The 131900-nt window shown below is 52.9% G+C and overlaps 5 protein-coding genes across 12 annotated transcripts in view; 4 read left to right on the top strand and 1 right to left on the bottom strand.

The window, feature by feature from the left end:
• The first annotated feature begins 11494 nt into the window (after positions 1–11494).
• Positions 11495–38747, top strand: SLC27A1 (solute carrier family 27 member 1). Of its 3 annotated transcripts, XM_009193831.4 has the most exons (13): positions 11502–11997; positions 13514–13681; positions 22037–22431; positions 22648–22809; positions 22945–23014; positions 24305–24396; positions 24470–24579; positions 31964–32173; positions 34308–34434; positions 34524–34661; positions 34742–34906; positions 35302–35448; positions 37041–38747. In XM_009193831.4, exons 2-13 carry the CDS (start codon positions 13515–13517, stop codon positions 37196–37198), a joined length of 1941 nt encoding a protein of 646 aa, XP_009192095.2. In that variant the 5' UTR covers positions 11502–11997; position 13514; the 3' UTR covers positions 37199–38747. The 3 variants fall into 3 exon arrangements, with proteins under 3 accessions (XP_009192096.2, XP_009192095.2, XP_021786553.2); XM_009193832.4 differs by lacking the exon at positions 34742–34906 and having other exon boundaries at positions 11495–11997; XM_021930861.2 differs by lacking the exon at positions 11502–11997 and having other exon boundaries at positions 13437–13681.
• Positions 38748–42949: 4202 nt separating this feature from the next.
• PGLS (6-phosphogluconolactonase) lies at positions 42950–51907 on the top strand. The gene is made up of 5 exons (XM_003915141.4): positions 42950–43766; positions 48044–48151; positions 49157–49258; positions 49574–49714; positions 51560–51907. Exons 1-5 carry the CDS (start codon positions 43365–43367, stop codon positions 51695–51697), a joined length of 891 nt encoding a protein of 296 aa, XP_003915190.2. The 5' UTR covers positions 42950–43364; the 3' UTR covers positions 51698–51907.
• Positions 51908–56253: 4346 nt separating this feature from the next.
• On the top strand, positions 56254–81716 carry NIBAN3 (niban apoptosis regulator 3). Of its 6 annotated transcripts, none has more exons than XM_031659773.1 (14): positions 56267–56637; positions 58331–58456; positions 62030–62144; positions 66643–66810; positions 68504–68619; positions 68702–68806; positions 68981–69143; positions 69779–69969; positions 72087–72245; positions 73307–73390; positions 73489–73596; positions 75619–75730; positions 78685–78768; positions 81359–81716. In XM_031659773.1, the coding sequence occupies exons 1-14, from the start codon at positions 56524–56526 to the stop codon at positions 81469–81471; spliced, it is 1758 nt and encodes a 585-aa protein (XP_031515633.1). In that variant the 5' UTR covers positions 56267–56523; the 3' UTR covers positions 81472–81716. The 6 variants fall into 6 exon arrangements, with proteins under 6 accessions (XP_031515636.1, XP_031515637.1, XP_031515635.1 ...); XM_031659772.1 differs by having other exon boundaries at positions 56279–56637; positions 73274–73390; XM_031659774.1 differs by lacking the exon at positions 78685–78768 and having other exon boundaries at positions 56259–56637; positions 73274–73390.
• A 3518-nt stretch (positions 81717–85234) lies between these two features.
• Positions 85235–111398, top strand: COLGALT1 (collagen beta(1-O)galactosyltransferase 1). Its single transcript, XM_003915143.4, has 12 exons — positions 85235–85609; positions 89623–89733; positions 90666–90783; positions 97553–97687; positions 98651–98855; positions 100734–100853; positions 105392–105468; positions 105557–105663; positions 106158–106290; positions 107687–107814; positions 108930–109136; positions 109408–111398. Exons 1-12 carry the CDS (start codon positions 85350–85352, stop codon positions 109673–109675), a joined length of 1869 nt encoding a protein of 622 aa, XP_003915192.2. The 5' UTR covers positions 85235–85349; the 3' UTR covers positions 109676–111398.
• A 13509-nt stretch (positions 111399–124907) lies between these two features.
• UNC13A (unc-13 homolog A) overlaps positions 124908–131900 on the bottom strand; it is a 107161-nt gene continuing 100168 nt past the window's right edge. Inside the window, exon 39 of the mRNA XM_031659771.1 lies at positions 124908–129900. Coding sequence (XP_031515631.1) covers positions 129600–129900 — 301 coding nt within the window. The 3' untranslated portion in view covers positions 124908–129599. The remainder of the gene's footprint in view (positions 129901–131900) is intronic.

Raw genomic sequence — 131900 nt, 5'->3', positions numbered from 1 at the left:
TTTTTTTTTTTTTTTTTTTTTTTTTTTTTTTTTTGAGACGGAGTCTCACTGTGTCTCCCAGGCTGGAGTGCAGTGGCGCGATCTCGGCTCACTGCAAGCTCCGCCCCCCGGGTTCACGCCATTCTCCCGCCTCAGCCTCCCAAGTAGCTGGGACTACAGGCGCCCGCTACCGCGCCCGGCTAGTTTTTTGTATTTTTAGTAGAGACGGGGTTTCACCATGTTAGCCAGGATAGTCTTGATCTCCTGACCTTGTGATCCACCCGCCTCGGCCTCCCAAAGTGCTGGGATTACAGGCTTGAGCCACCGCGCCCGGCCGAGTTGAAGAGGTTTTAAGTTCTTGAGAACACAGGCTAAGGGAGAAGAAGGGGGAATGGAGGGCGGAATGTTGCCCATAGTGAAGGAGGCAAGTTTAAAGAGAAGGGTAGAGACATGGAGAAGGGGGTGGGGAGCAGCCCTGGGCTGCAACGTGGGTGAGCAGCCAAAGCAGGCGTCCCCGCAATTGACTTGCCACCAAGGGAATGTGGGTGAATGACCAAGGCAGGCGTCCCCGCGGAGATCAGACACCAATGGAACATGGGTGAATAATCAGAGAGGCGTCCCCGCAATGATTAAACACCAAGGGAAGGCTGCCTTCCCGAGTCCGTGACCGGCGCCGGAGTTTTGGGTCCACAGATAAAATGTGTCTCCTTTGTCTCTACTGGAAAATGAAAGGAATTGAAATTAAGAGAAGGGAGAGATTGAAGGGTGGCGCCAAGATTGAAAGGAGAAAGAGGTTGAGGGACAGTGAGAGAGGTTGGAGAAGAGAGTAAAAAGAGGCCGCTTACTCCATTTAAAATCAGTGAGATGTTCCTTGGGCTGGTTGGTCTGAGGACCCAAGGTCGCAGGTGGATCTCTTCACGGGGTGAGGGTGAGGACAGGGGATTGGTCTCCCGAAGGAGTCCCACTGACCCGGGTCTTCAGCACCAAATGTTTCACGTGTCTGTGTGAAGAGACCACCAAAGAGGCTTTGTGTGAGCAACATGGCTGTTTATTTCACCTGGGTGCAGGTGGGCTGAGTCCAAAAAAGGAGTCAGCAAAGGGTGGGGGATTATCATTAGTTCTTATAGGTTTGGGGATAGGCAGTGGAGTTAGGAGCAATGTTTTGCAGGCAGGGGGTGGATCTCACAAAGTACATTCTCAAGGGTGGGGAGAATTACAAAGAACCTTCTTAAGGGTGGGGGAGATTACAAAGTACACTGATCAATTAGAGTGGGGCAGAAACAAATCACAATGGTGGAATGTCATCAGTTAAGGCTATTTTCACTTCTTTTGTGGATCTTCAGTTGCTTCAGGCCATCTGCATGTACATGTGCAGGTCACAGGGATATAATAGCTTAGCTTGGGCTCAGAGGTCTGACATCAATATCATTAATCATTAGTTTGTAACAATTACTCTTTATTCCAACATTATAATAATCCTTGTTCTACAATTATAACCTAGGAAAAAACAGGCCATACAGAGATAGGAGCTGAAGGGGCATGGTGAGAATTGACCAGAAGACAAGTGTGAGCCCTCTGCCACGCCTGTACATGGCCACTAGAGGGCTTCTTGGTCTAGCGGTAACACCAGCGTCTGGGAAGACGCCGTTACCAAGCCGACTGTGGTCTAGCGGTAGCGTCAGTGCCAAGGAAAAGCACCCACAACTTAGCAGACGGGGAAAGGGAGTCTCCCTTTCCCCAGGGGAATTTAGAGAAGACTCTGCTCCACCACCTCTTGTGGAGGGCCTAACATCAGTCAGACCCACCCACGGTTATCCAGAGGCCTAACCGTCTCCCTGTGATGCTGTGCTTCAGTGGTCATGCTCCTGTTTCGCTTTCATGTTCCACTCTGTGCACCTGGCTCTGCCCTCTAGATAGCAGTAGCAAAATTAGTGGAAGTATTAAAGTCTTTGATCTTTCTGAAAACAGCGTAGAAGAAATAATGATGTAAGCTGACCTCTCTCTCTCCACCTCAGCTACCTAACAAGGAAGGGCCCCCTGTCCTGTGGACACGTGACTCATGCGACCTTATCAATTATTGGAGAGGACACACACTCTTTACCCTGCCCCTTTTGTTTTGTATCCAATAAATAACAGCGCAGGCAGGCATTTGGGGCCACTACCGATCTTGGCGTTTTGGTGGTAGTGGTCCTCCGGGCCCAGCTGTCATGTCTTTGTCTTGTCTCTTTATTTCTACAATCTCTCATCTCCACACATGGGGAGAAAACCCCACAGACCCTGTAGGGATGGCCCCTACAAAAAAGAGAGCCTGATGTATGGAGAGAGACCCAGGCTTCAAGAGAACCTGATTTTCCCAGAGAGAACCAGGCTCAAGGGAGCCTGATTTAGGGAGAGAGACCCAGGCTCAAGGGAGCCTGATTTTCCAAGAGAGACCCAGGCTTCAAGGGAGCCTGATTTTCCAAGAGAGACCCAGGCTTCAAGGGAGCCTGATTTAGGGAGAGAGACCCAGGCTTCAAGGGAGCCTGATTTTCCAAGAGAGACCCAGGCTTCAAGGGAGCCTGATTTAGGGAGAGAGACCCAGGCTTCAAGGGAGTCTGTTTTGTCAAAAGAGAAACAGGCGTGAGAAATGAAAAACTAGGCTGCGGAGTGTTAGGGTTGAGGGCCTCATTACCAGGCCAAACAGGCAGAAGGTTGAGAGCCGTACAGCAGGGCTGAACAGGGACAGGGTTGAGAGAATACAGGGAGGGTTTTTATAAAGTTAAAATAAGCTGAGTACTTAGTACTGGCTTGTAACATGGTGTCCCCGGGGTACTCTGAGCGCTCAAGCTTACCACCAAACTTATTGACCACAAGCCTTAGGAATCAGTCGTGGAAATCCTCCGCCGCCTTCCGCACTGGAAGCGCAAACTTCACACAGCGAGAGAGAAATCTACGTTGAGCGCCAGATATAGGGACCAGCCCTATAGGGCCTGTGAGTTTTTCTCCTCAAGTGCGGAGATAAGAGATGTAGAAATAAAGACACAAGACAAAGAGATAGAAGAAAAGACAGCTGGGCCCGGGGGACCACTACCACCAAGACGCCGAGACCGGTAGTGGCCCCGAATGCCAGGCTGCGCTGTTATTTATTGGATACAAGACAAAAGGGGCAGGGTAAGGAGTGTGAGTCATCGCCAATGATTGATAAAGTCACGTGAGTCGCGTGTCCACTGGACGGGGGTCTTTCCCTTTTAGGTGGCGGAGAGAGAGAGGTCAGCTTACGTCATTACTTCTTCTACGCTCTTTTCAGAAAGATCAAAGACTTTAATACTTTCAATAATTTTGCTACTGCTATCTAGAGGGAGGAACGGAACATGAAAGTTAAAACAGGAGCCTGACCGCTGAAGCACAGCATCACAGGAGGACGTTTAGGCCTCCAGATGGCTGCAGGTGGGCCTGACTGATGTCAGGCCTTCCACAAGAGGTGGTGGAGCAGAGCCTTCTCTAACTCCCCGGGGGAAAGGAAGACTCCCTTTCCTAGTAGGCTAAGTAATGGGCGCCTTCCCAGACGCGGGTGTTACCACTAGACCAGGGAGCCCTCTAGTGGCCCTGTCTGGGTGTGACAGAGAGCTCACAGTCTTGTCTTCTGGTCACTTCACCGTGTCCCTTCAGCTCCTATCTCTGTATGGCCTGGTTTTTCCTAGGTTATAATTTTTTTTTTTTTTTTTTTTTTTTTGAGAGGGAGTCTCGCACTGTCGCCCAGGCTGGAGTGCAGTGGCCGGATCTCAGCTCACTGCAAGCTCCGCCTTCCAGGTTTACGCCATTCTCCTGCCTCAGCCTCCCTATAGCTGGGACTACAGGCGCCCGCCACCTCGCCCGGCTATTTTTTTTGTATTTTTTAGTAGAGACGGGGTTTCACTGTGTTAGCCAGGATGGTCTCGATCTCCTGACCTCGTGATCCGCCCGTCTCGGCCTCCCAAAGTGCTGGGATTACAGGCTTGAGCCACCGCGCCCGGCCCCTAGGTTATAATTGTAGAACAGATATTATAATATTGGAATAAAGAGTAATGCTACAAACTAATGATTAACATTCATGTAGAATCATATCTATATTCTATTTCTAGTATAACTATTCTTATTCTATATATTTTCTTTTTTTTTTGAGACGGAGTCTTGCTCTGTGGCCCGGGCTGGAGTGCAGTGGCCGGATCTCAGCTCACTGCAAGCTCTGCCTCCCGGGTTTACGCCATTCTCCTGCCTCAGCCTCCCGAGTAGCTGGGACTACAGGCGCCCGCCACCTCGCCCGGCTAGTTTTTTTGGTATTTTTTAGTAGAGACGGGGTTTCACCGTGTTCGCCAGGATGGTCTCGATCTCCTACCCTCGTGATCCGCCCATCTCGGCCTCCCAAAGTGCTGGGATTACAGGCTTGAGCCACCGCGCCCGGCCTTATATTTTCTTTATTATAGTGGAACAGCTTGTGCCCTCAGTCTCTTGCCTCGGCACCTGGGTGACTTGCTGCCCACAGAGGTGACCAGTCCGAGGCCACCTGGTTAGAAAGGGGCAGAGAGCAGTTTGGCCCAGAAGCCTGAGTTTTACTCCCTGGTCCACATCTCAGTTTCCTGGGGATAGGACAGTCCCCAATCCCTCATCTGAAATCCCTGGGGACAGGTGTGTTTGGGAATTAGGAGATTTTGTATTTTAGGAAAACAACAGGGGGCAGAGGCTGCTGTATACCCGTGGTGCTTTAGGGGGCTCAGAAAATAATACCCAGGCTGGACTCAATGGCTCACGTCTGTAATCCCAACACTTTGGGAGGCCCAGGCAGGGGATCACTTGAGGTCAGGAGTTCGAGACCAGCCTGGCTAACATGGCAAAACCCCGTCTCTACTAAAAATACAGAAATTAGCCAGGCATGGTGGTGTGCATCTGTAATCCCAGCTACTCAGGAGGCTGAGGCAGGAGAATCGCTTGAACCTGGGAGGCAGAGGTCGCAGTGAGCTAAGATCGGGCAACTGCACTCCAGCCTGGGTGACACAGCGAGACTCCGACAGACAGACAGAAAGAAAGTAAGAAATGAAAGTAAGAAAGGAAGAAAAAGAAAGAGGAGGCCGGGTGCGGTGGCTCACGCCTGTAATCCCAGCACTTTGGGAGGCCGAGGCGGGCGGATCACAAGGTCAGGAGATCGAGACCACGGTGAAACCCCGTCTCTACTAAAAAATACAAAAAATTAGCCGGGCGCGGTTGTGGGCGCCTGTAGTCCCAGCTACTCGGGAGGCTGAGGCAGGAGAATGGCGTGAACCCGGGAGGCGGAGCTTGCAGTGAGCCGAGATCGCGCCACTGCACTCCAGCCTGGGCGACAGAGCGAGACTCCGTCTCAAAAAAAAAAAAAAAAAAAAAAAAAAAAAAAAAAAAGAAAGAGGAAAGAAGGAAGGCAGGCAGGCAGGAAGGAAGGACCCCAAAATGAAGCAGAAGTTTTTCTCTGACCTTTTCCTGCCCTCTTGTGTCTCAGATCTATTCTCCCTCAAGGCTGGTCATAAAAACTAGAATCCCTCTTTCCCAAGGTAGGTTTTAGAAACTAGAACCCTTGGCTGGGTGTGGTGGCTCATGTCTGTAATCCCAGCACTTTGGGAGGCCAAGCCAGGCAGATCACTTGATATCAGAAGTTTGTGACCAGCCTGGTCAACATGGTGAAACCCCATCACTACCAAAAATGCATAATGAGCTATGCATGGTGGCATATGCCTGTAATCCCAGCTGCTGGGGAGCCTGAGGCAGGAATCGCGTGGACCCGGGAGGTGGAGGTTGCAGTGAGCCAAGATTGAGACACTGCACTCCAGCCTGTGTGACAGAGTAAGACTCCATCTCAAAACAAACTGGTAAGATGGAGGGGGAAAAGGGAGGAAAGGAAAAAAGAGGAAGCGGGGAAGAGAGGAGGAGGGCAGGGAGGAGGAGAGAAAAGGGCAGAAAGAAGAGAAGGAGGGAGAAAGAGAGAAGGAGGAAGTGGGATAAGAGAAGAGAGAATCAGAGCACAAGAAAGGTGGAGGGGAAGTTTAGGGAAGAAAGAGGAGGAGGAGGGGTAAGAAGAAAGGAAGGAGGAGGGAAAGGAGGAGAGGAGGGGAGGAGGGACAGGGAACACTCAGCTGACATTTACGAATGAATGAATCTCAACTCCAAGTTAGCATGATAGCTCCAGTCCTCAGTCTCTTTTTTCCTTCCTCCCTCCCTCCCTCCCTCCCTTCCTTTCTTCCTTCCTTCCTTTCTTCTTCTCCTCCTCCTCCTCCTTCTTTTTTTAAGACAGGGTCTTGCTTTGTCACCCAGGCTGGAGTATACTGACACAATCTTGGCTCACTGGATCCTTTGCCTTCCAGGTTCAAGTGATTCTGCTCCCTCAGCCTCCTGAGTGTAAAGGTAAACTGAGGCTGCAGCCAAACTGGGCACGAAGACACAAGGCAAATGGCAGTGAGAATAGCCTTTTATTAGGGCTTGCAGGCGAGGTTCCTCAGTCCAAAGGTGTGGGCCGAGGAAGTCGCGCTGAGGGAGGAGGGTAGGGGCTTTTTATAGCCCGAGAGGTAGGGAAGCTGGTTGTGCAAACAGGGCCTGGGGGGGTCTTGAAACTACTAGGGCAGGAGTTGAGTAAGGGTCATGAGGAAGGGGTCTTTGGAAACTGTCAACTGAAATTGCTGTTTACGAACTTGCGGAATGCAGGTGAGCTGCAGGTCATGGGGGAGTGTGGTTGCCTAGCCAGAACTCTGACGCATGTAAGTCTGCGGGTGTGTACAAGGGTGAAGGGTGAAGGGAGTCTTTAACAAAAGGCCTGCTACGCCGGGTAACACCGCCATGTTGGGTCTAGATTCCTGCCTAAGATTCCGACCTCTTTCTAATAAGAAAATAGGGCGACGTGTTCATCCGGCTGCTTCCTGCTGGTATGGGTCGTCGTGGGGTTCTTCGGAGGTCGGAACTCGGGTATAGGGGTGGAGCCGCATCTGATTGAAACTGACCTGGGAGACTTCTTTCACGCGGTCCTGGATGAGCGGAGGACACAGGGAGCTATAGGTAACAAACTAATGTTAAGTAAGAGAGGGCTTAGAAGAGATTGCAGGACTTGGCGGTGTGGTGGCTCAAGCCTGTAATCCCAGCACTTTGGGAGGCCGGGCAGGCGGATCACGAGGTCAGGAGATCAAGACCATCCTGGCAACACAGGTAACCCATCACTAAAATACAAAAATTAGCGAGTGGGCCGAGCGCCCTGCGAGTCCCAGCTACTCCCGGGAGGCTGAGGCAGGAGAATGAAAAGCCAGGGAGGTGGAGCTTGCAGTGAGCGAGATGGCATGCACTCCAAGCCGACAAGCCAGACTCCGCCTCAAAAAAAAAAAAAAAAAAAAAAAAGAAAATTGCGGACTCTGGCAAATACAGACGACTACCCACCACCTAAGTGAGGCTCGATCGAGGAGTTTTTTGCAGGTGCTTTCCAGTCTTTTACAAGTGAGGAGATTGGTTTCTACTAGTCCCTGACTCATCGATGTAGTGTTCGGCCGGGAAGGGAAAGGAGGGGGGTTAGGTTAGAGGAGTTAAAAGGGCTGGGTAAAGGTACCGCAACCAGTGGGGCTATCTCAGAACCCTTGAGGCAAGACAGTCCAGGTCAGCTGGGAAGAAATATGAGTGTCTGGATCTTCCTATGTAAAAGCAAACAGAAAGTGACAGTCGGATGTAAGGGAATGGTGAAGAAGGCATCTTTTAGGTCAAGGACAATAAAGTGAGTGGTATCGAGGGGAATGTGCAAGAGAAGTGTATATGGGTTAGGAACAACTGGAAAGGTGGGGACTACTGCCTCATTGATGAGGCATAGGTCCTGCATGAGGCGATAGGCTTCAGAGCTTTTCCGTACAGGCAGGATAGGAGTATTACATGGTGAGTTGGCGGGGACTACAATGTGTTGCTGGGGCAGGCGCATGATGATGGGTTTTAGTCCCTGTCGGTGTTCAAGGGAGATAGGGAACTGGGGCCTAGAGGGAAACTTAGAAGGGTCTTTTAGCCGGATGCGGACCGGAGTGTGGTGCTGGGCAATGATCATCATGGAGGTGTCCCATGCCTTAGGGTTGATGGGGACTGGAAACAGGAGTGGGGGGTCAGCCTGGTGGGGTTTGTCAGGTGAGAGGAGGGGGAAGAGGAACGCGAGGTGTGGGGAGGGGTTGGGCCGGAAATGAACTGAGGCCCTTAGCTTGGAGAGGAGATCTCGTCCTAACAAGGGGACTGGGCACGAAGGAATGATAAGAAATGAGTGAGAGAAGAGGGAGCCATCCAGGCAGCAAGACAGGGGAGGAATCTGGCGGTAGGTGGAGGGAGTGCCATCAGTTCCCATGACTGTGACAGTGGAGGGGTGGCTGGGGCCACTGAAGGAAGGCAAAACAGAGTAGGTAGCCCTCGTATCCATAAGGAAGGAGATGGACTTACCTGCTACCTGGAGCATGACCCTGGGCTCGGCGAGAGTGAGAGGGGTCCCCGAGTCTGGGCCTCTTCAATCTTCATCAGTGTCAAGGAGCTGGAAGGCGCCTCCAATACCTGGAGGAGGGTCGTCACGTGGAGGCGCAGCGACCATCCTTAGGTCAGGGCAGTCTGACTTCCAGTGGCCCATCTGCCGACAGTTCGGACAGGGGCGAGTTGGCTCCTTTGGGTTAGGGCACTGCCTGGCCCAGTGGCCATCGTTGCCTCACTTGAAGCAGGCACCAGATGGCGCTCGGGGAGTACCTCCTTTCTGGGAGCTCCTGGAGGCGGCTGGCCTCGGGGCTGCTACCAAGGCCTGGGTTTGGAGTTGTACCTTCTGTTTTAGCCTGGCCTGTCGTTGGGCCTCAGCTGCTTCCTCCCTGGAGTTGTAGACCTTGAAGGCCAGTTTGACTAAGTCCTGGATGGGAGTTTGAGGGCCTTCCTCCGCCTTTTTTTTTTTTTTTGAGACGGAGTCTCGCTCTGTCGCCCAGGCTGGAGTGCAGTGGCCAGATCTCAGCTCACTGCAAGCTCCGCCTCCCGGGTTCACGCCATTCTCCTGCCTCAGCCTCCCAAGTAGCTGGGACTACAGGCGCCCGCCACCTCGCCCGGCTAGTTTTTTGTACTTTTTAGTAGAGACGGGGTTTCACCGTATTAACCAGGATGGTCTCGATCTCCTGACCTTGTGATCCGCCCGTCTCGGCCTCCCAAAGTGCTGGGATTACAGGCTTGAGCCACCATGCCCGGCCCTTCCTCCGCCTTTAAAAAAATTTTTTTTTGGATATCAGGGGATGACTGAGAAATGAAATATGAGGCCAAGACAGTTGCTCCTGCAAGGGAGGCAGGGTCAAGGCGGGTGTACTGAATAAGTGCCTCAGTCAGCCGGTTAAGACAAACAGCCAGATTTTCATCTGCGCCTTGGACTACCTCCTTTAGTTTGTTAAAGTTGACTGATTTGTTAGAGGCTGCCTGCATACCAGCAAGAAGGCACTGAACCATCATGTCTCGGCAGCAGCAGCCTGCCTGCCCTACCTGGTAGTCTCAGTCGGGCTCAGCCGAGGGCACTGCCTCAGTGCCGACTGGCATGGCAGGGTCAGTTAAATGAACCTGGTTAGTGTGCCACCTGGCTGCCGCTAGGATGCGTTCCTGCTCCTCAGGAGACAGGGTTGAGGTCATAACGACATGAAGGTCATGCCAGGTGAGATCATATGCCTGGCATAGATACCTAAACTCTTTGATATAACAAGTAGGATTGGCCAAAAAGGAGCCTGCATGCTCCTCAACCTTAGACAAGTCTGCCAATGAAAGTGGCACATGGACCTGGACTACTCCTTCGGCACCTGCCACCTCTCACAAGGGACACAGGAGGTCGGTCCTGGACCAAGTATGGGCTGAGACAGGCGAGGAAGGGGAGGAGGTGGAAGTAGGGGAGACAGAATCTGTCGGATTTGGTAAGGGCACAGGAGAGGGGGAAGGGTAGGGAAGCGTTGACGAGGACGGGGATAACGGTGGGTCAGGGTAAGGAGGGCGGTTGGGCAGGAGACCGGAGGGGTGGCCGGGATAGGGTGTCAGGAGGCTCAAAAAAAGAGGAGGAATCATCCCCCTCCTTGCTCGAGGGAAGAGACTTTGCGAGCAGAACTTGAGCTAACGAGCATTGGGCGCAGAGATCTGGGTGAGAACGCAAGTCCCAAAAGGCCTGAACATAGGGTATCTCGGACCATTTGCCTAGTCTCTTGCAGAAGTTGGTCAGATCTGTGAGAATGTTAAAGTCTAGAGTGCCTTCTGCAGGCCACTGAGACTGATTATCCAATTTATATTGCGGCCATGCTATTGTACAGAAGAAAATGAGCCGCTTTTGTTTTATGTGTTGGCTGAGACTTAAAGTCTGGAGATTCGCCAAGAGGCACCCCAGAGGAGATTCTCGGTTTGGTTTGGACTGGGTAGTTCCTATGGTCTCAAGGCGGGCAGTCTGCAGGCAATAGGAGCGTCCTCCCACTGCCACGTGGAGTGCGGGGTATGGTGGCTTCTGGGGAGGTTGGACGTCTCCTAGTCCCTGGTGCTGAGGTCACAGCTGACTGGAGAGAGCCCCTGATGCGGCCGCGCGTTTTGGACAGGGACTCCCGAAGGGAGCCGTCAGGACAGGGGGGAAAATTTACCCAGCAGTGATCGAATTGAGTCTTAAATTTGGTGAGACGGCTCCAGGCTTGAGGAGGGGATCCTGGCTCAGGAAGAGGAGAGCCTGCCCGACCTAGCAGGGGTCCAGGGAGGGGGTCTCCTCCTGGGTTTTGGCACCAAATGTAAAGGTAAACTGAGGCTGGAGCTGTACCAGGAACCTGGCTCGGGGAGAGGAGAGCCTGCTCGACCTAGCAGGGGTCCAGGGAGGGGTCTCCTCCCGGGTTTCGGCACCAAATGTAAAGGTAAACTGAGGCTGGAGCCGAACCGGGAACGAAGACACAAGGCAAATGGCAGTGAGAATAGACTTTTATTAGGGCTTGCGGGCGAGGTTCCTTGGTCCAAAGGCGTGGACCCGAGGAAGTTGCGCTGAGGGAGGAGGGTAGGGGCTTTTTATAGCCCGAGAGGTAGGGAAGCTGGTTGTGCAAACAGGGCCTGGGGGGTCTTGAAACTACTAGGGCAGGAGTTGAGTAAGGGTCATGAGGAAGGGGTCTTTGGAAACTGTCAACCGAAACTGCTGTTTACGAACTTGTGGAATGCAGGTGAGCTGCAGGTCATGGGGGAGTATGGTTGCCCAGCCGGAACTCTGACACATGTAAGTCTGAGGGTGTGTACAAGGGTGAAGGGAGTCTTTAACAAAAGGCCTGCTACGCCGGGTAACACCGCCATGTTGGGTCTAGATTTCTGCCTAACACTGAGTAGCTGGGATTACAGGTGTGCTCCACCACGCCCAGCTAATTTTTGTATTTTTAGTAGAGACAGGGTTTCGCCATGTTGGTCAGGCTGGTTTCGAACTTCTGGCCTCAAGTGATCCACCCAACCTGGCCTCCCAAAATGCTGGGATTACTGGCGTGAGTCACCATGCCCCAGCCTGCCCTCAGTTTCTTTACCTGTCAACTGGGGTGATCACAGCGGTGCTACCTGGCTAGGTAAGAGTGCAACTGTAGTTACTGGCCATTGCTGACTCTTCCAGGCCCAGAAAGCAGCAGGCCAGTGGCTGGCTCTGGGCCTGTCCTCCGGATCTTCCTCGTGATCCCCCATTCCAGCCACCCTGCTGCCAGCAGGGACCAATGGCAGTGTAGGGGGTGAGCTCCTGCCCAGCCCTCTCCTCCAAATACATTGGAAGCAGGCCCGGGCCGCCTCCCAAGGAGAACGCTGGAAAGGTCGGCCAAGCAGGGCAGAAAACAAGCAGTGGTGGAGTTGGCAGTGGGGCAGAGGAGAGGGAGCTGGAAGGGAAGGACCCCAAAGCAGAAGCCTGCACAGTGGGCACAGCGTACCCAAGAAGGGTCCAGGAGTCTGCAGAAACAAAGGGTCCCCAGCCTCAGCCTCCTACTTCCTGCCTGCCTCCTGCCTGAGCTTCCAGGAGACTGAAGGCACTGCTTGCAGCTTCAGGTCAGCCAGAGAACAGGGTTGTGGGTGCCCCCAGGCCAGCGCTGGCAGGCGCCCGAGGGAGCATCTAGGACCCTGGGGTGCAAGTAAAGGGCCTGTAGGTGCTTCTAGGAAGGATGGGGACCTAGCGTGTGGATTTTGTCCTCCCCAGGATCCTGGGGTGTGACGTTGAGACTTTATCGACAAGGCTTCAGGACATGGATTAAGAATTAGCTGTGTCCTTGAATTACACGTGTTTAAGACCGCGGCGGTGTTTACAATTAGAGACTTCTGAGGCCCCCCACGGTGTGAGTTGAACACTCCCCTGGGGCCCTGGAATGTGTTTTTAAAAACGAAAGAGGTTTTGGGGCTTGGATTTAGGACAAGCTGGGGCAAGAATTCAGCCCACGCGGGCCGTGTGTGTGGACTGGGATCTTTTTGGTCCCCGAGGGTAGAGAGTCTGCACGCCATCTAGGGCTCGGGTCCTGCTATCTTGCAAGCCATGCCCCACGGCTGCAGGACACGTGTGTTTCCTAAAAGGAGAGGGGGTGGGGCAAGGCCTGGTTGTCATGGAGACAGCGGGGGTCCCTGGCGGGCCGTTCTAGACCCCATGTCTCGTTGACCGTCGCCTCTCTGGTCCGGTTGCCTCTCTATGGTCGTGGCTCCTGGAAGAGGGCCCGCCTCAGCTCTGCAGCCTGAGCGGCTTCGAGGTAGACAGGTGGGAAGAGGGGCGGGGCCTAGGTCCTATGGGGGCCGGAGTGAAACCCAGGAGGTGGTGACGAGCCGAAGCCTGAGGGCGGGGCCAGTGACCAGGATAGAACCTGAGCCTGGGAGCATGGGCTAGGGCCGGAACTGGGGTGGGGCTTGAACGGATGGGAGGGGTCTAGTTCCGGGAGGGGCGGGGGGGGGGGCGGGGGGTGCTTGTGGGCGGGGCCATATAATCTAGCCTGGGGGGGGGAGCCGGGCGGAGGGGGGCGGGACTCGGGGGAGAGGGCCTGCGCCTGTGGGCGGGGCTAGAAGTATAACCTAAGGGCAGGGCCCCGTGAGTGGCGAGAAAGCCACGGGGTAGAGGCAGGACCAGAAGGAAAAGGGACAGGACGTGAAGGGTAATTCGGGGATCAAGGATATAGGCTAAATGCAGGCATATCGCGAGGCCGGACAGTGACCGACAGGGTGGACTTGCTGGCTCTGGGGGCGGGGACTGTTGTAAGATTGGCAGGGAAGGATGGACTCAAAAATATGGAATAGAGCTGACCCAGGGTCAGAGGCGGAGCCTGGCCAGGACCTGGCCAATCCCAGGCCTAGGGCTGGGGTCTGGTTCCTAGTTAGCGGGCGGGTGTTAAAGCCTGGAAAGGGGGCGATGCCTGGCTTGAGGAGTTGACCAATCCCAGGCCTGGGGGCGGAGTCTGACCCGGAGCACCCTTCCCAGGCTCGCGGCGGGGCGGAGCTGAGGCCTGGGGGCAGGGCTCACTGTAGAGGCGGAGGCGGTCGCGGGCGGAGCCGGAGTGGCCCGTGGCCTCAGCGCTCTCTGTCTCCCCAGGATGCGGGCTCCGGGTGCAGGCGCGGCCTCGGTGGTCTCGCTGGCGCTGCTGTGGCTGCTGGGGCTGCCATGGACCTGGAGCGCAGTAGCGGCGCTCGGCGTGTACGTGGGCAGCGGCGGCTGGCGCTTCCTTCGCATCGTTTGCAAGACCGCGAGGCGAGACCTCTTGTGAGTGTTGACGGGATCCGCCAGGGCCGGGAGTGGGGCTGAGGGCTCTGGGGGCGCACGGTGCGGGGCTGGGTTGCGAAGACAGCTTGGAGGGTCCGGAGAGCTGGGGGTGCTTTGTGGGTTGGGGGTGGGGCTGGGCCGAGGGGCGGGGCCTGAGAGGGTGACCAGTTGGGGGGCTCTGAGGGCGCTACAGGGGACACTTTAAGGATTTCTCGAGGGAGATGAGTAGCCTGCAAGGTACTTGGAGCGTTGCAGGCTGCTCAGGAGATGATCTCAGGGGCTTGGGGGGCAACTTGGGGGTCTTTGGGCTGCTGGTGGAAGTTCCAGGGAGCTGGGGCTGACTGGAAAGCCGTGGCGGTGTAGGGGTCTCTTTGGAGCCTTGTTAACTGTGAGAGACTTCAGGGGGCTCTCCAGTAGGTCACCGGGGCTCACAGGGACGACCCAATAGATAGTCTCTGGGGGTTGCCAAGACACTTTGGGTCTATCTAGGGCTTTTGAGGGATGAGCGAGCTGCTTAGGAAGTCTGTAAAGGACTTGCCGGGTTTCTGAAGGTGTGTATTTCCTCAGGACCGTTTCCAGCTGGGGCACTGTTTGAGATTTTGGGGTCTGTGTGGGTCTTTGGGTTTAGGAGTTGTTTGGAGTGTGTAGGGAGGCTGCTGCGTATTCCAGGTCTTGTTTGGGGGTCTGGAGACCGGGACACTGGGTTCATGCTAGAGGGGCAGATTCTGGTGTCCTGTGCAAGGATCCTTGGAGGGTTTTGGCCGTGTCTCTGAGGGGCTTGCTCAAACGAGCCGTTGGGGTCCTTCTGGGGTGAAACAGGCATTACTGGGGGTTCCTATCAGAGCAGATCTCAGGAACAGCACCACGTGGGAGCAGGTGAATGCAGGCTAGCAGGGCAGGGTTCAACACCTTCACAGCTCCTTGTAAGATGGAGTTGCAAGAGGGACTGAACCCACTGTAAGGAGGGCACAGAGGGTGTGGAGATGGGAAGGATCCCACCGTAAGTTGACTGGTTCTGAACTTTCTAAAACTCACCCCTTCTCCATGCCATGGCCCCCTGCCCCCGGCCCCTTGGTTGTTCTGATGTGGAAATCTGACTGTGCCCTCTGCTCAGACACCTTCCACAGCCAACCCATGCTTGGCAGAAGGAAGACTCAGCCCCTAGCTGGCACTCAAGGTCCTACCATCTGTTCCCTGCCTACCTGCCACTCCCCCCATCCATATGTTCACCTGGTCTTCAGAAAGACTTGCAGTGTCTCAAGCTGCCTAGAACATACTATCCAGCAGTGGTGGAAATAGAACATACTGGGCCCCTTTTAGCCAGGGCCGACTCTCCCTCTGGGAACCTTTGCCGAATTTTCCTGCTTAGCACCCTCCCATAGCTTCTTGTTGCCCTTAGAATTGAGGCCATACTGGCCGAGCGTGGTGGCTCACACCTGTAATCCCAGCACTTTGGGAGGCCAAGGCAGGCAGATCACGAGGTCAGGAGATCAAGACCATCCTGGCTAACATGGTGAAACCCCATTTCTAATAAAAATACAAAAAATTAGCCGAGTGTGGTGGTGGGCGCCTGTAGTCCCAGCCACTCAGGAGGCTGAGGCAGGACAATGGCGTGAACCTGGGAGGTCGAGCTTACAGTGAGCAGAGATCCCGCCACTGCACTCCAACCTGGGGGCGACAGAGTGAGACTCCATCTAAAAAAATAACAATAAATAAATAGAATTGAGGCCATACTCCTAAGCATGGCACACAAGGTCCCTGACCATGTCCCAGCCTCCGCTTTCTTCCCTCTTGTCACCCTTCCGGCTGCACTTACCTCTTATCTATTGTTTGTCTGTTTGTTTGTTTGAGACAGAGTCTCGCTCTGTCACTCTGTCGCCCGGGCTGGAGTGCAATGGTGCGATCTCAGCTGACTGCAACCTCCACCTCCCAGGTTCAAGTGATTCTCCTGCCTCAGCCTCCTGAGTAGCTGGGACTACAGGCATGTGCCACCATGCCTGGCTAATTTTTATATTTTTAGTACAGATAGGGTTTCATCATGTTAACTAGGCTGGTCTCAAACTCCTGACCTCAGGTAATCCACCTGCCTTGGCCTCATAAAGTGTTGGGATTACAGGCTTGAGCCACCATGCCTCGCCCCCCCCCCCTTTTTTTTTTTTTTTTTGAGACAGGGTGTCCCCTCTGTTGCCCAGGCTGGAGCAGCCTCCATCTCCTGGGCTCAAGCAATCCTCCCGCCTCAGCCTCCTGACTAACTGGGACTACAAGCACCTGCCACCACTCCTGGATAGTTAAAAGAATGTTTTTTTATAGAGATGGGGTCTCACTATATTGCCCAGTCTGGTCTGGAACTACTAGCTTTAAGAGATTCTCCTACCTCAGCCTCCTGAGTAGCTGGGATGACAGGTGCACACCACACCCGGCTAATTTTTGTATTTTTTGTAGAGATGTGGTTCTGCCATGTTGCCCAGGCTAGTCTTGAACTCCTGGCCTCAAGCGATTGCCCAATTTCAGCCTCCTAAAGTGCTGGGATTACCGCGCCCAGTGTGAACTGCTTTGAACCATGTTGTCTGCTTGAGGACTTTCAGACACCCAGATTGTATGGTTGGAGTTGCACACTCATGTGAGGTTATGAGTCATTGATTGAGATTTCACCCCTTCCTCCTAGCAGCAAGGTCTGAGATACCAAATTTCCTTTTAGCTCCTGGAGTGTGTATGTTAAGGAAAGATCTTATTTTGATTTCCAATTCACCTTTACGTTGAATGGGCATGCTTTGAGGTCTTATCAGACTCAAACCTGCCTTGTCTGACACCTAAGCTGTCCCCCTCCTGGGGCTACAATGACATTTTGGCCTCTGGTTGGTCCTTATTTTCTGGTCACCTTGTTGCTACATTAATAAAAATTTAACTCGGCTGGGTGCAGTGGCTCACGCCTGTAATCCCAGCACTTTGGGAGGCTGAAGTGGGTGGATCACCTGAGGTCAGGAGTTTGAGACCAGCCTGGCCAACATGGTGAAACCGTCTCTACTAAAAATACAAAAATTAGCCAAGCGTGGTGGTGTACGCCTGTATTCCGAGCTGCTTGGGAGTCTTAGGTAAGAGAATCACTTGAACCCAGGAGGCGGAGGTTGCAGTGAACCAAGATCGCACCATTGCACTCCAGCCTGGGCAACAAGAGCGAAACTCCATCTCAAAAAAACAAAACAAAACAAAGATTTAACTCATTTAACCCAGCATTTTTAGTTGTTTTCTTTTCTTTTCTTTTCTTTCTTTGCTTTGGGATTAGACGTTTCTTGTTTTTTTGATAAAGTCTCACTCTGTCACCCAGGCTGGAGTGCAGTGGTGTGATCATAGCTCACTGTAGCCTCAACTTCCTGGGCTCAAATGATCCTCCCACCACAGCCTCCCAAATAGCTGGGACTACAGATGCGTGCCACAACATCCAGCAGATTTTATTTATTTTTTGTAGAGGAGAGGTCTCGCTATGTTGCCCAGGTTGGTCTTGAACTCCTGAGGTCAAGAGATCCTCCTGCCTCAGCCTCCCAAACTGCTAGGATTACAGCTGTGAACCACCATATCTGGCCTGCCTTCTTGCGTTTTAATCTTGGGCCTCTTTCTAGACTGTGGGCCCTATAGGGGCACAGAAGGAGACTGTGTCAGTCTTGGTGCCACTTTGGTCCTGTGCCCCACTCAGGATTGGCGCACAGCAGTAGCTCAGGACATGTTTGTTAGGGTAGGTGGAAGGCCATCCCTTCCTTCTTGAGTTCACTCAGGCTCATCTCTCCCTCCTTTCCAGCTCTGCTCCCATGGGCCCCGTGGGTGTCCATGCCTGGTTCTGTCTCCCCTGGGGACAGGGCAGGAGGTGGGTCCACTCTAAGTTCCTGACATGGCTTGACATACTTGCCTGTGGGTGGCAGCTTTGAAGATGGCCCCAGGGATCCCTGTCTCCTCCTATTCCTACTTGCATGGTCCCTTCCCTTTGAGTGTGGGCTGGACCTAGTGACCCCCTTCTTCTTTTTTTTTTTTTGGAAATGGATTTTCGCTCTGTCACCCAGGCTGGAGTGCAATGGCGCGATCTTGGCTCACTGCAACCTTCACCTCCCGAGTTCAAGTGATTCTCCTGCCTTAGCCTCCCGAGTAGCTGGGATTACAAACATGCACCACCATACCTGGCTAATTTTGTATTTTTAGTAGAGGCGAGGTTTCTCCATGTTGGCCAGGCTGGTCTCGAACTCGCAACCTCAGGTGATCTGCCTGCCTGGGCCTCCCAAAGTGCTTGGATTACAAGTGTGAACCACCGAGCCCTGCCTTTTTTTTTTTTTTTTTTTTTTCGAGTTTTGAGACGGAGTCTCACTCTGCCACCCAGGCTGGAGTACAGTGGTGCGATCTCAGCTCACTGCAACCTCCAGCTCCCGGGTTCAAGCAATTCTCCTGTCTCAGCCTCCCAAGTAGCTGGGATTACAGGTGCCCACCACCACACCTCTATAATTTTATATTTTTGGTTGAGAGGGGGTTTCACCACGTTGACCAGGTTGGTCTCAAACTCCTAACCTCAGGTGACCCGCCCGCCTTGGCCTCCCAAAGTGCTGGTATTACAGGCTGAACCACCGCTCCCGGCCCTAGTGACTCCCTTCTAATGAATAAAATACATCAGAAGTGATGGAGGCTGGGTGCAGAGGCTCATGCATGTAATTCCAGCACTTTGGGAGCCCAAGATGGGAGGATTGCCTGAGGCCAGGAGTTCAAGACCAGCCTGGGCAACATGGTGAGACTCCATCTCTACACACAAAAAATTAGCTGGGGTACTGGGGCTCTCCTGTGGTCCCAGCTACTCAGAAGGCTGAGGTGGGAGGATTGCTTGAGTCCAGGAGGTCAAGGCTGCAGTGAGCCATGATTGCCCCACTGCACTCCAGCCTGGGTAAGGGAGCAAGACTCTGTCTTGAAAAATGAAGGGATGCTGACAAATCCCATTTAACACGTGAGAGAACCAAGGCACAGAGAGGGCAGGTCATTTGCCCAGGAACACACAGCTGAGGAGGCACAAGACTCCAGAGCATGTGCTCTTTAGCCACTGTGCCACACTGGAGTAGTGGGGGTGCTACATTTAGACCTTGGCTTCAGAAACGATTTCAGCACCCTGCCCTGACTCTCCTAATGTGTCCTGTACTTCCTGCATGAAATCTGATCGTATTCATCCTTGTTGATTTCTTCCGCCCGGGAGTCCTGGGCCCAGAGCAGGACAGTGGGCTCATTGTCCCCAGGCTGGGGGTGGCTTGAGCAGCTGCCAGGCAGGGCTGCCCAGGCATGTGGCTGGAACCAAGTACCGGAATCCACTGCCTGCCGGTGTGGGCGTCCTTGAGAGAGAATGAGCGAGACCAAGGGACCGGGGAGGCTGGGGGTGAATCCTCGTGTTCCCGCATCTAGCCCTCGTGTTCAGTCCGACAGTGACCAGCTGTGGCCTCAGTTCCTGTTTCTTGTTGTTGTGCTGCCTCTGGACGGGCAGCCTGCTGGCAGGGGCTGTTTCCTGTGGTTACTCCCTCAATAACGCCCCTCTCCCCATGGGTGTAACATTTGTACCCCATCATGGGGTTCTTGGGGTACTCTGTCAAATTCACTCACAGGAAGCCCTTAGAGCAGAATTGGGTATATAATAGGTGCTCCAGGCCGAGCACGGTGGCTCATGTCTGTAATCCCAGCACTTTGGGAGGCCGAGGTGGGCTGATCGCCTGAAGTCAGGAGTTCGAGACCAGCCTGGCCAACATGGTGAAACCTCGTCTCTACTAAAAATACAAAATATTAGCTGGGCGTGGTGGCGGGCACCTGTAATCCCAGCTACTTGGGAGGCGGAGGCAGGAGAATCACTTGAACCTGGGAGGCAGAGGTTGCAGTGAGCTGAGGTGGTATCACTACATTCCAACCTGGGCGACAGAGTGAGACTCTATCTAAAAAAAAAAAAAAAAAAGGAAAAAAAAAAAGACGCAGGCATTGGGCACCTGCTGTGTGCCTCATGGGCACTTGGCCTGCCACTGGGTACGTCGCCAGCACTTGATAAATGCTTTGTAATAAGTCTGCCAGGGATTAGAGGGACCCTGTGAGGGGGCTTCGTGTCTGGGTTGTTCTGTCCTCAAATTGCTCTGTGACCTTGGGCGTGTTAATTCCCCACTCTGAGCCTGCAGTTCATTCGTTATTTGACAGATAGGATCTCAGGCACCTATGCTGGAGGATGGATATAAGGTTAGCACAGGGTATGGCAGATAGTGGGTGCTTGATAAACACTGAGAATGATCATCTTTTTTTCTTTTTCTTTTTTTTTTTTTTTTTGAGACGTGGTCTTGCTCTGTCACCCAGGCTGAAGTGCAGTGGTACAATCTTGGCTTACAGCAACTTCCACCTCCCGGGTTCAAACAATTCTCATGGCTCAGCCTCCCAAATAGCTAAAACTATAGGTGCCCACCACCACGCCCGGCTAATTTTTGTATTTTTAGTAGAGATGGTGTTTTGCCATGTTGGCCAGGCTGGTCTCGAACTCCTGACCTCAAGTGACCCACCCACCTTGGCCTACCAAAGTGCTGGGATTACAGGTGTGAGCTACCATGTCTAGCTGAGAATGATTATCTTGGCTGCTCTATTTATTGGTTGAAGGGATGAGCAGTGCCTTTTTTTTTTTTTTTTTTTTTTTGAGACCGAATCTTGCTCAGTTGCCCAGGCTGGAGTGCAGTGGTGCGATTTCAGCTCACTGCAACCTCCACCTCATGGGTTCATTCTCCTGCCTCAGCCTCCTGAGTAGCTGGGATTACAGGCGCACACCATGTGTGCCAGGGATTACAGCCAGGCACACCATGCCTGGCTGCTTTTTTTTGTATTTTTAGTAGAGACGGGGTTTCACCATGTTGACCAGGCTGGTCTTAAACTCCTGACCTCAGGTGATCCACCTGCCTTGGCCTCCCAAAATGCTGGGATTACAGGTGTGACCCACTGTGCCTGGCCCTCTTTCTTTCTTTCTTTTTTTTTTTGAGACAGAGTCTCGCTCTTGTCACCCAGGCTGGAATGCAGTGGCACAATCTCGGCTCACTGCAACCTCCACCTCCTGAGTTCAAGCAATTCTCCTGCCTCAGCCTCCCAAGTAACTGGGATTACAGGCACCTGCCACCACGCCTGGCTAATTTTTTGTATTTTTAGTAGAGACAGGGGTTCACCATGTTGGCCCGGCTGGTCTCGAACTCCTGACCTCAGGTGATCCACTCACCTCGGCCTCCCAAAGTGCTAGGATTACAGGTGTGAGCCACCGCGCCCGGCCTAAAGCACTTCTTGTTTGTTTGTTTGTTTGTTTTTAAAGTTCATTCTTGGCTGGGCATGGTGGCTTACACCTGTAATCCCAATACTTTGGGAGGCTGGGGCTGGTGGATCACCTGTCAGGAGTCTGAGACCAACCTGACCAATATGATGAAACCCCATCTCGACTAAAAACACAAAAATTAGCCGGGTGTGGTGGTGGGTGCCAGCAACTCCGGAGGCTGAGGCAGGAGAATTGCTTAAACCCAGGAGGCGGAGGGTGAGCCAAGATTGTGCCACTGCACTCCAGCCTGGGCGACAGAGTGAGACTCTGTCTCACAAAACAAAACAAAACAAAACAAAACAAAAAACATTTTATTCTCATTCATCTAATAGCAAGTGGTGGCGTGCCCGCCTCCACACAGTCATTCAGGGACCTGACTCCTTTCACTGGGGGCTCTGCAGTTCACTGGGGCCTCTGCCGCTAATATCTACTAGCGAGTGGGGAAGGGGAACTTGGAACCCTCCATCTGGGCTTGGCATTCGTCCCTACACCCCCCATCCACTGGCACATCTCCTGGCCCTACCTGGGACAGGGGCAGGGGCACTCCCTCCCCAGTTGGGGGCACATGCTAGAAACTTAAGCCATCTGTCCCTGGTGCCACCCAGTGACCTGGGGGCGGAGCAGCTGCCCAGCTTGGGGCTGGACCCTGGGGGTCCTGGTTGGGGTGGTCTGAGCATGAAGAGTCCAGGCTGGAGGCAGTGGGGGATGGTGTCAGGTGCTCCAGACGTCCCAGGGGACAGAAAGGAGGATGGGATCAGGCCCCAGCTCCCCCAGGCCAGCTGGGGTATGGGGGAGGACAGGGTGACTGGTTTACTATGCTTTGAGAATCTACCTACTTCTTGGCTGGTTGGTAAATGGCCTTTGCCCTTGGTCCCCTGAGAGACCCAGCCACCAAAAGGCTCACCATAGACCTCATCAAAGCCCCTGGCTGCCCTGGGGTCCTCCAGGGAGGAGGCTGAAGCTCCCGAAGGCCAGGCCGGGCAGGGCACCAGTGACGCTGTCCCCTCCGTCCTCCCTCCCAGCGGTCTCTCTGTGCTGATCCGCGTGCGCCTGGAGCTGCGGCGGCACCAGCGTGCCGGCCACACCATCCCGCGCATCTTTCAGGCGGTGGTGCAGCGACAGCCCGAGCGCCTGGCGCTGGTGGATGCCGGGACCGGCGAGTGCTGGACCTTCGTGCAGCTGGACGCCTACTCCAATGCGGTAGCTAACCTCTTCCGCCAGCTGGGCTTCGCACCGGGCGACGTGGTGGCCGTCTTCCTGGAGGGCCGGCCCGAGTTTGTGGGGCTGTGGCTGGGCCTGGCCAAGGCGGGCATGGAGGCCGCGCTGCTCAACGTGAACCTCCGGCGCGAGCCCCTGGCCTTCTGTCTGGGCACCTCGGGCGCTAAGGCCCTGATCTTTGGAGGAGAAATGGCGGCGGGTGAGGCCAGGCGTGGGCATCAGGTGGGCGGGGACCCAGGACTGGCCCCCGGGCGGGCGGGGAAATGCTGCACCCCAGGCCTCCGAAGGCGGCCGCCCTGGACGTGGCCATGAGGTGCACGGTCTGGGTATGCCACGGGCAGGGAGTTGGTGCATCCCAGGCCTCGGGAGGGGGCCTGTCCGACGGTGACCATGATCCGTATGTTGGGGACCACAGCGGTGGCCGAAGTGAGCGGGCATCTGGGGAAAAGTTTGATCAAGTTCTGCTCTGGAGACTTGGGGCCCGAGGGCATCTTGCCGGACACCCACCTCCTGGACCCACTGCTGAAGGAGGCCTCTACTGCCCCCTTGGCACAGATCCCCAGCAAGGGCATGGACGGTGAGTCAAGGGTGGGACCCCTGCCCTATCCCCTGCCCTATCTCCTGGTTCCCTACCCGCCCAGGCCCTGTCCCCAACTTCCAGGCCCCACCCCCAATGCTCAGGCCCCATCCCTAACACCTGTATCTCCTACAGATCGTCTTTTCTACATCTACACGTCAGGGACCACTGGGCTGCCCAAGGCTGCCATTGTCGTGCACAGCAGGTGAGGGGCCCACAGGCATAATGCCCTCAGCTGCTGAGAGTGACCCAGGCTATCTTGCCAGCCCGACCTGCCCCTCTGGGGATAGAGAGGGCAGCCACTGTTTCCTGAGCACTTGTTCTATGTCCAGACCAGGGCCAAGCCCTCCACGTCTAAACTCATTGCAACCCTCGTAACTGTTTGGGGCTGAACAAAGGCATCACACCCATTTTCACACCCATCTTGGGACCCGGTTGCCCTGTGCCCACTACTCTGGGACCCCTCTCATCCCCCCACCTGTTCACCACATCCATCCCATCAGAAAAACTCGTCCCCTCCATCTGTCTACTTTTTTCCATGCCCCCCACCTGGACCTGTGCCAGGACCTCCTCAGGCTCCTCCTGCTCCCCCCACTCTCCTCCACCCACCATAGCCCGGTTCCTGTCAGCAGCTATGGGAGGGTTGAAAATCCTAAATCAGACCTCCCCTGTCCCAGTCCTCCCTGCACCTGCCGTGACCCTCAGAATAAAACCTTCTCTCGGGCCAGGCACGATGGCTCACGCCTGTAATCCCAGCACTTTGGGAGGCTGGGGCAGGCGGGGTCATTTGGTGTCAGGAGTTCGAGACCATCCTGACCAACGTGGTGAAACCCCGTCTCTACTAAAAATACAAAAATTAGCCAGGCGTGGTGGCACATGACTGTAATCCCAGCTACTCAGGAGGCTGAGGCAGGAGAATTGCTTGAACCCGGAGGCAGAGATTACAGTGAGCTGAGATCACGCCACTGCACTCCAACCTGGGTGACACAGCAAGACTCCCTCTCAAAAACAACAACAACAACAAAAACAAAACAAACAAAGCCTCTCTCAGATCGTGTGGCCTCTGCCACTTCCCTGATGTCATTTTCCTCCCCTTCACCCCTTGCTCACTCAGCCCCCCAAACTCTTCAAACCCATACGCTCCTTCCGGCCTCAGGGCCCTTGCTGTGCTGTGCCTGGGCACTCTTCCATAGCTCACCGCCACAGCTCTTTCTTGCTAGGTCTCAGATCACACTTTACCTCCCCAGACAGGATTCCCCAACCGCCCTGGCTGCGTCACCATCAGCCCCTCTATGCCCTTTGACCCTGTTATATCCCTCGTGACACCTAACACCACCAACACTTGTTCGTTGCGTGTTTCCTTCCTGCCAGCCTGCGAACCCATGCGAACTGGGCTGGCTTTGCCTGAGTCCACACCCAGCATGCTTCCCCATGCCTGTACCCTGGGGGATTTAGGTCCCAGCCTCTGCCCTCCCGGCTCCCCCTCCCCCTGCAGGTACTACCGCATGGCAGCCTTCGGCCACCACGCCTACCGCATGCAGGCGGCTGACGTGCTCTATGACTGCCTGCCCCTGTACCACTCTGCAGGTACTACGGGGCGGCCTGGGTAGGGAACGGTGGATGGGGGCGGGGGACCCCTTACCGAGGCCACCCTCTGCAGGAAACATCATCGGCGTGGGGCAGTGTCTCATCTATGGGCTGACAGTCGTCCTCCGCAAGAAATTCTCGGCCAGCCGCTTCTGGGACGACTGCATCAAGTACAACTGCACGGTCAGGCCCTGCCCTGTTCTGTCTAGATCCCGCCCCTCCCAGCCAGGCCTCACCTCCTCCCAATCAGGCCCCACCACCTCCTGGTGAGGCCTCTCCCCTCCCAGCAAAGCCCCACCTCCTCCTGGTCTGGCCCCGCCCTCTCCCAGCCAGGCCCCGCCCCCGACCAGGCTCTATTCCCTTAACTCCCTTCTGTGCGCCCTCCTGCCCACCTGCTGGCGCAACGTGCTCCCCGGTCTCTGGGGGTGGGGTGGGGAGCGGGTGTCCAGACCAGGGCTAAACCCTCCATGTGTAAACTCAATGCAATCCTATAACTGCTTGGAGGGTGGACCCATTTTGCAGCTGGGGAAACTGAGGCTTGTAATGCGGCTGGGATTGGGCCCAGGGTGCCTGAGCTCCTTAAGGCAATGCCTTCCCCATGCCTTGTGCCCTGTGGGTCTTCCCTGCTGCTGACTGTAGAGAATTGAGACCCTGGGACGGGAAGGGCGATGAGGCTGGGGCTTCCAGGTGAGGAATGCGTGAGTTGGAGGTGGAGGCATCTGCTGTCCCGGAGAGGAGAGCAGGCGGAGGTTAAGAGCAGGAATTCTCCTTTCCCCTCCGTGGTGAGAGGAAACCAGGCTGAGGGTTTTCAGTGCTGTAACCGGGGGCAGGATACAGGAAATACAGGTGGGAGGTACAGGAAACAGGTATGGAGCCCTGAGGGAATAGCAAGGCTGGCCGGGAAGGATTGGATGTGAGGTTGTCCAGGGACTCTGGCAAGTTGGCAGATGCAGATTGGACAGATGGGACCCAGAGAGGTTCAGCCACTTGTCCAGGTCACACAGCTGAGCAGGGGTTGGAGGCTCCGGGCTGAGCATCCTGGGGTACACCACAAGGTCCACAGCTGTGCTTGGCTCCGCTTTTAAGGAGTTTCGGTTCTGGTTGGCGAGCAGGCGGGGGTAGTCTTGGGAAAATTACTAATCTGCATGTTGAAATGCAAAAGTATATTTTTATTTTGTTTATTTATTATCATATATATATATATATATATATTTTTTTTTTTTTTTTGAGACAGAGTCTCGCTCTGTCGCCCAGGCTGGAGTGCAGTGGCGCGATCTCGGCTCACTGCAAGCTCCGCCTCCCGGGTTCACGCCATTCTCCTGCCTCAGCCTCCCGAGTAGCTGGGACTACAGGCGCCCACAACCGCGCCCGGCTAATTTTTTGTATTTTTAGTAGAGACGGGGTTTCACCGTGGTCTCGATCTCCTGACCTTGTGATCCGCCCGCCTCGGCCTCCCAAAGTGCTGGGATTACAGGCGTGAGCCACCGCGCCCGGCCTATCATATATTTTTTTGAGACAGGATCTCACTCTGTCGCCCAGGCTGGAGTGCAGTGGCACCATCATGGCGCACTGCAGCTTCGACCTCCTGGGCTCAAGTGATCCTCCAGCATCGGCTTCCCAAGTAGCTGAGACTACAGGTGCGCACCCCCACGCCTGGCTCATTTTTGAATTTTTTTTGTAGAGAAGAGATTTCGCCATGTTGCCCAGGCTGATCTCAAACTCCTGGGTTCAAGCAATCCACCCACCTCAGCCTCCCAAAGTGCTGGGATTACAGGCGTGAGCCACTGTACCCAGCCCAAAAGTATCTTTTAAAAAAAATTGTAGACAGTAGCAAATACACATAGAAGTGGACAGAAAAGTATAGAGAGTTCTGGTGCACCCCTCAGCTGGAGCCAGGGGCCATCAGATACCCTGTCCTGCCCCTCTCCCCCTCCCCACATCCTCCCCTCGGCAATGGCGTAAAGCATCCCTCAGACAGCATCATGTTTCCTGGGTAGCTGTTTCGGTATAACCTTTGAAAGATGAGTATGTGTTTTTTCAAATTAAAGTGAAATTCATATAAATTAGCCATATTAAAGTGAATAATTTGGCGAGGCACAGTGGCTCACACCTGTAATCCCTGCACTTTGAGAGGCTGAGGTGGGCAGATCACTTGAGGTCAGGAGTTTGACACCAGCCTGTCCAACATGGTGAAACCCCATTTCTACTAAAAGTACAGAAATGTAACCTGGCGTGGTGGATGGTGCCTGTAATCCCAGCTACTCAGGAGGCTGAGGTGGGAGAATTGCTTGAACCTGGGAGGCAGGGGTTGCAGTGAGCCAAGATTGCATCACTGCACTCCAGCCTGGGCACGACAGAGCGAGAAATCCATCTCAAAAAAGAAAAATTGGCTGGGCATGATGCTGCGTGCCTGTAATCCCAGCTACCTGGAAGGCTGAGGCAGGAGAATCGCTTGAACCTGGGAAGCCGAGGCTGCAGTGAGCTGAGATCGTGCCACTGCACTCCAGCCTGGGCGGCAGAGTGAGATTCCATCTTTAAAAAAAAAAAAAAAAGTCAATAATTTGGTGGCATTTACAATGTACAATCACCATGTCTATCTAGATCCAGAACATTCTCATGCTCCCCAAAGGAAATCCCATCCCCAGTTACTCCCCATTCCTCCACCCCCAGCCCCTGGCAACCACTAATCTGCTTCCCGTCTCTATGATTTGCCTGTTCTGGACATTTCAGATCAGTGGAGTCAGACACTGTAGCCTTTTGTGTCTGGTAAGGATTGTTTTTAAGTGACAGTGATTTATCAGTGTCATTAGGAATCTGGACAGTGGCTCAATCCTGTTTCACAATGTCAAAAATGTGTTTTTTCTTATTTCCATAATTAAACACACAACCACCATTATGACTGGTTGATGTGTCTTGTAAGAATTCTTGGCTGGCCGGGCGCGGTGGCTCAAGCCTGTAATCCCAGCACTTTGGGAGGCCGAGGCGGGTGGATCACGAGGTCAGGAGATCGAGACCATCCTGGCTAACATGGTGAAACCCCGTCTCTACTAAAAATACAAAAAACTAGCCGGGCGTGGTGGCGGGCGCCTGTAGTCCCAGCTACTCGGAGGCTGAGGCGGGAGAATGGCGTGAACCCGGGAGGCGGAGCTTGCAGTGAGCCGAGATTGCGCCACTGCACTCCAGCCTGGGTGACAGAGCGAGACTCCGTCTCAAAAAAAAAAGAAAAAAAAAAGAATTCTTGGCTGAGCACAATGGCTCATGCCTGTAATCCCAGCACTTTGGGAAGCCAAGGTGGGAGGATCACTTGAGCCCAAGAGTTGGAGACTAGCCTGGGCAACATAGCGAGTCCCTCATCTCTACAAAAAAATTGAAAATCTAGCTGGTTGTGGTGGGTTGTGCCTGTAGTCCTAGCTGCTTGGGAGGCTGAGGTGGGAGGATTGCTTGAGCCCAGGAGGTCAAGGCTGCTATGAGCCGTGATTGTGCCAGTGTACTCCAGCCTGGGCAACAGAACAAGCCCCTATCTCCAAAAAAAAAAGAAAGAAAGAAAGAAAAGAAAAAAAGAAATATTTCATCTGTAGGTGCCTTTTCTCTTTCTGTCTGTCTCTCTTCCCTCTTGGAGTTTATTACAGAAATTGAGATAGTGTCCAGACTAGGTTTGAGTCTTAACATTTGGGGCTGGATCATTCCCTGGGGTGGGAGGTGTCCTGTGCATTGTAGCATATATTTAGCAACATACCTGGCCTCCACGCACCAGATGCCAGTAGCAGTCCCTTTCCCCCAAGTCGTGACAATTTAAAAAAAAAATGTGTCTAGACATTGCTAAGGGTCCCTGGGGGACAGAATGGTCCCCGCTTGAGAATCACGGGTCTAGATATTTTATCGGCTTCAAACTCAACTTTTTTGGCAAAGATTCCTTATGGGTGGTGCGGTGTCCTCCCACTGGGAAGCCCGTCACGTCTGATGGCCTCTCTTTGTCCTTGACATAGCATCTTGCATTGGTTGCTACTTACTGTCTCCGGGCCCTTGGAAGCTCATTCTGTCAGTTTCCTAGAAGTGGAATTTTGTGTCAAATAAGGCACACAGTGAACATTGAGAGGCTCTTTAAGAAATAGAGGATGGGAAGTTAGCCAGGCATGGTGGCAGGCGCCTGTAGTCCCAGCTATTTGGGAGGCTGAGGCAGGAGAATCCTGTGAACCCAGGAGGTGGAGGTTGCAGTGAGCCGAGATCACGCCACTGCACTCCAGCCTGGGCGACAGAGTGAAACTCCATCTCAAAAAAAACAAAAACAAACAAACAAACCAAACCAAACCAAACCAGAGGACAGAATCTCTAAACGTGATGTTTAACAAGGACACAAGGAGAAAACAAGAGCATGCACTTATTTGGATTCAGAAATTACATCTCCTGATTGCAGCATAGGGAAACTGCTTGCTGCTGTGTTATCTGTAAAAGCAGTTGCAGTGTAGCCATTCTCATGGGGGCAGCAGGTTATAATCTAGAAGCTTACTGACTTTTTTTTTTGTTTTTTTTTGAGACAGTTTTGCTGCATCTCCCAGGCTGGAATGGAGATGTGTGATCTCAGCTCACTGCAACCTCCTCTCCTCCTGGGTTCAAGTGATTCCCCTGCCTCAGTCTCCCGAGTAGCTAGGATTACAGGGGTCCACCACCAAGCCTGGCTAATTTTTTGTATTTTTAGTAGAGGCGGGGTTTTGCCATGTTGGCCAGGCTGGTCTGGAACTCCTGACCTCAGGTGATCTGCCTGCCCCAGCCTCCCAAACTGCTGGGATTACAGCCATGAGCCACAGCACCCGGCTTTTGTTGCTTATTTCTTTCTTACTGTACATGTGCTAACAAAAAAGGGAAGGTGGAGCCCCCATGGTGGAGGCTACCTGCCCAGCCCCAGGTAGCCCTTTCCTTTTTTTTTTTTCTCTTTTTTGAGACGGAATCTCACTCTGTTGCCCAGACCGGAGTGCAGTGGCGTGATCTCGGCTCACTACAACCTCCACCTCCCAGGTTCAAGTGATGCTCCTGCCTCAGGCTCCTGAATAGCTGGGATTCAGGCATGTGCCACCACTCCCGGCTAATTTTGTATTTGTAGTAGACATGGGGTTTCACCATGTTGGCCAGGCTGGTCTCGAACTCCTGACCTCAGATGATCCGCCCGCCTTGGCCTCCCAAAGTGCTGGGATTACGGGGGTGAGCCACCGTGCCCAGCCCCCGGTAGCCCTTTTTGTCGGTGCAGCTGCTGGCATCCCCCCTGTGCAAGCTTCCAGCTTCCTTATCTGTTTGCAGCCCGATCTTCCAGGCTGCTTTTTGTTAGAAAATAAGTGATTTCTTGGGCTGCTTTTTGTTAGAAGGGAAGTTCTACCAAGAACTCTTTTTTTTTCAAATAAAAAAGAAATAGGCAACGTGGAGTAGCTACCCACCTGCATAATAAGAGATTGGGTTGGGGGCTACCAGAGACTTGTACCTTATGTGAATGGCACACCTGGTCCTCACCGGTTTTTTGCTGTCTATTTAGATCAGATACAGCCTACCTGCTAGCTTGTCTATTAAAATCCTTGCTTTTTTTTTTTTTTTTTTTTTTTAAACTGAGGCAGAGTCTCGCTCTTGTCCCCAGGCTGGAGTGCAATGGAGCAATCTTGGCTTACTGCGACCTCTGCCTCTTGGGTTCAAGAGATTCTCCTGCCTCAGCCTCCCGAGTAGCTGGGATTACAGGCACATGCCACCAAGCCTGGCTAAATTTTCTTGTATTTTTGTAGAGATGAGGTGTCACTACATTGGCCAGGCTGGTCTCGAACTTCTGACCTGAAGTGATCTGCCCACCTCGGCCTCCCAAACTGCTGGGTTTACAGGCGTGAGCCACCGTGCCCAGCCATGTGCCCATTCTTAAACCAGTCATATTAGCTGAGGAGGGGCTGGGCTGATTGGCCAGGTTCTCTCCTGGAGATGGTGTGGACTGCACCACACCTAAGACAGTGGCCCAAGTCTGAGAATGGAGGGAGAGGACCCTCCTTCTTAGGTCCCCACTGTTGGTCAGCAGCCAGTGATCTCGGGTGCACTGTGTTTCCTCTCTGGGCCTCAGTACCTTCATCTCCAAGCCCGGCTCAGAGAGTGGCGGTGGTGTCTGCTGATCATATTGGTTTAATCATCAGCTATTTAGTCAGTACCTTCTCAGGGGCTCAGCTGGGGGCACAGGGGATGCCTTAGTGAGGTTTAAGCTGAGACTGAAGAGTTCAGGCAAATGCATCTGGGGGAAGACTGCTTCAGGCAAAAGGCTAGCGTGTGCAAAGTCCCTGAGGAGGCAGAGTGTTCAGCGGAGATGGAGGGAGAGGAGGCAGCAGGGGCGGCAGGGCCAGATCCACTTGGCCACAGGAAGAAATGTAGGTTTCATTCTGTGAGTGGGAAGCCCAGAGCACATTTGCAGCTGTTACGATCCATGTAGTGGGTAATCCCTGGCATGCAACTGTTTTATTCCGACTCTGGGGCCGGGATGCCTGGCTTCAAATCAGATTCTGCCACTTCCCAGCTCTGTGATCTCGTTCCAGTTCCCTACCATCTGTGAGCCTCGGTTTCTCCGTCTGTAAAGTGGGGGGGGGGGGGGCGGGGACAGTCATTCCTAAGCTCACCTGGAGAGGAGAACTCAAAGGCACCGTGGGGCATCTTGGCGGATGACCCCAGGAAGCCATTGCGGGGCTGGAGAATGTGTGGCAGGGAGGGAAGATGTCCTGCAGGGGGAGCCCATGAGCAGGTGGCTCCGTGGGCACCTGGGGCTCTGTCTAGATGCAGAGCAGCCTAGTGCGTGCACCTGGGAGTGGTCTGCCCAGGGGTGACGCTCTGGCCAGCCCAGGCTCAGCCAGGGGGCTCTAGGTAACAGTGTAGGCTCCAGGCTGAGGATTGCCCTGCGGGGTGTCAACTCTCCTGCTAGTCCTGCCCTGTGTGCCTGCTGAGGCTCAGACAGGGATGTGTTATCTCCAGGAAGCTGTCCGGCAGAATCGAGGGGCCATGAAGGGGTGCGGGTAGGGAGAGGGGGAAGAAGACACTGACTGCATCTGCTTGGATAGAAGTTGCCTCCGGCCAGGCACACGTAGCTCACACCTGGAATCTCACACTTTGGGAGGCTGAGGCAGGAGGATTGCTTGAGGCCAGGAGTTCAAGACAAGCCTGGGCAACAGAGCGAGATCCCCCCATCTCTACAAAAAAAATCTGTAGTCCCAGCTACTCAGGAGGCTAAGGCTGGAGGATCACTTGAACCCAGGAGTTCGAGGCTGCAGTGAGCCCTGATCATGCTACTGCACTCCAGCAGCCTGGACGGCACAGGGAGACCCCAACTTAAAAAGAAAAAACAAAAAACTGCATCCTAGGTCCTTTGCAAGAGACTGAACGAGTCCTAGGAGTCAGTGTGAACCCTAATGGAGTGTGGATGATTCTGCAGCTATCATCATCCTTAGGCTCTTTCGCTCACAGGATTAGCTCCCTGTGGGGGGTGGTCTCGGGGTCTCTCCTCTGATCCGGGCTCCCCACCGCCTGCCGGTCCCATCACCCACCTTCTCACTCCGCCCCCCAGGTGGTTCAGTACATCGGTGAGATCTGCCGCTACCTGCTGAAGCAGCCGGTGCGCGAGGCGGAGAGGCGACACCGCGTGCGCCTGGCAGTGGGGAACGGGCTGCGTCCAGCCATCTGGGAGGAGTTCACGCAGCCAAGGCGCCCCAGATCGGGGAGTTCTACGGCGCCACCAGGAAAGTGCAACTGCAGCATTGCCAACATGGACGGCAAGGTACGCACCAGCAGGGCCCCGGGGCAGGTCTCGGAGTTCAGGGACGGCCACTGCCTTCTCTTCCTGGGGCCCCTGGGATCCATAAAGCAGCCTGGAAGGCCGGGCGCGGTGGCTCAAGCCTGTAATCCCAGCACTTTGGGAGGCCGAGACGGGCGGATCAAGAGGTCAGGAGATCGAGACCACTTGGCTAACACGTGAAACCCCGGCTCTCTACTAAAAATACAAAAAACAAACTAGCCGGGCAAGGTGGCGGGCTCTGTAGTCCCAGCTACTCGGGAGGCTGAGGCAGGAGAATGGCGTGAACCTGAGGCGGAGCTTGCAGTGAGCTGAGATCTGGCCACTGCACTCCAGCCCAGGCGGCTGTGAGGGAGACTCCATCCTCAAAAAAACAGCCTGACTAGCGCCGAAGGTTCCGCCAAGGCGCCGGGCCAAGAAAACGGCGTAAGGAGAGTTCCTGGGACTGCCAGTGCACCACCAGAGGATCAATGCACAGCATGCAGGAAGAATCCTCCAGCCTGCACAGATAGTCATGTGACTGTGATCCTTGAGTCAGGAGAGTTGGAGGATAGATATGGCTGTGCGCCCTGGCAAGTGCCTCAGGCTTTCTGAGCCTCAGTTTCTGCGTGTGGAGATTAGTTAGGAGAATAGGGCTCTGGGTACCTTGCTGTTATTTTTGTTGTTGTCGTTGTTTGAGACAGAGTCTCGCTCTGTCGCCCAGGCTGGAGTGCAGCCGTGTGATCATAGCTCACTGTAGCCTTCAGTTCCTGAGCTCGAGCGATCCTCCTGCCTCAGCCTCCCAACTAGCAGCAAACAGATACCTTCCTAATTAGCAACTACTTACTCTATTAATCATCTCCATTCTGCGCTTGCATGAATCTCCCTCTCCCATCCAAGGCCAAGAACAGACCATAATAATGATCATAAAGCAAATGTCGGCCGGGCACGGTGGCTCACACCTGTAATCCTAACACTCTGGGAGGCTGAGGCAGGAGGATCACTTGAGCCCAGGAGTTTGAGACCAGCATAGGCAATGTGGTGAGACTCCCTTCTCTACAAAAAATAAAAAATTAGCCAGGCATGGTGGTGGGTGCCTGTAGTCACTGCTACTAGGGGGGCTGAGGCGGGAGGATCACTTGAGCTCACGAGATTGAGGCTGCAGTGAGCTATGACTGCACCACTGGACTCCAGCCTGGGCAACAGAGAGAGACTCTGTGTCTCTAAAAAGGAAAAAAATAAAAAAGCAGCAAGTGCCATGGGGGCTGGGTCCCCAGTGCCAAGAACAATGCTCCTTCCTCACTGTGCTTGGTGTTGGATGGCCAGCCCCCAGGGCACTTTTGCTCATGTAGCTCAGATTCCTGCATAGGAAACACACCAGGCCGGGCATGGTGGCTCAGGTCTGTAATCCCAGCACCTTGGGAGGCCGAGGCGGGCGGATCACTTGAGGTCACGAGTTTGAGACCAGTCTGGCCAACATGGCAAAACCCTGTCTCTACTAAAAATACAAAAAAAAAAAAAAAAAAAAAAAAAATTACCTGGGCTCAGTGGCATGCGCCCATAATCTCAGACTCAGGAGGCTGAGGCATGAGAACCACTTGAACCTGGAAGGCAGAGGTTACAGTGAGCGAATTTGCACCACTGCACTCCAGCCTAGGCGACAGAGTGAGAGTCTGTCAAAAAAAAAAAAAAAAAAAAAAAAAAAAGGAGCAGGGGAAAGGCAGAAAGAAACACAGCAGACAGGGTGTAGTGGCTCAAATATGTTGGATGAGCATTTGCGTTCATAGAACCATGCCAAGCAGGGTGGCGGGCAGCAGGGGAAGCTCTGCAGTATCTCATGTAGCTGTAGGGCCCACACTGAGGCATGCACTTCCTGCCAGCATGGACGGTTTTGTGGCCCAGGAAGTGGGTGCCAGTGGCAGGTCTTCTCTTGACTGAATGCAGGCTGGGAAAGTGGGAGGAGGGGCCCTGAATTGGAGGCGGCACTTACTACCCTGCTTTTGCAGATCAGCTGAGGTCAGAGAGCTTAGAGTGACACTGGAGGTGCTAGTTCCAAGCCCCGGGGCAAGGCAGGCAAAGTGTTAGCGAGAAGGACCCCGCATATCCCTGGCTCCTTCCAACTCGGTTCACCCCATCCCAGGTCGGCTCCTGTGGTTTCAACAGCCGCATCCTGCCCCACGTGTACCCCATCCGGCTGGTGAAGGTCAATGAGGACACGATGGAGCTGCTGCGGGATGCCCAGGGCCTCTGCATCCCCTGCCAGGCTGGTGAGCAGGGCCCCCAGGTGGTCCCCCCAGGAGCTCGGGTCCCCACGCGCTGCCTGCCTAGCGCAGCCTGAGCGTGGCCTCCTCCCTAGGGGAGCCTGGCCTCCTCGTGGGCCAGATCAACCAACAGGACCCGCTGCGCCGCTTCGACGGTTATGTCAGCGAAAGCGCCACCAGCAAGAAGATCGCCCACAGCGTCTTCAGCAAAGGCGACAGCGCCTACCTCTCAGGTGCGCAGCCTGCTAGGCCCCGGTGACTGGCTGTGCGGATGGGGATCAGCCACCCATCTGCCCCCTTTCCCCTCTGCCAGGTGACGTGCTAGTGATGGACGAGCTGGGCTACATGTACTTCCGGGACCGTAGTGGGGATACCTTCCGCTGGCGAGGGGAAAATGTCTCCACCACCGAGGTGGAGGGCGTGCTGAGCCGCCTGCTGGGCCAGACAGACGTGGCCGTCTATGGGGTGGCTGTTCCAGGCAAGCTGGGGTTGCAGGGGGTGGTCCTGAGGCATGGTTCGGAGGGAGCTCAGCCAAAAGGGGCTTGGAGGTACAGGTGCCCTTGGGCAGTGCACAACCTGGACAACTGCTCATGGCAGCCCAGGAGGAAGCACTGGATCTGGAGCCAGTTCACCTGGGGGATGCTGAGCCTCAGTTTTGTCATCCAGAAAATGGGATCATGAAAGCCCACCTGTCTAAGGGCTTCAACAAGCCAAGCAGGAGCTCCATAAAATGTGTGCTGCTTCCATAAATCTCAGCCCAGGTGGGGAGAGACTGGAAATTAGAGACCAGGGGCTACTGCTTGACAGTGTATCTCATCCTGTTGGTGGGGAGGATGAGGGGTGCGGTGTCCTCAGCTGAGCCTCTGCCTCCAGGAGTGGAGGGTAAGGCAGGGATGGCAGCCATCGCAGACCCCCACAGCCTGCTGGACCCCAACGCGATGTACCAGGAACTGCAGAAAGTGCTGGCACCCTATGCCCGGCCCATCTTCCTGCGCCTCCTGCCCCAGGTGGACACCACAGGTGCGAGTCTCCCCCACCCCAACCTCTCTCTTCATCCATCAGCATGTCTGTTGATTCGTGTCTTGGTCCATCTCGTGTTGCTCTAAAAGAATATCTGGCTGGGTGCGGTGGCTCACGCCTGTAATCCCAACACTTTGGGAGGCCGAGGCGGGTGGCTCACCTGAGGTCAGGAGTTCGAGACCAGCCTGGCCAACATGGTGAAACCGTCTCTCTACTAAACATACAAAAAAAATTAGCTGGGTGTGGTGGTTCGTGTCTGTAATCCCAGCTACTTGAGAAACTGAGGTGGGAGAGTTGCTTGAACCGGGAGGCAGAGGTTGCAGTGAGCCGAGATGGCGCCACTGTACTCCAGCCTGGGTGACAGAGTAAGACACTGTCTCAGAGAAAAGAATAATAATAAATAATTTCAACATGATTTTTGGTGTGGACAAACAAATCGTATTCAAACCATTTACTTATTCATCCTAGTTCAGGACACTGTCCTGGGACTGACACAAGGGTTCATAGCCAGCTAGCACTGTGGGCTCACGCAGGTCCTTTCTGCTGTTTTATTTTAGTAGTTACTTATTTCCATTCCTCACTTCCACTGTCATTAAGCATTCTGAACTAGTCAGTGTTATCTTTCCTTTTTTTTTTTTTTTTTTTTTTGAGATGGAGTCTCTCTATCTCCCAGGCTGGAGTGTAGTGGCACAATCTCGGCTCACTGCAACCTCACTTCAGCCTCCTGGGTTCAAGTGATTCTCCCACCTCAGCCTCCCAAGTAGCTGGAACTACAGGCGCATGCCATGACACCTGGCTAATTTAAAAAAAAAAAAAAATTGTTGAGCGGCTGAGGCGGGACGATCACTTGAGGTCAGGAGTTCGAGACCAGCCTGGCCAACATAGTGAAACCCTGTCTCTATTAAAATTACAAAAATTAGGCAGGCATGGTGGCACGCTCCTGTAATCCCAGCTACTTGGGAGGCTGAGGCAGGAGAATTGCTTGAACCCGGGAGGTGGAGGTTGCAGTAGGCCAAGATCATGCCATTGCACTCAAGCCTAGGTGACAGAGCAAGACTATGTCTCAAAAAAAGAAAAAAAAAAAAAGAAGAAACAAAAATTGTTTTTGTAGAGACAGGGTCTGTGTTGCCCAGGCTGGTCTCAAACTCCTGGGCACAAGTGACCCTCTTGCCTTGGCCTCCCAAAGCATTGAGATTATAGGCAGGAGCCATTATTGTGCCCAGCCCCAATAAAACTTTATTTACAAAAACAGGTGAAGGGCCAAATTTGGCCCACAGGATGTAAGTTGCTAAACTCTGATCCGTTGTGTAATAGACACAGCCCTGCCTGTCATGTGGGGAATGGACACATGACCAGCCAGGGTACACAGTTTCTTGCTCTGGTGAGGAGTGGTCAGGGAGGCCTCCCTGGAGGAGGGGGCATGAAGCCAGGATCTGACAGACAAGGGGGAATCAGGCAGGCAAAATGGGGAAGAACGTTCCTGCCCAGGGGACAGCCTGTGGGGAGGCCCAGAGGTGCAGGAGAGGGCGTTGAGTTGAGGCCTCCCAGAAGCCACCTGCTCAGCCCTTATCTGTCCCCCATCCCCACTATAGGCACTTTCAAGATCCAGAAGACGAGGCTGCAGCGAGAGGGCTTTGACCCGCGCCAGACCTCGGACCAGCTCTTCTTCCTGGACCTGAAGCAGGGCCACTACCTGCCCTTAAACGAGGTGGTCTACACTCGCATCTGCTCGGGCGCCTTCTCCCTCTGAAGCTGTTTCCCTACTGGCCAGAAACTTCGGGCCTGGTGGGAAAGGCCGGCTTGAGCCAGACAGCCCTGCCTCGGGGTGGCCACCTCCTACACACCCACCTGGCCAAGCTGTACCTGGCAGGGCCCATCTTAGACTGAGAAACTGGAACCTCAGAGGAACCCATGCCTTTCTGCTGCCTTGGTGCCCCTGTGTCTGTCTCCCCTCCCTGCTTTTCGGCCTCTGTCTCCTTCCATCCCTGTCCCTATCTGGTCTTAACTCTTCCCTCTTTTTCTTCCCGCCCCCCTCCTTTTTTTTTTTTTTTGAGACAGAGTCTTGCTCTGCTGCCCGGGTTACAGCGCAGTGGTGGGATCTCGGCTCACTGCAACCTCTGCCTCTGGATTCAAGTGATCCTCCCACCTCAGCCTCCTGAGAGCTGGCATTACGGGCACCCACCACCACATCCAGCTAATTTTTATATTTTTAGTAGAGACGGGGTTTCACCATGTTGGTCAGGCTGGTCTTGAACTCCTGACCTCAGGTGATCCGCTGGCTTCGGCCTCCCAGAGTGCTGGGATTACAGGCGTGAGCCACCGGGCCCAGCCTTTCCTTTTTCCTCTCTTCTCCTGCCGAGAGTCCTGGGAGCTGCGTCTTGTGCAGGGCCCAGCTGCTCTTGGGGGCTGCATGAATCATCTCCCCTGGGCCCTGAACTCAGACTGGGGCCTCCCCACCTCCCTCTCGGCTGTGCCTTACAGAGCCCCGGTCCAGGCCTCCTGCGGCTGTTGGGTTCCAGATGCTGCAGCTCCATGTGACTTCCCAGCAGGCCCTCCACCCTCCCTGCTGAATGGAGGAGCTGGGGTCCCCCAGGCCAACTGGAAACATCTCCCAGGCTAGGCCAATTGCCTTTTGCACTTCCCTGTTCCTGTCACATTTCCCCAGCCCCACCTTCCCCTCCTGATGCCCTGAAAGCTTCCGGAATTGACTGTGACCGCTTGGATGTCGCCACTGTCAGCCCCTGCCTTGATGTCCCCATTTAGCCATCTCCATGGAGCTCCTGCTGGAGGTCCCTGAACCCTGCACTGCGTGGCTGCTCAGCTGGCTGCTTCCTGTCCTGGGAGGAGGCCTCCTGGGTGTCCTCATCTGCTGTGGCTACCGGAGGATCCCATAGGAGAGGCAGCAGAGGGGTCAGCGGAGGTCTCCTGCCAGGGACTGGCCTCTCAAGCCTCAGGGGTTCTAGCCTGTTAAATATCTCCCACATCACGGTGGCCCCTCCAATGTCCCCACTGATGGCTCTGACACTGTGTTGGTGGCGATGTTCCAGACAATCCCACCAGGACGGCCCAGACATCCCTACTGGCCTCGCTAGTGGCTCATCTCGGACACCCATGCCAGCCTTTCTGGGGCCGGCCACCCAGGCCACCTGTCCATCTGTCCTCCCTCCAGCAGCACCCCCTGGCCCCTGGAGTGGTGGGGCCATGGCAAGAGACACCATGGCGTCTCATGCGAACTTTCCTGGGCACTGTGGTTTTATTTCCTAATTGATTTAAGAAATAAACCTGAAGACCATCTGGTGCCTGCTGGGAGCCCATTCATTGAGTGTCCCCACGTGGCACAGAACTCTTGCTGAGTTTCAGAAGGCAGGACTCGGCCGGCCGGGCATAGTGGCTCATGCCTGTAATCCCAGCACTTTGGGAGGCTGAGGTGGGTGAATCACTTGAGCCCAGAAGTTCAAGACCAGCCAACATGGTGAAACCCTGTCTCTACTAAAAAATACAAAAAAAAATAATTAGCTGGGCTTGGTGGCTCACACCTGTCATCTCAGCTACTCGGGAGGCTGAGGCAGGAGAATCGCTGGAACCCAGGAGGCAGAGGTTGCAGTGCACTCTAGCCTGGGTGGCAGAGCGAGACTCTGGTTCAAAATAGAAAAAGAGAGAGAGGGAAGGAGGGAAAGAGGGAGGGAGGAAAGAAATACAAAAAGACAAAAAGGAGTCAGGCGTGGTGGTGTGGGAGAAAGGGAGAAAGGAAGGAAATACAAAAGATAGCCAGGCGTGGTGGTGCGCACCTGTAATCCCAGCAACCCCGGAGGCTGAGGCAGGAGAACTGCTTGAGCCCAGGAGGTGGAGGTTGCAGTGAGCTGAGATGGTGCCACTGCACTCCATCCCTGGTGACAGAGCGAGACTCTGTCTCAAAAAAAAAAAAAAGGTGGGACCTCGTACCATGCGGCCCCCTCTGCAAGACCAAGGGGACCTTGGGGCAGGGGCCCTCGGCTTGGCCCCCTCGCTGGCCTGCCGAGGGGAGGCACCTCCCTGCAGGGTGTGGGCCTCACAGGCCTGCGCTGGCCTGTGTGGTTGCAGGGGAGGGATGGCCAATCTGCCTGTGAGTTCCTGCAGGTGTTGCAGGATGGCTCCGATCACGGTGTGTCCTGGCACCTGTGGCTGCCCTGGGAGTGTCCTTCCGTGTACAGGCCAGCTGCTGTGAGAGCTCTGGGTGAAAGTCGCTAGGCCTGCTGGGGTGGCCATCTGAGCTGGGATTCGAACCCAGGACTCCAAGCTCAGGAGTCTATATAGTATTCCTCCCAATCCCTAGGGGATATGTTCCAAGACCCCAAATCGATGCCTGAAACTGACCATAATACTGAGCCCTAAATATGTTTCGTTTCTTTTCTTTCTTCCTTTCTTTCCTTTTCTTCTCTTTTTCTTTCCCTTCCTCCCTCCCTCCTTTCCTCTTTTCTTTCCTTCATCCTTTCCTCCCTTTCTAATTTTAATTTAATTAATTAATTTATTTTTGAGACGGAGTCCTGCTGTCTCCCAGGCTGGAGTGCAGTGGCACGATCTCGGCTCACTGCAAGCTCCGCCTCCTGGGTTCACGCCATTCTCCTGTCTCAGCCTCCCGAGTAGCTGGGACTACAGGCGCCCGGTTAATTTTTTGTATTTTTAGTAGAGACAGGGTTTCACCGTGTTAGCCAAGATGAGTCTTGATCTCCTGACCTCGTGATCCGCCCGCCTCGGCCTCCCAAAGTGCTGGAATTACAGGCGTCAGCCACCGCGCCCGGCCTAATTTATTTATTTATTTATTTATTTATTTATTTATTTTAAGACGGAGTCTCGCTCTGTCACCCAGGCTGGAGTGCAGTGGCCGGATCTCAGCTCACTGCAAGCTCCGCCTCCCGGGTTTACGCCATTCTCCTGCCTCAGCCTCCCGAGTAGCTGGGACTACAGGCGCCCGCCACCTCGCCCGGCTAAGTTTTTGTATTTTTAGTAGAGACGGGGTTTCACTGTGTTAGCCAGGATGGTCTCGATCTCCTGACCTCGTGATCCGCCCGTCTCGGCCTCCCAAAGTGCTGGGATTACAGGCTTGAGCCACCGCGCCCGGCCTAATTTATTTATTTTTAAGACAAGGTCTTATTCTGTTGCCCAGACCGGAGTACAGTGGCATGATCATGGCTCACTGCAGCCTTGACCTCCCACACTCAATCAATCATCCATCAGCCTCCTGCATGGCTGGGACTACAGATGTGCACCATCACGCCCAGCTAATTTTTTGATTTGTCTGCAGAGATGAGGTCCCACTGTATTGCCCAGAGTGGTCTATAACTCCTGGGCTCAAGCCATCCTCCTGCCTTGGCCTCCCAAAGTGCTGGGATAACAGGTGTGAGTCACCGTGCCCAATTTATACTGGTTTTTGGATCTCATAACCAGGAGGCTACTAAGTGACAAATGAGTGGGCGTGGAGGGATTGGTGTCTCCAGCATGGATCTGCTGGACAAAGGGGTGATTCATGACCCTGGGCGCGACAGAGAGGGACGGAGCAAGGCAGTCCAAGATTTCATCATGCTCCTCAGAACAGCACGCAATTTAAAACTTATGAATTGCTTATTTCTGGAATTTTCCATGTAATATGTTTGAACTGTGGAAACCTCAGAAAGAAACTTTGACTAAGCGGGGACTACTGTACTCTCAACTGACTCACCTCTACTGTCCCCCTCCCCGTGTCATAATGTTGGCCTCCTGTTTGTTGTCTCTATCTCGGGACAGGAGGTGACAGAGCTTTTGCTGGGAGAGGGTGCTGAGTGGGTGACCCTTGCGTGCAGGTGAGCAAGTGCTTTTTTTTTTTTTTTTTTTTTGAGATGGAGTCTCACTCTGTCACCTAGGCTGGAGTGCAGTGGTGCAATCTGACTCACTGCAGCCTCCGCCTCCCAGGTTCAAGCCATTCTCCTGCCTCAGCCTCCCGAGTAGCTGGGATTGCAGGCACGCGCCGCTACGCTGGGCTACTTTTTTGTATTTTTAATAGAGACGGTGTTTCTCCATGTTGGTCAGGCTGGTCTTGAACTCCCGACCTCAGGTGATCCGCCCACCTCAGCCTCCCAAAGTGCTGGAATTACAGGTGTCAGCCACCACACCCAGCCCTCCTTTCTTTTTGAATAGTCCTGGCACAGTTGCCAAAGATGAGTTGACCATATATGTATGGGTTTATTTCTGCATCAGTTCCAATCATTTATTTGTCATCCTTATGCCAATACCACACTGTTCTGATTACTGTACCTTTTTATTAAGTTTGAAATGAGAAAGTATGAGTCCTCCTATTCAAAATTGTTTTGGCTATTTGGGGGCCATTTGCAATTTATTATGGATTTTAGGATCAATTTGTCAATTTCAACAAAAACACTGTAAATTTGAAAGGGATTACATTGCATCTGTAGACCAATTTGTGGAGTACTGCCATCTTAACAATATTATGCTTTCCAATCCATGAACGTGGAAGTCTTACCATTTATTTAGATCATCTTTAATATTTTTTTCAGCAAAGTTTTAGTTATTTTGCTTGTTCTGAGACAGGGTCTCACTCTATTGCCCAGGCTGGAGTGGAGTGGCAGGAACACAGCTCACTGCAGCCTTAGCCTCCTGGGCTCAAGTGATCCTCCCACCACAGCCTCCCAAGTAGCTGGGACCACAGGCAGCTGCCACCAGGTCCAGCCTTGGCTTCCCAAAGTGCTGGGATTACAGGTGTGAGCCACCAAGCCCAGCTACAGCTCTCAATGAACAAGGTCTTGTACTTCTTTCATTAAATTTATTCCTGCTTTATTCTTTATGATGCTATGGTAAATGGAATCGTTTTCTTAATTTGCTACTGATTTTAAAATCCACTACCTGTGTGAGCTGAACTGTGCTTACACACCTCACTGAAATGTCCCACTCTCAGAAGTGGCCCTGCCTCCCCGGGTCCACCAGGCCTTCTTCCCCTTCCAGCCCTCTGTCCAGGCAAGAACTCGATTGGAGGCCTTTCTGGGCACTCAGAGGTACACAACAGCACACTAGGAGGGTTAGCTGAAGAAATTCAATAGGCATGGCCAGGCGCGGTAGCTCTTGCCTGAATGCTACTACTTTGGGAGGCCGAGGCGGGAAGATCGCTTGAACCCAGGAGTTCAAGACCAGCCTAGACCATATATATATGGAGCCCGTCCCCCCGGAAAAAGTTAAAACAAACAAACAAAAAAATTCAACAAGCATATTTTCATCCCGTACTTTTTTCTGAGATGGAGTCTTGCTCTGTTGCCCAAGCTGGAGTGCAGTGGCATGATCTCGGCTCACTGCAACCTCCGCCTCCCGGGTTCAAGCGATTCTCCTGCCTCAGCCTCCCGAGTAGCTGGGATTACAGGCACGCGCCACTACGCCCGGCTAATTTTTTAAATTTTTAGTAGAGACGGGATTTCACCATGTTGGCCAGGCTGGTCTGGAACTCCCGACCTCGGGTGATCCGCCCACTTCGGCCTCCCAAAGGGCTGGGATTACAAGCATGAGCCACTGCGCTCGGCCTCATACCCTACTTTGTGCCAAGCACAGTTCAGGAAGCTTACAAGGCATTTAGTGAAAAAAACAATATCCCTAAGTTTATGGGGCTTATATTTTAATTAACGGGGGTGGACAACAACTAGCAACAAGATAAATATGTTTAAAGGTGCAGGAATTTTAAAACTCGTCAAAATATGCCCTCCTCCAGAAAATCCCTGCCACCTCTAAAGGACATCCTCTTCTTGAGCTCCCCTCTCTGGCACTCCCTGATACCGCAAGATTGAGCATTCGCGCACTGGCTTCCCGAACTCACTTCGACTCAGCCACAGCAGAGAAAGATTCAATGGGTAGGGCCGGACCGACCACCCGACACTCGCGGTGCTTCACTTGCCTCATTGCGCATGTACCAAAGGCAATCGCCCAAAGTACTCGAAGCCGAGCGGCGGGGCCGGCCCTTGCGCAGGCGTACTAGCGGCCGTCGGGAGCGCTTCCGCCTCCCCGCCGCCGCCCTCGCCATGGCCGCGCCGGCCCCGGGCCTCATCTCGGTGTTCTCGAGCCCCCAGGAGCTGGGTGCGTCGCTAGCGCAGCTGGTGGCCCAGCGCGCAGCATGCTGCCTGGCGGGGGCCCGCGCCCGTTTCGCGCTCGGCCTGTCGGGCGGGAGCCTCGTCTCGATGCTAGCCCGCGAGTTGCCCGCCGCCGTCGCCCCTGCCGGGCCAGTCAGCCTAGCGCGCTGGACGCTGGGCTTCTGCGACGAGCGCCTCGTGCCCTTCGATCACGCCGAGAGCACGTACGGCCTCTACCGGGTGAGAGCTACGGGGGCCGCCGGGGGTCACGCCGAGAGGGCCACAGCTACCACCTACACCCCAGCTACGGAGGCCGCCGGGGGCCATGCCGAGAGGGCCGCGCCCACTGCCTGCACCTCGGTTACGGGGGCCGTTGGGAGTCACGCCGAGAGGGCCGAGCCCACTGCCTGCACCTCGACTACGTGGGCCGCTGGGGGTCATGCCAAGAAGGCCGCGCCCACCGCTTGCACTTCGGCTACGGGGCTCCTGGGGGGTCATGCCGGGAGGGCCACGCCCACTGCCTGCACCTCGGCTACGGGGGCCGCTGGGGGTCTTGCCGACTGGGCTCGCCGTCCGCCTGAACCCCGCCTACAGTGGGTCCCGCAGGATCTCACTGCGCCCTCTGCATTTATCTGGGCAGGGCTAGAAATGGTCTACTTGTAGTCCGTCTTCATGCTTCATCCGGTGGCCAGGCAGAAGGAACGGCACGGGCAAGGGCCTGGAAGGGAATCCGAGTGGCCCATGTCAATAGGATGCCCATAACTCAGCCCCGTAGCGGACGGGGGCACGAGGAATGGGGTGTAGAGCCTGAGTCTCAGGGTCGTGATCTCTAACCCCGGCGAGTCCTCGAGGATCCCTGGGCAGCTTTGCCGCTCTGATGGCTCTGCTTCTAGGCTCTTTATCTTTGGAATTGAGCCTAAGGATTCTATAGAATCAGAGGAACGCGCTCTTTTTATAGACAGGGAAACTGAGGCTTGGAGGAGCCTTGGTCTGGCCAAGGGAAGAGTGGGAGGGGCGGGCTCAAAGACCAGGAACCTCAAGTCACCTGAGCCTGGCAGCGTCAAGGGACACCCCATGCTGGGTGTGTCGTCTTCTCTTTGCATAGAATCTTGAGCTGATGATGGCTTTGTGGGTTTTTTATTAAGAGAAAAGGCTTACTGAATGCTTTATATGCATCAATTCATGAATCCGTGCCACAGCCTATGAGATGTTACACCCATTTCACAGATGGAGAAACTGAGGCCAGAAGAGGAGAGCTTACCTGCCCAAGGCATCTAGTGACCAGAGGGGCAGCCAGGGTGTGACCCTGCCTCATCTGACTTCGTAGTTGGGGACACATTTAACTTCCGCTTTCCTGTGTGTGTTTTCCAAGAGCATCATTAAAAAGCGGGTTTTGCCCGGGCATGGTGGCTCACACCTGTAATCCCAGCACTTTGGGAGGCTGAGGTGGGTGGATCACCTGAGGTCAGGATTTCGAGACCAGCCTGGCCAACGTGGCAAAACCCCGTCTCTACTAAAAAAAAAATACAAAAATTGGCTGGGCGCGTTGGCTCATGCTTGTAATCCCAGCACTTTGGGAGGCTGAGGCAGGCAGATCACAAGGTCAGGAGTTTGAGACCAACGTGACCAATATGGTGAAACCTGTCTCTACTAAAAATACAAAAATTAGCCAGGCGTGGTGGTGCGTGCCTGTAATCCCAGCTGCTCGGGAGACTGAGGCAGGAGAATCGCTTGAACCCGGGAGGTGGAGATTGCAGTGTGTGGAGATCATGCCATTACACTCCAACCTGGGCAACAGAGCGAGACTTTGTCTTAAAGGAAAAAAAAAGCGGGTTTTTGGCCGGGTGTGGTGGCTCGTGCCTGTAATCCCAGCACTTTGGGAGGCCGAGGAGGGCGGATCTCCTGAGGTCAGGTGTTGGAGACCAGCCTAGCCAACATGGTGAGACCCCATCTCTACTAAAAATACAAAAGTTAGCTGGGTGTGGTGGCGCGCGCCTGTAATCCCAGCTACGGGGGAGGCTGAGGCAGGAGAATCGCTTGAATGTAGGAGCAGTGAGCTGAGATCGTGCCACTGCACTCCAGCCTGGGTGACAGTTGAGACTGTGTCTCTAAATAAATAAATAAATAATTGTGAAATGCTGCAGAGTGCTAGTGAATAGGGAGTGAGCATTCGTCAAGGGCTATGGGGTGGGAGGTCCTGAGAAGGTGCCATTTGAGCTGAGAGCTGGAGCACGTGCAGGAGCTGGCCGTGGTCAAGCTGCGGCAAGAGGGCTCAGCCAAGGCCAAGGCCGTGTGATGGGAACAAATCTGGAGCCAGGACTTGCTCCTTCTGCCAGTTCTCTGTGAGGGGAATTGTATTGGTTCCCTAGGGCTACATAACAAATGACCACAAACTGAGCGGCTTAAAACCACAGGAATTTATTCTCTCACCGTTCTAGAGGCCAGAAGTCTGAAATCAAGGTGTTGATGGGGTCATGCCCCATCTGAAAGCTCTTTGGGAGGATCCTTCATTTTCTCCTCCATCTTCTGGGGGCTCTGGGCGTTCCTTGTCTTGGGGTCACATCATTCCAGTTCCTGCCTCTGTCTGCACACGGCCTTCTCGGATTCTGTGTGTCTTCTCGTCTTATATAAGGATGCCAGTCATTGGATTTAGGACCTACACTAATCCACTATGATTTGTTCTTAACTAATTACATCTGGAAAGACCCTGTTTCCTTTCCCTCCCTTCCTCCCTCCCTCCCTCCCTTCCTTCTCTCCATCCCTCCTTCCTTCCTTCCTTCCTTCCTATACTTTCTTTTCTTTTCCTTTCCTTTTCTTTCTTTTTTAGAGATAGGATCTTGCTGTGTTGCCCAGGCTAGAGTGCAGAGGCACGATCATGGCTTACTGCAGCTTTCAACTCCTGGGCTCTATCAATCCTCCTGCCTCAGCCTCCTCATTAGCTGTGACCACAGGTGTACACCACTAGGCCCAGCTATGGTTTTTTTTTTTTTTTTTTTGGGTCGGTGTTTCGCCCTTGTTGCCCAGGCTGGAGTGCAATGGCGCGATCTCAGCTCACCGCAACCTCTGCCTCCCGGGTTCAAGTGATTCTCCTGCTTCAGCCTCCCACGTAGCTGGGATTGCAGGCATTCACCACCACGCCCAGCTAATTTTGTATTTTTAGTAGATTTTGTATTTAAGGTTTTTTGTATTTAGGGTTTCTCCATGTTAGTCAGGCTGGTCTCCAACTCCTGACCTCAGGTGATCCGCCCACCTCGGCCTCCCAAAATGCTGGGATTACAGGCATGAGCCACCGTGTGAGGCTGCTAATTTTTAAAGTAAATATGAAGTCTCACAATTAAGTGCTGCCCAGGCTGGTCTCAAACTCCTGGGCTCAACCAATTGTCCCACCTCAGCCTCCCAAAGTGCTGGGATTACAGCCGTGAGCCACCATGCCTGGCCATTTTCTGGTGTTTATAAGCCTCAAGTTTATGGTGTCTATGCATAGACTAACACAGGGAACTTGGACCAAGCAGAGCGATCTTTCCAACTATGGATACGATTGTGTCCCTCCCCAGTTCACACACCCTCCTTGGCTCCCCAGTGCCCTCAGTGTGGAGCTCATACTCCTCAGCATTCAAGGCAGTCAGCCCCTGCGTTTACTTTGTGGCTTACCTTAGCATTGCCTCAGCTCACTGAGCTAGACTCTGCACAACAGTGAGGCACCGAGACATGGAAGCCGTCTCAGAGCAGATCAGGACCCCCCAGGCGCATCTCAGCGGGATAGGGCTGCAGCTTTCTCCTTGCAGGAGGCCTGACTCCAAGTGCTTTTGAGTTAAATCTGCTGCCAACTCCTCCACCATTCACAGGCCAGGGCATCTACTGTGCGTTGGCCACAAGTGCTGGGCCTGGGCAAACCTGGCCCCCACTCCCTATAGTGGGGCAGGTGCAGGCGGGGGTGGCTGCTCGGAGGAGGTGGCCTGAGGGATGTATAGGAGTTTCCCAGGCAGCGTCAGGAGGGAGGGTGGGAATGAAGAAGGTCACCCTTCTCCATGGAGGGCGGTGAGGGGCTGAGTTTTATCCCAAGGGCCGTGGGACCCTGGAGGCTTTGAAACAGGACAATGGGCTGGCTAGACACGTGCAGGCTGTGGCCGGGAAACCCCCCAAATACAACGGAATTGAAAGACTCCTGTTGGAATGCTGGCCGCCGCAGGAACCACCATGATCTCGATTCGCCCAGGAGAGCTGCCCTCCTGTCCAGCCCCCCAAGAGCAGCAGGGCTCCCTCTTGCCCTTGAACCTCCTGTGCCCTGAGAGGCGGCATCACCCAGGGCTTAGGATCCTGGCTTCCAGCCTTCCAGAGGTGACTCACCAACCAAAGTGTCACTCACCAACCGAAGGACCTTGCACAAATGCGCCAGCCTCCCCATGCCTCAGTCTCCCCATCTGTAAATGAGTGTTACGACAGTAATGTCATAGCCTCCCTGGAGGATCCAGGTGGTCACGTTACTGTTGGTGACACTGTCCCTCTGTTGGCTGCAGACGCATCTTCTCTCCAGATTGCCGATCCCAGAAAGCCAGGTGATCACCATTAACCCCGAGCTGCCTGTGGAGGAGGCGGCTGAGGACTACGCCAAGAAGCTGAGACAGGTGAGCCCCAAGGAGCAGCTGCAAGGGAGTCACATCCACGAAGTGGCCACACCCCGGGCAACAGAGCGGCCTTCTGATTGTCACCAGCAGGAACTGCCCCAGGGATAACTGGCAGATCCCTTTGAGGAATCCCCTCTTCAAGGCCACAGCCCTGCCCTGGGAAGCCTGAAGGCCACCCAGCCTCTGTTGCCCAGGTAACAGGCCTGGGTCCTCACATCTTGGTGAAATATGATGGGTGTGGCTTTGATCACAGGCTAGGTTGAGCACAGTTTCCTGCGTTACAGCTACTCGTATTTCATTCATTCTTTCTTTTTTTTTTTTTTGAGACGGAGTATCGCTTTGTCGCCCAGGCTGGAGTGCAGTGGCGCGATCTTGGCTCACTGCAAGCTCCACCTCCTGGGTTTATGCTATTCTCCTGCCTCAGCCTCCTGAGTAGCTGGGACTACAGACGCCCGCCACCGCACCTGGCTAATTTTTTATATTTTTTAGTAGAGACGGGGTTTCACCATGTTAGCCAGGATGGTCTCGATCTCCGGACCTCATGATCCACCCATCTCGGCCTCCCAAAGTGCTGGGATTACAGGCGTGAGCCACCGTGCCCGGCCTTTTTTTATTCTTTTGAGATGGAGTCTCACTCTGCCACCTAGGCTGGAGTGCAGTGATGCAGTTTCGGCTCACTGCAACCTTTGCCTCCCGAGCTCAAGTAATTCTCCTGCCTCAACCTCCCAAGTATCTGGGACTACAGGCGCCTGCCATCATGCCCGGCTAATTTTTGTATTTTTAGTAGAGACAGGGTTTCACTATGTTGGCTAAGCTGGTCTTGAACTCCTGACCTCGTGATCCGCCCACCTCGGCCTCCCAAATTGCCAAGATTTCAGGCATGAGCCACCACACCCAGCCACAGCTACTTGTATTTTTTTATCTGACAATGGTCTCTGTGTCCTCTGAGTCTCCCCTGCCCCTGCCACCTACAACCTCTCAAGACTGTCTTCTCCCCACGCCCAGGCATTCCAAGGGGACTCCATCCCAGTTTTCGACCTGCTAATCCTGGGGGTGGGCCCTGATGGCCACACCTGCTCACTCTTCCCAGACCACCCCCTCCTGCAGGTGAGCACTCCAATGCGGGGTTCTGCCCTAGTCCTGAGTCCAGTCCCTAACATCTGGGACTTCCAGAGGGAGGGCCACCTGCGGGGTGGGGTGTCTAGAGCCAGGGTTCAAGTCAGCCTCCACCAGCGTACCTCTGCTGGGCTCAACCCTTCCAGGTCTCAGTTCAGCCCCTTAAAACAAGGACCTTAAACTACCCACCATGGGATTGTTAGGATGGGATGGGATGGTGGCTGGACCAGGCCTGGTGTATGTAAGTGTCCAAGAAGCTGAAGTGACATTATCCTTCTGCCTCCATCCCTGGGCTTCCTCCCCAAGGAGCGGGAGAAGATTGTGGCTCCCATCAGTGACTCCCCGAAGCCACCGCCACAGCGTGTGACCCTCACGCTACCTGTCCTGAATGCAGCACGAACTGTCATCTTTGTGGCAACCGGAGAAGGCAAGGCGACTGTTCTGAAGGTAACGGCAGAGGGTTCTAGTCCTGGGAAGTTCATGGGCATGTGGGCCCCAGGGACAGATAATGGCCCCAGACATTATTGTGCTGAAGCATCAGATCTGAAGAAAACTCAGTCATTCTTGGGTTGAAAGGGAACTTGAAATTGCAATTAGAAAAAAAGGAAAAAATAAAAAAGGAAATTACATTAAAGGCTAGTTAGGTATTAACCGCTATGAAATGAACTTGATGAGATGAGGCCAAAGCTGCACTCAGAGGTAAATTAATAGCATTCAAATGCATTTTTAAAAAATTATTAAGTAGCAAACCATCGAAATAAATTAAGTGCTTTCCTGTAGAATTAGAAAAAGGACAATAATAGGCTGGGTGCGGTGGCTCATACCTATAAGCCCAGCATTTGAGAGGCCAAGGCGGGTGGATCACCTGAGGTCAGGAGTTCCAGACCAGCCTGGCCAACCTGGTGAAACCCCATCTCTGCTAAAAAAACAAAAATTAGCTGGGCATGGTGGTGGGCGCCTGTAATCCCAGCTACTCAGGAAGCTGAGGCAAGAGAATCACTTGAACCTGGGAGGCGGAGGTTGCAGTGAACTGAGATCACACTACTGCACTCCAGCCTGGGTGACAGAGTGAGACTCCATCTCAAAAAAAGAAAAAAGAAAAACTAGAAAAAGGACAATAATATAAATCTACAAAAGTCAGTGGCAGGACTAAGTGGAATTAAAATCAGAAATTAATGAGTTAGTTAATATATTTTAAACTTTAATGGTAAGTAGATCTAAAAGATAGACAAGCTCCTGACAAGGCTAATCAAGAGAAAAGAAAGTCACGTGGTGTTATAAATAAAAAGGCACAGCCGGGCATGGTGGCTCACACCTGTTATCCCAGCACTTTGGGAAGCCTAGGCGGGTGGATCACCTGAGGTCAGGAGTTCTAGATCAGCCTGGCCAACATGGTGAAACCATCTCTATTAAAAATACAAAAATTAGCCGGGTGTGGTGGCAGGCGCCTATAATCCCAGCAACTTGGGGGGCCGAGGCAGGAGAATCGCTTGAACCCAGGAGGCGGAGGTGGCAGTGAGCCGAGATCGTGCCATTGCACTCCAGCCTGGGGAACAAGATTGAGACTTTGTCTCAAAAAAGAAAAAAAGTTAGCTGGGCGTGGTGGCACTTGCCTGTAATCCCAGCTACTCGGGAGGCTGAGGCAGAAGAATCACTTGAACGTGGGAGGCGGAGGTTGCAGTGAGTCAAGATCGCATCACTGCACTCCAGCCTGGGCGACAGAGCGAGACTCCATCTCAAAAAAATAAATTAATTAATTAAAATAGTTATAGTGGGGCCGGGTGCGGTGGCTCAAGCCTGTAATCTCAGCACTTTGGGAGGCTGAGACGGGCGGATCACGAGGTCAGGAGGTCGAGACCAGCCTGGCTAACACGGTGAAACCCCATCTCTACTAAAAAAATACAAAAAAAAATTAGCCGGGCGAGGTGGCGGGCGCCTGTAGTCCCAGGTACTCGGGAGGCTGAGGCAGGAGAATGGCGTGAACCCGGGAGGCGGAGCTTGCAGTGAGCTGAGATCCGGCCACTGCACTCCAGCCTGGGCGACAGAGCCAGACTCCGTCTCAAAAAAAATAAATAAATAAAATAAATAAAATAAAATAAAATAAAAGAGTTATAGTGGATAGAAAGGAAGGGACTCTGTCCCTGCTGTTTGGCACTAGGACAGCTGAGCTGGGCATCGTCACATTTCGAGGATACAAGAGTCTTATTTATCCTTGGCAAAGGAGCCAGGAGAGTGCTGAGGGGCGGCGCCTGGGGTGCAGGCAGGGCTTTACTCTTCTGTCCTCTTCTGCAGCGCATTTTGGAGGACCAGGAGGAAAACCCGGTGCCTGCCGCCCTGGTCCAGCCCCACACCGGGAAACTGTGCTGGTTCTTGGACGAGGCAGCTGCCCGACTCCTGACCGTACCCTTTGAGAAGCATTCCACTTTGTAGCTGGCCAGAGGGACGCTGCAGCTGGGACCAGGCACACGGCCCCAGGGGCTGGGCCCCTGCTGGCCACCACGCTCTCGGTTCTCCTTTCGAAAAGCTGGTGGTGGTGCTGCTGCTGGAAGCCAACAGCGTCCAGCCACCAGCCCTGCCTGGGGCTCAACACACAGGCTGTGGCTCTGGGCATCCGGATATTAAAAGGAACGTTGCTGGAAATCTGCACTGTCTCGTGGTCTTTGATGGCAGCAGGCCTGAGGGTGCCCTGGCCCAGGTTCTGATCCACAGACCTCATCCGTGGGGAGGAGGGTGGAGCCTGCTGCCCTGGGGCATAGCCGCCATGGATGAATTTCCTAAGACAACAGGCTGGGCGAGGTGGCTCACACCTGTCATCCCAGCACTTTGGGAGAATGAGGTGGACAGATCACTTGAGGTCAGGTGTTTGAGACCAGCCTGGCCAACATGGTGAAATCTCGTCTCTACTAAAAATACAAAAATTAGCTAGGTGTGGTGGTGTGCACCTGTAGTCCCAGCTACTTGGGAGGCTGAGGCACAACAATCGCATAAACCGGGGAGGTAGAGGTTGCAGTGAGCTGAGATCGTGCCACTGCACTCCACTCTGGGTGACAGAGCAAGACTCTGTCTCAAAAAAAAAAAAAAAAAAAAAAGGCTGGACATGGTGGTTCACTCCACGCAGCACTTTGGGAGGCCGAGGCGGGCAGATCACCCGAGGTCAGGAGTTTGAGACCAGCCTGATCAATATGGCAAAACCCCGTCTCTACTGAAAATACAAAAATTAGCTGGGTGTGGTGGCATGCGCCTGTAATCCCAGCTACTTGGGTAGCTGAGACAGGAGAATTGCTTGAACCCGGGAGGCGGAGGTTGCAGTGAGCCAAGATTGCGCCACTGCACTCCAGCCTGGGCAACAAGAGTGAAACTCCGTCTTAAAAAAAAAAAAAAAGCACATACACAAATGTATTCTCTCTTATTCTCTCTTAGCTGTAGAGATCAAAAATCCAAGGTCAAGGTGGTGGAAGGGCTGATTCCCTCTGGAGGCTCTGAGGCAGAGCCCATCCCAGGCCCCTCCTGTCCTTGGCATTCCTTAGCTTGTGGCCGTGTCACTCCAGTCTCTTGTCTTTACTTGGACTTCTTTCTCTTGCGTGTTCTCTCCTCCTGTTTATTTATTTTTTTGAGACAGGGTCTCTGTGTGTCACCCAGGCTGGAGTGCAGTAGTGCAATCACAGCTCACTGCAGCCTCCGTCTCCTGGGCTAAAGCGATCCTCTCACCTCAGCCTCCCAAGGAGCTGGTGCTACAGATGCGCACCACCACGCCTGGCTACTTGTACAAATTTTTTTGTAGAGACAGGGTCTTGGTACGTTGCCCAGGTTGGTCGTGAATCCCTGAGATCAAGCGATCCTCCAGCCTCAGCCTGCCAAAGTGTTAGGATTACAGGCATAAGCCATTGTGCCCAGCCCTCTTTTCTTAAAAGGACACCTCTCATTGGATTTAGGATTGCTCAAGATACCAAATGAGTATTCCAAATAAGTTCCAAATAAATGCTTATTTGGAATAAGCGTTCCGAATAAGGTCACATGCTGAGTTTCCTGGGTCAGGATGTAGACCTGTCCTGTGGGGGACATAAGTCAACCCTCTGCTGAGCTCCAACTGCACTGACAGGGCCACGCACTGGATTCAGCCACGCTGCAGACCTGCTCAGAGCCTTGAAAGCACCAGAGAGTCTAGTGTCCCTGTGCTGGGCTCCTGCACATTTTCCCAGAGTGCATCTGCTCATGGCCCACGCTTCAGCTTTCTCGGGGCCCCAGGGATGACAGTGTGGGAGGCTGGTGGGTGCATGGGGGCTGCCCAGCCATGCGCAGGCTTCTGCTGGGGGATCCAGAGGAGGCACCCGGCTTAGCAGGAGGTGGGAATTGAAACCTACGCAGAGGCGGCTGTGCGGGGTGAGAGTGGAGCCGAAACCACAGAAAGTGAAGTTTCCTTCAACATCTTGTCCCGGCGGGCCACTCAGATGTGAGAGTGAGGAAGTGGGACGGGGCCTGACCGGAAGGAGGTTGGTAAACAGCAAAGAGAGCTGAGTGTAAGCTCAGCTGTGGGCCTGGGTGAGGGCAGGTGGCCGTGGCCCCCAGAGCTGCGGACACAGGGCTGAGAAGCGAAGGGAAATTGAGCAACCAGCGCAGGGACCCCACATGGACAGTTCTGCCTGGAGCTGTCACCATCTCCTACTCTTCCCAAGAGTGACAACTCTTCCTGCTCCGTTTTGCCTTCGGAGTGAAATCCACCCATCCCACAAGGCTCCACGTGGCCCCTTTCACTTCCCCCTCTCCCCAGCAACATCAGCCCCTCACTCAGTCTCCCTGCAGCGCACCCACTTCCTGCTGTTCCTGGAGCTCGCTGAGCACATTCCCACCCCAGGGCCTTTGCCTGTGCTGAGCCCGCTGCCTGATAGCTCCTTTCCTGCAGCTTTTTGCATGGCTTGGACCCTCGCTTTCTTTTTTTTTTTTTTTTTTTTTTAGGCGGGGGTCTCCCTGTGCTTCCCAGGCTGGAGTGCAGTGGCGCGATCTCGGCTCACTGCAAGCTCCGCCCCCCGGGTTCACGCCATTCTCCCGCCTCAGCCTCCCAAGTAGCTGGGACTACAGGCGCCCGCTACCGCGCCCGGCTAGTTTTTTGTATTTTTAGTAGAGACGGGGTTTCACCATGTTAGCCAGGATAGTCTCGATCTCCTGACCTTGTGATCCACCCGCCTCGGCCTCCCAAAGTGCTGGGATTACAGGCTTGAGCCACCGCACCCAGGCAACCCTCGCTTTCTTTTTGGGGGGGACACGGTCTTGCTGTATCATCCAGGCTGGAGTGCAGTGGTGTGATCTCAGCTCACTGCAACCTCCACCTCATGGATTCACACGATTCTCCTGCCTCAGCCTCCCAAGTAGTTGGTTCTACAGGCACCCGCCACCACTCCCGGCTAATTTTGGTATTTTTAGTAGAAACATCAAGTTTCACCGTACTGGCCAGGCTGCTCTCGAACTCCTGACCTCAAGGGATCCACTTGCCTCAACCTCCCAAAGTGCTGGGATTACAGGCATGAACCACAGAGCCCGACTCCTTGCTTCCTTTCATTTAGGTCTTTGGTAACATCACCTCCGTGACCCCTCCATGCCCATCCTGTATCCCCTCCTGTTGCATTTTTCTTCCTTGCCCGTCTCATAATCTGATGGTTTTCTTTTTTCTTTTGAGATACAGTTTCGCCCTGTTGCTCAGGCTGCAGTGCAGTGGTCCGATTTCAGCTCACTGCAGCCTCCACCTCCTGGGTTCAAGTGAGTCTCCTGACTCAGCCTCCTGAGTAGCTAGGATTACAGGCGCCCGCCATGATGCCTGGCTATTTTTTGTATTTTTAGTAGAGACAGGGTTTCACCATGTTGGCCAGGCTGGTCTCAAATTCCTGACCTCAGGTGATCCACCTGCCTTGGCCTCCCAAAGTGCTGGGATTATAGGCTTGAGCCACAATGACCGGCTGAAAAAAACATAATTTTTTCTTTTTTTTTTTTTGAAAAAAAAAAAATGGTCTCGATCTCCTGACCTCGTGATCCACCCGCCTTGGCTTCCCAGAGTGCTGGGATTACAGCTGTGAGCCACCGCACTTGGCCAAAACAAAAATTTTTTTTTTTTTTTGAGAAAGAGTCTCGCTCTGTTGCCCAGGCTGGAGTACAGTGGCCGGATCTCAGCTCACTGCAAGCTCCACCTCCTGGGTTCACGCCATTCTCCTGCTTCAGCCTCCTGAGTAGCTGGGACTACAGGCGCCCGCCACCTCGCCCGGCTAGTTTTTTTGTATTTTTTTAGTAGAGACGGGGTTTCACTGTGTTAGCCAGGATGGTCTCGATCTCCTGACCTTGTGATCCGCCCGCCTCGGCCTCCCAAAGTGCTGGGATTACAGGCTTGAGCCACCGTGACCGGCCAACATAAATTTTTTTTAAAAGAAGAAATGAATCCTGGGGTGTTAGTGAAGATTACATTCAGATATTACTAGAGGCTTAAACAAGGCTGCTGCGGCTCAAGCCCAAATCCCAGCATCTTTAGAGGCCGAGACGGCTGGATCACTTAGGTCAGGAGATCAAGACCATCCTGGCTAACACGTGGTGTCCCCGCCTCCTACTAAAAATACAAAAACTAGCCGGGCGAGGGGTGGCGGCGCCTGCAGTCCCAGCTACTCTGGAGGCTGGGAGGCAGGAGATCATGTGGACCCAGGGAGGCGGAGCTTGCAGTGAGCTGAGATCCGCCACTGCACTCCAGCCCAGGGTGAGCCGAGACTGCCCCAAAAAAAAAAAAAAAAACACACAAAAAAAACAAAACTGAGGTTTACTCTTTCTCTGGAGAGACACTGTTCAGGGCTGGTAAAGCAAATGCCACACATCTTTCAGGAACCCTAGCTCCTTCTACATCATTATTTGTCTCTGTCATCAGCTGGATTCTCTGGCCTCATGGTCTAACGTGGAGAATTGCTTGAACCCGGGAGGCAGAGGTTGCAGTGAGCCGAGATCGTGCCACTGCACTCCAGCCTGGCAACAAAGCGAGACTCCATCTCAAAAAATAAAATAAAATAAAAATAAAGAAGCTCCCTCATCCAGCCACATGGATGGAAAGAGGCACGGAGGGTGAAGGGCGAATGGAATTTGGTGACAACTTGTCCGGCAGCTCAGGATGACTGTAGGAGCCCCCAGGTGGCTTCCCTGTCTGTTTTGCCCTCCCCAAGCAGGTCTCCTGGGCAGATTCAATTTGCTGGGTTGACTGTCTCCTTGTCCCTGCAGGTCAGGTGGACATCCTGATGAGGAACTTCCTGCCCTGCTACCGCGGGCAGCTGGCAGCGTCTATCCTGCGGCAGATTTCCCGAGAGCTGGGCCCTCAGGAGCCGGCTGGAAGCCAATTGCTACGAAGCAAAGTGGGTGTTGTAGGGGCGGAGGACGTTTGAGTTTGGGGAGAGGGTCCTGGAGGAGCCCTCCCTAGGACATGCTTCCAACCTCAGACCTTTGCCATTGCCATAGGGTGACTTTAAATATTCATTGTTTGAATAAACATTCACTGAGAAGCCAGGCAAGGTGGCTCACGTCTGTGATTTCAGCACTTTGGGAGGCCGAGGCAGGCGGGTCACCAGAAGTCAGGAGTTCAAGACCAGCCTGGCCAACATGGTGAAACCCCAAAATCCCATCTCTACTAAAAATACAAAAAAAAAAAAAAAAAAAAAAAAATTAGCCAGACTCTGTGGTGCGCACCTGTAGTCCCAGCTACTCGGGAGGCTGAGGCAGGAGAATCGTTTGAACCTGGGAGGTGGAGATTGCAGTGAGCCCATATTGCACCACTGCACTCCAGCCTGGGTGACAGAGTTAGACTCTGTCAAAACACACACACACACACACACACACACACACACACACACACACAAAACCATTCACTGAGCATGTAATTCATGCCACATCATGGGCTGGGCATGAGGACACACAGCCCTTGTCCTTGTCCAGTGACAAGGACAGATCCTGCCGTAACCTCTGGGGTTCACAATCCAAACAAGTTAGCATATCATGATGTGGAATGGAGTAACTTTTTTTTTTTTTTTTTGAGACGGAGTCTTGCTCTGTCGCCCAGGCTGGAGTACAGTGGCCGGATCTCAGCTCACTGCAAGCTCCACCTCCCAGGTTCACGCCATTCTCCTGCCTCAGCCTCCCGAGTAGCTGGGACTACAGGCGCCCACTGCCTCGCCTGGCTAGTTTTTTGTATTTTTTAGTAGAGATGGGGTTTCACCATGTTAGCCAGGATGGTCTCGATCTCCTGACCTCATGATCCACCCGTCTCGGCCTCCCAAAGTGCTGGAATTACAGGCTTGAGCCACCGCGCCCGGCCAACTTTTTTTTTTTTTTTAGATTGAGTTTTGCTTTGTTGCCCAGGCTGGAGTGCAGTGGCGCGATTTTAGCTCACTGCCACCTCCGCCTCCCAGGTTCAAGCGATTCTCGTGCCTCAGCCTCCCGAGTAGCTGGGTCCACAGGCGCCCGCCACCATGCCTGGGTAATTTTTGTATTTTTAGTAGAGATGGGGTTTCACCATGTTGGCCAGGCTGGTCTCGAACTCCTGACCTCAAGTGATCTCCCCACCTCGGCCTCCCAAAGTGCTGGAATTACAAGCGTGAGCCACTGCACCTGGCCTTCAGACGTCTTTGGAGCCATGAAGTTGCGAGCCCCACACAACTCACTCAGTCTTCACCCTCTTGGTAGACGGGTCTTTCACCAATGAGGAAACTAAGGCACAGAGAGGCCAAATGGCCTGCCCGAGGTCACACTGCAGAGGTGTGATTTGAACCTGGGATCCATGCTTATTACTAATGCTTGGTCCCATGCTCCAATCCGGCCTGAGATTTTTTGCCTCTCTGGAACGCCCCACCTCCCAGCTGTGCCCACCCAGGGCGGGGGGCTCCAGGAGCTGTGGACACAGAGCCCCTTCCTGCCTGGGACTGTCCCTGTCCAGTCTGGGGCATTACGGGACCTGAGCATTATCCCAGGATACAGTGGGAGCTGTCTGGGTGGTCGGGCCACAGGGACAACAGCCCACAGCCTCCTGACACCCACTGGTCCCTCCTCCTGCAGAAGCTGCCCCGAGTCCGTGAGCACCGAGGACCCCTGACCCAGCTTCGGGGCCACCCACCCCGGTGGCAGCCGATCTTCTGCGTTCTGCGTGGGGACGGCCGCCTGGAGTGGTTCAGCCACAAGGAGGTGCGTGATTGGCACGTGGTCTTTCTGCTTGTGGGTCCTTCCTTCCCACTCCCACCAGCCTCGAGGTTTGTGGGGCCCATCTCTCAGCATAGCCACACCTCTATCAATCACCCAGGATGAATCTTGGGCCGCTATGTGTCTGGCCTGTCATAGGCAACCATCTCGTCCCATCCCCGGCTGTACTGCGTAGGTAAACTGAGACCCAGGCCAGGGATAGGATCGTGGTCAGTATCAGAGCTGTGGTTTCAACCTCTTGGAGCCTTTGCAAGTCACGCCTCTGACCGCTCTGTTTTTGCAGCTGCGGGGCCGACAATCAACAGTTATAAAGCGGATATCAGGCAAAGGGATCGAAAGATCGTCAACAATCCGAGATCAATCGATCTTCAAAACTAAGAACAAAAAACTTTTTCAAATCAAGATCCCGTTCAGAATCGATCGGCTCATCCCCAGCCCTTTGGGAGGCTGAAGTGAATGGATCCCCTTCAGCCCAGGGAGTTCAAGATCAGCCTAGCCCAGCATGGTGAAAACTCCATGCTACTAAAATACAAAACCTAGGGGCCGGGCACACCCGTGTATTGTTGAAAAGAGGTAATGGAGGGTGAAGGGTTAATGAATTGGTGGATAACTTTGGTCCTGTAGCTCAGGATGATTGCCAGGAGCTCTCAGGTGGAAAGCTTGCCTGTTGTTCTCTCCTGGGTCTCAAGATCCAAATTTGCCGGGCCGGGACTGTCTCCCTGTCCCCGCAGGCCGCGGCATCCTGATGAGGGAACTTCCCGCCCTGGGCTACCGCGGGCAGCCGGGCAGCCCGATCCTGCGGCAGATTCTCGAGAGCTGGGCCTCACAGGAGCCGGCTGGAAGCCAATTGCTGGCCAGCCAAGCGGGTGCTGTAGGGGCGGAGGACGGAGTCAGAGGGTCCTGCAGCCTCCCCAGACAGCTCAAACCCCGTGACCCGCTACTACATAGGCGACTCTTAAATATTCATTGGTTTGAATAAACACTACCGAGGAAGCCAGCAAGGTGGTTCACGTCTGTGATTCCCAGCACTTTGGGAGGCCGAGGCAGGCGGGTCACCAGAAGTCAGGAGTTCAAGACCAGCTCTGGCCAACATGGTGAAACCCCAAAATCCCATCTCTACTAAAAATACAAAAAAAAAAAAAAAAAAAAAAAAAAAAAAAAAAATTAAAGGACTCCCCTGTGTGCCACCTGTAGTCCCAGCTACTCGGGAGGCTGAGAGACCGTTTGATCCTGGGGTGGAGATTGCAGTGAGCCCACATGTACCACTGCACTCCAGCCTGGGTGACAGAGTTAGACTCCCGTCGTTCACACACACACACACACACACACACACACACACACACACACAAACCATTCACTGAGCATGTACCCATGCCACATCATGGCTGGGCATGAGGTCATCATATCGAAGCCCCTGGGTCCCCGTCCAGCGACGGACATCCTCGTACCTCTGGGTTCAATCCAACAAGTTAGCATATCATGATGTGGAATGGAGTACTTTTTTTTTTTTTTTTTGAGACGGAGTCTGCTCTTGTCGCCTCAGGCTGGAGGCTGCTAGTCGGATCTCAGCTCACTGCAAGCTCCACCTCCCAGGTTCGTTTTCATTCTCCTGCCTCAGCCTCCCCTGAGGCTGTTCTGCCTCACTGCCTCGCCTCTGGCTGTTTTTGTATTTTTTTAGTAGAGATGGGGTTTCACCATGTTGGGGCCAGGATGCCTGGACATCTCCTGACCATGATCCAATCTGCCTCGCCTCCCAAAGTGCTGAATTGCGGCTTGACATCAAGGCCAATCCTCTTTTTTTTTTTTTTTTTTTAGATTGAGTGACATGGAGCAGTGGCGTGAAGCCAGCCCTCGCCTCAAGGATGCCAGCCAGTCAGAGTAGCTGGGTCCACAGGCCACCATGCCTTGCATTCTTATTTTAGTAGAGATGGGGTTTTCACCATGTTGGCCAGGCTGGTCTCAACTCCTGACTCCTCAAGTGATCTCCCCCACCTCGCCTCCCAAAGTGCTGGAATTACGCGAGCCACACCGCCTCAGACGTCTTTGGAGCCATGAAGCTGGTGCGAGCCCCACACAACTCACTCAGTTCACCCTCTTTGCATCTGGTCTTTCACCAATGAGGAAGTCCAAGGCACGAGGCCAATGGCCTGCCCGGAGGTCACACTGCAGAGGTGTACGGAACCTGGGATCCATTAATGCTTGGTCCTTCCAACTGCCTCTCTGATTTCTTGGCTTCGAAATGTACCTCCCAGGCTGTGCCCACCCAGGCGGGGGCTCCAGGAGCTGGGACAGAGCCCTTCTCCCTGCCTGGGACTGTCCCTGTCCAGTTCAGTACATGGGATCTTGAGGCTGGTCCCAGGATTGCCAGGAGCTGCCTGGGTGTCGGGCTATTGTATAGCTCATGTGCCTCTGACACCACTGGTCCTCCTCCTGCAGAAGCTGCTCCCAGCCCAGCCCCGATGCATCCCCGGACCCAGCCTCTTCGGGCCACCCAACCCACGATCCTCTCTGCCCCTGCACGCCCGAGTGGCTCCCAGCCACAAAGGAGCGCGATCGGGCACCCAAAGTGGTCTCTTCTGTTGTGGTCCTTTCTTCCCACTCCTACTCAGCCTGAGGTTTAGGGGCCCCACCTCAGCATAAATAATAACCCTCTATCAATCACCCAGGATGAATCTTGGGCCGCTATGTCTGGCCTGTCATAGGGTAAATTATCTCGCCCCATCCCCGCCAGCCTTAGGTAAACTGAGACCCAGGCCAGGGATAGGATCGTGGTCGTATCAGAGCTGTGGTTTCAACCTCTTGGAGCCTTTGCAAGTCACGCCTCTGACCGCTCTGTTTTCTGGCTGGGGAGCTTGGAGCGATCACTACCTTTCTGAAACTCAGTTTTCACTTCTGTGAAATGGGATGATGATGTCACCACGGTAGGGCTTCTTTGAGGGTCAAGAGGTCCACAGCACTTGGGACTGGCCCGCACGCGGGGGAGCCTGGGTGGCGCTGGGGAGCCCGGACCGAGGAGGAAGGAAGGAAAGCGAAAGGAAAAAGGAAGGAGGGAGAGAGAGGGCAGGAACAGGAGGAAAGAAGGGAAGCAGGGAGGAAGGGAGGGAAGGAGGGGGGTGAGAGGGGTGGTGGAAATAGGAGGAAGGAAGGAAGGAGTGGGAAGGGAGGATGGAAAGGAAGGTGATTGAAATGAAGGGAGGGAATGGGTGGCCAAACCCCGTCTCAATTAAAAATACAAAAATTAGCCTGGTGTGGTGATGGGTGCCTATAATCCCAGCTACTCGGGAGGCTGAGGCAGGAGAATCGCTTGAACCCGGGAGGCGGAGGTTGCAGTGAGCTGAGATCATGCCACTGCACTCCAGCCTGGGCGGCAGAGCGAGACTCTATCTCAAAAACAAAAAAAAGACAGAGGGAGGAATGGAGGAAAGGAGAGGGAGGGAGGAGTGGGGAGGGGCAGAGGATTTTTCAGCTCATCTGAAATCTTCCCTTGATAGTACAGTTGGGACACAGAAGCCACCGTTCAGACCTGTCCCATGTTGGTTCTCTGGGTGCCTTTTGTAGGAATATGAAAACGGGGGTCACCCCCTTGGCTCCACAGCCCTGACGGGATACACACTCCTGACTTCCCAGCGAGAATATCTCCGCCTTTTAGACGCTCTCTGCCCGGACTCCTTGGGTAAGAGTCCCAGGGTTCCCAGGAACAGGTTTCTCCACCCCAGGATCATTAACATGTGGGGCCAGATCATTCTCTGCGGTGGGGGTGTCCCGTGTACAGCAGGGCGTTAAGCAGCATCCCCGGCTTCCACCCACTCCATGCCAGCAGCAGCCCCCACCCTGGGTGCGACAACCACCAATGTCTCCAGCATTGCCAAGTGTCTCCTGGGGGTCAGCGTTGCCCCGGGTTAGCATCCCCGCTTTGGAAAACAAACAAACAAACAAACAAACAAACACTCTTGCAAGGGTGAGAGGGAGAGTTAGGTCATGGGACCAGAATCGAAATAGCAAATGATAAAAACAGCCAAATCTGGGATGGGTGCAGTGTCTCATGCCTGTAGTCCCAGCTACTCGGGAGGCTGAGGTGGGAGGATCGCTTAAGCCTGGGAAGTGGAGGTGGCAGTGAGCCGAGATTGTCCCACTGCACTCCAGCCTGGGCAATAGAGTGAAACCCCACTTCCAAAAACAATAACAAAAACAATTTAAAACGGCCGGGCGCGGTGGCTCACGCCTGTAATCCCAGAACTTTGGCAGGCCGAGGCAGGCAGATCACAAGGTCAGGGGATCGAGACCATCCTGGCTAACACGGTGAAACCCTGTCTCTACTAAAAATACAAAAACTTAGCCGGGTGTGGTGGCGGGCACCTGTAGTCCTAGCTACTCAGGAGGCTGAGGCAGGAGAATGGCGTGAACCCAGGAGGCGGAGCTTGCAGTGAGCTGAGATCGCGCCACTGCACTCCAGCCTGGGCAACAAAGCGAGACTCCGTCTCAAAAAAAAAAAAAATTAAAAATAATAGGCTGGGCACAGTGGCTCATGCCTGTAATCCCACCACTTTGGGAGGCCGAGGCAGGTGAATCACTTGAGGTCAGGAGTTCAAGACTAGCCTGGCCAACATGGTGAAACCTCATCTCTACTAAAAATACAAAAAGTAGCCAGTGTAATGATATGCACCTGTAATCTGAGCACTTTGGGGGACCAAGGAAGGTGGATCACTTGTGGTCACGAGGAGACCTCATGAGGCCAGCCTGACCAACATGGTGAAACCCTGTCTCTACTAAAAATACAAAAGGTAGCCAGGTATGGTGGCGTGAGACTGTAATCCCAGCTACTCAGGAGGCTGAGGCAGGAGAATCGCTTGAACCTAGGAGGCAGAGGTTGCAGTGAGTCCAGATCGTACCACTGCACTCCAGCCTGGGAGACAAAGTGAGACTCTGTCTCAAAACAATGAAAGGAAAGGAAAGGAAGGGGAGGGGAGGGGAAGGGAGGGAAGGGGAGGGGAAGGGAAGGGAGGGGAGGGGAAGGGAGGGGAGGGGAAGGGAGGGGAGGGGAGGGGAAAGGAGGGATTAGAGAAGGAATGATTCCAGGCATGTGCCTGGCAAGTACTCAGCACTGGGCTTGCACTATCTCATAATGTCTGCCCAGCAGGCGAACCCCATCGCTAACTACCCCATTTCACAGATAAGGACATTGAGGCTGAGGATTGTCACACAGTCAGTCAAGGGCAGAGCTAGAATCGCACCCTCTGCTTCACCTAAAAGCTATCTTGCTGTGAAAGGACACAAAGATGTAGTCTGCTGAGATGTTGATGCTGCTCAAAACATCAGAATCTGCCCAAATATCCATCTCTTGAGGGTTGATTAAATAAATTATGGCCTGGCCCTTGGTAATGAACAGTGAGCTGGCTGCGGTGGCATGTGCCTGTAGTCCCAGGTACTTGGGAGGCGGAGACAGGAGGATCCCCTGAGGCCAGGAGTTCTAGATCAGCCTGGGTAACATAGTGAGACCCCCCCACTATCTCCACAAACATTTTAAAAAATAAAATTAGCTAGGTGTGGTGGCACGTGCCTATAGTCCCAGCTATTCAGAAGGCAGAGGTGGGAAGATCACTTGAGCCCAGGAGTTAGGGGCTACTGTGAGCTATGATCACACCACTAACTCCAGCAGCCTGGGCAACCAAGCCAGGCCCTGTCTCTATTTAATAAATAAATAAATAAATAAATAAATAAATAAATAAATAAATGCATGCCCGGGTGTGGTGGCTCATGCCTGTAATCCCAGTACTTTGGGAGGCCAAGGCGGGCGGATCACCTGAGGTCCCAGCCTGGCCAACAGGGCAAAACCCCGTCTCTACTAAAAATACAAAAATTAGCCGAGCATGGTGGTGCACGCCTATAATCCCAGCTACTCGGGTGTCTAAGACAGGAGAATTGCTTGAACCTGGGAGGCAGAGGTTATAGTGAGCCAAGATTGCACCACTGCACTCCAGTATGGGAGACAGAGCAAGACTGTCAAAAAAAAAAAAAAAAAAAAGCCAGGTGGCTCACACTTGCAATCCCAGCACTTTGAGAGGCCAGAGTGGGAGGATCACTTGAGCCTAGGAGTTTGAGGCCACCGTGAGCTATGATCACACCACTGCACTGCAGTCTGGGTGACAGAGGGAGACTCCATCTCTAAAATGAAAATAAATTAAAATTTAAAAACAATAAATAAAAGGAAAACTTAGCCACTGAAAGTGTCCCAGATGTATCAAGGAGTGAAGTGGCCAGTTCCAAGGCAGAAAAACCCATCTTGTCACAGATATGCACCTCACTCAGTTTCGTGCATGTTTTATTTATTTATTTATTTATTTATTTTTATTTTATTTTATTTTTGAGATGAAGTCTCGCTCTGTCGCCCAGGCTGGAGTGCAGTGGCACGATCTCGGCTCACTGCAAGCTCCGCCTCCCGGGTTCACGCCATTGTCCTGCCTCAGCCTCCCAAGTAGCTGTGACTACAGGTGCCCACCACCACGCCCAGCTAATTTTTTGTATTTTTTTAGTAGAGACGGGGCTTCACCGTGTTATCCAGGATGGTCTCGAGCTCTTGCCTCGTGCAGATTTTAGAATCTGGAGAAATGTCCCCTAAACTATTAACAGTCATTATCGTCTCTGGGGGCTGAGGCTCGAAGGCTGAGATGACCAGGAGCTTCCACCTTCTGGATTATTGATTTTCTTTTCTTTCCTTCTTCTTCTTTTTTTTTTTTCTTTTTTTTTGAGACAGTCTTGCTCTGTTACCCAGGCTGGAGTGCAGTGGTGTGATCTCTGCTCACTGCAACCTCCCCCTCCCAGGCTCAAGTGATTCTCCTGCCTCAGCCTCCTGAGTAGCTGAGACTATATAGGCACCCACCACCATACCCTGCTAATTCTTGTGTTTTAGTAGAGACAGGGTTTCACCACGTTGGCCAGGCTGGTCTCGAACTCCTGACCTCAAGTGATCCACCTGCCTCGGACTCCCAAAGTGCTGGGATTACAGGCAGGAGCCACCTCACCCGGCCTGGATTGTTGGGTTTTATCACAGTCTGTGTATATCATCCTGGAAAGTGGAACAAAACATTGGAGACTTAGGAGACCCTAAATATTTCTTTTCATTTATTTATGTTTTTAATAAAAAATACCTGTGCAGGCTGGTTTGGAACTCCCGGGCCCAAGGGATCCTCCCACTTCGGCCTCCCAAGGTGCTGGGATTACAGGCATGAGCCACCGCAGCTGGCCCCCAAATAAATTAACCAAAGCTGAATTCACTTATTTTGTCTCGTCAATAATTCTAGGTCATCGGTATCACTGTTAACCCCATTTGGGCAGGAAAATCACAGCTCATGGAAACGTGTGCCCTAGTCGTAGAGCTAGAAAGTAGCTTGGCCAGGCTGGGCACAGTGGCTCACACCTGTAATCCCAGCACTTTGGGAGGCTGAGGCGGGCAGATCGCTTGAGCTCAGGAGTTCGAGACCAGTCTGGGTGACATAGTGAGACCCTGTCCCTTTTGTTAAAAAAAAGAAAGAAAGAAAATGAAAGTGGTTTGGTCAGGTTGGAACTAGGGCCTGACTGACTCCAAAACCCCACTTAAAGCTGGGCTCAGGCCAGGCGCGGTGGCTAAAGCCTGTAATCCCAGCACTTTGGGAGGCCGAGACGGGTGGATCACGAGGTCAGGAGATCGAGACCATCCTGGCTAACACGGTGAAACCCCATCTCTACTAAAAAATACAAAAAACTAGCCGGGCGAGGTGGCGGGCGCCTGTAGTCCCAGCTACTCGGGAGGCTGAGGCAGGAGAATGGCATCAACCTAGGAGGCGGAGCTTGCAGTGAGCTGAGATCCGGCCACTGCACTCCAGCCTGGGCGACAGAGCGAGACTCCGTCTCAAAAAAAAAAAAAAAAAAAAAAAAAAAAGAATCCTGAGGCTGGAAAACAATGCTGGGATGGATTGGTGATGTCTGCCTTGGGCATGCAATGGAAGAAAGTGACCTTGCCTCCCCCAAAACTGTGCCCCGCCTAGTGCTGTTGGAATAAGAACGGGGGCAAGTATCATGGTGTGGCTCCTATTTATCAAGCAACTGCCCATGCCAGGGACTGCTGTATGCATTTCAGGGGTATTTTCTCCTAGTGAATGAACATCTAGAAGATGCGACCTCCTGTTTGTTTTCAGGAGACCATACTCAGGAAGAGCCTGACTCCCTCTTGGAAGTGCCTGTGAGCTTCCCGCTGTTCCTGCAGCACCCCTTCCGCCAGCACCTCTGCTTCTCTGCGGCCACCAGGGAGGCACAGCATGCCTGGAGGCTGGCCCTGCAGGGTGGCATCCGGCTTCGGGGCACAGGTGGGTCTCAGGACGGGTCAGACATTTGTGAGGCTAATGGTCTGGGGTCAGACATCTCAGCCTCTGTTGGCTTGGGACCTCTTCAGGCCTCACTTTCCTTACCCAGAAAATGGATTGTTAGGCCAGGTATGGTGGTTCATGCCTGTAATTCTAGCACTTTGGGAGGCCAAGGCAGGCAGATCACCCGATGTCAGGAGTTCTAGACAAGCCTGGACAACATGGCAGAATCCTGTCTCTACTAAAAATACAAAAATTAGCTGGGCATGGTGGAAGGCACCTGTAATCCCAGCCACCTGGGAGGCTGAGGCAGGAGAATCACTTGAACCTGGGAGGTGGAGACTGCAGTGAGCCAAGATCGCGCCACTGCACTCCAGCCTGGGCGACAAGAGCAAAACTCCATCACACACACACACACACACACACACACACACACACACACACACAGAGACAGAAAGAAAAGAAAATGGGTTGTTGGGGGAGCCGGAAGGAACACCAGGCAGTTGTGAGTGACTAGGGCTGTTAACAGAGACACACAGGGTTCTATGGGAGCTCAGCCTGGGGGATGGGGGTTAGAGCAGGCTTCCCAGATGAGGAGAAGCTGGGGTCTGTAAAAGATGAGGGGCCAGCCACCGGGCACGGTGGCTCATGCCTGTAATCCCAGCACTTTGAGAGGCTGAGGTGGGAGTATCACGAGGTCAAGAGATCGAGACCATCCTGGCTAACATGGTGAAACTCCGTCTCTACTAAAAATACAAAAAATTAGCCAGGCATGCTGGCAGGTGCCTGTCGTCCCAGCTACTCGGGAGGCTGAGGCAGGAGAATGGTGTGAACCCAGGAGGCAGAGAGCTTGTAGTGAGCCAAGATTGCGCCACTGCACTCCAGCCTGGGTGACAGAGTGAGACTCCGTCTCAAAAAAAAAAAAAAAAAAAGAGGGGCCAGCCAGGTGAAGAAGGGGAATAGGTCAGGCATAGTGGCTCACGCCTGTAATCCCAACTTCCAACTTGACACCAAGAGTTCAAGACCAGCCTAGGCAACATGGCAAAACTCCATCTCTACAAAAAATACAAAAATTATCTGGGCGTGGTGGCATGCACTTGTGGTCTCAGCTACTCAGGAGGTTGAGGTGAGAGGATCACTTGAGCCTCGGACTTGGAGGCTGCAGTGAGCTATGATCATGCTACCGCACTTCAGCCTGAGCAACAGAGAGACCCCCCATTTGAGAGAGAGAGAGAGAAGAAAAGAAAACAAAGAAAAAGAAATGAAGGAAGGAAAAAGAAAAGAAAGAGAAGGAAAAGCAAGAAAGAGAGAGAGAGAGGAAGGAAGAAAGGAAGGGAAAGAGAAAGAAAAATGTAGGGGAGCAGCAGGACTGACACACACAGTTGGGCAGGTTGTTGACCTCACAAACGATGCAACTAGAGGAGCAGCTAGTGGCTGCAGTATGTATGGCCTGAACTGCAGGTCAAGGGACTGTGGCTGCCAGTAGAGGATTCCTTCTAAGTTGAATAAAGTTGGTGGTCCTGGGGGAATGTGTTCCCTGTAGACGGCACTGCCTATGCAAAGTTCCAGAGATGGGTAAGACTTGGGTGTTGGGGACCTGGCCAGGCAGAGGGCTTCCTCCCCGGGCCATGGGGAGCCAGGCAGGGAAGCCAGGCAGGGGAGCTACCAGCAGGCACTGAGGAGCAGCCCCTCTCAGTCCTGCAGCGAAGCCAGGCCCCTGCTGCCCGGGCCTTCCTGGACGCCGTCCGACTCTACCGTCAGCACCAAGGCCACTTTGGCGACGACGACGTGACCCTAGGCTCAGACGCCGAGGTTAGTGCCCCGCGAGGCCGCACCCGGGACCCCCAGGCCCCCTCCCGGCCGAACGCGGCGCCCATGGCCCCCTCTCCCGCAGGTGCTGACCGCGGTGCTGATGCGGGAGCAACTTCCCGCGCTGCGAGCCCAGACCCTTCCTGGCCTGCGGGGGTCAGGCCGCGCCCGTGCCTGGGCCTGGACCGAGGTTTGCCCTGCGTCCGGACCCGGGACAGGGGGCGGGATCCGGGCGCTCGGGTTCCCCTCCCACGACTGTCGCCTAAACTCTCTCCTGGTCTCTCTGACCCCCATCCCCGCCCCGTGTCTCGGCTCTGTCCCGCACTCCTGTCCTGCGTGGGGTTCCCTCGACCGGTCTGGGCAGCTTCTAGACGCCGTTCACGCAGCTGTCCTGGCCGGGGCCTCCGCCGGGCTCCGCGCCTTCCAGCCGGAAAAGGACGAGCTGCTTGCATCCCTGGAGAAGACGATCCGCCCAGACGTGGACCAGCTACTGAGGCAGCGGGCGCGTGTGGCGGGGCGACTGCGGAGTGAGACCCGGGGGCGGGACCTGGGCTGGGAGGGGCGAGGCAATGCTGGGGAAAAAGGGGCGTGACCTAAGCGAATAATGGGCTAGGCCTTGTGTGAAATAAGGGGCGTGGTCAGAGAGGAGCTGGGCCAAGCATAGGATGTGGAAGGGAAAGGGTGGGGAAGGGGCGGGACCTAGGCGAGACAGTGGGTGTGGTCTTTGTGGGCGAGGCGCTGGGGGCGGGGCCTAGAGTCTATCCCAAGGACACCAGGTCCTGAGGGGGCTGCGTGGATACAAAAAGGGAGGGGCCTCAGCGGGGGATAGGCGTGGCCTTGAGGCTGAGGCTGCAGGAGTTGAGGCCCTAAGCCGGGCCAAAGTGAGTGGGCTGGCCTGGGAAGTAGAACAGCGGAGGAGGGGCAGGGGTAAAGGCTGATACATGGGCAGGGTGGGCCAAGGTGGCCCCTACAAAGACCCAGGTGGGAATCCTGACTCGGCCCGCCCCTCCGAGGCTGTTTTCTCATCATCACAATGGGTAGAAGAGGGCGCTCAGCGTCCCTGCTCGCGTCCCCCTCGCCCTACTGAACTAGGGCCCCTGCACATCCCCATCTGTGAGGCACCTTGCGGAGGGGACTCCAGACCAGTGTCTTCCACTCCCAGCGGATATCAGGGGACCGCTCGAGTCGTGCCTGCGCCGGGAGGTGGACCCGCAGCTGCCCCGGGTCGTGCAGACCCTGCTGCGCACCGTGGAAGCGTCGCTCCAGGCGGTGCGGACCCTCCTGGCTCAAGGCATGGACCGACTGTCCCGCCGCCTGCGTCAGAGCCCCTCGGGCACGCGGCTGCGCCGGGAGGTGAGCTCCCGTGGGTAGGGGTTCAGTGAGCCAGAGGGTGATGTGTTAATTTGAGTCTTTCCTGTTGAAAATCTTCTCTGAATTTGTTCTCGGCTGCTTTTTACTTATTGTGGACCCATCACCATGCTATGGTCACTGGAGCACAGTTGTTTGTTTTTTTGTTTTTGAGACAGGGTGTCGCTCTATCACCTTGGCTGGAGTGCAGTGGCACAATCTTTTTTTTTTTTTTTTTTTTTTTGAGGCGGAGTCTCGCTCTGTCCCCCTGGCTGGAGTGCAGTGGCACGATCTCGGCTCACTGCAAGCTCCGCCTCCCAGGTTCCCGCCATTCTCCTACCTCAGCCTCCCGAGTAGCTGGGACTACAGGCGCCCGCCACCGTGCCCGGCTAATTTTTTGTATTCTTAGTAGAGACAGGGTTTCACCGTGGTCTCGATCTCCTGACCTTGTGATCCGCCCGCCTCGGCCTCCCAAAGTGCTGGGATTACAGGCGTGAGCCACCGCGCCCGGCCAACAGTGGCACAATCTTAGCTCACTGCAGCCTTGACCTCCTGGGCTTAATCGATTCTCTTACCTTAGCCTCCCAAGTAGCTGGAAATACAGGTCCACGCCACCATGCCCAGCTAATCTTTTAATTTTTTTGTAGAGATGGGGGTCTTGCTTTGTTGCCCAGGCTGGTCTCAAACTCCTGGGCTCAAACGATCTGCCTGTCTTGGCCTCCCAAAGTGCTGGGATTAAGGCGTGAGCCACAACACTGGCCGTGGAGCACAGTTTAAAATGTGAGGCGAAAGGAGTTGGATGAGAAGAGTGGCAATTTAGCAAAATCAGTCTGAGGTCATCCCCCCAAACTCCTCCTCCCATTCCCCTGCAGGGCAACAACCCAGAGAATTCTGTTCAAGGCAGGTCACTTCAGTGCATCTGATATACATGTAGCACCTGAAATACATACATACATACATACATACATACAGTAGCACCTACTATGTGCCAGGCAGCCTTCAACTCATTCTTAAGCCTCCATTTCCTAATCACTTTCTCCAGGAACTGTCCCTGGTCCCCTCTATGTCTTATAGTAGCCTATGCTTCTCCTGTCACAGCCTCACTGTCATACCACTGTGGGTGATTTCTTTTTTTTTTTTTTTTTTGAGACGGAGTCTCGCTTTGTCGCCCAGGCTGGAGTGCAGAGGCCAGATCTCAGCTCACTGCAAGCTCCGCCTCCCGGGTTGATGCCATTCTCCTGCCTCAGCCTCCTGAATAGCCGGGACTGCAGGTGTCCGCCACCACGCCTGGCTAATTTTTTTTTTTTTTTTTGTATTTTTTAGTAGAGACGGGGTTTCACCATGTTAGCCAGGATGGTCTCGATCTCCTGACCTCGTGATCCGCCCGTCTCGGCCTCCCAAAATGCAGGGATTACAGGCTTGAACCACCACGCCCAGCCACTGTGGGTGATTTCTATACTCTGTCTCCCCTAATTTGTAAGCAGAGACTGGGTTAGAGTATTCCATATCTGCAGCCCCAGGGCCCAGCACAGAGAGAACATGAGGTGGTATTCATAGATCCAGAGCCAGGAAATGTGCTCATTTCCTCTCAATTGTGCCAGCATCGCTTGTTATAGTTTTTTTAGGTTTTATCATTTTATGTCCATGACACCATGCCTTACTGCAACTTATTTTACTTTATTTTATTTTATTTTATTTTATTTTAGAGACAGAGTCTTATTCTGTCGCCCAGGCTGAAGTGCAGTGGTGTGATCTTGGCTCACTGCAACCTCCCGGGTTCAAGCGATTCTCATGCCTCAGCCTCCTGAGTAGCTGGGAGTACAGGTGTACACCACCACACCTTTGTATTTTTAGTAGAGACGGGGTTTCACCATGTTGGCCAGGCTGGTATCGAACTCCTGACCTCAAGTGATCCACCTGCCTCGCCTTCCAAAGTGATGGGATTACAGGTATGAGCCACCACGCCTGGCCCACCGCTACTTTATTATGAGTTTCTTTGGTGACAACTGAGGTGGAATGTGTTTTCATTTGTATTTCTCCTTTGGTGAATCGGCTGTGGGGTCCTTGGCCCTTTGCAATCAGCTGACGGCATTTTCCTCCCAAAACTGCTTCCGGGAGCACAGGTTTACTCATTTGGAGAGATGCCATGGGACTTGGCACTGATGCAGACATGCTACCGTGAGGCCGAACGGAGCCACGGGCGCTTGGGGCAGCTGGCAGCACCGTTTGGCTTTCTGGGGATGCAGAGCCTCGTGTTTGGGGCCCAAGATCTTGCACAGCAGGTGAGGGTGAGCAGGAGGCTGGGAGGAGGCCAGGCTGTGAAGACAGCCTCCACTGAACCCCCGCTAAATGTGTCCTAGAGAGACCACAGTGATTGAGACAACTCGGTGGGGCTGCCAGTCTCATGGGGACATGAGCCCGTGACCAGGCAGCAGCCACATGTGGTGGACAGAGCTGGGGCGGGACGTACAGAGAGAGCCAAGGATGTTCCTGATCCATCTCTGGGGTTGACAGGACTTTCAGGAGGAGGGGACTTCCAACATGGGACAGCAGTGGGAGGAATGGGGCTGCCACCAGTCCCAAGTGAATAGTGTTGAGAGCGCTTGTCTGCATTTGGGGAACGTGGAGCAATTTTTCAGAAATGGGGAAGAGAGGCCGATGAGATGGATGGGCAGATGGCACAGTGCCTTGAGTGTGGGGCTAAGGGGTGAGCTCTTTCCTGACGGCAATGGGGAGCCATTGCCAGAGCAGGTATATGAGCAGGGGGAGGGCATGGCTGGATTTAAGGTTTAGGAAGCTCTGCTTGCCGTAGGGAGCACAGGCTGTTGGGGGCAGGAATAGAGGAGGCAGCGGGGAGGCCTGCACCAGGATGGGGGATGTCAGTGGGGAGAAGCAAGAAGTGTTTTGAAGTCTGAGGTGGGACCTGCTATTGGACATGGTGACAGAAGAAGACAGAGAGTGAGATGATCTAGTACCACCTGGCACAGTTGTTCAGTTTGTGCACTGCACAAAAGTGCTCAACAGAGGCGGCTGAACTCTGGCTGGCTCTCTGGTCTCCATTCTAGGCACCCTGGCACCATCCCCCAGAGGGAGGGAGCTTTTTGCCAGTTTGCACATAGTCCCCCACAGACTAGACAATCCCCAGGTCCTGAGAGGAGGGAAAGGTGTTTCCTGGGACAAGGAGGAGGAGGCTGGGCAGAGGTGGCTGATTGGGGCAGGCTGGATGCTGAGAAGGGGTCAGCTGGGCTGGAGTGGGGCCCAGGAGGCTGGAGCACAGATTCTGGGGTCATCACGGCATCTCCTCCTACAGCTCATAGCTGACGCTGTGGCCACCTTCCTGCAGCTGGCTGACCAGTGTCTGACCATGGCCCTCAACTGTGACCAGGCTGCCCAGAGGCTGGAGAGAGTCAGGGGGCGCGTGCTGAAGGTGTGATCTGTGGGTACGGGGTGGCACGGGGTGGCAGTGGGCCTGGGTGCTCAGATGGTTGAACACTGAACAGAGGCGCCGCTGGGTATGTTGTGCAGAAATTTGAATCGGACAGCGGGCTGGCGCAGAGGAGGTTCATCCGAGGCTGGGGTCTGTGCATCTTTTTACCTTTTGTGCTGAGCCAACTCGAGCCAAGCTGCAAAAAGGTGAGTTAATGGGAAGTGTGCAGGCAGGTCTGACAGCATCACCATTCATCCACGTAAAGTGGGCAAGAATTCTCTTTGAGGCCGGGCACGGTGGCTCATGCCTGTAATCCCAGCACTTTGGGAGGCCGAGGGCGGATCACAAGGTCAGGAGTTCGAGACTAGCCTGGCCAACATAGTGAAATCCCGTCTCTACTAAAAGTACGAAAAATTAGCCGGGTGTGATAGCGGGCGCCTGTAATTCCAGCTACTCAGTAGGCTGAGGCAGGAAAATTACTTGAACCCGGGACGGGGAGGTTGCAATGCGCCAAGATCGTGCCATTGCACTCCAACCTGGGTGACAGAGTGAAACTCTGTGTCAAAAGAAAAAAGAAAAAAAGAATGTTCTTTGATCATTAGAGACCATTTGACCAGGTGCCATGGCTCACGCCTTAATCCCAGCACTCTGGAAGGCCAAAGTGGGGGGATTGCTTGAGGCCAGGAGAGCAGTCTGGACAAAACACAGTGAAACTCCATCTCTATAAAAATACAGAAGTTAGCCAGGCATGGTGGCATGTGCCTGTGGTCCCAATTACTCCGGAGGCCAAGAAGTGGGAGGATCAATTGAGCCTAGGAAGTTGAGGCTGCAGTGAGCTAGGATCGCACCACTGTACTCCAGCCTGGGCAACAGAGCAAGGGCCTGTCTCAAAAAACGGGACTTCCACACCTTGAGCCCTGGAGCTGGGTCAGGTGGCTTTTCTGGGCTGCCACGATGCCCTCTGCTTCATCTATGACGGGGCTCATTACCCTGTGTCTGCCACGGAAGAGCTGGGATGGGTCCCATACATCACATATCACCAGGTGACATGGGCATCAGTGGAGGGAGGAGGCAGATGGAAAGTGTGGATAAGGGTTGGGTAGGGAGTTACCAGAGGGTTAGGAAGGATCTCCCTGTGAAATGAAGGCACGGGCCATGTCCCGGGAAGGGCATTCCAGGCAGAGGGCATAGCATGTGCAAAGGCCCTGAGGCCTGACCGTGCCTGGTGTATTGGAGGAACAGTGACAAGGTGGGTGTGGCTGAAGCTCAGTGAGTGGGAGAGTGGGAAGGAGGTCAGGGGGAGTCCTAGGTACCTGGGTACACAGGGCTCATGGGCACCAGGTGGGTGTCTGACATGGGCACAAACAGAATCCTCTAGAGGAAGTGGCTGGGAGTTGGGGAAGTCCCAGTTGAGACACTCGTACTATTCCCTGTGAGGTGTGATTTGCTGCGCCTAATTAATCCCATGAATCCTTTCCACAATGCTAGAGAATATGGGCCACTGAGTCCATTTCAACGATAAGGAAACTGAGGCCAGGCGTGGTGGCACATGCCTGTAATACCAGCACTTTGGGATAGTGAGACCCCATCTCTACAAAAAATACAAGAATTCGCCGGGTGTAGTGGTGCACGCCTGTAGTCCCAGCTACTTGGGAGGCTGAGGTGGGAGGATTACTTGAGCCTGGGAGGTCGAGGCTGCAGTGAGCTGTGACTGCGCCACTGCACTCCAGCCTGGGTGACAGAGCGAGACTAATCATTTCATTTCATTTCATTTCATTTCGACAGAGTCTTGCTCTGTCATCCAGGCTGGAGTGCAGTGGTGTGATCTTGGCTCACTACAACCTCCGCCTCCCAGGTTCAAGCGATTCTCCGGTCTCAGCCTCCCAAGTAGCTGAGATTACAGGCACCCGCCACCACGCCTAGTTAATTTTTGTGTTTTTAGTAGAGACGGGGTTTCACCATGTTGGTCAGGCTGGTCTTGAACTCCTGACCTCATGATCTGCCTGCCTCAGCCAACCAAAATGCTGGGATTACAGGCGTGAGCCACCGCGCCCGGCCTGTTTATTTAAAAAAAAAAAAAAATTAAAAATAAAGATAAGGAAACTGAGGCCCAACCCTGCCCCCAACCCCACAGCTAATCAGGCCCAGGGCTAGGGCAGAAGCCTGTGTTGTAGGCCTCTAGAGGGGCCCTCCTCTCCAGCCGAGCCCCTAACCCAACATGGTTCCAGGAGCTGCCTGAGTTCGAGGGGGATGTCCTTGCCATGGGCAGCCAGGCTCTGACCAGTGAGGGCATCTATGAGGACGTCATCCGGGGGTGCTTGCTGCAGAGGATTGACCGAGGTGAGTCCTGCCCTGCTGTGGCTCAGAGGTGTCTGGCGTCCCCTGCCTGTATGTACTGAGCCCCACCAGGGCCCCATCGACTCTCACTTCCTGTGACTACTTGCCATTTGACCTTAAGTCAGGACTTGGCCAGAGGGGGTCCAGGGTAGAGGAGCTCAGAAGGGCAGGGATGGATACTCTCTGAAGGAAGGGCCATTGGATTGGGGCTGTGAGGGATGTATAGGAGTTCTCAGGATGAGAAGAAGGAGGCAGAGTTCAAAAACTACCAATACAGGCTGCGTGTGGCGGCTCACACCTGTAATCCCAGCACTTTGGGAGGCTGAGGTGGGCAGATCACTTGAGGTCAGTTTAGACCAGCCTGCCCAATATGGTGAAACCCCATCTCTACTAAAAATATAAAAAAAATAGGCGGGCATGATGGCACACACTTGTAGTCCCAGTTGCTCGGGAGGCTAAGGCAAGAGAATCGCTTGAACCCAGGAGGTGGAGGTTGCAATGAGCCAAGATTGCGCCACTGCACTGCAGCCTGGTGACACAGCGAGACTATGTCTTTTTTTTTTTTTTTGAGACAGAGTCTCGCTCTGTTGCCCAGGCTGGAGTGCAGTGGAATGATCTTGGCTCACTGCAACCTCTGATGCCTGAGTTCTGAGTTCAAGTGATTCTCCTGCCTCAGCCTCCTGAGTAGCTGGGACTACAGGCATATGCCACCACGCCCAGCTAATTTTTGTATTTTTAGTAGAGATGGGATTTCACCATGTTGATCAGGCTGGTCTCAAACTCCTGACCTTGTGATCCTCCCCCCTCGGCCTCCCAAAGTGCTGGGATTACAGGCGTGAGCTACCACGCTTGGCCGAGACTCCATCTTTTATTTTTTATTTTATTTTTGAGACGGAGTCTCACTCTGTCACCCAAGCAGGAGTGCAGTGGTGTGATCTCGGTTCACTGCAACCTCTACCTCCTGGGTTCAAGCCATTCTCCTGCCTCAGCCTCCGAGTAGCTGGGACTACAGGTGCATGCCACCACACCTGGCTAATTTTTGTATTTTTAGCAGAGACGGGGTTTCACTATGTTGGCTGGGCTGGTCTCGAACTCCTGACCTCAAGTGATCTGCCTGCCTCAGCCTCTCAAAGTGCTGGGATTACCAGCGTGAGAGACTCCATCTTAAAACCAACAAACTACGGATAGACATTTAAATTTATTCATTTAACAACCACTCCCTGTTTTTCTCTGGGCTGGCATTGAGGGCCTAGAGGTTTATGGAGTTGGAGTTGGCCTCTTAGGAGCTCCTGAGCTGGGAAGGAGCTCCAGAAACATCTTTCTCCCTCCTGCTTCCTGAGTTCATTCATGAATTACTTAATGCCCATGATCACTGAGATGTGTGCACGATTGGGGGGTGAACGGGATGCAGTGGGGATTCAGGGAATGTCAGCATCCATGCAGCCAGCACAAGGGCACGGAGTGGGAGGCTGGAGGCTGCTGGAAGACGTGCAGGGCCTTGAATGACAGGCAGAGGAATTTAGATTTATTGTGCAGGCAATCGGGAGCCATGGAGGGTGTGTGAGCAGAGGTCAACAGAAGCCAGACTGGAAGTGAGGGAGGAGGCTGAGGCCCTGGTTCTTGGAACAAATGACAGGCCAGAGCAGGGGCAGCAGCCAAAGGGACAGAGACTAGGAGGGAGGTAGAGGTGGGAGCTGGAGGTGTCAGAGGTGTTGGGCTTCAGGTGTCACTAAGTGAAGGTGAGGGGGCCACAAGCCAGGGAAGGTGGGTGGAGAACAGAAGGGAATCTCAGAGAGCCCTCATTTGAAGGAAAGAGGAAGAACAGACATAGAAGGTGAGGTCAGCAGCTGGGCACGGTGGCTTACGCCCGTAATCCCAGCACTTTGGGAGGTCGAGGCAGGTGGATCACTGGAGGTCAGGAGTTTGAGACCAGCTTGGCCAACATGGTGAGACCCTGTCTCTACTATAAATACAAAAATTAGCTGGGTGTGGTGGCGCATGCCTGTAGTCCCAGCTACTCGGGAGGCTGAGGCAGGAGAATTGCATGAACCTGGGAGGCAGAGGTTGCAGTGAGCCAAGATTGCACCACTGCACTCCAGCCTGGGCAACAGAGCTAGACTCTGTCTCAAAAAAAAAAAAAAAAAAAAAAAAATTTAAATAGGTGAGATCAGCCAGGCGCGGTGGCTCATGCCTGTAATCCCAGCACTTTGGGAGGCCAAGGTGGGCGGATTATGAGGTTAGGAGATCAAGACCATCCTGGCTAACACAGTGAAACTCCGTCTCTACTAAAAATACAAAAAATTAGCTGGGCGTGGTGGAGGGCACCTGTAGTCCCAGCTACTCGGCAGGCTGAGGCAGGAGAATGGCATGAACCCAGGAGGCGGAGCTTGCAGTGAGCTGAGATTGCGCCACTGCACTCCAACCTGCGCGACACAGCGAGACTCCATCTCGAAAAAAAAAAAAAAAAGATGAGGTCAGAGAGTTGGGAGACACCCCTATAGATGGTGGGTTCTTGGGAGCCAGGGAGTGAGGGAGAGGATGTGTCTATGAGCATCCAAACAAGAAAAACAGAGCTTCCTTAAAATAGTAGAAGTTTTAAATAGGAAAAAGAAACCTATTTTCTGACTGCAGAATTAAATCCAGAAACAGGTGACCTCAATGAGGTTCTCTTCCTAGAGATTTTATGTGTCCTTAAGTGGGTCCATCCTGATACTGATTTGTGATGTCTGCCTAGAGCAGCATGTTGGGAGGTGGGACTGGCAGTGTCCAGGCTTGGTGAAGGGTGCAGGGATCGGTTAGCAATGTCTGCCATGGGTGCGGGCTTGAAGAGAGGGTCTATGTGAGCCACCTGTTTAGGATTTCTGCTTGAGACATTTATAGTCTCTCTGGGAAAATGCACGGAAGCCCCTTGATGCCTGGGATTCCCCAGGTGTGTCCAAGAGTTCATCTCATTTCAGAACTGAAAAAGACCCTTGGTGCCAATGATGTATCCTGCACTCTGGACGGCTGCTTGGAGGTCCCATGGGAACAGGAGGGAGCAGGTGGGGAACTCCACAGGCTTCTGAAACATGCCAGTGATGGCTGGGGGTGGGGAGGTGGGGGCCCACATGGGGTGTATGGGATTGTCGTGCATGTGGGTTCATGGATGGAACAGAATATACCTCATCTCCTTAACCAGCCAGGCTGGCCAAGCTCGTGAACAAATGCAGTGGGAAGTTGTGGAGTGTGTCTGAGCTACAGAGGAACCCTCTAAACCCAGGCTGTGACATGCATGTGAGCTCAGCCCTTGGGAACTGAGATTGTGGTGAATTTGTATCCCATCTCTCTCTCTCTCTCTTTTTTTTTTTTGGTGGGGGGACAGAGTCTAGCTCAGGCAGGAATGCATAATCTCAGCTCACTGCAACCTCCTCCTCCCAGGTTCAAGTGAATCTCCTGCCTCAGCCTCCCGAGTAGCTGGGACTACAGGCACATGCCACCATGCCCGGCTAATGTTTGTATTTTTAGTAGAGATGGGGTTTCACCATTTTGGCCAGGCTGGTCTCAAACTCCTGACCTCAGGTGATCTGACTGCCTCAGCCTCCCAAAGTGCTGGGATTACAGATGTGAGCCACCACACCCAGCTTTTGTATCCCATCTAATCCCAGGATTTAGGGGGCATCTCCCAATGGCTACTTCCTGTTGCCAACTTGGAAAGGGAGATTGTAGTGATGGGAGCCTTAGGTTTACCACCAGCAAGAGCTTGCAAGATGGGCATAATTTGGGGGACAATTTTTTTATGCAGCAATAGCTAACTAATACACTTCCTAGCTGATCTAGGACAGAGAAACTCATTGATATTTACACTAACTTGGATAAATAGTTAAACAGTCCTAGAAATACTTCTTTTTTTTTTTTTTTTTTTTTTGTGAGACAGAGTCTCACTCTGTTTCCCAGGGTGAAGTGCAGTGGCACAATCTCAGCTCACTGCAGCCTCCCCCTCGGGGGTTCCAGTGATTCTCCCACCTCAGCCTACAGAGTAGCTAGGATTACAGGCACTTGCCACCACGCCTGGCTAATTTTTGTATTTTTAGTAGAGATGGGGTTTCACCATGTTAGCCAGGCTGGGCTTGAACTCCTGACCTGAAGTGATCCACCCACCTCGGCCTCCCAAAGTGCTGGGATTATAGGCGTGAGCCACCGTGCCCAGCCCAGTCCTAGAAAGACTTCTAAGGCCAGGCACAGTGGCTCATACCCGTAATCCCAGCACTCTGGGAGGCCAAGATAGGTGGATTGCTTGAGCCTAGGAGTTTGAGACCAGCCTGGACAACATAGCAAGACCCCATCTCTACAAATATTTTAAAAATTAGTTGGGTGTGGTGGAATGCATCTGTAGTTCCAGCTACTCAGGAGGCCAAGGTGGGAGGATTGCTTGAGCCCTGGAGATGGAGGCGGCATTGAGCTATGACGGCACCACTGCCCTCTAGCCTGGGCCACAGAGAGAGACCCTGTCTCAAAAAAACAAACAAATACAAACTTCTGAGTGTCAGAATATTTAAGGATTTGCAATTGGATGTGAGGGATTGTAGATGGGTTCCTGAATCTAACCAGAACCAACGGGCATTTGGTTTCTAGTCTTCCATACTAACAGCCAGTGCCGCAGGGGATAATCTTGTACATACTTGTTTTTGTTTTGTTTTGTTTTGTTTTGTTTTTGCAAGTGCAGGTTCCTGTGGGCAAATCCCGCAATGGGAAACCTCAGAATTTAAAGTATATGTGTTTGTCACTTCAACAGAGGGCTGTCTACCAGGGTAGCCTCACCTGGTGCCCCTCACCTTTGTCCGGGAGGTTTAGGAGCTGCTTTTAGCTCCTTTTCCGATAACCTTCCTTCCTATCCTTCACCCTTTCATCTTTTGACTGCTTGTACATTTGTTTTTCTTTCTTTTTTTCTTTTTCTTTTTTGAGACGGAGTCTCGCTCTGTCGCCAGGCTGGAGTGCAGTGGCAGCATCTTGGCTCACTGTAACCTTCACCTCATGGGTTCAAGCGATTCTCCTGCCTCAGCCTCCCCAGTAGCTGGGATTACAGGCGTCCACCACCACTCCTGGCTAATTTTTTGTATTTTTAGTAGTTTCACCATGTTGGCCAGGCTGGTTTCAAACTCCTGACCTCAGGTGATCTGCCTGCCTCGGCTTCCCAAAGGGCTGGGATTACAGGCATGAGCCACTGTGCCCAGCCTACATTTCTTTATTTTTATTTGTATTTTTTGAGATGGAGTTTCGCTCTTATCACCTGGGCTGGAGTGCAATGGTGCGATCTCGGCTCACTGCAACCTCCGCCTCTCGGGTTCAAGCGATTCTCATGCCTCAGCCTCCAGAGTAGCTGGGATTACAGGCGCCCACCACCGTGCCCAGCTAATTTTTGTATTTTTAGTAGAGATGAAGTTTCACCATGTTGGCCAGGCTGGTCTTGAACTCCTGACCTCAGGTGATGGGGAGGTCAGGCACCTGGCTTGGCTTCCCAAAGTGCTGGAATTACAGGCATGAGCCACTGCGCCCAGCCAACATTTCTATTAACTCTGATTTTTTAAGCACTTATTACATGCCAGGCATCTGACATATCTGATTTTTGATGTCTGTTTATTTTCCATTATACAGATGAGGAAACTGAGGCTGAGCGGGAAGGAGGGACTTGTCCCAGGCAGCCAGGCTCTGGTGCCCAGATCCAGCCACTCTGCCCACCGCCTTCTCAAGGAACATTCCAGAGCTGAATCTTCACCCACACCTATCTTGTTTCTATTGGATAAATGTCTACAAGTGGAATTTCTGGGCCAAAACAGATGAGCCATCTTTAGGCTTTTGTAACCCCTGCACCTCTAGAAAACTGTGCCATTTTATACTCCGAGCAGCAGCATTTATTTGTGAATTTTCTCCAAGCCTTTATTTTAATTTTTTGGTTTTTTTTGAGACGGAGTCTTGCTCTGTTGCCCAGGATGGAGTACAGTGGCAGGATCTCGGCTCACTGCAACCTCAGCCTCCCGGATTCAATCAATTCTCCTGCCTCAGCCTCTCGAGTAGCTGGGATTTCGGGCGCCTGCCATTGTGCCCAGTTAATTTTTGTATTTTTAGTAGAGATGGGGTTTCACCATGTTGGCCAGGCTGGTCTCGAACCCCTGTCCTTAAGTGATCTGCCCGCCTCAGTCTCCCAAAGTGCTGGGATTACAGGTGTGAGCCATTGCACCTGGTCTAATTTTTTTTTTGTTTTCCGAGACGGAGTCTCGCTCTGTCTCCCAGGCTGGAGTGCAATGGTGCAATCTCGGCTCACTGCCAGCTCTGCCTCCCCGGTTTACGCCATTCTCCTGCCTCAGCCTCCCGAGTAGCTGGGACTACAGGCACCCGCCACCTCGCCCAGCTAGTTTTTTTTTGTATTTTACACGGGGTTTCGCTGTGTTAGCCAGGATGGTCTCGATCTCCTGACCTCGTGATCCGCCCGTCTCGGCCTCCCAAAGTGCTGGGATTACAGGCTTGAGCCACCGCGCCCAGCCTTTTTTTTTTAAATAATAGAGACAGGGTCTCGCTATGCTGCCCAAGCTGGTCTCAAACTCCTGGACCCAAGCAATCCTCCTGTCTTGGCCTCCCAAAGTGCTAGGATTATAGGAGTGATCCACTGTGACCAGCCTCCAAATCCTTGCTACACACTAGGACTTTTCATAAAAAGAAAAAAGCTATGCCAATTAGTCACACACAGAAATCTCATTATTTTATTTTGAATTTCTTTGACTAAATTGAACTTACAAATAAATTTATTATGGCCAGGCGCGGTAGTACGCACCTGTAATCCCAGCACTTTGGGAGACTGAGGCAGGCAGATCGCTTGAGCTCAGGAGTTCAAGACCAGCCTGGCCAACATAGTGAGACCTCGTCTCTACGAAAAATACAAAATTAGCGGCTGGGAGTGGTGGCTCATGCCTGTAATCCCAGAACTTTGGGATGCTGAAACAAGTGGAATGCTTGAGCCAAGGAGTTCGAGACCAGCCCAAATAAATAAATAAATAAATAAATAAATAAATGCTGGGCTGAGATGGGAGATTTATCTGAGCCTGGGAAGTCAAGGTGCAATCACCACTGCACTCCAGCCTGAGCAATGGGAGTGAGACTCTGTCTCAAAAAACAAAATCCAAATATGTTGCTTAACCATTTACATGTTTGTAGTTTTTTGTTTTGTTTTGTTTTGTTTTTTTCAGTGAATTGCCTTTTCGTAGCTTTTTTCTACTTTTCGGGAGTGTTTGTATTTTTCTTATTGATATCTAATAACTCTTTATATCTGAAGGATATGAAGGCTTTGTGATACAGGTTACAGATTTTTTTTTTTCTCTGCTTGCTGTGAGCCTTTTGGGTTTGTTTCCTAGCTCCAACTCTTAACTTGGTATCAAGTTTCCTGGCTGAGAGACAAGCTTTTACCGACTTCCTCTGCTTGCCAGAAAAGTCATCTGCTAACTAGATACTGGCAGCCTCTCCGCTGTCTTGCAGCTGCTTCTGGAGTGGGTTCCACAGGGATTCCCCTGTATTCTTGGTTCAGCTTGCAGAGGGACTTTCACACCCCATGGAGACCGTTTCCTCCCATTCTGTCTGGAGTTTTCAGCCTACCTCAAGACAATGAGATATTCCTGACCTTTCCACCTATTTCCCTTCAACTCCACCTTCTGAAATACATTTGCACAATACATGTGCCCTTCATAGGCTTCTTTAGCTGTCTTCCTTTTACCCTGGACGGGATGTAGATGTTAATTCTGGAACAATTGCAGCTACAAGAATTCGTCATCCTGCCCCTTTTGAGAAAACCATTGTTTGCCCTTGGGTCTAAATCCTTCCAGATGGGATGGGATGTATCTTGTCACCCCTTTTTCTTACTTAACATGAAAAGACTTTTCCTCGTCAAGTCCACAGAATGTAAATTTGTTTTTACTTTTTTTTTTTTTTTTTTTGAGACGGTGTCTCACTTTGTCGCCCAGGCTGGAGTATAGTCGTGCGATCTTGGCTCACTGCAACCTCCACCTCCTGGGTTCAAGTGATTCTCCTGCCTTGGCCTCCTGAGTAGCTGGGCTTACAGGCGAAGTGCCACCATGACCGGCTAATTTCTTGTTTGTTTTTTTTTAGTAGAGATGGGGCTTCAGTATATTGACCAGGCTGGTCTCGAACTCCTGACATCAAGCGATCTGCCTGTCTCAGCCTCTCAAAATGCTGGGATTACAGGCAAAGTGCCACCACGACCGACTAATTTCTTTTTTTTTTTTTTTTTTTAGTAGAGATGGGGCTTTACTATATTGACCAGGCTGGTCTCGAACTCCTGACCTCAAGTGATCTGCCTGTCTTAGCCTCTCAAAATGCTGGGATTACAGGCGTGAGCCACTGCACCTGGCCTGTATCATTCTTAAAAATTAAGTTTTAGCCAGGCATGATGGCTCACTGGTAATCCCAGCACTTTGGGAAGCTGAAGGGGGAGGATTGAGCCCATCAGGAGTTTGAGAAGAGTCTGGGTAACATAGGGAGACTCCATCTCTACAAAAAATTTAAAAGTTAACTGGGCGTGGTTGAGTGCACTTGTAGTCCCAGCTACTTTGGAGGCTGAGGCAGGAGGATCAGTTGAGCCCAGGAGGTTGAGGCTGCAGTGAGCCATGATCATGCCACTGCACTCTAGCCTGAGCCACAGAGTAAGACTCTCTCTGTGAAAATAATAATAATAATAATGTTCAGATGTATTTTTAAAAGTTTTTATTGTTTTTAAAAATAGAGGCACGGTCTTGCTATGTTGCACCACTGCACTCCAGCCCGGGCGACAAAGCCAGACTCCGTCTCAAAAAAAAAAAAAAAAAAAAAAAAAAAGTGTGACACTAAGTCAATCAGTTTGAAAATACGGCACTAGAGTATTGGAAAACAATCCCTTGGTAGCATTTCCATGAAAACACGGCCCTTGTCTCTGGAAGAGCTTGTGCTCAGAACGGTCCATTATCATGCCCTGGCTCCATTTTCACGCCAACCCTGTAGGGTCTCTATGATCTCATTTTATAGATGGACAGACTGAGGCTCACACACAGTAAGCCCAGGGCGGGGACTGGATGTGACGCCAGGTCTGTGGACGTCATGACCTTTATTCTCCACAACCCTCAATGACATCCCTGTGAGGTCCAAAACCAGGATGGCAAAACCCACGTTGCAGCAGGGGAAACTGAGGCTAAGGTCTCTTGGGTCCCAAACCAGGTCCTAAGTAGCCAAGTCCGCCTGGTGGCACAGCCCAGGTTTTATACATGGGGAAGTTGGGCGGCGCATCAGGAGAAAGTCTCGGTGGTAGGACGCACCTGGAGAAAGCGCAGGTTCCTAACCCTAACGCTACCCCTAACCTCCCTTCCACGCTCTCCGAGCGCTCTGTGCCTTTAACGTGGGTGCGGGGGCGGGGCGTCCTGGGTAGGGCTGCAGGTGACGTCACTCCGGGCTTTGGGTCTCGGAGAGCGTCTGGAGGCGGGGCCTGGACTTCACGCCAGACGCGCTCCTCCCCTTCAAGGCGCGCGGCCGGGCGGGGCCCCAATGACCCCTTTAAGGCGCGGCCAGAGTCCTCCCGCAGAAAAACGACTTAAAGGAGACGCGTGGCGCGATGGCGGCGGCCCCACGCGCCGGCCGGCGGCGCGAGCAGTCGCTCCAGGCGCTGCTGTTTCTGCTGCTGGCGCCACTGCCGCCGGGGGGCCAGCCAGGCGCCGACGCCTACTTCCCCGAGGAGCGCTGGAGCCCAGAGTCGCCCCTGCAGGCGCCGCGCGTGCTCATCGCGCTGTTGGCGCGAAACGCGGCCCACGCTTTGCCCACCACGCTGGGCGCACTCGAGCGGCTGCGGCACCCGCGGGAGCGCACTGCGCTATGGTGAGCCGAGCCCGCTGTCCCCATCGGGCGGGTCCACGAGAGCCCCTGCTCGCTGTCCCCTTTGGGGTGGATTCACACGAGCCCCTGCCCGCTATCCTCTTTTGGGCGGATCCGCGCGTGCTTTCTGCTCTCTACCCCCATCGGGACGGTTCTACGCATGCCCCTGCCCGCTGCCCCATCGGGATGGGCCCACGCGTGCCCCCTGCCTGCTGTCCTCCCATGGGGCCAGACACAGCCCTCCCCACATTAAAACAAGCGGGATCGAGTTCCTCCTGCTGGCTCCTTTGGGGTGGGCTGGGCACCGCTCCTGTCTGCTGGACCCTACTAGGGCAGATCCGGCCCCACTGACTGTGACTCGTTCTAACTCCCTCTGGAGCACGTACACCTCCAAAGGACTGAGCCCGGAGCCCCCAATGGGGCGTTGCCAGGGGCCACATTTAACAGCAAGCCTTTCTGTGCCTGCTGCTGACCTTAAGCTAGAACTCAGCCTGGCTCCAGGCCCCAGTCAAACCCCTGCCTTCGGACCGGCGTGGGTGGAGTCCAGGACTAGATGGCCCAGGAGGAAGTGGATGCTTGCTTGGGAGGGAACAGGCCAGAGCTCTGAAGAAGTCTTTGACTGGTGACTTCTCACTCCCTGCCTCAGTTTCCTCAAATGGAAAATGGGTCCGGGCGCTGTGGCTCACGCAGTAATCCTAGCAATTTGGGAGGCCAAGGTGAGCGGGTCACTTGAGCTCAGGAGTTCGAGACCAGCCTTGCCAACATGGCAAAACCCTGTGTCTAGAAAATATACAAAAATTAGTCGGGTGTGGTGGTGTGTGCCTGTAGTCCCAGCTATTCAGGAAGCGGGAAAATCGCTTAAGCCCAGGAGTTTGAGGCTGCAGTGCGCTATGATTGCACCACTGCACTCTAGCCTGGGCTACAGAGTAAGACCCTGCCTCTAAAAAAAAGAAAAAGAAAAGAAAATGAGTGTATTAATATAATTCTCTTTTTGGGTTTGTCTCTGAAGATTAACCAGTTAATGGATGTGGAGTCCTTGGGTCTGGCATGGGCTTGGCTCTCAGTGATTTTATTATGATTACTATCATTGCTGGTGTTATTCATTGCTGGTGTTATTGTCAACTTAATTTATTGGGTAGAATTAGCTCTTGGCACTACGGTCAAACTAAACTCCCAAATGTTGCTTTTCCTTCCACCCGATTTCCCAGTCTGGATAATCCAAATACACAATTGGTACTTAACAAATGTTTGTTGAATGAATAAATGACTGCAGCCCACTGAAGTGGTGTGGCTCACAGGAGAAGATGAAGGAAGGCAGGGTAGGGGGTTTATGAGATATACTTTGAGATGAAATATGCTTTTTTTTTTCTTTCTTTTTTTTTTTTTTTTTTTTGGAGACGGAGTCTTGCTGTGTCTCCCAGGCTGGAGTGCAGTGGCGTGATCTCACTGCAAGCTCCGCCTCCCGGGTTCACGCCATTCTCCCGCCTCAGCCTCCCAAGTAGCTGAGACTACAGGCGCCCGCCACCACCGGCTAGTTTTTTGTATTTTTAGTAGAGACGGGGTTTCACCATGTTAGCCAGGATAGTCTCGATCTCCTGACCTCGTGATCCACCCGCCTCGGCCTCCCAAAGTGCTGGAATTACAGGCTTGAGCCACCGCGCCCGGCCTTTTCTTTCTTTTTTAAGACGGAATCTTGCTCTGTCGCCTAGGCTGGAGTGCGGTGACACGATCTCAGTTCATTGCAGCCTCCACCTCCCAAGTTCAAGTGATTCTCCTACCTCAGCCTCCTGAGTAGCTTGGGATTACAGGCACGCGTCACCATGCCTGGCTAATTTTTGTATTTTTAATAGAGGCGGGGTTTCACCATTGTGGCCAGGCTTGTCTGGATCTCCTGACCTCATGATCTGCCCTGCCTCAGCCTCCCGAAGTGCTGGGATTACAGGCATGAGCGCCCTGCTGAGATACACGTTTTTTTTTTTTGATACAGGGTTTTATATCCGTTGCCCAGGCTGGAGTGCAGTGGTGCAATCCTAGCTCACTGTAACTTCCCCTTCCTGGGCTCAAGTGATTCTCCTGCCTCAGCTGGGATTACATACTGGGATTACAGGCATGAGCCGTTGCACCCAGCTGGTTTGTGATATTTCATTTTTTAATTTTTAAAAAAATTTATTAATTTTTATTTTTAATTTTAAATAAAATTAAAAATTAATTTTATTTTAATTTTAAAATCAATTTATTTTTATTTTTTAATTTTTCAAATTTTTAAATATTTTTTTTAAATTTAAATAATTTTTTTTTAAATTTAGTTTTTGAGACTCGAGTCTTACTCTTGAGCCCAGGCTGAAGTACAGTGGCACGATCTCGGTTCACTGCAGCCTCCGCCTCCCAGGTTCAAGTGATTCTTCTGCAGGTTCAAGCAATTCTGCCTCGGCCTCCTGAGTGGCTGGGATTACAGGCTCCTGCCACCACGCCCAGCTAATTTTTTGTACTTTTAGTAGAGACAGGGTTTCACCATGTTGGCCAGGCTAGGCTCGAACTCCTGGCCTTGAGTGATTCGCCCGCCTCAGCCTCCCAAAGTGCTGAAATTACAAGCGTGAGCCACTGTGCCTGGCCTAATTTTTGTGTTTTTGGTAGAGATGGGGTTTTGTCATGTTGGCCAGGCTGGTCTAGAACTCTTGACCTCAGGTGATCCACCCGCCTCGGCCTCTCAGGGTGCTGGGATGACAGGTGTGAGCCACTGTGCCTGGCCTGATATATACAGTAAAAAATTGCCGGGTGTGGTGGCTCACTCCTGTCATCCCAGCACTTTGGGAGGCCGAGGCAGGTGGATCACCTGAGGTCAGGAGTTCGAGAGCAGCCTGGCCAACACAGCGAAACCCCGTCTCTACTAAAAATACAAAAATTAGCTGGGTGTGGTGGCGTGCACCTGTAATCCCAGCTACTTGGGAGGCTGAGGCAGGAGAATTGCTTGGACCTGGGAGGCGGAGGTTGCAGTGAACCAAGATTATGCCACTGCACTCCAGCCTGGGTGACAAAGCAAGACTCTGTCTCAAAAAAAAAAAAAATGAGGCCGGGCGCGGTGGCTCAAGCCTGTGGTCCCAGCACTTTGGGAGGCCGAGGCGGGTGGATCACGAGGTCAGGAGATCGAGACCATCCTGGCTAACATGGTGAAACCCCGTCTCTACTAAAAATACAAGAAAATAGCCGGGCGAGGTGGCGGGCGCCTGTAGTCCCAGCTACTCGGAGGCTGAGGCAGGAGAATGGCGTGAACCCGGGAGGCGGAGCTTGCAGTGAGCCGAGATCGCGCCACTGCACTCCAGCCTGGGCGACACAGCGAGACTCCGTCTCAAAAAAAAAAAAAAAATAAAATAAATAAATAAATAAATAAAAAAAAAATGAAGTTATACATATTTGTTAGTGAATGTGGTTTGCAAGATCTTAGATGCTCAGTAATAAAACAGCCAATCACTAATGTGTCTTTCCAAAATTAGCTTGTTTAATCCTTCCACTTCCCAGTAAACTGGGTCCTGTTCCCACCCCCATGTTACAGATGAGGAAACTGACGTGGAAAGGGCCAGGCGCGGTGGCTCATGCCTGTAATCCCAACACTTTGGGAGGCCAAGGTGGGCGGATCACGAGGTCAGTCGGTTGAGACCATCCTGGCCAACACGGTGAAACCCCGTCTCTACCAAAAAAAAAAATAGAAAAATTAGCCGGGCGTGGTGGCGGGCACCTGTAGTCCCAGCTACTTGGGAGGCTGAGGCAGGAGAATGGCGTGAACCTGGGAGGCGGAGCTTGCAGTGAGCTGAGATCGCGCCACTGCACTGCACTCCAGCCTGGGCGACAGAGTGAGACTGTCTCAAAAAAAAAAAAAAAAAAGGAAAGGGAGAAGTGTCCTGGCCAGAGGTGCATGGCTGGTGGGAGGCCAGTTGGGGATGTGGTCCTCGACTTGCCTCGCTGCTGCCTGGTCCTGCCTCAGTCTCCCCAACTGCGCTGCCTGTTCCCTCTCCCTTCAGGGTGGCTACGGACCACAACATGGATAACACGTCAACTGTGCTGCGGGAGTGGCTGGTGGCCGTGAAGAGTTTGTACCATTCTGTGGAGTGGCGGCCGGCGGAGGAGCCCAGGTGAGCGCCTTTCCCCTGCTCCTAGTCTGACTGCGCTTTGCCTCTGCTCACACACCCTCTATGGCTCCCCGTTGTCCCAGGACAGAATAACAGGCCCTCAGTCCCTGCCTCTCCAGCCCAGCCAGGCAGCATTAGGCTACTCTGACCCTCCCTCATCTTTACAAATAGGCCATAATCCTCCTGTCAGACCTTTGCCCAAGCTGTTCCCTGCACCTAGAATTCCTTCACTCCCTTTTTCTTCTGGGGATGCCCGCTGCTTTGTTCCTTGGCTCACTGACTCAGTCCTGGTCCCAGCACTGACTTTGCTGTTTATCTACTCCCTGAGGCCCTGGGCAGCATGGACTCCCCGCCCCCACCCAGTTCCTTTCTGGGTTTTTTTGTTTTTTTTTTTTGAGACAGGGTCTCACTCCATCACCCAGGCTGGAGTGCAGTGGAGTGAACACAGCTTACTGCAGCCTTTACCTCCTGGGCTCAAGCTATCTTCCCACCTCAGCCTCCTGAGTAGCTGGGACTACAGGCACATATAACCATGCCCAGCTAATGTTTTTGTATTTTTTATAGAGATAGGGTCTCACTGTGTTGCCCAGGCTGGTCTCGAAGCGCTGGCCTCAAGTGATCCTCCCACCTCTGCCTCCCAAAGTGCTGGGATCGCAGGCGTGGGCCACTGCACTGGGCCCCACTCTGAGCTTCCTTCCTTCCCTCCAGTGTGCCTCGGGCTTTCTTCCCTCCAGGCCTTTGCACAGGCTGTACCTCCGGCCAGGGACATTCTCCCCACTTCTCTTTCCTCCTCGTTTCCTTTTTCCCATCCCTCAGATCAGCTTACGTGTCCCCTCCTCCAGGAAGCTCTTTCTGACTACCCCGAAGGCAGCTCAGGCCCTCGCTAGGCTTTGATGGTGCCTTGTGATGTCCACATCACAGCTGCCTCCCCATAGGTCCTACCCAGACGAGGAAGGCCCGAAACACTGGTCTGACTCACGCTACGAGCATGTCATGAAGTTGCGCCAGGCAGCCCTGAAATCAGCTCGAGACATGTGGGCTGATTACATCCTGGTAAGTTTCTCAGCTGGCCGGCTGTGGATCACAGGCAGGTCTGGGTATCCACAGGGAAGGCGGAACAGCAGGATGCAGGACCATCCTTAACGTCATTTTGCAGAAGGGTAAACTGAGGCTTAGAGAGGGGAGATGAGTTGCTTAAGGTGACATGGTTGGTCAGTGGAGGAGAAGCTGGGATTCATTTGATCCTCAGCACCAGGAATGAATGGGCTTTTCTGTCCCCAGTTGTCCCCTGTGTTTGGACACTTGGGTCAAGTCCATTTTTATTTTTTTATTTTTTTTTTGGAGACAGAGACTCACTCTGGTGCCCAGGGTGGAGTGAAGTGGCGCAATCTCGGCTCACTGCAACCTCTGCCTCCTGGGTTCAAGCAATTCCCCTGCCTCAGCCTCCCGAGTAGCTGAGAGCACAGACACCCACCACTATGCCTGGCTAATTTTTTATTTTTATTTTTGTAGAAGCCAGGCATAGTGGCTCACGCCTGTAATCCCAGCACTTTGGGAGGCCAAGGCGGGTGGATCACTTGAGGTCAGGAGGTCGAGACCAGCCTGGTCAACGTGGGGAGACCCTGTCTCTACTAAAAATACAAAAATTAGCCAGGCCTGGTGGCAGGTGCCTGTAATCCTGGCTACTCAGAAGGCTGAGGCAGGAGGATCTCTTGAACCTGGGAGGCAGAGGTTGCAGTGAGCTGAGATTGTACCACTGCACTCCAGCCTGGGCAACACTGTGAGACGCAGTCTCATAAATAAATAAATATATAAATATTTTTTAAAAATAACAAAAAATATTTTTGTAGAGACGGGGTCTTGCTATGTTGCCCAGGCTGGTCTCCAACTCCTGGGCTCAAGTGATCCTCCTGCCTTGGCCCCCCAAAGTGCTGGGATTACAGGCATGGGCCATAGCGCCTGACCGTGTCATGTCTGTTTTTATCGCCATCATATGTAATGGCCAAACCTTTGGGTCACTTCCAAGAAGCAGCCGGAAGGGGTCAGGGACTAGGGGGTGGTGGCCACATTGAATTGCTGAGGCCTGACTTGCACTTCCTCCTGCGGGGACATTGTCTCATGGGGAAGGGAACAGTTGAGTCTTTTTATTTTTTATTTTTTTCTTGAGCCGAGATCATACCACTGCACTCCATTCTGGGCCACAGAATGACTCTCTCAAAAAAAAAAAAAAAAAACTTTATTGATTGAATATTACTACTATTTTTTAATTTGTATAAACTTATGGAGCACAAGTATAATTTTGTTACATGCATAGATTGTGAAGTGGCGAAGTCAAAGATTTTGGGGCATCCATCCCCCAAATAATATACATTGAATCCATTACACAGTTTTCTATGATCTACCCCAAATGTTATTTCAGCCTTCATACTTTCCTATATTCTCCTGATTTGCTTTTTTCTTTGAGACAGAGTCTCACTCTGTTGCCCAGGCTGGAGTGCAGTGGCACAATCTCAGCTCGCTGCAGCCTCCACCTCCTGGGTTCAAGCAATTCTCCTGCCTCAGCCTCCTGAGTAGCTGGGATTACAGGCCCCCGCCATCATGCCTGGCTAATTTTTGTAATTTTAGTAGAGATGGTGTTTTGCCATGTTGGCCAGGCTGGTCTCAAAGTCCTGACCTCAGGTGATCCAGCTGTCTCGGCCTCCCAAAGTGCTGGGATTATAGGGGTGAGCCACCACATCCAGCCCATCTCTTAAAACAGACAGAGAGACAAACAAAAAACAGAAAAGAAAAAGAAAGGAATCAAGTGAGCAAAGTGACTACGATGCAGTGGTGGCTAGAGGTCCAGCTACACAGGCCAGTGGAGGCACTTGGTGTCTACTTGGAGGGGAATGGGGAGCCATGGAGGGTGTGTGAGCAGGGGAGGTCTGTGTTCTGATGTCAGATTTTCAGAAGCCACTGTGGACCAGGCGTGGTGGCTCATGCCTGTAATCCCAGCACTTTGAGTGGCCAAGGCAACTGGATTGTTTTGGAAGCCCGTGAGTTCTGGACCACAGCCTGGCCAACATGGCAAAACCGTGGCCCTACCGTACAAAAATCAGCTTGGGCCGGGCGCCGCAGCTCGGCTCTCCGTAATCAGGTGGCCTCCTGAAAGGCCGAGACGGGCGGATCACGGTCGAGATCGACCATCCTGGGCCAACACGTATCCCGTCTCTGCCTGGGTAATGGCCAAAATCAGTCGCTTTCAGTGGCGGCTCAGTCCCAGCTACTCGGGAGGCTGGAGGCAGGTGAGCCTGGAGCGGGAACCCTGGAAAGTGGAGCTTTGCGGTGAGCCATATCGGCCATGCTAATCAGCCTGGGTATGCCAGCGCCAGACCCGTCAAAAAAAAAAAAAATCAGCTTGGTGTGATTTTGACAACACGCCTCAGTGCAACCCCCAGGCTGAGGCAGGAGAACTAAACCCGGGAGGCGAGGTTGTAGTGAGCTGAGATCGCGGCCACTGCACTCCGCAGCCTACATGCATAGAGTGAGACCCATCCTAAAAAAACAAAAGCCCACGGTGGCTGCTGCGGGCAGCAGAAGCCACACCACTCCATCAGCAGGAGGGCCGGAGTAGGTCTCGCAAGGAAATGACATGACAGGCCTGCATGGCAGCTGGGAAAGGCAGGGGTTCAGGACGCGGGCCGCTGAAAGTAAGCGAGATGGCTCCCTGGTTCTGGCACTGGATGTGAAGGTGCCAGAGGAGGAACGGGACAGTGCTACCGGCCGGGAGGAATGATGGAGCCCTGAGGGACTCTTGCTTGGTATTTATCAGACCATTTTATAGGTGAGGAAACAGAGGCTGACAGAGGGAGGGGACATCTGCCCAAGCAGGCACAGAACTGGCAAGCGGTGGAATCTGGAACCTTCCAGAGCCTCTCTGCCAAAGCTGCCTTTGCTCTGCCTCTAGATTTTGCTTAGGTTTGATGCCTTGGCTTTAGCTTTTTTCCCTCAGCAAACCGGGGTGAAGCTCAAAGTGCTGGTTCAAAACTCAAAGTGGCTTTTGACACAAAATTATATTTTTGTGTTTCTTTTTTTTTTTGAGACAGAGTCTCACTCTGTTGCCCAGGCTGGAGTGCAGTGGCGCCATCTTGGCTCTCTGCAGCCTGCACCTCCCAGGGTCAAGTGACTCTCCTGCTTCAGCCTCCTGAGTAGCTGGGACTACAGATGCCTGCCACCACGCCAGGCTAATTTTTTAATTTTAATTTTTATTTTTTTGAGATAGAGTCTCGCTTTGTCATTTGTGGTTGGATGCAGTGGCCGATCTCGCTCACTGCAGCCCTCCGGCTCACGCCACTCAGGCCTCCTCAGCCTCCCGAAAACTGGGACTAGCAGGCGCCCCGCCACCACGCCTCTCGGGCTAATTTTTTGTATTTTAGTAGAGACGGGTTTCACCGTGTTAGCCAGGATGGTCTCGGGATCTCCTGACCCCATGATCCGCTTCCCGCCAGCCTCTTTAAAGTGCTGGGATTACAGGTGTGAGCCACCGCCCCTGGCCAGCATCTAAATTTTAATTGTATCTCCTGGAGAAATTCACCTTATCCTATTTCTTGTTTGTATTAATTGAAGTCAGTTCACATATATATTTATTTGTTTCGCAAGCACCACCTCTAATTCCAGAATATTTTCATTCCCCAGAAATAAAACCCCATCAGCAGTCACTCCTCAACTCCCCATTCCCCTCCCCTAGGCCGTGGCAGCCACTCATCTGCTTCATGTCTGTGGATTTGCCTGTTCTGGGCATTTCACATCAATGGAATGTCACACTACGTGGTGCTTCGTGTCTGGTTTCTCTCACTCAGCATCGAGTTTTCAAGGTTCATTACAGCCTGGATCCGTGCTTTCTTCCTTTGTATGGCTGTCTCTTATTCCATTATCTGGGTGGACCGTATCGTGTTGATCTCTTCATCCATTGATGGACACACTTCAGTCGCTTCCACTTTTTTTGGCTGTTGAGATTCTTTTCTTTGTTTGTTTGTTTTTTGAGACAGAGTGTTGCTCTGTCGCCCAGGTTGCGGTGCAGTGGCATGATCTCGGCTCACTGCAACCTCCGCCTCCTGGGTTCAAGCGATTCTCCTGCGTTATTAGTCTCCCGAGTAGCTGAAATTACAGGCATGTGTCACCATGCCTGGCTAATTTTTTTTGTGTGTAATTTTTAGTAGAGACGGGGTTTGACCATGTTGCCCAAGCTGGTCTCGAACTCTTGACGTCATGTGATCTGCCTGCCTTGGCATCCCAAAGTGCTGGGATTACAGGTATGAGCCACTGCACCTGGCCTGGCTGTTAGGATTCTGACATGAACATGAGCGTACAGAGACCTGTTTGAATTATCTGGGCATGGTGGTGCGCATGCCTGTAATTAATCCCAGCTACTCAGGAGGCTGAGGCAGGAGAATCACTTGAACCCAGGAGGTGGAGGTTGCAGTGAGCCGAGATCACACCACTGTACTCCAGCCTGGGTGACTGAGCAAGACTCTGTCTCAAAAACAAACAAACAAAGAACCTGTTCGAGTCCTTTCTTTCAATTCTCTTGGTTCATACCTAGGAATGGAATTCCTGGATCATGTAGTAGTTCTATGTTTAGCTTTTTGAGGAACTGCCACAGCGATCTGGCTGTTTGTTCTGCATTAATATTCAAAGGTCACAGATTCAAACATCCAGAGGGACCGGATGGGGTATGTAACATGACCACAGGGCTTGTCCTAAGAGCCAGCCAACTCCCCTCTGCAACTGAAGGTTGCCATGTGGAAATGGTATTCCCACGTTGCCGGGGGATACTGGAATTCTAGTTTTTGTTGTTGTTTATGGCAGTTGATCCAATATTCTAAACGATACTGCCTGGGGAACAGCAAGCATCTCTGTGGACCAGCAGTAAAAGAAAAAGATCCAGACCGGGCGCGGTGGCTCATACCTGTAATCCCAGCACTTTGGGAGGCCGAGGCAGGTGGATCACTTGAAATCAAGAGTTCGAAACCAGCCTGGCCAACCTGGTGAAACCCCGTCTCTACCAGAAAATACAAAACTTTATTCGTGTTCAATCCCAGCCACGACTCCGGCGACGTTTACCCGAGATCGCGGCTAATGCACTCCATCCAGCCTCTGTGCAACAGGAGACTCCATTACAACAACAACAAAAAACAAGAAACCAATCCCAGCATCTTCTTTGGGAGCTCGGTATGGATCACAAGGTCAGGAGGATCGAGACCATCCTACACACGGCAAAACCCGCCCTACTAAAAAGACAAAACTAGCCGGGCGAGGTGGCGGCTTCTGTAGTCCCAGCTACTCGGGAGGCTGAGGCAGGAGAATGGCGCGGAACCCCGGGAGGCGGGAGCTTGCAGTGAGCGGAGATCCCGCCACCGGCACTCCAGCCCAGACAGGAGCGAGACCCCGGCCTCCGCAAAAAAAAAAAAAAAAACAAGAAACCCAGCCAGGTGCGTGCCCAAAGTCGGCCCCAGCAGCCTGGGAGTCGGTATTCGCAGATCATGAGGTCAGAGATCGAGACCATCCTGGCGAAATGTGGTGAAACCCTGTCTCTACTAAAAAATACAAAAAACTAGGCGGACGAGGTGGTGGGTGCCTGGTACTCGGGAGGCTGAGGCAGGACAATGGCGTGCAAACCCGGGAGGCGGAGCTTGCAGTGAGCCGAGATCCCGCCACTGCAATTGCAGCCTGGGCGACAGAGCAAGACTCCATCTCAAAAAAAAAAAAAAAAAAGAAACCCAAAAAACATGTTAGTGGTTCTGTGATATATCGTGACTTTTGTGTCTTTACATCCTAATAGAGGGGAAACATCCAGATCTAATCATTTTCTATGTGTGATTTTCTATATATATATGTATGTATGTATTTCTTTTTTAAATTTTAGGCCAGGTGCAGTGACTGACACCTGTAATCCCAGCATTTTGGTAGGCCGCGACGGGAGGATCACTTGAACCCAGGAGTTCAAAACCACCCTAGACAATGTAGAGGGACCCTATCTCTACAAAAATAAAAATAAAAAAATTACCCAGGCATGGTAACGCATGCCTGTACTCTCAGCTACTTGGGAGGCTGAGATGAGAGGATCACTTGAGCCCAGAAACTCCAGGCTGCAGTGGGCTACGATTGCACCATTGCACTTCAGCCTGAGTGACAGAGCAAGATGCTATCCCTTTAAAAAATAAAAAAGGAAGAAAAAGCAAAATACTAGGCCGGGCATGGTGGCTCACACCTGTAATCCCAGCATTTTGGGAGGCCAAGGTGGACGGATCACATAAGGTCAGGAGTTTAAAACCAATCTGGCCAACTTGACGGTACACCGTCTCTACTAAAAGTACAAAAAGTTACCCGGATGTGATGGTGCACGGCTGTAGTCGCAGCTACTCGGGAGGCTGAGACAGGAGAATCACTTGAACCTGGGAGGCGGAGGTTGCAGTGAGTGGAGACCACACCACTGCACTCCAGCCTGGGTGACAGAGTGAGACTCTGTCTCAAAAAAAAAAAAAAAAAAAAGAAATGTTTTGCTACCTTCTTGCTCCGGTTGTTCATTTACTTCTCAGCGCTAGCTCAGTGCCTAGAATTTTCTTTGAAGGAACTCAAGAGCTTTGCTTTATTTCCATGATCCAGGGGATCCTGCAGGCCCCCAAAACGGGGTCCCTGCTCCATTTCAGCCGGTGTGGGGGTGCTTCCAGAGGTCTTTGCCCGACCCCCAGGGCTCTGGCCTTTGCCCCAGCTGTTCTGAGTGGTAGCCTGACCTGGAGGCACTCTGGCAGCCCATGCTGATGCTGTGTGGGGTGTTTTGCAGTTTGTAGACGCGGACAACCTGATCCTCAACCCTGACACGCTGAGCCTGCTCATCGCTGAGAACAAGACGGTGGTCGCCCCCATGCTGGATTCCCGGGCTGCGTACTCCAACTTCTGGTGTGGAATGACTTCCCAGGTAGAGTGAGCGCCTGGGGACTGTGGGGTCTGGGCTGAGCAGGTGGGTTCGTGGCTAGAGTGAAACTTACTGTCACACAACTTTGTTGTGTGTGTGTTTTACAAAAATCATCATGGAAACTGGGCACGGTGGCTCACGCCTGTAATTCCAGCACTTTGGGAGACTGAGGCAGGCGGATTGCCTGAGCTCAGGAGTTTGAGACCACTCTGGGCAACATGGTGAAACCCCATCTCTACTAAAAAAAAAAAAAATACAGAAATTAGCCAGGTTCAGTGGCACACGCCTGTCCCCCCAGCTGCTCGGGAGGCTGAAGCATGAGACTCACTTGAACCCAGGAGGCGGAGGTTGCAGTGAGCTGAGATCGCGCCACTGCACTCCAGCCTGGGTGATGGAGTGAGACTTGGTCTCAAAAACAAAACAAAACAAAAAAACTCATTATGGTAATCTTCAAACAGTCCTCTGAGGCCAGATGGGAGGGAAGAATAGAGGGTCTTTGATTGTCCCCCACCCTGCTATTCCAGAGGTGGAAACAGAAACACAGAGAAGAAGTGACTTGCCTAAACTCACACAGCTAGCAAGTGGTAGTGTCAGGATGGGACTTCAGGCATGGCTTGATCCAGGTGTTTGGATAACTGTCTTTCTCTATCCTTTGGGTGGGTTCATTCTCAGACAGCTTGAGAGTGATCTCAGCAGCGTCCAGCCGTCATCCATTCTGATTGGGCCATCGCTAGTCTCCTCTACACTACCTCTGAACTCATTACTGAAGCTGGGGAAATACAAGACTCTTTCTTATTGGCCAGGCCTGGCCACAGGTCCCATACTGGGCTTGAATCTGGGGGGACCACAGGCACACACTGCTGTGCCTGGCTCTCCGTCTGGTCCTGTTCCATGCCGCCCGCTATCATGGGCCTCCATCCTCACCTTTCAAGACCCCTATGCAGAACCGTCGCTGTCTCCCCACAGGGCTACTACAAGCGCACACCTGCCTACATCCCCATCCGCAAGCGAGACCGCCGGGGCTGCTTTGCAGTTCCCATGGTGCACTCAACCTTCCTGATCGACCTGCGGAAGGCAGCGTCCAGGAACCTGGCCTTCTACCCACCTCACCCTGACTACACCTGGTCCTTTGACGACATCATCGTCTTCGCCTTCTCCTGCAAGCAGGCAGGTACGTACATGAGAGGTCTGTCATTGCAGGGCCATCTGCCTGGTTCTTTGGGTTTTGCACTAAGCCAGTTCAGAGCACACGGAAGATTCACAGAACCCAAACATTGCAGCGCAGGGCTGACTTCAGATACAGCTGTATCTAGGTGTTCAGATAATGTCTTCAGGACCCAGTCTCTCTCCAGCCCTGGCTTTACTGGTTAGCTTCATTCCCTAGCTCTTTAAGAGCTATTGGTTGGTCAGGCGGAGTGGCTCACGCCTATAATCCCAACAATTTGGGAGGGCGAGGCGGGCGGATCACATGAGGTCAGGAGTTTGAGGCCAGCCTGGCCAACATGGTGAAAACCGTCTTTACTAAAAATACAAAAATTAGCTGGGCGTGGTGGTGGGTGCCTGTACTCTCAGCTACTCAGGAGGCTGAGACACAAGAATTGCTTGAACCCAGGAGGCAGTGAACCAAGATCACACCACTACACTCCAGCCTGGGCAACAGAGCGAGACTCTGTCTCAAAAAAAATAAATACAATAAAATTAAATTAAAAGAGCATCGTTGAATTTTTTAGTCTAAAAAAGATACACACTCGGCTAGGCTCAGTGGATCACTTGAGGTCAGGATTTCGAGACCAGCCTGGCCAACATGGTGAAAACCCATCTCTACTAAAAAAAAATACAGAAATTAGCTGGGCATGGTGGCAAGTGCCTGTAATCCCAGCTACTTGGAGGCTGAGGCAGGAGAATTGCTTGAACCCCGCAGGCGGAGGTTGCAGTGAGCCGAGATGGCGCCACTGAACTCCAACCTGGGCGACAGAACCTGACTTTGTCTCAAAAAAAAGATACACTCATAAAAAAGTTCAAACCATCCAGAAAAGGGTAGATGTAGAAGGAAGTAACTTAACTCACATTTTGTCAAACTGTTTCCTTTTTGTGCCTCAACATGCATTTTTACTGTTTTTTGTTTGGTTTGTTTTTGAGACAGGGTTTTGCCCTGTTGCCCAAGCTGGAGTGCAATGGCGCTATCATAGCTCACGGGAGCCCCAATCTGCTGGGCTCAAGTGATCCTCCTGCCACAGCCTCCTGAGTAGCTGGGACCATAGGCAGGTACCACCATTCCCAGCTAATTTTAAAATTATTTGTAGAGCCGGGTGTGGTGGCTCACACCTGTAATCCCAGCACTTTGGGAGGCCAAGGCGGGTGGATCATGAGGTCAGGAGATTGAGACCATCCTGGCTAACACAGTGAAACCCCATCTCTACAAATACAAAAAATTAGCCAGGCATGGTGGCATGTGCCTGTAGTCCCAGCTACTTAGGAGGCTGAGGCAGGAGAATCGCTTGAACCCGGGAGGTGGAGGTTGCAGTGAGCCGACATCATGACATTGCATTCCAGCCTGTGCAACAGAGTGAGACTCCATATCAAAAAAAAAAAAAATTATTTGGGCTAGGCACAGTGGCTCACACCTGTAATCCCAGCACTTTGGGAGGCCGAGGCGGGTGGATCACCTGAGGTCAGGAGTTTGAGACTAGCCTGGCCAACATAGTGAAACCCTGTCTCTACTAAAAATACAGAAATTAGCCGGGCATGGTGGCATGGCACAAGCCTGTAGTCCCAGCTATTTGGGAGGCTGAGTCAGGAGAATCGCTTGAATCCAGGAGGTGGAGGTTGCAGTAAGCCAAGATAGTGCCACTGCCCTCCATCCTGGGAGACAGAGTAAGACTCTGTCTAAAAAAAAAAAAAAGAAAAAAAAATTATTTGTAGAGATGAGGTCTTGCCTGATCTGAAGCGATCCTACTGCCTTGGCCTCCTGAAGCCCAGGGATGGAAGGCATGAGCCACTGGGCCTGGCCTGTTTTTACATGTGTCTGTTGCTTCCCTGCCCACTGCAGAGGTGCAGATGTACGTGTGCAACAAGGAGGAGTACGGCTTCCTGCCGGTACCGCTGCGCGCCCACAGCACCCTCCAGGATGAGGCTGAGAGCTTCATGCACGTGCAGCTGGAGGTCATGGGTGAGTCTGCCTGCACACCGCCCTGGGAGGGGCTAGGTTGCCTCCCTTTCACTGATGTCTCAAATCTGTCCTGTGAGCACTGAGTGCCAGGCAGATGCCAGTCCCTGTGGGGGGTGCTGAGTGCAAGGGCACATGTGAATGAGGTGGAGGGTTGTCCCTGCTCTTACAGAGTGCTGGTTTGCAGGCAGCTGTACACAGCGTGCTTGGGGTTGTCGGGTGGGCTTCCTGGAGGAGGTGGCATTAAGGGGCAGGCTGAGTAGGAGTTCACCAGAAAGGGGATTGCAGTGGGAGGTGGTAGCGTGGGCAAAGGCCGAGAGGCTGGAAGGGACGTGAACCTAGGGAACAGGCAAGGTCAGTGAGCCCCTGGGGCTGGTATCCAGGGCCAGGGTAGATGGCCTCAGAGACCAGGCTGAGGAAGGGACCTTCCCCCTGAGGACAGTCAGGAGCTATGGAGGATGTGAGAACTGAGAGGACAGCAAGTTTTCACTAAAGTGCATGTATAGGCTGGACATGGTGACTCGCACCTGTAATTCCAGCACTTTGGGAGGCCAAAGTGAGAGGATTGCTTGAACTTAGAAGTTCAAGATCAGCCCGGGCAACATAGTGAGACCCCATCTCTCTATAAAAAAATTTTTGACCGGGTGCAATGGCTCACGCCTGTAATCCCAGCACTTTGGGAGGACGAGACGGGCGGATCACAAGGTCAAAAGATGGAGACCATCCTGACCAACATGGTGAAACCCCGTCTCTACTAAAAATACAAAAAAAAAATTAGCGGGCGTGGTGGCGGATGCCTGTAGTCCCAGCTACTCGGGAGGCTGACGCAGGAGAATCACTTGATCCCAGGAGGTGGAGGTTGCAGTGAGCCGAGATCGTGCCACTGCACTCCAGCCTGGCAACAGAGTGAAACTCTGTCTCAAAAAAAAAAAGAAAAAAAAATTTTTTTAAATTAGTACGATATGGTGGCACATGCCTGTATTCCTAGCTACTCAGGAGGCTGAGGTGGGAGAATCCTTTGAGCCCAGGAGCTGGAGGCTGCAGTGAGCCATTATCGTGCCACTGCACTGCAGCCTGGGCAATAGAGTAAGTCTCTGTCTTCAAAAATGATGATAATAATAAATAATAATCCCAGCTCTTCAGGAGGCCGAGGCAGGCAGATCCCTGGAACCCAGTAGTTTGAGAACAGCATGGGCAACATGGTGAAACCCTGTCTTTACAAAAACAAACAAACAAACAAACAAACAAAAAAACAAAAAACAAAAATTAGCCAGGTGTGATGGCGCACACCTGTGGTCCCAGCTACTCGGTAGACTGAGGCAAGAGGATCCCTTGAGCCCAAGAGGTCGAAGCTGCAGTGAGCCATGATTGCGCCACTGCATTCCAGCCTGGGCAGCAGAGCCAGACCCTGTATCAATAAATAAATAAATAAAAATTTTTAAAAATCCATAAGCTATGAAACCAGCAGCTGTCCCTCTACCACTGGAGGAGCACACAGGGCTGAGCTGTAATTGCGGTTGCCTTGGGATGGTGCTCCCATCTCAGCCATTTCTAATGTGGGCCTCTCCCTGCTCTGGGCGCAGAAAGCCCTGCCAAGGCCACTGCCATTCACACCACTGCATAGATGGAGACTGGGTGGGAGGGGTGAGGCCTCTGCCCCCAGGCTCCGTTTCCCCAGCCTTACCGATTTCTGAACAAGTCTATCTGCGGCTCCCTCTGGTGGCTCAAGATGGAATAGCACCCTGTCCTTTGTGTTTGGGGGAGACTTTCTGTTTTTTCTTTTGAGACGGTGTCTCACTTTGTCACCCAGGCTGGAGTGCAGTAGTGCAATGTCAGCTCACTGCAACCTCCGCCTCCTGGGTTCAAGCGATTCCCCTGCCTCAGCCTCCTGAGTAGTTGGGATTACAGGCACCTGCCACCATGCCCGGGTAATTTTGTATTTTTAGTACAGACGGGGTTTCACCATGTTAGCCAGGCTGGTCTCAAACTCCTGACCTCAAGTGATCTGCCCCTCTCGGCCTCCCAATATGCTGGGATTACAGGTGTATGCCACTGCACCTGGCCTAGGGGAGATTTTTTTTTTTTTTTTTTTTTTTGAGACGGAGTCTCGCTCTGTCGCCGGGCTGGAGTGCAGTGGCCAGATCTCAGCTCACTGCAAGCTCGGCCTCCCGGGTTTACACCATTCTCCTGCCTCAGCCTTGCGAGTAGCTGGGACTACAGGCGCCTGCCACCTCGCCCGGCTAGTTTTTTTTGTATTTTTTAGTAGAGACAGGGTTTCACCTTGTTAGCCAGGATGGTCTCGATCTCCTGACCTCGTGATCCGCCCGTCTTGGCCTCCCAAAGTGCTGGGATTACAGGCTTGAGCCACCGCGCCCGGCCTAGGGGAGACTTTTGAGTCTTTTTGAGGTGACACCTGGAGACTGCACAATCACTGGGGCAAGCCCCCCGCAACACCCAAGAGTCTGGCATACTTAGATGTCCAGGTCCCACCCGGCCACAGTCGGGAATGGTGGGTCTCCATTTATCACCACCTCCCATCAGGAACCAGGGCCTGAGAAGCGTCTCTGTAGCTGCCAGAGTTTTCCCAGTTTAAGATCTCACATATACATATATTTGTGTTGTCATTTCCTTTTATTTTTTATTTTTTTTTTGAGAGAGAGTCTCGCTGTCACCCAGGCTGGAGTACAGTGGCAAAATCACAGCTCACTGCAGCCTCAACCTCCTTGGCTCAAGCGATCCTCCCACCTCAGCCTCCTGAGTGGCTGAGACCACAGGTGCATGCCACTACCATGCTCAGCTAATTTGTTAATTTAGGTTTCTTTTTTTTTTTTTTTGAGATGGAGTCTCGCTCTGTCTCCCAGGCTGGAGTGCAGTGGCTTGATCTCCGCTCACTGCAAGCTCCGCCTCCCAGGTTCACGCCATTCTCCTCTCTCAGCCTCCCGAGTAGCTGGGACTACAGGCGCCTGCCACCACGCCCGGCTAATTTTTTGTATTTTTAGTGGGGGTAGGGTTTCACTATGTTGGCCAGGCTGGTCTGGAACTCCTGACCTCGTGATCCATCCGCCTTGGCCTCCCAAAGTGCTGGGATTACAGATGTGAGCCACTGTGCCCGGCCTTCTTTTTTGCTTTTTTGGGAGATGGAGTCTCTGTCACCTAGGCTGGAGTGCAGTGTCACCATCATAGCTCACTGCAGCCTTGAACTCCTGGGCAATCCTTCCACCTCAGCCTCCCAAGCCATATGGATTAGGGCCCACCCTAATGACTTCATTTTAACTTGACCTCTGTTCACAACCCTGTGTCCAAATAGGATCATACCCTGGGGTACTGGTGGTTGGCACTGGGGAGACATAGTTCACCCCATGACATAGTGCATGATCTCATGACATCTCTTCGTGAAACCTCTCAGTGGCTTATTGACCCATTTTATAGATTAGGAAAGCTGAGGCCCGGGCCAGTCAAGGATACACAGCATGCCATCATTTCTTGGTTCATTCTACAAGCAATTACTGAGTGCCTGCCGTGTGCCAAGTCCCTGTGTTGGGCACTAGGGGCCCAGTGTGAGCAGACATACCTGGTGTCCTTCCCAAGGGGTTCACAACAGACAGGCACAGGGCCAGGGGATTAGGGCAGCAAGGATGGGAGCTTTGGTGGTGCAAGTCCAGGTGCTGTTGGGGCCCAGAGGAGGCCTGGCTCAGCCTAGGGAGGTGGGAGGGGGGAGGGTGACCCCCATGCCCAGGGCATCATAGCTGAAAAGTAAGGATACAGAGCAGGGAAGGGAAGGGTATTTCAAGCAGGGACCAAGCATGTGCAAAGGGCCTGAGGTAGGAATGGGGGTTCTTTTGCGTTGGCAGGGGCTTAGAAGTGGGGCTGGGGGGGGTGAAGCTGGAGCATGGGGGCGTGGCCAGGGCTTAGAGGCGGGGCTGTGGGCGGAGTGAAGCTGGAGCTTGGGGCGTGGCCAGGGCTGAGAGTCGAGGCTGGGGGCAGGGTGAAGCTAGGGCCTGCGGTATGGCCAGGACTTAGAAGCGGGGCTGGGGGTCGGAGCGAAGCTGTTGCATGGTCAGGGTTTAAAGGTGTAGCTGGGGGCGGTGCATGGTGAGGCTGGAGCCTGGGGCGTGGCCAGAGCTTAGAGGTGGGGCTGGGGAGGGGCAGGGTGAAGTTGGAGCCTGGGGCAAGGCCAGGGCTTAGAGACAAGGCTCGGGGAGGTTGAGGGGTGAGGCTAGGGCCTGGGGCGTGGCCAGGGCTGAGTAGCGGGGCTGGGGGTGGGGTGAACGTGGAACTTGGGGTGTGGCCAGGGCTGAGAGGCCAGGCTAGGGGCGGGGTGAAGCTGGGGCCTGGGGTGCGGTCAGGGCTTTGGGCTGCTGTGCAGAGTTCAAATGACATGGGAGGGGCTCCTAGAGAGCAGCACTGATGTGGGCGGAGCCAGGTCGACTTTGTGGGCCGAGCTAGTCTGACTGGGAGCCATGGAGGCAGTGGGAAAAGCCTGTTGGAGAGAGGTAGGAGGCCCCTCACCCCGGCGACTCCTCAACGTCTGTGCCCCACAGTGAAGCACCCGCCAGCAGAGCCCTCCCGCTTCATCTCGGCTCCCACCAAGACACCGGACAAGATGGGCTTTGACGAGGTGGGCTGGGCCTTCCCTGGAGGCTGGTTGCGGGTGGAGGGCCCTCGCTTGCAGGGGCTGATCTGGCTCGGGGCTCTCCGGGCTGCAGGTCTTCATGATCAACCTGAGGCGGCGGCAGGACCGGCGGGAACGCATGCTGCGGGCGCTGCAGGCACAGGAGATCGAGTGCCGGCTGGTAGAGGCCGTGGACGGCAAGTGAGTCCGAGGCCTGGGCGTGGGGGGGCGGGTCCGCACGTGGATGTGGGTGTAGACCTCGCTGGTAGACGGCAAGTGATTCAGATGGGGGCGGGCGTGATGTCCAAACAGGTGTAGACCACATCAGTGGGCGTCATGGAGGGCAAGTGCATGGGACCCCGGGGAAGGGGCAGATCCTCACAGTTGTAGACCATGGAAGGCAAGTGAGTCCTGACCCAGGGGAATGGGTAGGTTTGCATGCTGCCAGTGTAGACCGCGCTGGTGGGGACTATGGAGGGGTAAGTCAGTCAGACTCCAGGAGAGGAGGAGAGCAGGTTTGCCCATGAGCGTATACCATGTGCAGGCGAGTGAGGCCCCATGTGTCCAGGAGGGGTGCCAGTGCTACAAGAGGGGGACCAGCTGCTCAACGCCGCAGGGGATGATGGAATGGCGGGGGATGGCAGAATGGCAGGCAAGGTGAGCCTTCTTCGTGACCCTCTCCTCCTCCTCTCCAGAGCCATGAACACCAGCCAGGTGGAGGCGCTGGGGATCCAGATGCTGCCCGGCTACCGGGACCCCTACCACGGCCGGCCCCTCACCAAGGGTGAGCTGGGCTGCTTCCTGAGCCACTACAACATCTGGAAGGAGGTGTGTCCTGAGCGATGGGCGGGGCCAGAGTTATGATTCGAGATCTCCTCTGAGATTTGGAGCGGGAAGGGGTTGAAGGAGTTCCCCAAAGTCCTGGCCAGGCATCCAGCCTCAGCCATGGGACCCATGGCGTCTCTTTAGTGAATGATGCGCCACACCAGCTGTATCAACCCCAGGTGTGTCTGCCGTCCTTCCATTGCGCAGATGTGGAAACTGAGGCTAGGGGGAGGGGTGAGCCCTTTTGAGCAGCAGGTGGTGTCTGGGGCCTGGGACCTGTAAACAAATCCTCGTTACTCCCAGCCTGGTCTCTATGCTTGACGTTTAGTAATAGAAGTCATGGCCACAGAGCCACTTTAAACCAGCACCTGCCCAGTGCCGGGGGCACCCCACCAGCCCAGGCATCCTCAGCCACCCTCAGAGGGAGAGGCTGTGATTGGAGGAGGGTATCTGATTGGGCTTCGAACTTGGGGCTATCAGGGCCAGGCATGGTGGCACACACCTGTGGTCCTGACTACTCGGAAGGCTAAAGTGGGAGGGTGACATGAGCCCAGGAGTTAAGGCTGCATTCAGCCAAGATTGTGCCACTGCACTCTAGCCTGGACAACAGAGCAAAGCTGTGTCTCAGAAAAAAAGAGAAAAATGGCTGGGTGTGGTGGCTCATGCCTGTAATCTCAGCACTTTGGGAGGCCAAGGCAGGTGGATCACCTGAGGTCAGGAGTTCAAGACCAGCCTGGCCAACATGGTGAAACCTCGACTCTACTAAAAATACTAAAATTAGCTGAGTGTGGTGGTGGGCTCCTGTAATCCCACTACTTGGGAGGCTGAGGCAGGAGAATCACTTGAACCCAGGAGGTGGAGGTTGCAGTGAGCTGAGATCATGCCATTGCACTCCAGCCTGGGCGACAAGAGTGACACTGTATCTCAAAAAAAGAAAAATAAATAAAAGCCGGGCGTAGTGGCACATGCTTGTAATCCCAGCTACTCAGGAGGCTAAGGCAGGAGAATTACTTGAACCCAGGAGGCGGAGGTTGCAGTCAAGATTGAGCCACTGCACTACAGCCTGGGCGACCGAGCGAGACTCCGTCTCAAAAAAGAGGAAAAAAAAGAAAGAAAAAAACTTGTTATCATCAAACATGAAGCCAAATGGGGGCGTGCGGCTGCAAGGTGAGAGGTGCATGAGGTGTGGACATTTGAGGGGCTAGGAGGCCTTCCTCTTCAGAGATCCATCATGGGTGACAGAGGGCATGGATGTCCAGATGTCCCTGGAGCTAGGAGAGGCGGGGAGATGCACTGGCTTCTCTCCTGGTCTTTCAGAGCTTCTGAAAGCAGAGCTCTGTGCTTTAGGGTCAGGCCTGGCCTTGGCCTCCCTGCGACCTGGCTGGGCTTCCTCTCTCAGGTGGTGGACCGGGGGCTGCAGAAATCGCTTGTGTTTGAGGATGACCTGCGTTTTGAGATCTTCTTCAAGAGACGCCTGATGAACCTTATGCGCGATGTAGAGCGGGAGGGCCTGGACTGGGACCTCATGTGAGTGGGGATCTGAGGGTGGGGTGAAGCTGGGGCCTGGGGCAAGGCCAGGACTTAGAGGTGGGGTTGGGGACAGGGTGAAGCTGGGGCCTGGGGACGGTCATGGCTTAGAGGCGGGGCTTGAGGGTGGGGTGGAGCTGGAACCTAGGTACAAGACCAGGGCTTAGAGGTGGGGTGCGAGGCGGAGTGGAGCTGGATCCTAGGGGCGTGGCCAGAGCGCTGCAGCTGAGCCTAGAGCCATATGTCTGGGTGTGGTCAGGGTGGTAGGTGTAGGGCGTGGCTACCTCCTGGAAACGTAGCAGGATGATTCACGTGATCCCTGGGCCTGAGAGCACTGTCAGGGCTGTAGACTATATAGGGAAGGACCTTAGAAGGATCACCCAGAACTCAAGGTACCTGGCCAGCAGCCTGCAGGCTTGGTCAGGGCTTAGAGACTTGACTGAGGCCTATGGAAGTGTATGTGGCTAAAATTTGACCGGGCAGCCTGCGGGCGAGGCTGAAGAGCATGGGGGTGTGGTCATGGAGGGCGTGGTCAGAGCTGGAGGTGTGGCCGAAGAGTGTGGGGGCGTGGCCAGGGCGCCTGGGTCTTAGACAAGCCCTGGTATGGGAGTACCGCCACCATGTTTCCTGCACTGGAGCCTTTCTTTTCTCCTATAGGTGGGCTGGTTTGTCCTCTCCTTTCCTCCATCTTTCTTTCCCTTCCAAGTGCAGTGCCCTAATCCACATTCTGGGAACACTGCCCCGTGTGAATAGTAACTGCACCCCTCCATTCCTGACTGCTCCCCACATCAGGGCATCTCGCCCACCTCCACCCCCACTGCCCTCTGAACTCAGAGCAGCTTCAGCCTCAGAGAACGTCTGCGTGATCCTGCTCGCCCCAGCTCCAAAGCCTCCACAGCTCCCTCACGCCCTTTGGAAAAACTCTAATTCCCATGACCCACATGACCCCCAGACCCCTGGGCTCTTGCATTCTCTGCATCCAGTCACAGCGCTCCGCAAACGTGCTGAGCCTGCTCCCATCCCAGGGCCTGGCGGGGTAACTAGATCCCTAGTTTTCTGGGCAAGCTCCCTCTGGAGGGCGGGAGGAGAGTGACAGGCCCGATCCTGCACCCCAGCTACGTGGGCCGGAAGCGGATGCAGGTGGAGCACCCCGAGAAGGCCGTGCCCCGCGTGAGGAACCTGGTGGAGGCCGACTACTCCTACTGGACCTTGGCCTACGTGATCTCCCTGCAAGGCGCCCGCAAGCTGCTGGCTGCTGAGCCGCTCTCCAAGATGCTGCCTGTGGACGAGTTCCTGCCCGTCATGTTCGACAAGCACCCAGTGTGAGAGGGGCGGGCGGCTGCTGGGCTGGGGTCTCACGGTGGGCGTGTCCTGGGAGGGTGGGGGCGTGAAACTCACGGACTCCGAGGACATGTCTCTTCTTCTGCCTACTTCTCCCTCCGTTCGCCCCCTCCCAGATCTGTCTCCATTTGTATCCCCTGCACACTTACGTCTTCATCTATCCCCACTGACTTCTTCACCTCCAGTTTTTCCTCCAGCTGTCCCCTCCCCTGAAGCCATTGCTGCCCCTCACTCCCCTCCTCCTCCCCCCAGGTCCGAGTACAAGGCCCACTTCTCCCTCCGCAACCTGCATGCCTTCTCCGTGGAGCCGCTGCTCATCTACCCCACACACTACACCGGAGACGATGGCTATGTGAGTGACACCGAGACCTCAGTCGTATGGAACAATGAGCACGTCAAGACCGACTGGGACCGCGCCAAGTCCCAGAAGATGCGGGAGCAGCAGGCACTGAGCCGTGAGGCCAAGAACTCAGACGTGCTCCAGTCCCCACTGGACAGTGCTGCCCGGGATGAACTCTGAGGGGTGGCAGCCAGAAAGCCAAAGCAGCCATCGCTGGCCCAGGTTCCAGGTGCTTACTGAGGACATCAGGGCCACCTCTGGGACCCCTTGGCAGGCCGCAGAGGGCTCTCGTGTGGGGTGGTGTCCAGCCAGCTCTTGCTAAGCAATCACGTGCACACAGGCAGCATTAATGGAGTGCCTACTGCATGCCAGCAACAGGGCTTGGCCCTGGGGAACTGGGAGGAACCAAGCCCTCTTCATCTGTTCATGTGCCCAACACTTACTAAGTACCTGCTGTATGCCAGGTTCCCATGTTATGGCAGTGAATGAGGCATAATTATTCCCTCTATCAGCGATTGATTCAGTCATCAAGCAGTTACTGATCAGAGTAAGAATCAGGCACTACTGATACACATTCATTTTTAAAATTCATTCAAGGATTTATTGAGTGCCTACTGTGTATTGGGTGCCATTCTAGGCTCTGGGATTTTTTTTTTTTTTCTTTTTTTTAAAGAACAGAGTCTCACTCTGTCACCCAGGCTGTAGTGCGGTGGTATGATATTGGCTCACTGCAGCCTATGCCTCCCAGGTTCCAGCAATTCTTGTTTCTCAGCCTCCCAAGTAGCTGGGACTACAGGTGTGCGCCATCACGTCTGGCTAATTTTTGTATTTTTGGTAGAGACGGGGTTTCACCATGTTGGCCAGACTGGTCTCGAACTCCTGACCTCAAGTGGTCCACCCGCCTCGGCCACCCAAAGTGCTGGGATTACAGGCATGAGCCACTGCGCCCAGCCCAGGCTCTGGGAATATTGAGATAAATAAGATGCTTCTATCCATTTATTCAAGCACATACTGATCACCTACTGTGTGCCTGGCACTCGTGTCACAAAGATAAGTTATTGATTTGGTACACTTAGCACCTGCTGTGTGCAGGGAGCTGAGCTGTGGGATAGGAATGGGAGTGAACAAGGTACTTTTCACGTTTTTCCTTTTTCCCCTCACTGCTAGACGGTGTGGGAACTTCTCACTCTTTAATTGGCTTCTTTTCCACACACCTCAAGAGCACTGACTGTGTGCTGGGCACTAGTGATAAGAAAGAGGATGACAGTTGTTCAGTCTGCATTTTTGTCATGGGCTACATGCCAAGTGCTAGGGCACAGAGATGAACAAGATCGGTTCCTTCACTTCATGCCACAAGCATTTATTGAGCACCTGTGTGCTAGGCCTCACAGACTCCCAGTTGGGTTGAAGGATGGTTGACTGAGTTTGATTCTTCCTGTGCCCATGGTCATCTGAGCTGTGTGCAGACAACATACCCCGACCACCCAAGAAGGAGGGTTGTTCTTCCCCCACCAGGGGCAGCCACAGGTCCTGGTGGCCCCACACCACATGTCAGCCCCCCTGGAGGGGGCGCCAGTTGGAGACGGGGGCTGGGTGTCCCTGGCCCAACCCCAGTCCCCTGTGCTTTACCTCCCTGCCCTTGTGTCTCAGGTGTGGTCCCTGCCTGCTTGATGAAGTTGCTCTGTTCAAGCCTTTGGTGGGATCATGTGTTTGGGGGCTTTTCGGGGACCCAGCTGCACTGGGGCACCGCCCGTGGCCTGGGCAGGACATTTCCCAGCAAGGGCCGGAGGAGTTGCCATGCCTTCAGCCTGAATCGAATGTCAGAACCGGCCAGCGGTGCTTCACCCTCTTGGGGATAACTTGCTTATTTTTTTAATAAATGTTCCTGGTTGGTTTTCACAGAAGTCTGTGGGGTTTTGCTTGGCACCAAAACACTGCCCACATTCCCCACCCCTGACTGCCCAACAAGATTTGGGAGGAAACCAGGGCAGGTGCAGTAGGGAAGCTGTCCAGTGGGGCCTAGCATGGTGGCTCGTGCCTGTAATCCCGGCACTTTGGGAGGCCAAGGTGGGTGGATCACTTGAGGTCAGGAATTCAAGACCAGCTTGGCCAACATGGTGAAACCCCCTCTCTACTAGAAGTACAAAAATTAGCCTAGTGTAGTGGGGGGGTGCCTGTAATCCTAGCTACTTGGGAGGCTGAGGCAGGAGAAGCGTTTGAACCCAGGAGGTGGAGGTTGCAGTGAGCTGAGATCTTGCCACTGCACTCCAGCCTGGGCAACAGAATGAGACTCCATCTCAAAAAAAAAAAAAAGGATTAGGCTAGGTGAAGTGGCTCACTCCCATAATCCCAATGCTTTCGGAGGCTGAGGAGGCGAGAGGATTGCTTGAGGTCAGGAGCTCAAGACCAGCTTGGGCAACAGGGTGAGACCCTCGTCTCTACAAAAAAATTGAGAAATTAGTTGGACACGGTAGGGCACACCTGTAATCTGGCTACTCATACTCAGGAGGCTGAAGCAGGAGTATCTCTTGAGTCTAGGAGGTTGAGGCTGCAGTGAGCCATGATCACACCACTGCACTCCAGCCTGGGCAACAGAGCAAGACCCTGTTTCTATAAAACAAACCAAACCAGAAAACTTCCCTGAAATAGCCCAGGGACAGGTGGCCAACTTCATTCTTAGACCAACCACAGGATCGTTGCAGATGACTTCAAATGAGGAGGGGGCTGTCATGGTTTGGGTCCCCTGAAACAGACCCCAAGATGAGGATTGGAGGGCACTTAATCAGTGACCCCAGGAACTTGCCATGGGCCAGTAGGGAAGTGAGACGAGAAGGGAAAGAGCAGTCCCAGCCCGGGGAGAGAGGGCTGGGCGTTGCAACATGCCCAGTCGCATTTGGATTTTCTGGGTCAAATGCTTATAAATCCTCAGAATTGTTACATCCTGAGAGTGTGCAAGAATATACCTGAGACTTTTATAAACTAACACAGGCCAGGCGCCGCGGCTCACACCTGTAATCCCGCACTTTGGGAGGCCGAGGCTGGCGGATCACAAGGTCAAGAGTTCGAGACCAGCCTGACCAATATGGTGAAACCCCATCTCTGCTAAAAATATAAAAAAATTAGCCAGGCATGGTGGTGAGCGCCTGTAGTCCCGGCTACTCAGAGGCTGAGGCAGAAGAATCACTTGAACCTGGGAGGTGGAGGTTGCAGTGAGCCAAGATCGCGCCACTGCACTCCAGCCTGGGTAACAGAGCAACACTGTCTCAAAAAACAAAACACGAACAACAACAACAACAAAAAAACCTAACACAGATGGTGTGCAATCAGTGTGAAAAAAATCAGAACCTGCAGCTAAGCAAACTGACAAAGCAAGAAGTAAATCACACATTTTCAGACACAACTAACATTTTCAAAAACTTTCCAGCCTTCCTCATTTGCATGGTATAAATATATATGCATTGAAAAAAAAGGCGGTCCATGTTACATAAACTGCTGCAACCTGCCTTTTTCATTTTTCATGGAACGCATTTTTATTTCTAAGCATGGGATCAAACTATACCTATTTTTTAAAAAACAACTTTTATTTTTAAATTTAACAACTATTGTGGACATCCTTTCCAAAATAGGGTTAACATCTACCAGCTCTTTTTGTTTTTTTTTTTTTTTTTTTTTTTTGAGACGGAGTCTGGCTCTGTCGCCCAGGCTGGAGTGCAGTGGGCAGATCTCAGCTCACTGCAAACTTTGCCTCCCGGGTTTACGCCATTCTCCTGCCTCAGCCTCCCGAGTAGCTGGGACTACAGGCGCCCGCCACCTCGCCCGGCTAGTTTTTTGTATTTTTTAGTAGAAACGGGGTTTCACCATGTTAGCCAGGATGGTCTCGATCTCCTGACCTCATGATCCGCCCGTCTCGGCCTCCCAAAGTGCTGGGATTACAGGCTTGAGCCACCGCGCCCGGCTCTTTTTGTATTGTTATGGAAAATACTCCCTGTTGTTTCCTGCAGTGAATAGCATTATACAATACATCTTTCCCACTGGATTTTTTGTTTTTTTGTGGTTTGTTTGTTTTGTTTTGTTTTTTTGAGACAGAGTCACACTCTGTCACCCAGACTGGAGTGCAATGGTGCGATCTCGGCTGACTGCAACCTCTGCCTGCCTGGTTCAAGTGATTCTCCTGCCTCAGTCTCCTGAGTAACGGATTACAGGCGCCTGCCACCACACCTGGCTAATTTTTGTATTTTTAGTAGAGACGGGGTTTCACCATGTTGGCCAGGCTGGTCTTGAACTCATGACCACAAGTGATCCACCTGTGTTGGCTCCGAAAGTGCTATGATTACAGGCGTTAGCCTCGGCTCCTGGCTAAAATTTCAGTTGGGTAAATCGAGACAGGTGAGATTGCTGAGTCAACTGGATGTGCACTTAAAGTTTCAGTAGAGGCTACCATATTTCTTTTTCTCGTTGAATCCTAACTATTCATCATCTATTGGCCAGAGTGAATTATCCATGTTTATTAAACCGTCCCTTCTGTGAAACTTTTTTTTTTCTTTGAGGCAGTCTCACGCTGTCACCCAGGATGGAGTGTAGTGGCATGATCTCGGCTCACTGCAACCTCCACCCCCACCCTGGGTTCAAAAAATTCTCCTTCCTCAGCCTCCCCAGTAGCTGGGATTACGGACACCTGCCACAATGCCCGGCTAGTTTTTGTACTTTTAGTAGAAACAGGGTTTCACCATGTTGGCCAGGCTGGTATCAAACTCCTGACCTCAGGTGTTCCTCCCGCTTCGGCCTCCCAAAGTGCTGGGATTACAGGCGTCAGCCACTGCACCCGGCCCCTTCTGTGAAACATTTTTTTCTCATGTTTTGCAGGGAAGTTATTTAACCCTGTGAGTCTTATTTAACCCCGTGAGTCTCAACCAGGGGTAATTTTGTTCTTCTGGGGACATTTGGCAAGATGTTTGTCCCCTAAACATCCTACAATGCTAACACCATCCCACATTGTACATCCTATGCAGTAGGATGCAGCTGAATATCCTACAATGGACAGGTCGCCCCACCATACAGAATGTTCCAGTCCAGAATGTTCATAGTGCTGAGATTGAGAATTCCGGTACCCAGCCAGGTGTGGTGGCTCGTGCTTGTAATCCTAGCACTTTGGGAGGTTGAGGCAGGCAGATCACTTGACCGCAAGAGTTTGAGACTAGCCTGGGGAAAACCCTGTCTCTACAAAAAAAATAGAAAAACTTGGCCGTGTGTGGTGTCACGTGTCTGTGGCCCCAGCCTCAGGAGGCTGAAATAGGAGGACTGCTGGAGCCCAGGAGGTCGAGGCCGCAGTGAGCAGTGATTGTGCCACTGCACTCCAGCCTGGGCTACAGAGTGAGACTCTGTGTCAAAAAAATCAAAAATAAAAAAAAAGAATCTCTGTACCCGATTTCTTTCAGCCTCTTGGGGACGTGAGTCCTTAGAAAGGTCTTCTCTGTGGCACGAAGTGAAGCTTCCTTTACTATGAAATGTATCTGAATAAAGCATAGATTCGCAGGCTCTTCTCACAGACTAAAGGGTTAGAATTTGGAGGTAGCCAGGCGCGGTGGCTCCCAACTGTAATCCCAGCACTTTGGGAGGCCGAGGCAGGCGGATCACCTGAGGTCAGGAGTTCGAGACCATCGTGGCTATCACGGTGAAACCTCGTCTCTGGTAAAAATACAAAACAATTAGCCGGGCGTGGTGGCGCATGCCTGTAACCCCAGCTACTCTGGAGGCTGAGGCAGGAGAATCGCTTGAACCCGGGAGGTGGAGGTTGCAGTGAGCTGAGATCGCACCACTGCCCTCCAGCCTGAGCAACAAAGAGCAAAACTCCATCTCAAAACAAACAAACAAAAAAAACTAACTTGGAGGTGGTGCCTGGGAACTGAATTTTATTTTGAAGGCCCCCATACAGTTACCTAACTCTGGTGTTGCTTTTGACCTCCACACCTTCAGGAGACCCTCATACTTCCTTCTGGAGCTTTCTAAATAAACAGACACACACACACACACACACACACACAATGTGTACTTGTCTTGACTTTGTAAAATTTAATTTAATTTTTTTTTTTTTTTTGAGACAGAGTCTCGCTCTGTCACCCAGGCTGGAGTGCAGTGGCACGATCTCGGCTCACTGCAAGCTCCACCTCCTGGGTTCACACCATTCTCCTGCCTCAGCCTCCCGAGTAGCTGGGACTACAGGCGCCCACCACCACACCAGGCTAATTTTGTTTTTGTATTTTTAGTAGAGACGGGGTTTCACCATGATAACTAGGATGGTCTCGATCTCCTGACCTCGTGATCCGCCCACCTTGGCCTCCCAAAGTGCTGGGATTACAGGCTTGAGCCACCGCGCCCGGCTGTCTTTGTAAAATTTTTATTATTATTTTTTTCTGAGACACGGTCTCGTTCTGTTGCCTAGGCTGGAGTGCAATGGTGCAATCACACTTCACTGCAGCCTCAACCTCCCAGGCTCAAGTGATCTTCCCACCTCAGCCTCTTAAGTAGCCAGGACTACAGATATGAGCCACTATGCCGAGCTAATTTTTTATTTTTTGTAGAGATGGGGGTCTTGCTATGTTGCTTGTCTTGAGCTCCTGGGCTCCAGCAATGCTCCCCCCCTTGGCTTATCAAAATGCTGGGATTACAGGCATGAATCACTGTACCCGGTACCTTTATTTTATGAATGCTGTTTTAATTATGAAGTGATTCTTATTCATGGGAACACCCTTCAGTTGGTCCACTGGCTATTATATTAGTTCCCTATTGCTGCTCTAACACATTTCCATAAACTTAGTCGCTCAAAACAACATCAATGCCTTAGCGTATGGTTTTGAAGGCCAGAATTCTGACAGTTTCACTGGGCTAATGTCAAATCAAGCTGAGGCCGGGTGCGGTGGCTCACACCTGTAATCCCAGCACTTTGGAAGGCCGAGGTGGGTGGGTCACTTGAGGTCAGCAGTTCGAGACCAGCCTGGCCAACATGGTGAAATCCCATCTCTACTGAAAATACAAAAATTAGCTGCATATGGTGGTGCACACTGTAATCCCAGGTACTCGGGAGGCTGAGACAGGAGAATTGCTTGAACCCGGGAGGCGGAGGTTGCAATGAACTGAGATCGGGGCCACTGCACTCCAGCCTGGGCAACAGAACAAGACTCTCTCAAAAAAAAAATCAAGCTGGGTGCAGTGATACACACCTGTAATCCCAGCTACTCGGGAGACCGAGGCAGGAGAATTGCTTGAGCCCAGGAGTTCAAGATCAGTCTGGGTAACATAGTGAGACTCCTGTCTCTAAAAACAAATAAGTAAAAATAAATTCAAGTCAGCAGGATTGGTTTCTTCTTTTTTTTTTTGAGACGGAGTCTCACTGTGTTGCCCAGGCTGAAGTGCAGTGGCCGGATCTCAGCTCACTGCAAGCTCCACCTCCTGGGTTTACGCCATTCTCCTCCCTCAGCCTCCCGAGTAGCTGGGACTACAGGCGCCCGCCACCACGCCCGGCTAGTTTTTTGTATATTTTAGTAAAGATGGGGTTTCACCGTGTTAGCCAGGATGGTCTCGATCTCCTGACCTCGTGATCCGCCCGTCTCGGCCTCCCAAAGTGCTGGGATTACAGGCTTGAGCCACTGCGCCCGGCCAGGATTAGTTTCTTCTGGAGGATCTGGGGGGAATCTCTCTCGTTGTCTTTTCTGGCTTCTGAAACCCACTGGCATCTTTTTTTTTTTTTTTTTTTTTTTTTTGAGACCGAGTCTAGCTCTGTCACCCAGGCTGGGGCTGCACGATCTCAGCTCACTGCAACCTCTGCTTCCCAGGTTCAAGTGATTGTCATGCCTCAGCCTCCTGAATAGCTGGGATTACAGGCGCCCACCACCATGCCTAGCTAATTTGTGTGTTTTTAGTAGGGAGGGGGGTTTCACTATTTTAGCCAGGCTGGTCTTGAACTCCTGACCTCAGGTGATCTTCCCACCTTGGCCTCCCAAAGTGCTGGAATTACCGTCATGAGCCATCGCACCCCATCCCCACTGGCATTTTTTTTTTTTTAATGCTTTAAACAATTTATTTTTTAGAATTCAAAAGCAAACTCTGGATCTTGAGCTTAACTGTAATGGAATATATTACGTTCCATTTATTTTTGTAAATTATTTTATTTCTTCTTTGATGATTTAGAGGGACTATCTTCAAGCCAGTACAAATATTTCATACATAATAACTGGCCAATTTCTAACCAATTGAGTAATTTGTTGCATAAAAAGCTACCTCACGTCTTTCGGCAAGAAATACATTAAATTTGAATAGTGAAGACATTATATAATGAATTAGGACACAATTAAAATTTGCTTTAAATATTTCTTTGGGGGGAGAACACCACACTTCTACTCAATGGAGAGAAAGCTTTTCATAGTCCAGAGGCATTTTATTTTATTTTATTTTATTTTTTTGAGACGGAATCTCGCTGTGTCGCCCAGGCTGGAGTGCAATGGCACAATCTTGGCTCACTGCAAGCTCTACCTCCCAGGTTCAAGCAATGCTTCGGCCTCAGCCTCCTGAGTAGCTGAGACTACAGGCCACCATGCCGGGCTCATTTTTGTACTTTTAGTAGAGACAGGGTGTTACCATATTGGTCAGGCTGGTCTCGAACTCCTGACCTTGTGATCTGCCTGCCTCGGCCTCCCAAAGTGCTGGGATTACAGACGTGAGCCACCCCGCCTGGCCTTTTATTTATTTATTTATTTTTAACACCTATTATGTCATTAATTCATAGGGAAGAGTTTCCAGCAGCTCAGGCTCCTTCCGACTGGTTTTCACGCAGTGTGCTTCTCTGGGTGGAGCAGGCTGCCACTTCAGTTGAACCCAGATACCTTGGTCTTTGCTTTCTTTCTTTTTCTGATTGTTTTCCTTCATGCGTTTCAGGAAGCTATCTTGGCTCTTTGAGAGTGCTTAGGCTGGGCGCGGTGGCTCAAGCCTGTAATCCCAGCACTTTGGGAGGCCGAGACGGGCGGATCACGAGGTCAGGAGATCGAGACCATCCTGGCAAACACGGTGAAACCCCATCTCTACTAAAAAATACAAAAAAACTAGCCGGGCGAGGTGGTGGGCCCCTGTAGTCCCAGCTACTCCGGAGGCTGAGGCAGGAGAATGGCGTAAACCCGGGAGGCGGAGCTTGCAGTGAGCTGAGATCCGGCCACTGCACTCCAGCCTGGGCGACAGAGCCAGACTCCGTCTCAAAAAAAAAAAAAAAAAAAAGAGAGTGCTTAATGTGCTCAATACGCACATTAATTCTCTTGGCAAGAATCTTGCCCTTAACTTGTTTGTTTACAACGCCAACAACACGCTGGGGAACATTGTAGGAGTCCAGTTTTGCCACGGTAACACTTGCGGGGCATTCCTTTTTGAATATCACGCACTCTCTTGATGTCTACAGTATCACCTTTCTTATAGATTCACGTATACATGGCCTAAGGAACAACTTCATGTTTTCTAAAAAGCCTAGAGAACATATATCAGGTGCCTCTCCTTTCCCTTTGTGTTTGTCATCTGGGCAAATTACTGGAAGATGGCGGTTCCGGCCGAAAGGCCCACTGGTATCTTTTGCTTGTGGTCCCTTCTCGTGTCAATCCAAGCCACTTCAATCCCTTCAATTCTATGTATTCACCTAACCTTCTTGCCTCCCTCTTCCAAGGACACTTGTGATTACATTTACAGCCCATTCAGATGATCCAGGATAATCTCTCCATAATCTCAAAATCTTTGACTTAATCGTATCTGCAGGGCTGGGCATGGTGGCACGTGCCTGCAGTCCCAGCTATGAGAGAGGTTGTGGTGTGCAGTAGGATTGCTTGAGCCCAAGAGTTCAAGGCCGCAGTGAGCTATGATTGCACCACTGCACTCTAGCCTGGGCAGCAGAGCAAGATCCTGCCAAAAAAAAAAAAAAAAAATCACATCTGCATCTGCAAAGTTTCTTTTGCCATTTAAACTAACATCCATAGCGCCAGACGCGGTGGCTCATGCCTGTAATCCCAGCACTTTGGGAGGCCAAGGCGGGTGGAACACCTGAGGTCAGATGTTCAAGACCAGCCTGACCAACATGGTAAAACCCCATCTCTACTAAAAATATAAAAATTAGCTGGGCATGATGGCAGGCGCCTATAATCCCAGCTACTTGGGAGGCCGAGGTAGGAGAATCGCTTGCGCCCAGGAGGCAGAGTTTGCAGTGATCTGAGATGGCGTCATTGCACTCCAGCCTGGGCAACAAGAGCTAAATTCCATCTCAAATAAATAAAGTAACATCCACAGATTCTGAGCAACACACATGGATATCTCTGAGGGGACATTATTTAGCCTACTGCTACAGTATCCTTTGGAGGGGCTGCCATTGTGTCTGACTCTATGGATGTATCAGTCGTATGATACATAGTTACGTATCATAGTACAGTGTATCAGTCATGGATCAAGGTGGGAAAACAGAAACCACTTGAGGTCTTTTAACAGAAAGGGGTTTGATACAGGAAATTCACAATGACTCAATGCTGCCATTGCAGCCTGAAAAACCACCACAGGCAATACATAAATGAATGGGCTTGGCTGTGTGCCAATAAAACTTTATTTGCAAAAACCAGGGTTGGGTCAGATTTGGCCCAGGGGCTGAAGTTTGCCATCTCTGGGTACAAAGGATCAGGACTGAGTCTGGTTCTACAGAGACGACCTTGAAGAAGTGGCTTTCCAAAGCTCCCCGAGGTTGTCACTGAACAAGGGAATGCTGAAACCCCAACTGGTTCCACATCTGGCTGCTGCCAGAGTGAAGGGGAAGGAAAACCAAGACGACTCTGGTCCCTTTTGTTTTCCATACTTGAACTTGGGTGGACACCTTGGGTGTGCCCAGCTGCAGGGAGACCTATGCGTGTAGCTGGGGCTTTGGAATGGGGTGGGACAGGGGCAGATGCTGATGTCAACCTCCCATGAATGGTTTATTAGCATATGTTACAATGATGATAGGGATGGCAGTGTAACTGTAGGGTGCATAATCACAGTCACCATTACGTGTAATTGCAGGATTTGGAGCAGAGTAATTATTTATTTTTTATTTATTTTTTTTATTTTTTTATTTTTTTTGAGACGGAGTCTCGCTCTGTCGCCCAGGCTGGAGTGCAGTGGCCTGATCTCAGCTCACTGCAAGCTCCGCCTCCCGGGTTCACGCCATTCTCCTGCCTCAGCCTCCCGAGTAGCTGGGACTACAGGCGCCCGCCACCTCGCCCGGCTAGTTTTTTGTATTTTTTTTAGTAGAGACGGGGTTTCACCGTGTTAGCCAGGATGGTCTCGATCTCCCAACCTCGTGATCCGCCCGTCTTGGCCTCCCAAAGTGCTGGGATTACAGGCTTGAGCCACCGCGCCCGGCCTGGAGCAGAGTAATTATCATGCAATATAATCAATTATATAATGAAATGTAATCTCAGACAGATCATCAAGGACATAACTGTGTTACGCCCTCCAGGAAATGGAATATGCCTCTTTTTGAAGTTCCCAGGAGGTTCTGCCAGGTTGGCTGGTGGAGGGAGAAGAAGTCAAGAGCCAAATGGGGTTAGGATGAGAGGGTGATTGGGGTGGGGGTGTTTCAGGTGAGAGTGGAGGATAGTGATGGGCATGAGAATAGTTGGGAGTTTAGTCTGAGGTTGAGAGAAGTGAGGAGAAGCAGGGGAAAAAGTTGAAGAACAACGGGGTCAGGTCAGGGATTAGCAAACTGTGGATGAGGGCCAAATCTGACATCTGACTTTTTTTTTTTTTTTTTTTGAGACAGAGTCTCGCCCTGTTACCCAGGCTGGAGTGCAGTGGCGCAATCTCGGCTCACTGCAAGCTCCCCCTGCCTGGGTTAACGCCATTCTCCTGCCTCAGCCTCCCGAGTAGCTGGGACTACAGGTGCCCACCACCACGCCCGGCTAATTTTTTGTATTTTTAGTAGAGATGGGGTTTCACTGTGTTAGCCAGTATGGTCTCGATCTCCTGACCTCGTGATCTGCCAGCCTCGGCCTCCCAAAGTGCTGGGATTACAGGCATGAGCCACTGTGCTCGGCCAGGCCGGCTTCTTTACTTCAACCTGTTTTATCAGCAAGGTCATTATCTTGTGCCGACCCCCCATCTCATCCTGTGGCTGAGAAGGCCTTAACTGTCTGGGAATGCAGCCTAGTAGGTCTCAGCCTCATTTTATTGAGCTGCTAGGCAAGATGGAGTTGCTCTGGTTCAGACGCCTCTGACTTACGGATTTGCCTGTTCTGGACATTTCATGTCAATGGAATCTCACACTATGTGGCCTTTGTGTCTGGCTTCTCTCACTCAGCATCATGGTTTTGGGCTTCAGTCACGTTGTAGCATGGATCAGTGCTTCCTTCCTTTTTTTTTTTTTTTTTTTTTTTGAGACGGAGTTTCACTCTCCTCGCCCAGGCTGGAGTGCAATGGCAGAACCTTGGCTCACTGTAACCTCTGCCAAATGATTTGATCTTGGGTCCTTCAGTGTGTGCGACCCATCGTGTTACCCATGGGGCTTGGGGACTGGGGCTCAAGATTGCTTGCTGGGAAATGTACCTCCGGTTCCTTTGGTTCTCAAAGGCCTGGAGTAGCCACTCTTTATTCCTTTACTTTCCTAATAAACTTGCTTTCACTTACTCTATGGACTTGCCCTGAATTCTTTCTTGCACAAGATCTAACATCCCTCTCTTGGGGTCTTGATCGGGACCCCTTTCTGGGAACACATAGAGACAGGAAGCGGGAGCACCAAAACCAAATGATTCTCCAGCCTCAGCCTCCAGAGTAGCCGGGATTATAGGTGTGCGCCACCATGCCCGGCTAATTTTGTATTTTTAGTAGAGACAGGGTTTTACCACGTTGGCCAGTCTAGTGTCGAACTCCTGACTTCAGGTGATCCGCTCGCCTCGGCCTCCCAAAGTGCTAGAATTACAGGCGTGAGCCACCACGCCCAGCCGCTTCCTTCCTTTTCATGGCTGAATCATATTCATTGTATGAATAGACCACATGTTATGTTTATTCATTCATTTGTTGGTGGACACTTGAGTTGTTTCCACCTTTTGGCTATTGTGAATAGTGCTGTTCTGAACACGCATGTCCAAAGGTTTGAGTATATCTGCTTGATTTTCTAAATAAAGCTTTATTGGCATGCAGTCACGCCCATCATTTGCATGTTGTCATGGCTACAATGGCCGAGTTGGTTGCAACAGAGACAGCATGGCACGCACAGCAAATCTATTTACTAGCTCACCCTTTACAGAAAATTTTGTTGACCCCTGTGTTGATCGTAACCAAAATGAGTCTGGAAATTGGGTTGGGTTGCAGAAACTTTGCATTAAGCCCGAATGACCATTCTCCACTCCTTCTACCTTTCTGGAACAAAGGGGTTACATTTCCCAGCAAGCCGTCCTGAGCCTCAGTCCCCAAGCCCTATGGGTAACACGATGGGTCCCACACACTGAAGGACACAAGATCAAAGACTTGGAAGCTTTTTGTAGCGAGGGGCAAATAGATCCACATCAGTCACAGCGTGTAGCCTATGCACTTTGGTACAGGAACAGCTCGGTCTCTAAGCCCTGCAGTCTGGCTCACGCAGCAAAAATGAGCAGGGGCACTCAAAGACCAGCAGGCTGACTCTGGGGACACGATGCAGACAGCTGTGGTTTGTCCCGTTTTCCCAGCTATATGTTGTTCTTCTTTGAGAAGATACCACACCCCCACGTGCAAGTTTCTCAGAGGGGAAGAAGTCCCTCAGGAGAGGGATTGCTGTGTGCTGGATCACTCCTGGCGTAAGCCACTGTCTGGCCCCAGTTTTAGTCCTGTTGGCTGTTACTTGCAACCAAAAGCACTCAACGAACCCACTCCTGGTGGTGGATCCCGCAGTCCCCGTCCTGTCCACTCAAATGTAGAAATAACCCTAGACATTAGGAGGTGAATTGCGGAATTTACGGAGGAAACTGGGCTGAATCAGATTCCATTTCTACTTCCTCGTGGGATGGGGACTCAAAACAGAAATTAAATTCAGTTGTTGGAAAATGGAGTTTCATTCATTGCACATTTGAGTTTATTAAATGAGATTCCCAGCTGGTACATTTAAAACAGACATGGCCGGCCGGGCGCGGTGGCTCAAGCCTGTAATCCCAGCACTTTGGGACTGAAGCGAGAGGATAGCCTAAAGCCAGGAGTTCAAGACCAGTCTGGGCAACATGGCGACATCCTGTCTCTACAAAAAGTACAAAAATTGGCCAGGTGTGGTGGCACACACTACTTAGGAGACTGAGGTGGGAGGATCGCCTGAGTCTGGGAGGTCGAGGATGCAAGGGGTTGAGATCGTGACATTGCACTCCATCCTGAGTGACAGAGCAAGGCCCTGTCTCAAAAACAGACAAACAAGAAAATCCCAAAAAAACCAACAAAACCAAACAAGCATGGGGATGTGGGTTGAATCAACGGCGTGTATTCCTAGCATTTGTATCTTAACTTCCTTAAGGGCAACAGATCGCCAGGCGCGGTGGCTCACGCCTGTAATCCCAGCACTTTGGGAGGCTGAGGGGGTGGATCACCTGAGGTTAGGAGTTTGAGACCAGCCTGTCCGACATGGTGAAATCCTGTCTCTACTAAAAATAGAAAAATTAGCCAGGCAAGGTGGCGAGCGCCTGTAATCCCAGCTACTCAGGGGGCTGAGGCAGGAGAATCACTTGAATCTGGGAGGCACAGGTTGCAGTGAGCCGAGACTGTGCCACTGCACTCCAGCCTGGGCAACAGAGACTCCATCTCAAAAAAAAAAAAAAGAGCAATGGTTGCAAATGTCCTGGGTTCAAATCCCAGCTCCATCTCTTCCTGGCTGTGTGATCTGAGCAAGATCTCATCTCTCCGTACTTCAGTTTCCTTCTCTGTAAAATGGGGATGACTCAGGCCGGGTGTGGTGGCTCAAGCCTGTAATCCCAGCACTTTGGGAGGCCGAGACGGGCGGATCATGAGGTCAGGAGATCAAGACCATCCTGGCTAACACGGTGAAACCCCGTCTCTACTAAAACATACAAAAAACTAGCTGGGCATGGTGGCGGGCACCTGTAGTCCCAGCTACTCGGGAGACTGAGGCAGGAGAATGGCATGAACCTGGGAGACGGAGCGTGCAGTGAGCTGAGATCCGGCCACTGCACTCCAGCCTGGGCGACAGAGTGAGACTCCGTCTCAAAAACAAACAAACAAACAAAAAATGGGGATGACTCCAGTCGTGGATGAGCCACATTCACTGGCAAGCAGTGTGTTCTACTGAGTCTGCGTCTAGTAGGTGCTAAACGTAGGTGAGAGTTTTCGTTGTTTGCTTGTTTTTGCTGATAAAGGAATGCGAGGAGGCAACCACGTGTCAGAGGCTGTATGTGGTTTTTCTTTTTTTAATGTCTGCTGTTAATAAAATATTCTTACAGAGACCAAAAAGTCAGAATAGTGCAAAACATCTCAACACCATGCATTCATGACCACTTCTCGTTTGTGTTAAACATTTGTTCCAAGTCACATATTTACAGAGAAATGAAGGCGTCTGTGCAGACACCAGACCGACGGGGTGGAATCAAAACAAAACAAAAAACAAACAACGCTTTGATTTCACATCTGCAATCACATGCTAAGAGAAGTTGTGTGGAGGGGAAGCGTCCCCGGACTGCTTGGCCGGTTTGTGGGGGTCTGAGGGAGCACAAGACAGGGGTGGACAGGGGTCAAACACCCCTGGCTGTGTGGTCAGGGATGATCAGGGGACCCTCCGCCTGTGACCTGTGTCTCCAGAGAGCCACTATGGCTGGACGGGGGTAAGGGGGTGGGGTGTTACTTGACACAGTCAACTTGATTTTTCTCTAAAACAATAAAAGGCAAAGAGAAAAGCAACACGTGTCAGCAAAGACAACTTTGGTCCTCAACGATTCTTAGGAAAGGATTCTGGGGAGCAGACGGGGTTGTGATCCGGGACCAGCGCCCTCCCCCCAACTTCCCCAGGGTGGCAGAGTTCCGGGAGGCCCCAGGTTGTCCCCATCTGCAAAATCGACAGCACATGGGGTAGAGGTCGGGGACAGAAAGGCTCTAAGATCCCAGCCGAGAGAGGTCCCAAGGATTTCTAGTTGGGTGTTTAGTTTTTTGCATCTCTGATGGGGGCATGGTGAGGTCTCAGGCTCTGGCGCCTGAGAGAGGAATTGGGGGCATGGACAGGCACCTCCTCATTTTATGCAAATCATTCAAGGACAGACTGGTGACAATGGACAGAGCCTTCTTTCTTCGGGACACCCTCTTTACTTCCCCCGACACCCCCTGCCCTGGTCTCTGCATTTCTCTTTCTCTGTATATTTCCACCTCTATGTCTCTCTCCGTTCTCATCAGGGCATGATCTCACCCTCTCTGTGCTTTCTACTCTTTCTCTATTCCTCTTGGTCAGGGGACTTGGACTCTGAGGCATCCCTCAATGTTACCCCTTTAATCCCTGCCCTGCCACAGGCCAACCCTCTTGTGCTGTTTCCCTGATTCATGGAAATCTGCGGCCAGCTCCTTGCATAAAGTGAGGTCCAGGGTTCAGAATCCTGGAGGTGTCATCCAAGGCTGGGCTCTGTGGCCACTTGCTGGGTGGCGTTGGGGAAAGCCCTGCTCCTCTCTGGGCTTTGTTCTGCCAATCCAGGAACCTCCTGATTTCAAAAGGCTTTCAGCCACCTGGACTCCTTGTCTTGTCTCTGTCCGTGTCTCAGCCGTGTCCACTCTCTGTCCCATGTGTTGGGCTCAGACACCTCCTATGTGCCCAGGTCCGTGTGGAAGGGGAAGGTTGGTATGGACAGACATGGACAGATACGCATGCGGATGTGTATTCTCGCACTGACACTGCCCCAACACATAATTCCACTAGGCACAGACTCCCTGCCATTCACCTGTGCCCAACCTGTGCTAGGTAAAGTTGGGGGTCCTGAGAGGCCTCAGACCCCAGTCTGGGAGAAACAGAGCTGAAGAGAGAAACCCCAGTCCCATGGCATCAGGCTGGACTGGAGGAGGGATGGAGGCTGGGAAAGTCCTGAGGGGAAGGAAGGAGGGTTTTTTCCAAGAGGGATTTTCATGATGGGTTTCAAAGGATGAATAGGAGTTCTCTGGGAGGGAAAGAAAAGAGGGTGGAAATTGCAAAAACAGTTCTAGCCTGGGAGGCAGGAAAACTCATTCAACAAATATTCCCTGAAGCTTGTTTCCTTCACATGCCTGAGCCATTCTTGGGGAACCCTACACACACACACACACACACACACACGTCTTGACCAGAAAGACTCCTAAGGAATCTTTTGGGAAATATCCTGACTATCTCAGGCACCTCAATTTCCCCCTTTCCAGCCATCCAAAAATGTTCCAGGTCACCCTCACCACAGGTCACAGATCACTTCCCCTTTGGGCTCTACGGGTTACAACCCTGAATCATCCATCCATCCGACCCCCACCCTCAGGCATGGCATGGTCCGAAATTCACATCTGCTCCTCAGCCCATATAACAGTCACATAAGCTTATCCCTGGCTACAGCTTCCCAATGCTTTATGAGAATTTGCATTTTAGCCTTTGGTTCAGAACCTCCAGTTACCTGCATCTGTCTGAATTTAGGGGACACGCAACACCTTCAAGCAAATTAGAAAGTGGCGCCACTTCTTCCAGACACTTGGGCCATTCACATGTTGGGACACCAAGGTCATAAACATACAACACTCAATGTCTAGGATTTGCACGTGGCCTTCTTAGCGATGCCAAACCCTTGGGCAGTGTGCAACTGGGACAACTGTACTCAGCAGCCATGGAGCTCATCTAAGCGCAGGATTTTTTTTTTGGGGGGGGGGTAGAGGGGAGGGAACGGAGTATTGGTCTGTTACCCATGCTGGAGTGCCGTGGTGTGATCTTGGCTCACTGCAACCTCTGCCTCCAGGGTTCAAGCAATTCTCCCACCTCAGTCTCCTGTGTAGCTGGGATTACAGGCATGCACCACCACACCCAGCTAATTTTTGTATTTTTAGCGGAGACGGGGTTTCACCACGTTGGCCAGGCTGGTCTCAAACTCCTGACCTTAAGTGATCCACCAGCCTCAGCCTCCCCAAAATGCTGGGATTATAGCCACGTCCACAGTTATAGGTGTCTTTTCAATACAGCCTTCAGAATCTTTCCAATAATCCATTTCAGTGTCTCCAAAGCACCCCCACCCCTCCTCACTGGTTTTAGTCTTCACAAAACAGCTTCTGCAGGCTGGAATCCAATCTCTCCCCAGCTTAAACATCTCCTGGAGCTCCCCGACTGTCTTAGAATAAAAGTGAAACTCCTCAGGACAGCGTACAAGGTCCTGCCTGGTCTGATGCTTCTGCAGATCTCCCCAACCGCAAGGCTCCTCATGATCCCCCTTGCTGGCTCAGCTCCAGCTGTGCCACCTTTCTCCTTATTTCAACAGTTCTCCTCTCCTGGCCTTCGCACATGCTGTTCCCAGGCCTGGAGCTCTTTTCTCTCTAGTAAGTGGTTCCCTCTCATTCTTCACCTCAGAAAGCCTCCCCATCTGATGTTCCATCCTCCAGGAACCCAGCTACTCATCTCACCCCGTTTTCATTTCTCCCTAGCACAGCAAAATCTTGTCTTTCTCAATCCAGCAGAAAAAGGCGTGCCATACAAGCACGAGGAAAAGCAGATCCCAGAGCAAACATGGTCCACACTGAACTTTCCCCTAAGGTCCTGTGTGCACAAGGTTAACTGCAGCCAAGTCACTGCAACTTTGCTTACTGGAGAAAGAGCTTCCAGCAGGCTAGAGGGCCATCTGAGGTATCCTGTGGCTTGGGTGTTTGAATCAATAAATAGGATCTTGGAGACTAAGCTCTCACTGTGTTTGGGTTTCTCTCTCTCTCTCTCTCTCTCTCTCTCATTCTCTCTCTCCCCCCTAGAGTTTCTGGTCTCTTTCTGTTCTTTCCTATTTGGAAAATTCTGGGAAAGGAAGAAGGGGTGGAGAAACCTGGGACCAGGGGATCCCAAATTCTCTTTTGTGGTGGGAGGTCCTCATGGCATCCCCCATGGAGTGCCAGGAGAAAGGGCTGAGGGCAGGGGTCTTGCTTGGCAGCCGGAGAAGGAAAGGCAAAGTAGGGGTCTTGGCCTGGAACTCCCACCCCTTGGAGGAGGCCCCCGAGGGGGAATTAGCAGCAATAGGGAGCTGTGTCAGGTCATCCCGATCTCAGCCCACCCTTTCATGGGGCACACACAGGCCTAAGGGAGAGGAATAGAGGGTATGGCACCTGGAACCTCGGCCAAGTCTCAAGCAGCTCTTTGAGCCTCAGTTTTGCCATCTGTCAAATGGGTGTGTTGAAATCTATGATATGAGGACTGGGTTTGTAGGGGGAGAGGGAGAGGCAAACTCCCAAAGGGAAGTAGGGGCAGCGTGGGTGCCCCAGAGCCGTCCCCTCGGCCCCCAGGGTTTGGGCGCCCAAGGGCGCATGTGCTTTTGAAATCCCATCCTCCCCCCTCCCCCCATTTATTTTTTGCACAAACATCTAAAGGGACTCCGGTATTCCGGGGCCCTCCAACCAGAATCCTGGTCCCTCCAGTCCCCAGATCACGTAGAGGGGCCCTCCAGGGAGCTCTATCCCTTGCCCAGGGCCCCTCCTTGAGGGAGCTGAGATTTCCATACTTGGCAATTGGTCTGGGGTCCCAGGGGTCTGGGTCCCGTCTTATGGCTTTTCCAGGGGACAGGAGGCTGTGCCTCCCAGTACCGGAGCCCCGGGATGTGGCCTCCTCCATGGGGACGAGGTTTCCCCCATCCCAGCTCAAAATGCCCCCTAGATGCTGGGGGCGTGGCCTCAAGTTGGGGATGTGGCTTCTTCCTTCATCGCGCCCTTGGGCGTGGCCTCCCGAGAGGGCGGGGCATCCTCCATTCCTAATTCTCCAAAAGGGAGAGCTCAGTCAAGGGCGTAGGCGCAGCCCACCCTCGGCGTGTAGTCTCCCGAGCCCCGCCCCTGGGGAGGTCCCACCGAGACGCAAGCCCCTCCCCGCCCAGCGCCCTCCGCGCAGGCGCAGTGCCGCTCGGCCGCCCGCCCCGCGCTAAGGCGCAGGCGCGGCACCACCCTCCTCGGCTGAGCGCGTGTCCGACTTGAGTTTCACGAACTCCTTGGCCACCTCGTCGTTGCTGCGCTGCGAGAGGATTCGCAGGACCGTGAGGCCGGTGTCGTCCATGTGGATGCGACGGCCTAGCGGCAGCCAGCATGCCGCGCTCCCGCGCTGGGCCAGCTCGCGCAGCTGCAGCACGGCCAGCCCCACCGTGCGGTCCTCGCGCGCGAAGCAGTAGTCCTTGACGCACACCTGCAGCTCGTAGCACTCGGGGCCCGCGTCGGCGCTCAGCGTACTGCGGGGGGCGGGGGGAACGAGAGTCAGGCCACACCCACAGTGATGCCCCGCCCCCACCGCATTTACTGGCCACGCCCACGCCCGGGAGGACCACGCCCGGGAGGACGACCCCGGGGTACCCACACCTGTCACCTCCCACGCTACGCTAGCCCCGCCCCTGCCCCGTTACGTGCCCTACAACCCTGCGCTTGGCCATGCCCACAACAGCTGATCTCGAGCTGGGCCATACCCACGCCTGTTTGTCCCGTTTTTCCACCCACGGAAAAATGACCGCATAGTTTTACTCCAGCTCCCGCCCCTCTAACCCTTTCCTCAGACACCGCCCCGCAAGGCCATGGCCGCACCCTGAGATACCCGCGCCTGTGCCCTCTGCCGGCTGAACTGCTGCCCGCACGGCCCCGCCCCTAATGTCCCATCCAGAAGCTCTTTAACCAGGCTCTCCTCTAGACCCACGACGTGGCCCTTTCCCCAGCCCCCCACACCCCCAGCCCACCCCTCTTACTTCCAAGATGCCCTCCAGACATGAGCCTGCCCTGGTGCCTCACCATGGGTGACACCACCGCCCGCATGCCCCTCACCTGTGCTCCTGCTCCTAAGCAGTCCCAGTGACCTGCCCTGACGCCGGCTGGATAAGAGCCCCTCCTACAGGGCCACGCCGCCCAGCTGCTCCCTCTTGTCCCCCTCCCAGGTTGCACCTCTATCCCTGAAGTACTCCGGCCCACCCTGGCTGACATCTGACCTCCCACTAGACCATGCTTCTCCTCCTGAGTATTCCCTAAGGGGGCCAATCGCCCCAAAACCTTCTGACCAAGCGCCCTGTGCTGACATGACCTGGAACTGGCTTCAATCTTGTCCCATAAGAGCTCCCAGCCCCCCTAGATGATACCAGCTAACCAGCTCTGATTTACTGTTACCTCTGTGCATTTTTATGTATTTATTTTATTTTATTACATTTATTTATTTTTTGAGCAGGCGTCTTCCCCTGTCACCCAGGCTGGAGTGCAGTGGCACAATCTCGGCTCACTGCAGCCTTTGCCTCCCGGGTTCAAACGATTCTTCTGCCTCAGCCTCCCTAGTAGCTGGGATTACAGGCATGCACCACCACACCCGGCTGATTTTTTGTATTTTTAGTAGAGATGGGGGGGGTCTCACCATGTTGGCCAGGCTGGTCTCGAACTCCTGACCTCAGGTGATCCACTGCCTTGGCCTCCCAAAGTGCTAGGATTACAAGCGTCAGCAACCGTGCCTGGCCCATAGATTTTTGGTTTTTTAAAGACAGGGTCTCGCTATGTCGGTCACCCAGGCTGGAGTACAGTGGCACAATCATAGCTCATTACAGCCTTAAACTCCTGAGCTCAAGCGATATTCCTGCCCCAGCCTCCCAGGTAGCTGGGACTACTTTTGTCTGTACTTTTGTCCCCCAAGAACATCCAACATTGCCCTGCCCCAGTGCTCTATGAGGCTGACACTTGACCCAAGGATCCAGCCCACATGACCCCAACTTTACCTCTGCTAACCACCACCATCTACCCCCGTGAACAGACTTTTTTTTTGAGACAGTCTTCTTGCTCTGTCGCCCAGGCTGGAGTGCCATGGCACAATCATGGCTCACTGCAACCTGTGTCTCCTGGGTTCAAGCGATTCTCATACTCCTCACCCTCTGGAGTAGCTGGGATTACCAGCGCCTGCCACCACACCCGGCTAATTTCTGTATTTTTAATTTTTTTTGAGTCTCGCTCTGTAGCCCAGGCTGGAGTGCAATGGCGCCATCTGGGGTCATTGCAACCTCCACCTCCTGGGTTCAAATGATTCTCCTGTCTCAGCCTCCCGAGTAGCTAGGATTACAGGCGCCCACCACAACACCCAGCTAATATTTTATATTTTTAATAGAGATGTAGTTTCACCACGCTGGCCAGGCTGGTCTCGAACTCCTGGCCTCAAGTGATCTGCCCAAGTTGGCTTCCCAAAGTGTTGAGATTACAGGCGTCAGCCACCATG

This window comes from Papio anubis, chromosome 20 (genome assembly GCF_008728515.1).
Source record: "Papio anubis isolate 15944 chromosome 20, Panubis1.0, whole genome shotgun sequence".
Classification (NCBI taxonomy): Eukaryota; Metazoa; Chordata; class Mammalia; order Primates; family Cercopithecidae; genus Papio; species Papio anubis.
Note: the sequence above shows the minus strand (reverse complement) of the source record. Positions and strands in the feature narration are given on the sequence as shown.

Bases quoted from the DNA above. Each gene is read 5' to 3' on its own strand.
- PGLS (XM_003915141.4), top strand. From the start codon at position 43,365: ATGTACCAAAGGCAATCGCCCAAAGTACTCGAAGCCGAGCGGCGGGGC. The intron at 43,767-48,043 runs GTGAGAGCTACG...TGTTGGCTGCAG, and splicing joins GCACGTACGGCCTCTACCGG to ACGCATCTTCTCTCCAGATT. The intron at 49,715-51,559 runs GTAACGGCAGAG...CCTCTTCTGCAG, and splicing joins GCAAGGCGACTGTTCTGAAG to CGCATTTTGGAGGACCAGGA.
- NIBAN3 (XM_031659772.1), top strand. From the start codon at position 56,524: ATGAGGAACTTCCTGCCCTGCTACCGCGGGCAGCTGGCAGCGTCTATC. The intron at 56,638-58,330 runs GTGGGTGTTGTA...CTCCTCCTGCAG, and splicing joins GCCAATTGCTACGAAGCAAA to AAGCTGCCCCGAGTCCGTGA. The intron at 68,620-68,701 runs GTTAGTGCCCCG...CCTCTCCCGCAG, and splicing joins CCCTAGGCTCAGACGCCGAG to GTGCTGACCGCGGTGCTGAT.
- SLC27A1 (XM_009193831.4), top strand. From the start codon at position 13,515: ATGCGGGCTCCGGGTGCAGGCGCGGCCTCGGTGGTCTCGCTGGCGCTG. The intron at 23,015-24,304 runs GTGAGGGGCCCA...CTCCCCCTGCAG, and splicing joins GCCATTGTCGTGCACAGCAG to GTACTACCGCATGGCAGCCT. The intron at 24,580-31,963 runs GTCAGGCCCTGC...TCCGCCCCCCAG, and splicing joins GCATCAAGTACAACTGCACG to GTGGTTCAGTACATCGGTGA.
- COLGALT1 (XM_003915143.4), top strand. From the start codon at position 85,350: ATGGCGGCGGCCCCACGCGCCGGCCGGCGGCGCGAGCAGTCGCTCCAG. The intron at 90,784-97,552 runs GTAAGTTTCTCA...GGTGTTTTGCAG, and splicing joins TGTGGGCTGATTACATCCTG to TTTGTAGACGCGGACAACCT. The intron at 107,815-108,929 runs GTGAGTGGGGAT...CCTGCACCCCAG, and splicing joins GGCCTGGACTGGGACCTCAT to CTACGTGGGCCGGAAGCGGA.